This window comes from Amblyomma maculatum, chromosome 1, assembly GCF_055883805.1.
Source record: "Amblyomma maculatum isolate TAMU_Amacu chromosome 1, ASM5588380v1, whole genome shotgun sequence".
In the NCBI taxonomy this organism is placed as follows: domain Eukaryota; kingdom Metazoa; phylum Arthropoda; class Arachnida; order Ixodida; family Ixodidae; genus Amblyomma; species Amblyomma maculatum.
This window is the reverse complement of record NC_139344.1, coordinates 188995154-189137176: the sequence shown is the minus strand read 5'-3', so window position 1 is coordinate 189137176 and position 142023 is coordinate 188995154. Positions and strand designations below refer to the sequence as shown.

The 142023-nt window shown below is 43.7% G+C and overlaps 4 protein-coding genes across 13 annotated transcripts; 2 read left to right on the top strand and 2 right to left on the bottom strand.

Moving 5' to 3' along the window:
* Positions 1 to 13852: 13852 nt before the first annotated feature.
* Gmppa (GDP-mannose pyrophosphorylase A) lies at positions 13853 to 15546 on the top strand. Its single transcript, XM_084589892.1, has one exon. It carries the CDS (start codon positions 14183 to 14185, stop codon positions 15470 to 15472), a length of 1290 nt encoding a protein of 429 aa, XP_084446018.1. The 5' UTR covers positions 13853 to 14182; the 3' UTR covers positions 15473 to 15546.
* Positions 15547 to 21696: 6150 nt separating this feature from the next.
* On the bottom strand, positions 21697 to 92402 carry dnk (deoxynucleoside kinase). 9 transcript variants are annotated; one of them, XM_084589886.1, is made up of 10 exons: positions 92221 to 92398; positions 87707 to 87762; positions 87580 to 87654; positions 58380 to 58433; positions 56996 to 57159; positions 56088 to 56176; positions 50210 to 50289; positions 36687 to 36767; positions 29958 to 30121; positions 21697 to 23251 (listed from the first exon to the last, which is right to left on the bottom strand). In XM_084589886.1, the coding sequence occupies exons 1-9, from the start codon at positions 92279 to 92281 to the stop codon at positions 30005 to 30007; spliced, it is 777 nt and encodes a 258-aa protein (XP_084446012.1). In that variant the 5' UTR covers positions 92282 to 92398; the 3' UTR covers positions 21697 to 23251; positions 29958 to 30004. The 9 variants fall into 9 exon arrangements, with proteins under 9 accessions (XP_084446012.1, XP_084446009.1, XP_084446010.1 ...); XM_084589883.1 differs by having other exon boundaries at positions 21697 to 23254; positions 30022 to 30121; XM_084589884.1 differs by having other exon boundaries at positions 30022 to 30121.
* A 347-nt stretch (positions 92403 to 92749) lies between these two features.
* On the top strand, positions 92750 to 114266 carry LOC146205192 (heterochromatin-stabilizing protein CFDP1-like). 2 transcript variants are annotated; one of them, XM_084589880.1, is made up of 8 exons: positions 92750 to 93019; positions 93513 to 93618; positions 96031 to 96238; positions 99896 to 100005; positions 103892 to 103990; positions 108406 to 108478; positions 111662 to 111747; positions 114070 to 114266. In XM_084589880.1, the coding sequence occupies exons 1-8, from the start codon at positions 92950 to 92952 to the stop codon at positions 114167 to 114169; spliced, it is 852 nt and encodes a 283-aa protein (XP_084446006.1). In that variant the 5' UTR covers positions 92750 to 92949; the 3' UTR covers positions 114170 to 114266. The 2 variants fall into 2 exon arrangements, with proteins under 2 accessions (XP_084446006.1, XP_084446008.1); XM_084589882.1 differs by having other exon boundaries at positions 92752 to 93019; positions 99899 to 100005.
* Positions 114267 to 116792: 2526 nt separating this feature from the next.
* LOC146205191 (CXXC motif containing zinc binding protein-like) lies at positions 116793 to 119133 on the bottom strand. Its single transcript, XM_084589879.1, has one exon. It carries the CDS (start codon positions 118781 to 118783, stop codon positions 118301 to 118303), a length of 483 nt encoding a protein of 160 aa, XP_084446005.1. The 5' UTR covers positions 118784 to 119133; the 3' UTR covers positions 116793 to 118300.
* Positions 119134 to 142023: the final 22890 nt, after the last annotated feature.

Below are 142023 nucleotides of genomic sequence, written 5' to 3'. Positions count from 1 at the left end.
ATCGTTTAAAAAGTCGCAGCGAGTAGAATCCAAAAACAAACGCTATACGGAGCCATCGCTCATCTACCCCGGTCGAACCATAATTAAACCACTTCCAGTTTGTATTTTAGCTAGATATGTTGTATTGGCGTAACACTTTGAATGGTTCTTAGCAGTACGTCCATCTCATTGTAATATTTCTCTTGCAGGACCATTAATGGTATTATACAAGTAATAAAATCACGATTCCCAGCTATAGCACTGCGTCCCAACTCTGCATTAGTCGACAAAAATTATTTTCTGTCGTTTCTGTCAGAGTGGCAACGCCACGCAAAAGTCCGTCCGCAGTAATTGGAGCGCGTGTCAACACGTGCTATGCAGTGCGTTGTCGATGTTGTAGTATAGCGGTAAATAGCTCATAATTACAAGCGCATCGACTTCACTAAACCATTTATGAGCTCAAAATGCGGCATAAAATTTAGCTTAACCGCTTTACTTCGGAAAGTGTGTGAATATTAAATGGCTGTGGGTACACACATGATATTGCTTGCGGGTCTTGATCTTCAAACCACAGTAATAGTCGCACAGATAATTTGCTCTGCATGTCATGCTTACGGGTCGTCGTTCTGCGATGACGTTTCGCCCCAAAAAATCACTCTGCAAGTCGAAGTTTGGCCGACAACGCGACAGTAGAAATGTTGTATTGGTTGTATCTTTGCTCAGTTACTGGTTTTTGGACACGCGCGTTTTGATCCTTAACAAGGCTAGTCATTGTAACTGTCAGGCGGAGAGCAGCCAGAAGAAATAAATGTGCGATTTTAATTAGTAAATGAGATAAAAACCCAAGATAACAGACGAACTTTTCAAAATTCCGCGAATTCCTGTGACTATGAAAAGTTGCGGTGGCGCCATCTCATGGCGTCAGTTAGAAAAGGGCTCGCCTGCGCCTCGCCGCTCGCTCCACTAGAGAGTATTGAAGTATTGGCCTCGAGATCGAGCAGAGTCGCCACCTTGCGGCTCAGCGGCGAAACCTACTCAGTGTGGATGCGTTTTCGCGTCGCGGGCCAGCCCGCAGAGATTTAAGCGCGCGCATGCGGCGTGTACAGGAGTGTTTTGTTTGTTTCATCGTTCCTGTGCACTTTTGCTTACCTATATGCCTCTTGCAAAATAAAAATGAACAGTCTATAACCCCACGCTTCATTAAAAAATATATATACTTGTCCGTATCGAGCATGCATCATGCTTGGATAAGGACATCATCCATCGCGGTCTTCGGCGCTTGAGATCCTTTGACATGCAATGTCTCAAACGAAGTGGTACTGTCGTTACCGTCGTGTCAAAGCAAAACAGGTCGTTGCCGTCAATAAAAGTTAATGCAAACGCTCAGAAATCGCATATTCCCGTTTCTGTTTGGAATACCGCAGCTACTAAAACATATGCCATCGCAGACTGCTTCATATAGCAGAATGCAGTTTGAACAGACCACTCTATGCGTGCTATGCAGTCTGTATGCACGATAGAGTTGTGTGAGTACTTTGTCTTTTTTTGTTTGTTTGTTTTTTGTTTTTTTTTGCTTTTAAACCTCTGTCGCGGTGTCTCAATGGTAAGGGCGCTCGACTGCTGATTTCGAGAACGGGGGATTCAATCACAACCGTTTCGAAAGGCGTTCCTCTGCTGTGGGATTTGACTGCACAATAAACAATCCCACGTGGAAAATGTGGTGTTAATAATGAAAAAAAAAACCGACACAAAAACCAGCCTCTGCAATCATCCGTCCTAGCCGATGCCGCTTTCATGCGTTAAACCCGGGCCAATATGCATTTCTTTTCTTTTGTTGTTGAAGGCTTCTGTGCATCCGTAAAAGTTTTAGTGAGCACATTTTGCTTTAGAGAAATGCTCGAATGTTTGGGAAACATATTCCCTGCACCTAATTGTTACCCTAAATATTACATAATACACCTAGATCAATGTACTTTACTGGTAGCCTATTATAATCATTATATATATAATCCCTTTTCGTCCAAGTGATGTCTTCCGACAAAACTTGTCATTTCTGACAGGAGTAAAACAGCTTCATGCGAGATTAAATATCAGTGTTTAGTTCGGGAATAAATACATTTTTATAGTCGCATGATAAGATGACCTCCATCAGTGTTTAGTTCGGGAATAAATACATTTTTATAGTCGCATGATAAGATGACCTCCATTTCTTTCGGAATAGTTTTATATCCGGCATCTGCTTTGGAACCCTAATATTTTACTTCGCATAAGATTTAGTCACTGCTAAATAATTAGTGATAAAGAAATTTTCAGCCTGTAAAATTACTTCCCAGAACATGGCAGTGCTCATGCGCAATGTCTTCGCAGCGAGTAATTCGTAGCTTGCACATTAACATTACCACAAATTAATCGCTGATTATTGTAAATTCTGTCAAGTGTGTAAAAGTTCTCTCACGGGGTGAAATTTATTCGCATTGCAAAACAAAATAATTACACTACTAATTTACCGTTATATATTAACATCACACACATCAAAAATCCCTTATACTTTCCTCGGTTTCAGGAAATCATTTACAGTTAGTGGCGCATGCATTAATACACTATCACATTCTATGACAGTGGTCGCAAAAAGCATCTCGGCAAATTCAATCCACTCAGCGCTGTACACGTGAACAATCAGCTTTCCTGTATGGGCCTAGTGCGCTGGTATGGAGGCGCCACTGCTCCGGAACAAGTAGCGCCACCTCCCGCCGGCGCACCTATATGTGGTATGTCTGCTCGTCGAAGAGAGGCGGCGGAGTGAACGCGAAGTCTACTCTTCTCGGCAGAAACCTTGTGAGAAGAAAACTTTTGCCGGTCATTTCCTGCCTCGTGTCACACGCGTACATAACAGACACATGTACCATGTGTGCGTGTTGAAAAATAAACCAAAAACAAAGCGAAGAAAGCCGCTACCCATTCATGCCGTCTGGGAGAAGGCCGCCGGCGCTTTGGGCGCAGCGCATCGTCGGCGCGCGAGCGCTTCTGCTGGCGGCTCTACGGTTTTTTTTCTCCTTTGAAGTAGGAATTCGGAGCCCGAACAATATGGCACTTTGAAAGTAAAGACATAAATAAAACAAAAACTAAGCCAGTGTGCAATGCGCAGCACTGGCTTTTCCCCTCGGTGGCAGTGTATGTGGAAACGGCATGCTAGACCCCCCAGAAGCGACAGCCGAGAGCTGGGCTCCGTTGGTCAATAGAAAGGCTCTTAAAAAAAAAAAAAATCACGTCTTCCCCAGGACGGGAAGACGTGATTTTTTTTTCCCCAGGACGGGACGAGCAGGCTGTATATGGAGATGTACCCTAAGGCGTCGGGCCTTGCGTGCACGTGCTTTTTCGGCGCTCGGCAGTTCTACCGTAGTTTTTATTTTCTACTCGATGCGTCGAAATAAGTGGTGACGGTTCAGTGCTCGGAAAAACAGCCATAGCTGAGCAAGCTCCACAGCGCGTGCTGTTCGGGGGATTTCGCGTGATCGGGAATGTTGAGACTTGATTTAAGAATAACTGCTTGGTGCGCGGTCAGAAACTGTACGAAGCCAGCACGTGCGTGGAGTGCGCGGGGAACTTCACAGTGCAGAAGGGCCTTCAGAAAATGCGCTAACGAAATGAAAACCGCCTTCTACGACGTCAGCTTGGAGGTAAGTTTTATTCGGCCCTTTCGGCGTCTCTTTACCACATATGTAATCCGTTTTTTTTTTATGTAGTTCTTGGAAAACCCACGCAATATCACGGATGCCAGTTGCGTCTGCAAGGCCTGGTGCCACTGCTAACGATGCGACACTTACTTCGCTCTCGTATGATTTCCAAGGAAACCGCAAAAAAAAAAAAAAAAAAAAAAAAAACGATTTTCGATTGCCTGCCGACGGTGTTTTTTTTTAACTTTTATGACACCCATAAACATAACAACAGATCGAGCTGTTAGTTTAAAAGGACGTTTTCTCTTTGCGGGGAGCCATGAACGTGTGTCAAGTCAGCAAGCGCGCACTCCTGCAATGTGCTTCGCTCTCCATGTCGTGCTTCTACGTCTTTTACGTCAGGCTAGGCTTCCCAAAAGCGAGCACCGAGAACAGCTGGAAACTATCATTAGAAAGTCGTTAGAAAAAAAAAAAAAAGCTCTCGTTGGGCAGGAAGGCTCCGCGCTCTCTACAATACAGGCTGTGTCCGAAAACCTGCCAGCGCTGGTTACAACTTTTAGAGCTCGAGTTGGGTCCAGAAGTAAAATTAAAAAAAAAGACCCGTTTTTTTGTGTGCGTTTTTCGCGTGTTTCGCGCTCGATACAAACAAGCGATCGCCCGTGCATGCTTGAAAGAAACCTAGCGTCAAGTACTGTACAAAAAAAAAAAAGTGGGAAATGCGCAGCCGAAACAAAAAGCAATGGGTGAGATATGAGATTCGAAATGACTAAGTAAGTACAGGCCCTTGTTTTAGTCGCTGTTTATTTTTTATTCTTACGGGGAACCAAAAAGAAATCGGAACACAGCGTCGGCGCTACCCACGGTTGCGGATCCAGACAGCCGCCTTTTACAGCGGCGCCTCCCAGACGGCGCCACATGTTCGGCCAAAGTAAAACCCCTCAATAAACTAAAAGTAGCGCCAACATGTGAAGTTTGCCGCCCGCCTCCTCTCCTGCGCTCTCCTTCGTCGTTCGGCCCTCTCATTGGCCGAGCGCCGTCACGTGCGCGCGCGCGCTTTTTTTTTTTTTTGCTGGGCGTGCAGCTCCCTCCTTTTCAGCGGGGCGGGCGGCGCGCGCGCGGCACATATCGCCGTGTGTTTTGCTGCCACGCGGACTGCTACTAAATCGTTCCCGCTGGCTATTTAATTTTTTTTTTTCAAGCATGTTGCGCTCTTTGGCCGGCGGCTGATAGAAGCACGGTGGTGAAGGCGAGTTCAACCAACGCAGACATCGCGTACAAATGGTGTCACGCACTGACAGTTGAAAACGGAACCGTTTCAGCACAAAATATAAAAAAAAACTGCTACCATGCTTCTCAAGTTTCACGGTAGCTTACAATTCAGTCCAACCTGCAAAGACTCCACACAGACTGCAGCTTCCGCCGCCTATAGTTAATTTGATCTGCAGCTGAAGTTGAAAATACATGGAAGACAGCTGCTGCCACACTTCTCAAGTTTACCGGCAGCTCGCAATCCAGTCAACGCTGCGAAGAAACCATACACAGACTGTTCCAAAATTGTTCCTGTCCGCCGCCTAGTTACAAATTTTATAAAGCATGCCGCTGAGTGGCCAAATGTGACGAACTACAGACACACGGAGATGACGGCGAGTTGAACCAACGCCGAAATCGCGTATATGTGGTGTATGACACTCACAGCTGAAACTATTCTGGCGGGAAATCCCTGTCAACATTCGGTAATTATGTTTCAGCAGTGAGTAATATTTTAACCTGAACACATTGCGACAAAATGCAAGGCTCTGGTGAGACCCGGCGCACGGCCGCCTCGATCGGCGCGCGCGCGGCGCTGATCGAGACGGCTGTTATCGGCTGTGAAGGGCGCCTGCTCCGGAGAGCGCGCGCTAGTCGCGCACCCCGTAGGTGGAGCCACGGTCTTAATGCGAGAGGAGGAGCGGCGCCGCCGGAGGAGGAGAGAGGAGATGGCGCTACTTTTAGTTTATTGAGGGGTTTTAGGCCAAAGCTGCAGCGCACCAGGCCCATAGTAGAGTCCCTAGAAGTATTTGCTAGTCTGCCGTCCGAGCGGGGTTCCCTATGGGCCTAGTGCGCTGGTATGGAGGCGCCACTGCTCCGGAACAAGTAGCGCCACCTCCCGCCGGCGCACCCATATGTGGTATGTCTGCTCGTCGAAGAGAGGCGGCGGAGTGAACGCGAAGTCTACTCTTCTCGGCAGAAACCTTGTGAGAAGAAAACTTTTGTCGGTCATTTCCTGCCTCTTGTCACACGCGTACATAACAGACACATGTACCATGTGTGCGTGTTGAAAAATAAACCAAAAACAAAGCGAAGAAAGCCGCTACCCATTCATGCCGTCTGGGAGACGGCAGCCGGCGCTTTGGGCGCAGCGCATCGTCGGCGCGCGAGCGCTTCTGCTGGCGGCTCTACGGTTGTTTTTTTTTTTTCTTTGAAGTAGGAATTCGGAACCCGAACAATATGGCACTTTGAAAGTAAAGACATAAATAAAACAAAAACTAAGCCAGTGTGCAATGCGCAGCACTGGCTTTTCCCCTCGGTGGCAGTGTATGTGGAAGCGGCATGCTAGACCCCCCAGAAGCGACAGCCGAGAGCTGGGCTCCGTTGGTCAATAGAAAGGCTCTAAAAAAAAAAAAAAAAAATCAACGGGACGAGCAGGCTGTATATGGAGATGTACCCTAAGGCGTCGGGCCTTGCGTGCACGTGCTTTTTCGGCGCTCGGCAGTTCTACCGTAGTTTTTATTTTCTACTCGATGCGTCGAAATAAGTGGTGACGGTTCAGTGCGCGGAAAAACAGCCATAGCTGAGCAAGCTCCACAGCGCGTGCTGTTCGGGGGATTTTGCGTGATCGGGAATGTTGAGACTTGATTTAAGAATAACTGCTTGGTGCGCGGTCAGAAACTTTACGAAGCCAGCACGTGCGTGGAGTGCGCGGGGAACTTCACAGTGCAGAAGGGCCTTCAGAAAATGCGCTAACGAAATGAAAACCGCCTTCTACGAAGTCAGCTTGGAGGTAAGTTTTATTCGGCCCTTTCGGCGTCTTTTCACCACATATGTAATTCATTTTTTTTTATGTAGTTGTTGGCAAACCCACGCAATATGACGGGTGCCAGTTGCATCTGCAAGGCCGGGTGCCACTGTTAACGATGCGACACATCGCTCTCGTATGATTTCCAAGGAAACCGCAAAAAAAAGAAACAACTTGATTTTCGATTGCCTCTCGACGGTTTTTTTTTTTTGTACCTATTATGACACCCATAAACACAACAGCAGATCGAGCTGTTAGTTTAAAAGGACGTTTTCTCTTTGCGGGGAGCCATGAACGTGTGTGAAGTCAGCAAGCGCGCACTCCTGCAATGTACTTCGCTCTCCATGTCGTGCTTCTACGTCTTTTACGTCAGGCTAGGCTTCCCAAAAGCGAGCACCGAGAACAGCTGGAAACTATCATTAGGAAGTCGTTAGAAAAAAAAAAAAAAAAAAGCTCCCGTTGGGCAGGAAGGCTCCGCGCTCTCTACAACACAGGCTGTGTCCGAAGACCTGCCAGCGCTGGTTACAACAACTTTTAGAGCTCGAGTTGGGTCCAGAAGTAAAAAAAAAAAAAAAAAAAAAAAAAGACCCGTTTTTTTTTTGTGTGTATTTTTCGCGTGTTGCGCGCTCGATACAAAGAAGCGATCGCTCGTGCATGCTTGAAAGAAACCTAGCGTCAAGTACTGTACCAAAAAAAAAAAAAAAAGAAAAGAAAAAGTGGGAAATGCGCAGCCGAAACGAAAAGCAATGGGTGCGATATGAGATTCGAAATGACTAAGTAAGTACAGGCCCTTGTTTTAGTCGCTGTTTATTTTTTATTCTTACGGGGAACCAAAAAGAAATCGGAACAAAGCGTCGGCGCTACCCCCGGTTGCGGATCCAGACAGCCGCCTTTTACAGCGGCGCCTCCCAGACGGCGCCACATGTTCGGCCAAAGCTGCAGCGCACCAGGCCCATAGAACCGGTTGGCCGCTTCCCGGATGAAAGCGCAGGGGGCGCTGTACGCATTCGGAGCGTGGTCGCGTTGTGTACGTGGTGCTGTGGCGGTTGTGCCGTACTGCGAATCTGCGCCGCGCTGATCCGTTGGTAGCGTGGCAAGGCTCGTACACCACGCGCACTTTTTTTTTCGCTCGCGAGCCGGAATGTGCGCAAATTAGCTAGCATGTGTGCAAGTGTGCCTTTTTTATGGATATGTGATCGCGTCATGTCCAGAAAACGGGGTAAGCGTGATAGCACGTGTTTCTTGCCCGGGTGCAAGACCGGGTAGCGCTCGTGCAAGATGAAATATGTTCTCTCTTCAGGACACCGAAATACGCAGGGAAGAGGCAAGAGTGGGAGCGCAACATCAAGCGCGGCGGCAAAGGCAATAACATTGTTTATTGTCTCAGCTAGGGCATAAAGGAATATGCAAAACGAAAATTAAAAGGTGTAATAAATGAAAGAAAATAGGCTGGCTGTGTTCTAATAAAATTCAAGAGAGAACGATGATAAGGCCCTTGCGTGCAAGCAATGTACGAAGATGGGTTGCTCGGTGAAATGCCCACTGCCGTCAGGTGCCGATATTGTCGGCTTCAGTGGCGGGCAAACCCACAAGTGGTGAATATCTTCCTCATTATTTTGTGAGTTGCAGACAGGAAATCCTGGACGTTGATTTAAATATCGGTATATATAAATATCGGATGATCCGGATCGGGGTTGCCCTCATATTACTGTAACACGAATAAGCTAGTGTCGACGTTTGTGAGCGACACTTCAAACCCTGCTTTATTGAGCGAAGTTTTAAGACAGGTAAAGGTAATTGAGATTCCACGGGATGTTACGCAACTCACGAAGGATGCCATCTCAACGCTGTTTCCTGACACTCCAAAATACTTGTTGAAACCCCTGCCTCTCAAGAGAAAGGAGCGCAACTTGTACGAGCAAAAACAGTCAGCAGGGAGACCTGCAGAGAAAGAAAAAAAGTGCACTGATCCTGAAGCATCAGTGAAGCCAGTTGAAGAATACAGCGGTGGTGGATGGTGTGATGTGAGCCTGCTCCAGGAATGCAGAAAGCTGCATGCCACCGCCACTGGGGACAAATGTCGATCTTTCTGACGTTGAACAATGAACATTCGCCTAGTGCCACTCAAGCGAGGTCGAATCTCCGGAGGCAATTGCCATCGGCGAGTTCTGTTCCATCGCAGTGGTGAAGCTGCCATGAATGCTGCTGTGTGCATTCGAGGAAACAAAGTCAAGGAGATAGCTGTAAAGTCGACAGAAGAGGTAATTAATTTTATTCAGGACATTGCGAAACTCAGCTTGTGTCCTGGCAGCGGATTGAAGCCTATTGCCAAGACCTTTCCCTCCTACAATGGGCGTTACTAATTTGCGACGAACTGTACCATTATGTCTGATGCAACATGCATATAGCCTGCAAATACTTGCGAAAGTTAACTCAGAACACCCTGTCAAGAAGAAGAAAAAATTAAGAAACAGACTTCTATGTCTCGAGCAGTTTGTCGTACGAAGGACAAGGTGGCAAAGCTGGTAAAAGCTCTCGGTGAAATGAAAATGAACACCTTCAAGGACAGAGTTTGAAAGAAGTGTTAGTGCCCTTCCTCTCAACTAACAGCTGGCTGTTAAAATATGTTTTAGAGGTTGCAAAACGGAAGTCAACAAAAGTGATGGCATATTCTGATGAGTGCACTACTAGGCTTCCTAAGTACCAATGCCTATCAGCAGTTTGCCTGAAGCGTGGTGCGATTTGAAGGGCTCGGGTTCCCATCTTGCGTGCTTTAATTGTGCATGCATCCGAAAGTTTCTAGTTCTACATACGTGTTATAACTTAGCTAAACGTCCGAAGAAGTTAGGATGAAACTATAGCGTGAATGAAAACGCCGGCGACAGCGCTCTGTTGCTCGCACACATGGTCCTTGGAGCCTAGAATTTGCGTCTAGTATAGTTCTCCATGCAAGCGCAATTGTTTGCACAAAATCCTGAGAAGTCTTCATTACAATACGGCACGGCGGTAGCTTCAGCAGGATAATAGGGTATAAAAAGCAGCTTCGTTTCTACATCGGCTCGGGCATGCGCGCAAAACTTCGCTCACGAAAAAAAAAAAAAAAACAAAAAAAAAAAAGTCGCATCCGTGGTTATGCCAACAACTCGGCTGCGAATTCAATATTACGACTAAACTGAAATCAAAGACAAGAGCGGCATCGCATGTACAAGGCACCTGACAATGAGCATGCAGCGAATGCATTTCGAAGCGCACGGGCGCGCGCGTCGTCTGCTCCGTCAGCAGTGGCGCACTCCGGTTCACCGCAGCGCCACCGCGGCGATCATTCAGCGGCAGCCCCCGCCGCGGCCGGCGGACGACAGACTAGCAATATTTCTAGGGACCCTACCCATAGTGTCGGCGTGATCTCATATTTGGGGAATACTAGTGCGTGGTTGTCTGGACCAGAGTTGATGTGCACTCAGTCTAAAGCAACTCGCCATGCAGTGCGCTGCCAATGCTACATTTAACCTGCTTAATCCTCGAGTCAAGTACGATATAATGAACCAGGCTTTCTCGATTCAATCTAAATCACTGCAGGTCAGAGCACGAACCTTGTATCTGCGTGGGCTTGACACTAAATTCGTCGGTCTCACCCGCATGAGACACGTGCAAACTGTAAGTCGATAAGGAAAACAAAGCTGTCATTAGGCAGGCCCAAGCATTAGGCGCGTGAGCGCGGTACAGCGCAAGAAACGTGCAAAGTAAATCTAGAAGACTGGTGGTTGCGTGCTTTGTTTTCCTAAAATCCGCTCTTCTGCTGCATTGGCGAAATCCTTGGATTTTTTTCTGCAATATTGCAGAAATACTGCAGAAGACACGTTTTCATCGCCAACAAACCCGCCGTAAACTCGGAAGCAGACCTACGCAGCGTGCGTTTCTGCGAGCGCCGCCGGCTGCCGACGACCGGCGCCGGAGAGCGGGCCGCTTTTGCGATGACAGGAACCGACTCCCGCGAGAGGGCGCGACGTGCAACAGGGGTGCCACATTCGGCGCGTAGCGGCCGCGGGGATAGCGGGGGTACACAGGAGGTGTTCTTCTACCATGGGAGGGGCGCGGTTCTCTTTGGAGCTATTTTGACACGCTACGCAAATGGTGCGATATTTAATAAAGGGGCTACTTATTACAAGTGCCTAAACTCATCCCTGCCATTCAATTACGTTAATCTGGAGACGCCGTGCTCGCTTGGGCAGTCCTACGGAGCAGCGCGCGATGTTTGAATCGCTATTTCAAACTCTTTCAACATTTCTTCCTGCGGACAGTCATAAATCGTCCAGATGAGCTTGTACTTAATGTTTTCAACGAAGCGTGGTGTTTTGCATTCGTTCTTCCAGTAAGGGAATAAAGGCTACTGCCGAGGAGCGCTATTAACACGCGGAGAAAAACAGTATACATGCGAATCAAAGCTTGTGCTTCGTAAGGTCTCTTAGGAACAGCTTATTTTTTACGAACCTTATTTACGAACACCTGCTTACATTTTGCAGCTTGTGCTTATTAATACATAACAACGTTTATCTTAAATCGTCAGTAATCTGTAATATATCTCTTTAATATGTGTTCTTTATGTGCCCTAATCACCACTTATAGAAATTACAAATACAGTGTACGAGCAAAGCACATTTATTTATTACCGTTCTAACATAAAACACTGCGGTATTTAGCGGCAAAAAAAAAAGGAACATATACACGACTCAAGCATTTATTCTCTGTTCGTAATTAACATGATACATATATCGCGGACATTTGTTTACGTGCCGCTGACCAAAGGGTGAACCAGCTGTTTAGATTTAAAAAAATGTCAAGTACAGCTAGGGCAATACTTCAGATAAAATATGAAAAATTAAACCTGTCACATATATGTATACGAGGGAATACGTTCATAGTGGGCACTTGAGAGCGGACGCTTTGCTGGCATCAAATGGTACAGAGCAAAAAAAAAAACAAAAAAAAAAACACTTATAATTGCGCGTCATATTGGCAGATATGATGCAGTTCTTGGCGCGCACCGCAAGAAAACGAAAAATGCGAAAACGGTGACGGGAACCAAATGCACATGCAATTAATATAAGGCCTAATTCAGATGCGGACACTAATGCGTGTTTATTCTTCGAGTGTGTGGTGTGGAAATGTGAATAGTCGACTGGATATACTTGCCAAGTACTGCTTGCCGGACTATAATCGGGCTACTTGCCACGGGTGCTCTTTGCAGAACTAATCAGGCTATAATTGTTAACAAGGTTGATATTACGCGTGGAATACTTCCAAGGGAATTCAACTATTTTCCCTTTGAGAGCTCTTGTCGTGGTTCGCTTACTTCGCAAAGAGCGAAGCCGCAAAAACACATGAGATTTCGTTACTTCAAGTGTGAGCTTTCTGGTGCTCTAAGTAGGTAAAATTTTTGAACCTCCACATTTTAGATGAAGGTTACAAAATCTGAAGTGCAAAGGCGTCCAAAAGGATCGTACACCCGAGCCAAATTTTTGGGTAAATTGCGACTATAGCTTGGAGCCTATTGCGCAGTTTTTGTTCGTGGCGAAAAACCGTGCCGGCCTCACAACCTCTCTTTCCCTGAAGGATTATGTAGCGGAAGCGAATAGCCTCTGCGTCCTCTATTTTCCATCGTTCTTTCTTTTTCAAAGCTATTCTTTTTTTTTTTTTTTTTTTTTCATTTTATATGTGCACCAAAACAGGACTACAGCGATCTTCTGGGGTCAATGACTTACATATTACCGGTTGCTTGAGCACGCAGAATAAAAACTACATAGAATGAAAACATTTTCTGGAACAATTAAGTCATTGTCAAGCTATAATGCATTGTGATTAAATGTCTTAAGTATAGAGCGCACCTCTGGGTACTTAAAGCTACCCGTTACAACGATGTTCCAACTTATGGAACAAAAATAAATGGTTTGTTCTTATATTAGTGTACAGTTTTACAAAGTTGTTGACTTAAATTTCGACGCTTATATCTACGCGTTCGATTGCAGCTTTTTTGTGCACTGCTTTCTTCTTAATTCCCAGGCCTCCATTTGGTTCTTAGACTCGATTGTTTCCCCCTTTTTTTTTATTGCCTGTCATATTTCTCAATTTTCTTCGTCTTTAGCTGCCTGCTTTCTTCTCCGTCGTGCGTTTGCCGTGCCGCACGAGAATTCCAAACCTTTGTTCACATTCGCGGTCGCTTTTTTCACGGCGCTGCGTGCCTCCTTTCTCCCTCCCTCGTAGGCGACACATTTCTTTTCTTTTTTTTTTCTGTGCATCCTTTACTTCCCACTTCTTCCACCTTTCCTGACCCACTGTGTTTAGTTATTTAGTAGCCGTTTACCTGGTGTGGTGTCGTTCGTTCGTAGTGTAGTCTCTATCTCTATGCGGGGTAGTCCATATTTAATTCATTCGAACTGAATGCCAACTTTTCTTGTGGCTTCAGGTGACTTACTGTAGTCGGCATGAAATAACGGAATATACCATTTTTGACTGTTTTGATAATGGGGTTACTGTGGCCAGCTTTAGTCAGCGCTCGAACGCACATGTTGCATGTCTGACTTCTTCTTACATCCTGTCTCCGCACTGCCCTCTTTTGAAAACGAGCGAATTTCTGGACGTCAATTAGGTGCTTCAGGAATGCTAAAGCAAGCTGTACGGCGAGTGAAGCGTGGTGTGCGAGTCTGAATTTGTACGCCCTCTCCAAGCTGTTTTCTTCAGAGCCCAGCTCCTGTCATGTTGCTTCCGCGAGGTGTTGCCGACGGCCAAAAGGGAAAATAAGTTAGGTGATTGCTAACAGTACTGAGCCCTATTAACCGGCATATTTATACAATCTTGTCGCGAACAGCTCGAGACGACGCACAAGCAAACAAGAACGTAGAATGCGCGCGCTATCCACCCTGCTGCACAGCGCGCATACGCGGGCGCCCGGACGGCTGACACACCAGTTGCTGGTGGCGCCCTCTGCGCTGCGGCGCCTCCGTCATCGCAAAAGCGGCCCCCCCGCTCCCATGCATTTTGCGGCGCGGTCGACACACTGCCCAATCTTCTAGAGCACTATATCCACACTACCGGAGTGACGGTGGCGCCACCTCTAGGTCGATCTCGCGGCGAATAACGAAAGTGTACCAAAGAAATAACGCTAAATGAAAACGCGCACTACCATGCGTACTACGCCAAGATTAAAAAGCCTTGTGCGCCATTCTAGCCACCATAGCTGTACTCTGATGTGTGGCTCGGCGCTTTCTTCAGCCCCCTTAATTTCGCTGTTTTTGTGCAGGCGCCCTTGCCAGCGCTACGATTACACCGATAGCAGCGGTTTCGCGTGCCACGCGACGGGTCTCGCGGTTTTACGCGAGACCGGTGCACCTGCCGCCGTGACCGACCGCACGCTGGCGACTGCTGACGATGCCAGCGCAGAGATAAAGCTGTTAAGAGCCGCATCAACAGAACCGTCGAGATGCCAGCGTCGCCAACGCCCCCGAAGACGACTGGGATGCTGAAGGCCGTGATTCTGATCGGAGGCCCTCAAAAGGGCACCCGATTTCGACCGCTGTCATTCGACATTCCCAAACCGTTGTTCCCGGTGGCTGGTCGCCCGATGATGCAACACTTAGTCGAAGCGTGCTGTGGTCTGCCGGGTGTGCGCGAGATTTTGCTGATCGGGTTCTACCCTGCCGACGACGCGGACCTTACGGGCTTTGTGAAGAGTGCCAGCCGCGAATACGGTTTGCCTGTGCGCTATTTGCAGGAGTACGCTGCCCTGGGAACTGCGGGCGGCATCCACCACTTTCGCGACCAGATTCGCCGAGGCGACCCAGAGGCCTTTTTGTTGATTCATGGCGATGTGTGTGGTCACTTTCCGCTGGCGGAAATGCTGGCTTTCCATCGGTCGCTGCCTAAGAGCAACCTGGTCACCGTGTTGGCTACAGAAGCTACGCGCCAGCAGTCGCTGAGCTATGGCTGCATCGTTGAAGACAAGGCGACGCATCAGGTGCTGCACTACGTGGAGAAGCCGTCCACATTCGTCAGCGCCGTTATCAACTGCGGAGTCTACCTATGCAGTCCAGACGTGTTCCAGAGAACCGGTGCCGCGCTGCGCGACCGGCACGCTCAAGAGGGCGACCACTTGGACGCCCTCAGCTTGGAGCACGACGTGCTTTCGCCGCTAGCTGCCGCCGGACGACAGCTACACGTCTTCCAGACGAGCCATTGGTGGAGTCAACTCAAGACGGCTGGTTCAGCCATTTATGCCAATAGGCACTACCTCGAGCTGTACCGCCTTGAACACCCGGAGCGCCTGGCGCGCCCGGGGTCTGAGGGACCCACCATACTGGGTGACGTGTTTGTGCACCCATCGGCCAGCGTGGACCCGACTGCCACTTTGGGGCCTAATGTGTCAGTTGGCCCTGGGGCGCGCATAGGTGCCGGTGTGCGCATCCGCGAATCACTGGTGCTAGCCAACGCCACTGTCTGCGACCACGCGCTAGTTCTTCACTCCATCGTGGGCTTGGACAGCTCAGTGGGCGCCTGGAGCCGTGTGGAAGGCACGCCCTGCGACCCGAACCCAGACCGTCCTTTTGCCAAAATGGAGAATGTGCCACTTTTCAATGCTGACGGTCGTTTGAACCCCTCAATCACAGTGCTAGGCTGCCATGTCAGCGTGCCTCCTGAAGTCATTGTGCTCAACTCCATAGTGCTGCCTCACAAAGACCTAGCACAAAGCTACAAGAATGAAATAATTCTTTAGCAGACACACTAGTCAGCCCCTGTGTGCTCGGTGGGTTCAGTTTTCTACTGACAATAAAGCATTTGCTAACATCAGATTTATTATACAGCAATTTCTTCAAAATAGACATACAGTAATAAAAAAATGCTTTGGCTAGCTGTAAATGTAGAACTGCATACCGCAACCATAGAGTCGGCAGTACTCGCTGCACGTACGTGCTACTGGCTACAGGACTTGACTGGATTTCTACTGAATGTGGCAACCCATTTTGCTTTTTGGTACTGTTGCATCTGCGGTGCAGTACTCCTGCGACAGGACATGGCAAATTTCTTCAGGTAGAGTCCCAAACTTTGGACCAAGCAGGTGCTTGTGTTGTCTTCATTTTGAGAACTTTTTTTGTAAACATATCTTGACACAGAATTCATGTGCAGAATAGAATGCAGATTTCAAACATTTCATCAGGAAGACAAGATAAGACAAAATACCATCTCTTAGGGCTATTATGGTAATTTGTTAAAGAAGAACACTCTTGGGAAGATGCACACATTTTCAAAAGGTCCACCACACAAGCTAAACCAAAGTAAATTGCTATAACGTCATTTTCTTGATCATAAACACTTCAAGTCTGAAAGGAAAAACTATGTGGCAGTAATTTGCCAAAATTTAGAGCTGCTGATATGTTGCAATTAAAGAAAAAAAGATTTATAACATGCGATGGACCTTTTGAAATGTCTGTGCTCGCCCTTTTTAACAAGAAATTACCACAAGGGCCCAGAAATGACATAATTAGAATAACTATTTTGTCATATCTTTTCCTCCATGAAATGTTTCAAACCTAAATGCATATTTCAAATTTGCATTCTATTCTGCACTTGCATGCTAAATTTCAACAAGATATGTTAAAATGTTTAAAGACAATCCCCCTTTAAACCTTTACTAAACATTCAAGATTGCTATTTTTAGAAAGTCTGCACAGCAACTGGAATGACTTGGTTGCAGAGAATTCGAGCTTTTTCTGGGAACTTTTACTTTGTGACTCAGGAGGATATAAATATAATGTTTTGTAGACCTCTTACATCCTCACACCACCTGGAAAATTGTTTTGACAACAGAATGAACCTAATGTCTTCTGCAAGTTCATCAATTAGTCACTGTTACTTTGCAAAGCTGGTAAAATATATGCATGTACAAACTTACTGAAATACAGTCTTGTCTATAGCAATGCAAAATTTAGTACTGCGCAATAAAATTCATAATAGCCAGACATACATTTTGCCTAAGAAACTAATCGATTGCTAAACTGCTCAGTTCAAACAATTTAAACTTCAAGGGGACAGAAAATCTCATTTAGCAAGGATAAGGAAAGCAATTAAGCGATGTTTTCCATCATGCCACTCCATGCAAGAATTTTTGAAATAGCTTCATAACCCCTATACTTCGTCGCAAGATACCTGCAGCACTGCGAAAGGCAGAGGAGCCCTTGCAATTGTGCTCTCAAGTGCCTCTCGCCCCTGCCCACTATAATAGAGAATTGTGCTCCTACTGTCACGGCCAATTTGGGGGGTGAGAGGTGCGTAGGAGCACAATTGTCTATTGTAGTGTGCGTGATCCTAATTGGACCGCGGTGCCTCTGCCTTTCACAGTGCTACAAACATCTTGTGAGACGAAGAGCAAGCAATGGACGAAGTATAGAGATATCAGCAATCAAAAATGATGGTCCTTCTCTCCCACTGCAACTCGTATACTCCAGGACAGGACACTAGAAATGAACAAGGAACTGCCACCAACAGGAACATGCGGAACAAGGAACTGCCACAGCACTAGCCTTGCTCACCTACTCCCACCCTAAAGGAGACAACTTTCACAGCTACAGTAAGTATGGCTATAGTATTCTAGTAGTACGGCTGTCGTGGCTGCAACAAATGGCAGCATCCGGTGGCCTACCACTCATTAGGTCATCATTGTACTCAAATAGTTAGTCAGCATGTGAAACAAAATAAAAATGGTTTCTAAAATGAATAATAAATTGCTAGCTCCCTTCCAGAGTCTGCAACATTGTAAATATTCTTCCCATTAACCAAATGAGCCTTGAAACGAAACACCACTAGTGCTTTAATGAATCCAGCTTATGTACAGATCTGTCTAAGGTAACTTAAGCCAAAGGTTAAAAAAAATTGAAGGGCACTGCAGAATCTGCATTGGAGTAATGCGTAAGCACGGATGCTGCTGTTGGTTGCTTCTAGTTGCTTAATTCACTTCTTGTTTACCCATTTTAGTCTGTGGTACTTTCAAATTGCGCAACAATCCCTTCCTATGCCCTTATTCGTCTCCACTTCTGCTTGCGTGACGTCGCATCCTCTACGCCACTTTAATTCACTTCTTCTTTATTCATTTTTAGTCTTTGGTACTTTCAAATTGCACGCCAATCCCTTCCTATGCCCTTTTTCGGCTCTACTTCCGGTTGCGTGACGTCACATTCTTGATGTCAGCTTAACTGACTGATTTAATTAACTATTTTAGTATTTGATACATTTAAATGCGGCATTATGCCATTTGCTAATGAGACCACTTTCGCCTTTACTTTTTCACTTTTTGCCTCCAACTAATTACCTAATTAACCTATTGGCCTAATTATTTTTTGGACAACATTACATCACCCTCTATCGATTGATACCACTCATTAACCTCTACCACTTCTCAATTACAACTGCTGCGGACAACATTTACATTTTTTGCCTGTAATTAATTACCTAATTAACTTATAGGCATAATTATTTTTTTGGCAGCAACATTATGTAAGCCTCTATCGATTGACACCACTCATTAACCTCTACCACTTCTCAATCACTTGCAACTGCTGCGGACACAATTTTGCGGACGTGGTCTGAGGACAGAAATCTGTGAACATAGCGAAGTAACGCTTTCGCGTTAAAAAACAATTAAGTTCGTTTCCCACATAGCTGTGAGCCGTCTGGTGCACCACACACTTTTTCAAACTTATTTTGCAATTACCTAATTAGTAATTACTAAGATATTTTTTAATCATTTACTAACTATTGCATTTATATAAATGTGATTTGCAAAGTCTGAGAGCACCTTCAGAATCCCTCATTCTATTTATTTGCAGTCGCACTAGTATCTTTTTTCCTAGTTCCGAAGAAAGCCCGCGAAATACAAAAACAATCACGTGACAAGCGCATTCGTGCACCACGATTGCGCTGCTCTCAACTGCAGCTTCAGTGCTTCAGTGAATCAAAATCACCTGCGGCCGTGTCTCGATCGCCAGTTCCAGCGTTAGGCTGACAGGATGGCAATGGCTGCAGCCCACCAAGCAAGCTCGCCCCGCTCGCTGCACCTTGCACCGTCACATGTGCCGACTGGCTCACGGGGATCAGTCTCACGCTGCGAGCCACGGCCGCAGTTGATTTTGTTCTTAAGCCACCGTTAGAGCAGGGCAATCGGGGCGCGCGAATGCACTAGTCACATGATTGCTTATGTTTCTCCAGGGCTTTTTTTTTTTTGAGCGCTCGGAAAAAGATACGCGTGATGCTTTCTTCATAAGAAAGGGGACTCTAAGGACCTTAAAAATTACGGACCAATCAGCTTATTGTCTGTTACGTATAAGGTATTTACTAAGGTAATCGCTAATAGAATAAGAGCAACCTTAGACTGCAATCAAGCAAAGGATCAAGCAGGTTTTCGGAAACGGTACTCTACTATCGATCTATCCATACCATCAATCAGGTGATAGAAAAATGCTCGGAATATAATCAGCCTTTATACATAGCATTCATTGATTACGAAAAAGCATTTGACTCAGTTGAAACATCGGCGGTGATGCAGGCATTGCGAAATTAGGAGGTAGACGAGCCATGTGTGAAAGTGCTGGAAGATATATATAGTGGCTGCACAGCAACCATAGTTCTGCATAAAGAAAGTAACAAAATTCCCATAAAGAAAGAGGTTAGGCAAGCCCCAGTACTATTCACAGCTTGCTTAGAGGAGGTATTCAGAGACTTGGAATGGGAGCAGATAGGGATAAGGGTAGATGGAGAATACCTCAGTAATCTGCGATTTGCTGATGACATTACCTTGCTAAGCAACTCGGGGGATGAACTGCAAATAATGTTTGATGACCTAGACAGGAAAAGTAGTAAGGTAGGCTTGAAAATCAATATGCAGAAGACTAAGGTAATGCTCAACAGCCTTGGGAAGGAACAGCAGTTTACATTAGGTAGCGAAGTACTGGAAGTAGTAGGCGATTATGTCTACTTAGGACAGGTAGTAACCGCAGATCCGGACCAAGAAAAGGAAATAACAAGAAGAATAAGATTGGGATGGAGCGCATTTCGCAAGCACTCGCAGATTATGACTAGCAGCTTACCAGTATTGCTCAAGAGGAAAGTATACAACAGTTGCATCTTACCTGTACTCACCTATGGGGCTGAAAAGTGGAGGCTAACCAAGAGAGTTCTACTTAAGTTGAGGACAACCCAGAGGGCTATGGAACGAAAAATGGTAGGGGTAACATTAAGAGATAGGAAGCGTGCAGAGTGGGTCAGAGAAATAACTCAAGTTACCGACATTCTAGTGGAAATTAAGAAGAAGAAATGGGCATGGGCAGGACATGTAGTGCGAAGAGAGGATAACCGATGGTCGCTTAGGGTAACAAACTGGATTCCAAGAGAAGGAAAGCGTAGCAGGGGGCGGCAGAAAGTTAGGTGGGTGGATGAGGTTAAGAAGTTCGCGGGGGTCGAGTGGATGCAGCTAGCACAGAACCGGATTAAGTGGAGAAATATGGGAGAGGCCTTCGCCCTGCAGTGGGTATAGTCAGGCTGCTGCTGCTGATGATGATGATGCTTTTTTTGTCGTAAATAAACGGAATGGGGGTTTCTAAAGGTGCTCTCCAACTTTTCAAATCACATTTATTGTCTCAAGCTAATATTTAGTGAATTAGAGAAATTCACTAATTCATTATTTGCAAAACAAAATTGCCTGCGGTGCGCAAGACGGCTGGCAACTCTATGCAACTGGTTTCCCTGGTCTACCTCAAATGTTTTATTTTTTAATCCTTGGCTAAAGTTAGCTTGGTCACCCTGTATGTATACCTACTGATAATGTGGTCTCCTGCTGTGGCCACTGCTCTAAAGAGAAAAAACTCAAAGAACTAGATCATCACCTTCTCTACAATAACTAAGCCATCATTTCTTGTGCGTTCAAACTGTGGTGCAAATATTGCAGAAAAAAAAAAAATCTAGTATCAGATAAAAGACCGTAAGAAAAAGTTTCAAACAGCCATAAAATTGGTACAAAACTGCAGAGACAATCCAGTTGGTACAAAACAGAATGGTAAAAACACAACTGCTCCAGATTGCTGCGCTGGAATCATTGTAATTGCCAGCTTAATAATAATATTAAGTAAGTTACAGCAGTACATTAACAGCTAAGCTGTATCAACAGGCAAAGCAAAATCAGATGTGCCAAGAAATCTGCTATGTGCCCCCTCCACACTGTTAAAGCTTAAATACTTCCTTGCATAATGTTTTCGAAAGCACCTAATTCTATCTGTGAACAAAGACTGCGGCATCAACAAAACCAAAAGGGCTCACAAAACATTAAATTTTAACTAGCATATTATACATATCTGCTAATGAAGAAATAAACAGTCTATTGTAACAAGGGATACCACAAACATTAAAGACCTGGGCTAGAACCTTTGCTCAACTCCAATAAGAAAATCTTTGTTTGCAATCATACCCTAAATAAGTGCTGTTCCACTGGTATTATTACTAGTACCAGACACTTAGCATGCAGATGATGAAAAATTTAACAAAGCTGGATGAAAGTTACCATGGTACAGAATATCAAATCTGGCCCCATATTCTGATATGACATCTTCAGGGCTTAGCTCCAGCATATGATGGGTGGCTTAAAGGGATGCTGAGGCTATTTTTGGATATGCTAGTTTGCCTGACAGCAAAAATTCATTTTTTGGCTGTTGGCTGCAAAAACTGAATTTAAAAGTTTTGCCACCACTTGATCCATAACCCATGACATTCAAACTGAAAAGGACTTGGTGGAGCATAACTTCTGAGATCTGCACCAGAAATTTGATGTTGACATGAATGTTTCAATTTAACATTAGCTGGTGACAGTGACACCAGTGTACTTTGTTATGGCTTTTTATAGTTTATAAAAGCTGTGTTTTTGGTAAGAGTGGTATCTTTGGCATTAGAACAACATAGTTTATTGACAAAGGTCACTTTATTTGTTCTCAGTGTCCCTTACAGAGGGAATGAGGGGAACAGAAGCAAACTTCCTTATTTTTCAACTCGGAGTGATGCAAATTAGTACACTGGATTGAAATAACATCAAATAGTCAGAAATAAAGTTTCACTGTGATATCTTCAGTAGTTGTTGTTTTATCATCGTTAATACATTGTTTGCATGTTGCTTGCTCGTGGAAAGGCTAGCACGACTACAACATTGGCTGCGGGTCATCTTGCAAATGCTTTTAATATTTAATAAGAAGTGTGGTCAAATCAAGGCATTCTTCTTTTCTTTTTGAATTTCCCTGCTCTTTCTTTAAAGGAAGTTGTATGCGTCTTCCGCTAATGTTTAGAATGTATCACGGCCTAATTACTCATTGATAAAAAAATGTCAACCTAGATGGTAAATCTGAGACTGTCTTGAAACAAAGCATATGTAACAAATGGAATTTAAATTTGTGCATCCACTGCTGTGCTATGCTTTCCACGAGCAAGGTGGTATGCTCAAAACAAGAAAACAAGCCTTAAAGTCATAAGCTAATATACATTGTCTATGCATTACATATTGTCTGTATATTTATTTGGAGTACTGAGAACTTTTATGGGGGTAAAATATTTCAGTACAAGAGAGAATGAGTGTTGTAGATGCTGAAAAGCTAACTTTTCTAAGATCAGCTTATTTTGCGATTTTTGCGATCCGATCCCCACATCCCCCCATTAAGGCGCAGACAACAAAATGGAAAGACTAAGTGGGTGTGGCCCCTGTCAGCAATTAGGCAGTACACTGAACAAGCACATTGGTGAGTGCAGCATGTGCTTTGTATTATGAAATACAGCACACAATCAAAATATGGCATCCCAGAGCCAAAAGCAAGCACCATTCACTCATTTGTGCTTCAAATGCATGAGATACTGAGGATCATAGAATGTGGACTGCAATTATAAGGCAAGGGCACAAAAATATATGGTAAAACGGTAACTGCACTAAAAAGCTTTCTTCACAAACGTTCATAATGAAAAATATATTTCACAGTTCAGCAAGGTTATTAAATGCCACAAAAAGTACTCTCAAGAGCTTGTACACAATACAATGGCAAGAGCAGATAGGCATAATAAAACAAGATGCTGCTGTCCTGTAGAGAGTACAGATCATAAAAAGATGTGACACTGTGACACATAGTTTTCCATTGTTGATTTGAATATACATGTACATAGTACAGTAGAAAAAATGTTTAAGTTGTGCAGGCTGCCAACAGACCACAGCAGAGGTTTGATGACAAAAGTGAAAGTATAAACATGTGCGATGACTAAAACAATTATTACATAAAATGACAAACCTTTACACCCATCATCATGGTTCCAGCAAAATGCTACCTGTTCTATGTACACGATAACACCTAAACATGCCAAAAGTGCAACATGCAGGAACACTCGTCTGCCAGTAAGCCTCAGGGACTGCCAGCTGGAACTTCCCTGCAATTCAGTTGTTTTCTTTCTTAGCAGCCAGAAGGTCCTATGCAGCTGGGTCCATCTGCTGCAATGGAGAAGCACACAGTAGTGGAACTGACAACAGGCTTCTTACAGCAGATTTTGTAGCAGAAGAAAATGCAATCTACAGTGACAATTTAGGGTTCAGAGCACACTTTTATCCCTTGCAGCACAGAAAAGGGGGTTGTAGCAAAATTTTGGCTTGTGAAGGCAGCAAATCCAGATTTTCACTTTATTCACACACACACACAAAGAAAACCAGAGTCTAGTTTCAAACTTCATCATTATAGCGTACTTAGAGAAAACTTCTAAAGAGCAAATTGAAGAAACAATTTGCAAAACACTATTATTTTAATTAAGGGTGAAAAAAATACAAACAAACGAAGCCTCCAGATACTAGTATATTTTGTGATTATTAATTACGAGGTGGTGTGAAATGCTGCATCATTGGTGAAATGAAATATGACACAGCTTGAACAAGAGGCAGCTAAGGCTACAGTGTGAGTGGCACTATTCCTGACAATGATCGGAGACCAGCACTGGCAGCCAAATTCCCCTCAAATACTTCTTTCTCAGTGAAATATGTGGCACCTAGATACTACTTCTTCTCTATTAATGCAGAAAACTGTCAATCATCAGTTGTATGGTATATCTTGTCTCAGGAATGGCGCCATCAGAGTGTGCCTAATATTACTTAAGTATGGGAAACTTGATGGTGACCTCCAAATTTGGCTGGGCCACCCTCCTAAATTTGACTTCTTGGACCTCCAAAACTTTACCTTGTTAGGATCTGACTAAAATTGATGTCTAACCTAATTCGAGTATAGCCAATTAAGTGGTGACCTTTAAATTGAGATGGATCACACCCAGATTTGGGACCCTAGATCGCCAAAATTTGACTTTGTAAGAATGCAACCAAAATTATTATCTTACCTAATTCGACTATGACCATTTCAGTGATAACCTTCAAATTAGTGTGGGCCACCCCTGAACTTTGGCTTCCCTGACCTCTGAAATTCAACTTCTTCTGAATTTGACCAAAATCGGCATTTAGACTAACTTGAGTATGGCTAACTTGGTGTTGACTTTGAATTTAGGTGGGCCACCCCTAAAATGTGACTTCGTCCGAATCTGACCAAAATTGGTGTCTGACATAATTTGAGTACGGCCAACTCAATAGTGCCTTCCAAATTTGGGTGGGGTCCCACCACCAAAGTTTGGTCTTTTGACCCCCAAAATTTGACTTTGTGCGAATTTGACCAATAGAAATGGCAACAGAACAAAAGTGCTGAGCAATGAAGTGCAGAACTCATAACAGAACTAAGCACAGAACTTGCAACACTTTCGCTTTTCTGCATGTAAACAGACTTGTGCACCCCTGTAATTTTTAATTATGAAGTGGCATGAATTGCCTCACTGGCGAAATGAAATGAGACACCTCATGAAACAAACGAGAAGGGGCACCTGAGGCTACAGTGTGAGTGCGCTATTCCTCACACATTCCCTGACAATGCATGGAGATCAGCACTGGCTGCAGAATTCCCCTCAAATGATGCTTTCTGTTTTTTGGGGGTAGACAAAAAGGGAGAACTTGGCAGTGTGCCAGCCACCTTGACAGGAGTGACAGGAGTGCCAGCGATGACTTGCTCAGCTTGGCCAGCTGTGCAAGCCTGGCTTTCAGTGTGTTCGCTGACGTATCACGCTGCTATTGAGGTGGACGCCATCGACTGACACAAAACGATCGTGTGATAGCAGCAAACGCCTTTTGAAGCAAACAATGCTAAAAGACAGTGCCATGATCGTGGCTGACAGGTTACTTCTTTCGCTGATGACTTAATGGTTAGAAGGATGCCTGACTGCCACAACATCCTTTAACCTAAAAAAAAAAAAAAAAAGCTTTTTTTCGTGTAATGAACCCTCCCCCAAACTGATGTCACCTTTTCCTGGAAAAAAAAAAGCGTTTATGTAATGCACCCCTAACCTGACATCACGTGTTTTGGAAAAAAAAAAAAAAAAAATAATAATAATAATAATAAATAAATAAATAAAATAAAATAAAAAAAAATACCCCGCCGGGGTGGCGCAGTGGTTACGGCGCTCGACTACTGTTCCCAAGGACGCGGGATCGAATCCCGGCCTCGGCGGCCACTTTTCGATGGAGGCGAAAAGCAAGGCGCCCGTGTGCTGTGCGATGTCAGTGCACGTTAAAGAACCCCAGGTGGTCGAAATTTCCGGAGTCCTCCACTACGGCGTCTCTCATAGCCTGAGTTGCTTTGGGACGTTAAACCCCACAAACCACAAACCAAAATAAAAAAATAGAAAAAAAAAACGGGTTCATTATGTGAATAAATCACCTACAGAGCCATGCAATTGCATCCGGATGCAGCCTAACCTGTGTGAGACCCCTAGTGCCCGTCAGATGCCATAGCCTTGTATGTGGGCGTCGGCTGGGACTGCGCCAACAGAAATACTTATCTGTAATTCCGAATTAATGAGGGTCGAATTAAACAGCATTTAGCTGCAAGTCTCGGAGGTCGCGCAGAATAGACAGCAAGGAGGAGCTGTCGCCATGGCGCCATTTAAGCTTTACCCACTCTTCCATGGTTTTACCTTGTTTTGCCACATTACCAAAATAAAACTCATGTCGCATAGTTTCGGTTTAACTTCACGCCATTCTGTGGCTGCAGTCAGGTGATTTAGGGAGTAGACAGGCGCAAAAAGCTAAGACTAACTGCTTATAACCTCGTCCTATCTTTAATCAGTGTAAGTACATCAATAACATTCTGGTAATTGAGGCTCTACAATATTTTTTGTTTGATAAGAGTGAGGAAATTGGTTTTAGAAATTACATCTTTGACTATGTTTAGTGATCGTTGAGCATTGATGGAGACTCCTGGAAATTCAGATATTTTGAACTATTCGTTAATTTGAACAGTAGGCAGGCTTGCTCCGGTTAATTCGGACGTGGGATCACAAGTACTACCCACACAGCTACTGATCACCAAAAAAAAAAAAAAGACTTCCCTGAATCTCAGTCGCATGGAAAAGTAGTGCCCGTGCATGAAGTTCATGACATAGCAGGTATAACAACAGTCAGAAGTGCCCCATTACCAAAACATAACACACGTCGCATAGTTTCTGTTCAACTTCATGCCATTCTGTGGCTGCAATCGGGCGCACAAGTTGGCCAGTCGCAGCATTTTGGACGCTGGTTGACATGTCACTGTTCTTCTACTATTTATTTTGGGATGGCATAATGCCGTTCTGGCGCCTTTGCATATATCCCTTGCTGCTTCCGGTACACTGGAAACACTGAAACTGAACGCAGGACACGAGCACTATCACTGCACTGCATGCTTCACTGCAATGTGTCACCACACTGACTCTGAAGTGAAGCATCTTAAAAAATGTGATGGAGCTGTTTATGATGAGGCACCACTACTGCCACTGCGTCGCATTGTGAAAAGGGTAGCGGAGGACTTGATTTTGGAGTAATTCTATCAACATTTCTGACAATGTGCACAGTAAAGCACTTGAAAGAACTTGAAAATGTCGCTACTCTCACTTGGGGTTTCATCTCAAATGCAAACAAACATCATACATATGTTCATCAGATAGAATTATTGAGATGCAAGTTTTCGGCAGATTTTTCCAGTAGATTCGATAATTGGAAATTTTCGCTAATTTGGACATTTTTTCTGGTCCCTTGAAATCAGAAATAAAGAGGGTTTGCTGTATTTCCAAAGGTCACAAGGTTTGGAAGTTTGGAATATTACACTTTGTCATGGATCTCAAGGCTACTGTTAGATAGTCTTGTCACCAAACCAGGGCCCAAGGTTCTGGTGCAGTAAGAAAATTTACAAGGTAAGGAGATTTGCAAAAGGAGAAATGACTCTTGCATGCTTGTCAGCTACATTACCACACACCATGTGAAATCTTGGTTAAATTTCCTTCATCTTTGGGGGGGAAAAAAATTGAGTTTTCAATTCAGTCGGCCTTCTTTTGCTACGTCAATCATTTATTGAGAAAAAGGAAGACACAAAAATGTTTATTGTTAGGCCACGGTGCCAGCCACCCATCATGAAGCCCAACATGGGGATGGAAAAGAAACCTGCAAGTAAGTCCTGCCCATGGCAGCTGTACACTGCCACGATAAACAAATATGAGGAAACTCAGGGTAGCTATTTCAGGAAAAAAAACAAGCAGAAAAGGAAGAGACAGAATAGTAATGAGAAAGAAGATAAGAAAGTGGAAAATGGAGAGGAATAGATGAAAAGGCAACTGTCCATATTCCCGCAAGTAAGGCAAGCGAAGGTGTGCTGCCTACAGTAATCGAGAGCCAGAGTGTGGTGTTGCCCCTGCCGAAGGGCTTTAAAGGGACAGTTTATTGACTTTGTATCCAGCGTCTGTATCTGTATGCCTGCATGTATCTAGCGTTTACAAACACTGACGTCGTGGACACAATATAATGTTAGTACAGAAACTGTATGCAGCTCTATGAATGCGACGACTGCCACGCCGCCTATGTTGTGTGCAGAACATTTAAACTAAGATGAGAAGATTTTGTTAAAGCTATAATTGAGAGTACTAAGATAGCTTTTTAAATAGAATGAAATGGTTGGTTGGGTTGGTTTGTAGGGTTCAACGGCCCAAAGCAACTCAAGCTATGAGAGAAGCCACAGTAGAGGGCTCCGGAAATTTTGACCACCTGGTGTTTTTTTAATGTGCACTGACATCGCACAGAACACAGGCACCTTGCTTTTCGCCTCCATCGAAAAGTGGCTGCTGAGGCCGGCATTCGATCCCGCATCCTTGGGCACACTAGTCGAGCGCCTTAACCACTGCGCCACCCAGGTGGGTCAAGAATGAAATGAATAAACAAACTAAATAAAGCTGACGACATCTACCACAGATACGAACAATCGTTTTTGCCTGTGCAGCCAATATAACAGCATCTTTGATTGTGTGATTATATGTTCTGAACACTGCAAAAATAAATCAAGCAAGATTAAAGAATAAAAGTAGCTGCAATTTATTGAAACAGAAAAAGCTAGGATGCCTTAAGTTGATACGAACACAAATAACTGTCTGTATGACGTTGCGGCATAATCATAAAATGCAGTACATTGACTTCACATGCTCTAAGCAGATACCGTGCCAGTAGCAACGAAAGCGCACAGTATGATGGCATCATTCGCAAAAATCAGACTTTCTTGTCCAATTTAAAATATTAATTCCTGATTAAAATGCGAGTTCTTCCCTCAATACTACCGCCAAGTGTTGAGATCTACCAGAATATGCCAATATTTTTATACTCGTCTCTGTCAGTAGACTGTCCCTTTAAGGCTGCAAGCACTCAGCATGAGCGCATATACAGTTAAACTTGGGTTTGCCAAGTCCATAGGTGCTCCCTATGGTGTTGCAACTAACCAGCATCTGCATGTTACAGATACTTCTGTGAGGTGGAGTTTCAATTAAGAGGGGGGACTTTGAAATTGTGGGGCTCATGTTCTCTGTGACTTGGCACATTATGTACCGTTCACTTGGATGTTGTCTGCCAGCTTGATAGCAGTAACAGTTCCCGAAACTCAACTGTGCCGTGTCCTCTCACAATGCAAGGTACTAACCACTATACAATCATGGCCCAGTTAACAGTTCCTGAAACTCATCTGTGCACATTAAGCAACCTTAGGTGGTCGAAATTTCCAGAGCCTTCCCATATGGCGTCTCCCATTGCCCGAGTCGCTTTGGGACGTTAAACCCCATAAACCAAACCAAGCCGTGTCCTCTCATAATGTGAGGTACCAACCACTATACGATCATGGCCCAGTAATAGTTCCCGAAACACATCTGTGCACGTTAAAAAACCCCAGCTGGTCAAAATTTCTGGAGCCTTCCACTATGACGTCTCTCATAGCCTGAGTCGCTTTGGGATGTTAAACCCTGTAAACCAAACCAAAATGTGTCCTACCATCACGAATACCCAAATAGGCAGCAGTGAAGTGTGTAGGAGGTGTACAGCTTCAAGGAGACAAGCAGCAAAAGAAAATTGCAGTCCTTTTCAAAATGAGGAGCATTTACTTAGGCAGAAGAAAGGCAGGGAAGACATGAGGGTTCAGAACATTGCAAGGAGAAAATATCAAGCTTTTTAAAGCAAAGAGTGCATGCTTGCAGGCAAAAAGTACTGTCTCCAACTTTTATATCATGACACCATCAACAATTTGCACTGCGCACAATATTTCTAGTTCTGATGTTAGCTTTTGCCTTTAGCTGCTATGCATGAGTACAAAGGACAAAAGGCAATACAGTACTTGCTGTGAACATTTGTCAGTTCTGCTTTCTCATTTCTATGCCATCATCACCTTTTTGTTTCAGACCTTCTTTACAAAACCCACAGTGCAATTAATGCAGCAGAGGGCTTGCTTTCGCCATCTGATTTCAGCTCATTCCAAGCTCACAAAAGCAGTCCCTGCTTGATATTAGTGTACACGACAAATGGCAAGATCACTAAGGAATGTAAACAAAACTACTGACCCCTAAAACTACAATACTAGCAATTAGAAGGTTTTTTTTTTTTTTTGGAAGGGGGGGGGGGGGGTAGAATATGATTTTTTGGCCTTCCAGATACGTCTGTCTTAGCAGCCGCAAGCGAGTCTGAAAAACAAGTTGACAAGTGTATGTGTAGGTAAATCTATATTATTTATCTACCTTCATCATACATTGAGCACAAGCCTCAAACTGAGACATACCAAGAAATGATCCAGGCAAACAGTAAGGACAAAAAATATCCTGCAGATTACGCAGGCTGCTGACCAAAGGGGGCATGCTTCAGCTGACTCCTGTCCAGAATGTCAGGCAGGTGTTCGAGAAAGTCTCGTTGGATGTCTGTGCAGTCCCTGTTGGCATCCAATACCTGCACGGAAGAAAGTGCATGCTAAGTATGTAATGTGGAAAAGCCTCAGTTGATGAGAAATTATATGAAGTGCACATTATACAACACACAGTAAAGCCAGCTCTGAAGCATAATATCAAAAAATGATCAACACTCATTTCATCACTTTCCCGCATGGGTGTTCCCTTTTAACCCAGGATGTCGAAAGCGCTTCCATATTTACTTCTTTACCCTTATCTCATGATTGGTTGTAGGATTACGCATGCGATCTGTCGATTATAAAAGCCATGATGTCATTAAATCAGCTGATGATACCCCTTGTGCTGCTGCCTGCTTCAGTCCTGTCTCTTTTGCAGTTTTTTGACATTATGATGTCTTGTCAATTGATCTGCCACTATACCCTTTCAGCTCTGAACATCCTGTTGTGCCCTGAAAGGATAAGCAGGGTTAAAATGCCTAGCATGACACCTCAAAACAGTAGGGGCTGTGAAATGTGCTTTTAAGTTAAATGGTATCAAAGCAACGATGCCAGGCCTATACAGATTTATAGATACGAAATAAGTTGAACAGCTATTTTATGAACAAGACGGCCATTATTAATAAACAATGAATACTGCAAAAAAAAAAAAAAAAAGAGCACATCAAAATAGAATAAGCCTATGTTCTGTTCTACCAAGTAGAACACGAAAGATGAGAATCCGCAAAGATGGTATGGTATCTGGGGGTTTAACATGACCAAGGGACACCATAGCAGACAGCTTCAGGTTAGAGCAACGGGGACATTTAAAAGTGTAAGGCACACGAGTACTTTTGCATTCCACCTCCATTGAAACATGGCCACCATGGCTGTCATGAAACCCGGTTACTCAAACTTACTAGCAGAGTTCCCGCTAGTAAGGTGGAGTAACCGGGCATCCCCAGTGCATCTGAAGATCTCTGATATCACCCTCTCAAATACTTCAGGTTTGGTTTAGTTTATAGGAATTAACGTACCAAAGTGACTCAGGCCATGTGAGAGAGGCCGTAGTGGAGGCTCCGAAAATTTCGACCACCTGTGGTTCTTAACGTGCACTGACATCGCATAGCACACAGGCGCCTTGTTTTACGCTTCCATCGGAAAGCAGCCCACCGCAGCAGAGCTGAAATACTTCAGGCGTATGATGCCCTCCATTTCCATGCAATCCAGCTGCAATTTCAGCACTGCTCTCAGGGCCTGGAGAATGCACCACACTAGCTGGACAGTCAGCTGGGCGCTGTCGCACAGAGTCAAGTGGTAAGGATGGCAGCTCACACAGCTAGTTCCCGAGAACACGTCCAAAAACTGGCTTATAATGCCCTCCTCCTTGATAAAGTCAACTCGCTAAGCCCAGCTTTTCACTAGTTTCCAGACCTAGCACGGCTTGTTGGCTGTTCTCGAATACGAAGAGACCTATTGTCTCTAAGGCATGGTTCATCTTCAGCTGGAGGGTAAAAGAGGCCTATATGCTTGATCATGCCTCCAGTGAAGCGCTGGGCCGGACAGAAACATTCTTGCCGAGCTTCTTGTGAAGTGAGTAGGACAGCAAGTTAGCCTGGGACAAGTTGAGTTCCCTCATTGTTCCTACACTAATCATAACAAGCCGCTTGCGATGCAACACTGCCATACACACTCCAATCTCCAGGATGCCAACCCCCCCCCCCCCCCCCAAATGATTAAGCACTGGTGGTATCCTCCTAATGCAGTCTAGCTGTTGTCCCACGCTCTTGCCATCGTTATAGAGCAACTTTGGCAGTGCCTGGCTTTTGCAAGACAGCGAGCGGCAAAGTGATATTTTTTCCACACCAAAGGCACGATTTCCCAAGAGGAACTGAAGGCACAATCACTGTGCAGGGTATTACAACTTGTGCACTTGCAAGCTGGATCCTATGTTTTATAGCTGCACGGTGTCAACAACCTCCTCTTCATCATTCCACACCTTCCGTTGCATGGTAAACGCGAATGGCAGTCGCCAATGTCAAATCTTTTTCCCAGATCAGATTATTTCATAGCATTTTGCCACGGATTCCATTAACAATCTGCTCCTTCAAAATGCACTTTTCATTCATTCAGTGCATTTCTATACAGTTAATACCATCATAATTCCTCATGGGTTTAGATAATGTGATTGCAAAAATCTATAAAAATTAAGCTTTGCCTCAAAGGTAGACAAATAGCATGGCTTAAGGAGACCCTGGGATGATAATTGTGGTCATATTCTAATGCAAGAAATCTACAAATGTGGTCTTTGTAAGTATTCAAGTAAAAATTAAAAGCTGTGCGTGGAGCCTAAAATTTACTCAATTTCTTAAAAGGGTTCCTGACGACAGCTTGCAACTGAATAGGGTGACACTTCTCAGTGTGCCGTACTTCCCACTGATATCAACTGAGCTTTTTTGGTTTTTGGTGTGCCCGCTCCCCAAGAGGCGCTCCCAAGTGACACAGGCAGGGTGGGGTGCAATGGGGCAGTATCACGGCTTGTTTTCTTTGTTTTTGGTGTGCATCAGCATGCGCTGAGTTGAGGAAGGAGGGAGAAGAGGAGCATCATTTTCAATTGCTGGCATATTTGATGTGAGTGGAGCTAAGTTTAAAATTCTTGCGTTGTGGGGAGGACTGATGAAATACCTATCTGTATAGCAAAACAAAAAATTTCAAATTTGATGCTTTATTAATTATAATGAGGAGTGTTTTGCACTCACGTGGTGAAAAATATGTAAAGGAGCTTGCAAAAACTTCAAGAAACGCAATATTTCAATCGTTTAGACTGCACACTACAGAAGTGTGTTTAACTCGGCCATGCGTTCGCGGGCATAAAAAAAAAACAGCAGGGCATAGGCAAAAACCAGATGTATGCAATAAGGGATAAGGCGGGCAACGTCATAACGAATATGGACAAGATAGTCAAAGTAGCCAAGGAGTTCTATACAGATCTCTACAGTAGCCAAAGTAGTCAGGACCGTAATGAGATTGGCGGTAGGGAAAAATAGTCAGACGTTCCATCAGTGACGAAGGACGAGGTCAAGAATGCACTAGAAACTATGAAAGGGGGGAAATCAGCTGGAGAGGATCAGATAACTACAGATTTGCTGAAGGACGGGGGGGATATCATGCTAGAAAAACTGGCCACCCTGTATACGCAGTGCCTGGTGTCATCGACGGTACCGGAACCATGGAAGAATGCAAACATTATCCTCATTCATAAGAAAGGGGACTCTAAGGACCTTAAAAATTACAGACCAATCAGCTTACTGTCTGTTAAGTATAAGGTATTTACTAAGGTAATTGATAATAGAATCAGGACAACCTTAGACTGCAATCAAACAAAGGATCAAGCAGGGTTTCAGAAACGGTACTCTACTATCGATCATATCCATACCATCAATCAGGTGATAAAAATGCTCGGAATATAACCAGCCCTTATACATAGCATTCATTGATTACGAAAAAGCATTTGACTCAGTTGAAACCTCGGCGGTGATGCAGGCATTGCGAAATCAGGGGGTAGACGAGCCGTACGTGAAAGTGCTGGAAGACATATATAGTGGCTGCACCGCAACCATAGTTCCGCATAAAGAAAGTAACAAAATTCCGATAAAGAAAGGTGTTAGGCAAGGAGACACAATGTCCCCAGTACTATTCACAGCTTGCTTAGAGGAAGTATTCAGAGACTTGGAATGGGAGCAGTTAGGGATAAGGGTAGATGGAGAATACCTCAGTAATCTGCGATTTGCTGATGACATTGTCTTGCTAAGCAACTCGGGGTGCAAATAATGATTGATGACCTAGACAGGAAAAGTAGAAAGGTAGGCTTGAAAATCAATATGCAGAAGACTAAGGTAATGTTCAACAGCCTCAGGAAGGAACAGCAGTTTACATTAGGTAGCGAAGTACTGGAGGTAGTAGGCGAATATGTCTACTTAGGACAGGTAGTAACCGTAGATCCGGACCATGAAAAGGAAATAACAAGAAGAATAAGATTGGGATGGAGCGCATTTGGCAAGCACTCGCAGATTATGACTAGCAGCTTACCGGTATCGCTCAAGAGGAAAGTATACAACAGTTGCATCTTGCTTGTACTCACCTATGGGGCTGAAACGTGGAGGCTAACCAAGAGAGTTCTACTTAAGTTGAGGACAACCCAGAGGGCTATGGAACGAAAAATGGTAGGGGTAACATTAAGAGATAGGAAGCGTGCACAGTGGGTATGAGAAATAACTCAAGTTACCAACATTCTAGTGGAAATTAAGAAGAAATGGACATGGGCAGGACATGTAGTGCGAAGAGAGGATAACCGATGGTCGCTGAGGGTAATAAACTGGATTCCAATGGAAGGAAAGCGTAGCAGGGAGCGGCAGAAAGTTAGGTGGGCGGATGAGATTAAGAAGTTCGCAGGGGTCAAGTGGATGCAACTAGCACAGAACCGGGTTAAGTGGAGAAATATGAGAGAGGCCTTCACCCTGCAGTGGGTATAGTCAGGCTGATGATGATGATGATGACCCACAGCTGACAGACATGTGGCCAGCACGTGATCAAACTATCGCCTTACCCTGATGCCTGCCCCTGCCATCGCTCTGACTAACCCATGGGCATGTGCTGCACTCCACGAATACATCGGCTCCGTCATGCAAAATGTCAATGAAGAAGAACAAAGTACTTTCATTTGTGATGAAAATAAAATATCTGAGGTCAGCTAAGAGCGGGCGCAAAAAGTGGAGGTAGCCGCAGACTTAGTTTTTATAGATAACGTTTCGCCAATCTTGAACAGGAGGTAGAATATTGAGGTGCCGACTGAAGACATCCACTCCAATGGGGCCGTGAAAGATAATTGGAAGCGTGTTAGCCTTGCTACTGTTTCAGCTGGCGCTTCCAAATTTTAAGTTTGAGAGCTTTGTCACTGTTCACGACAACTTCTTTGTGGCATCACGACTCCCACATACTGACCAACATAGAATCGTCAATCAGCTGATTCCTGCAGGGAATGCAAGTAATGACAATGGCAGAGAACCAGAAAAATAACAGCGAGCTCTAAACAGTGCAGAAGCTGCTGGCATGGTCAAGGTTGAGCTATTTTTTAAATAAATCTGTTTGTATGCAGGGGCAATATTGCTACCCAAGTGTTCAAATTTTTCTCTTCAACTCGAAACAAAAGGAAAGATTTATACTAAGCTTCTGATTTAAAAAAAAGCGCACATTTTTGTACCTTTGAATTTTTTATACTAGACTACCTTTTGCTTGATTTTATTTTGTAGGAGTTTGTGTGTGTTCTTTTAAAATGAATATCGGAATAAATTCAGTCTAAAGTCCTACCGCATATTATGCAGTTGCGTGGAGTGAAATAGCAGTTATAGTGCGGTTTTAAAATCTGCTCGTTAATGGTGCGGAACAGCAAGGGGCCTTCCCTGCACAGCACTGGCCTTTCCTGCGCGGCACATCACATTGCGCCACGTGTTTAGGGCGCGACACAAGCGCATGCTTTGCGTGTGTCGCTCGCTCCTCCCGTCTTTGCGTGTTGTTCCTGTCTTACACAAGATTACACAAAGCTACGTTTTTCCCTCTGTTATTCTTTCTCCCTTTCATGCATCTGGGTCGCACCACATTTTCTCACCATGACTCCTTTAATGCTTTCCTCCACTCGCACTCTTTTTGTAAAGAAGTAAGCAGAAACACTAGTTGCTGTGTCTTTGTTCAAGTTCAGTTGCACGAACGCGATGGCAGCACCACATTTTTGCATGATGGCAAATTGTCAATATGCCACTGGAATAGACGCTCGGCTAGGCTCCCGTGCACCGAATCATTTGTTTATTAGAATAGGTAAATGTATGAACAATCCTCGCCGGCGGGGCAAGTTGATGCTTGCAGTGTGCCCATTCTCTAGGAGGTGGCCCGACCCTGCTTGGGGCCATCGACGCCACGAGCGCAGTGCTCGAACACATGCCAACGCGCATGCTACCTTTTTGTTTTGTGAAGGTCAATTCAGCCTCAGTAGTATTAAACCTAATATTTTGGGGTGCATGCTTGTCATTTACTTCTCATTCACCAAGTACTAAGTTCACCGAGTACTCGGCCACAGCATTAACCCCTAAAAAATAGTCAGAGCCTTGCTCATGCTCTCTTTGCCAAGAAGATATTTATCATTCCAGCCACAGGTTAGAGGAGCTGAAAAAATTTCAGCGCTACCAGATTCATGATCCAGGAGCGCCGCAAAGGACTTAAGCCCCTCATCAATCCTTTATCAATGCACAGCTTGTTTTTGCATACATAGCTAGAATGGTAATGCTATGCATGTGCTGTGCCTCAACATGTTCTGCAAATTTGTCAACTTAAACCTGAGAACTCAGCATTTCAAGACCTTAAACTCATCATCCTGACACAATTTCTTTCTGTATCGTTATTTCTTTCTCACCTTGAAAAGCAGGAATGCAGAATCCAGCCACATAATGTAGCTCAGTGGATAGAGCTAGCACAACTCAAAACTCTACTGCACAGCAAAAGTATTGCTCCAGTTTCATAAAGCTTGTTCCATTACTGATGCATACTACATCAGAAATAATTTCAAGCATAAATACATACCATGACCTTGGGAGGCAGTGGAAACTGCGAATGATCTAGAAGCCATTGTTCATGAAGGTCGTGGACACGGCAAAGCCAGTCCTGAAACAGAAAATGTGTCAGTTAACACAAGTGCTTGAAAGACTATTTGACTTGTACTATATAAAAACTGCATGCCAGAAACAAATGATGAAGTACAGAATTCACTTAATATTGCCTTCATCCTAACTGCTAAGCACTACTAAGGGAGTCTGTAGTATGTGAAGGATGGTCTCTGGTGCTGGGAAGAAGATCCTAAATGTGCTAAATCAACACTTAAAAAATCCTGCTGTAAAGCCAGTGATTCCACCAGAATATTCATATAACTGTTTTTGCAACAAGTTCTTCAGTGGCCACATGCTACACATCTGATCTACTATAAAACAATGTAATTTAACACACTAGCAAAGCCCTGCATTAATCTGTAAAATGCATAATGCACTTGGCATCTGCCCATTCGGCAGATGGTCACATAATAGCATTTACATGCATATCTGCTGCTGAAAACCACTGCTGGACAATGATGCCAGGACTAGGACCTTAGTTACTCAATAAAAATCAAGTCTTCCCTTACCATGCCACCGTGCACCGATCACCGATGATCGATATACTTTTAAGCATGATTTCAGTGCTACTGATACCACTGCGAACTTAGGGTGCCATTTGGTGGGTTTTCTATATATTACATTTTCGTTTTGTGCATAGTTTTCATTTTTCTTGCAAGACCTATGGCTATGACAATGTTCCATCATTGGCTTTCTATTTCAATTACGAAATTGTGCAACTTTAGCCTGAAACATCAGTAGCTGCACATCCGTAAGTTTTATTTATCACTTTGTTGATACCTGGAGCCATTCACACATCACACTGATGTCATGAATTGAATTTCTTTCATCTGTAGTGTCTCAACATCATATAGGCAAGATTTACTTCCACAACTCCACAGAGGAAACAAGATCTGGTCAAGTAGAAATCCAAGCATTGATCTAAGATTGACACTTGGTAGCAGCTCAGAGTGGGTCATGAAAGCACATTAACTCTTTCCTTACCATGCCACTATGTTTTGATCACTAGTGATCGAAAAACTTGAAGTTCAAATTTCACACTACCAGCACAGTTATGGATGTGCTGTGCCATTTAGTTAGACACTATATTTTTATTTTCTGCATGTTTTTTTTTTTTTTTTTTGCAAGGTGGCCAGTTTTCAAACATCCTTAAGTTGTGGTTGCAGCGTAAAATGCTCCCAACATGACATCTAACTTGGGAACAGCTATCGCTCACAATAAACCTGTTTCAGGCGATTCTCCTGCCACTGGAGCAGATTTGTTGTGGGATGCAACCAGTAGCAGCAACTGGGATGATGATGTTGCATCGTTGGATTTTGATTCCGATACTGAAATCCAAAAACAGCCCGTAATATTGGCAGCTGCGTGTACGGACATTTCGTCTTCTGCTTCTCATTTGTCCTTCCCTGGAGCTTGTTCACACCCTGCAAATATGTCACGATTGATATTTTTTTGTCTGTAGTGCCTCGACAACATATGGGGAGAAATCCTTTCACCATTGCAAAGAAGTTTCAGTCAAGCAGACATCTGGACATCGACCTTAGACTGACACTCTGAAGCTGCGGACTTCTTCAAACTATTTTTCACAGTGGTAGTTCTAAACGGCATGCATGCATTTACAGTCATCGAATCGAAGCTTGAACACCTGATGTTTCGGAAATTCTTGATTTTTCGAACCTTTACACAACACTGCAACATGCTCCTTAGAAGTAATGTATCTCAACACTGAAATTTCAGATGCATCGTGACTGATTGCTCAATTTTTCGGACTTCATTCGTCACGCTGCCAATTGATCATGCTTCACTGCAGGGACTGTGAAGACTATGCGCTGAAACATCCACATAACGGGGCAGTTCAACGAACCCGAATGACAGGTTTGCTTGGGGTGTGACGTGCCATTGGCAGTACAGCCATGAAACGCTGGTTGCCACCTGTCATCTATGTAAACATTAGTTGGTGATACAGTCAAGTATCAGAATGGGTACAAAAGCCTTTCCTCTACTATAGCTGAAATCTTAAATTATGTAAAGTGACTCTTTTTCTTTTCTACAAAATTTGATTTTTCAGACTGTCTAATTTTTTCTCGTACTGTATGGAACTGTTTTGCCTCAAGGCATGAAGAGAAAGCAAATAATTTTTTTTTAATATTTCAATAAACTCTTGTTCCTTGAAATAATATAGAAATGTTTGCATATTTTATACAATTTCCTCACATTTTAGTTTTAAATTTCGAGTTCGTCACAAATGTTGGGCGGCTATAATTTGTTCCTGATTTTTCTTTTGCCATTTTCAAGAGTATTCTTAGTTGAAACTGAGAATAGTTTAAAGTACTGCTATGAAACTTTACTTAAAAAAATTGTGCTTTTTGCTTTTTTTGCAAAGTAAAATTTATATCAAATCAAAGGCTGAAATTAACCTCCTTCAGGTATTATGAGGGAAAAATTTCTACGTCAAAGGCATTTGAGTCAGTTCCAAGATTTTTTGGTAAGTTTCAATATGGTGGCTAGAAAGGTTAGGTGACGCGAGCGGGCCGCGAGCGCCGCTCCTACATTTCATGCCTCTCGTAGGTGGCGCTGCTCTCAGCACTTCGATGCGTGCTCGGCTCGCGCTGGGGCACGGCCGGTCTCGAGGGAGAGCGCGCGCTCCCCCCTCGAGACGGGCCGTGGCTGGGGTAAACTTTGGTGCGATTGCAGCGCAGTCATACCAACAAAATGTTAAAATTATTGTTACCACTTGAAATATTTTAACCAGGTAAGCAAAATAGGCAAGTCAGGAGTGACGTCGACTGCTAATATGCTCTTTGGCACCGTGAAAGCGGACGATGCGGCTGTGCCGGTTGTTTTGCTTGTCGCGCTACTAAATGCTGCTTAAATGACGAAGTTTTGGTCTGAAGATGCAGTACATCATTTTCCGATGGGCACAGTGGTCGAAGTTATAAAGCTAAATATTTTGGTTTGGAGTCGTGAGTTTTAAAAAAGCCAAAGCGACTCGGGCTGAGGGGCGTTGCTGTCGAAGATTACAGAGAATGCAGATGACAAGCGATTATTTAACGTGCGGTTACGTCGCACAGTACGCAGGCATCAGGCTAATTTCTATTCTTTGTTGTCTGCGAATTTCCGGTGCGTCTAAAGTGGGAAAGTGCAATTTTTAGCCAGATGATAGCCAGAACGTGCAACATGCGATGTGAAACGGTATTATAAGTACAGAAGGAACAAATTGCAGTTTTATTCACAAAAACCTCTCATGGATAAGCAAAGTTTTGTTTATTGCACTTAAGGGCAAGAATGCTGGAAAGAAAAGTGAAATATCACAATGTTGAGGTTGCTGTTGATGGCCTCAAATATACATGTAATACAGGTAGAATAAACACAATTTACAGACACAACTGCTCACAACCAAATAGCAAATTAAACAACCCACCTCAGTTTCAACAGTTTCATTCTCCCTTGCCTTTCCTTTGAAAATGAATTCTGCGTCTTCAGGTGTAGTCTGCTAAGAACATAGAACTTGATCACTTTGTCACAAATTTAATATGTCCGTGACAACCAACCAGCTGCAGTTTGGTCATTTGGAGAATGGATACCAAGTCAATAAGGCTGTCTCTTCGGATTTCACGCGCACTAAAACAGCGAGTAAAGGTGTTTTCATGGGATGTCACAGGGGCGTTTAGATTGGTTGATGGAAACATAAGACCGCCTATGTCAACTGCACTGGTAATTAACTAGAATAGCAGCTTGGGCATATGTTGGTTATGCATCTTGAGGTAACAGCGCGGAACGTGGACGGGAGCACAAGATTAGAAGACGACACAGCGAGCGCTGACTTTCAACTGGTAATTAAGACACGCTCAGTTCCGTTCTTGAGACTGAGGAGTTGTCTGCATCAGTCTTCACATTTGGTGCCAGCGATGCATTTCTTCGCCACATATCCAGCGATATAAAATATCAGCCTTGAATAACTGGCCTGAGTGATGACAGATGTGTGTTCGATGCCACAGTCTTTGAGAACTTCATTTGCCTCACTCAGGTCTCGCACATAAGAAGCTGGTCATGGATGATGCTGTCACTAATCTTTTTTTTTAGCAATTGACTGGCCTTTTGCCTGACATTAATGCTTCATTATTTTTTTTAGTTATTGATTGGCATTTTGCGTGACAACCGTGCTTTCATTATTATGTTTTAGCAATTGACTGGCCTTTTGCCTGACAACAATGCTTTCATTAATTTTTTTAGCAATTGACTGGCCTTTGCCTGACAACGATGCTTTCATTAATTTTTTTTTAACAATTGACTGGCCTTTTGCCTGACAACAATGCTTTCATTAATTTTTTTTAGCAATTCACTGGCCTTTTGCCTGACAACGATGCTCTCATTATTTTTTTTAACAATTGACTGGCCTTTTGCCTGACAACAATGCTTTCATTAATTTTTTTTAGCAATTCACTGGCCTTTTGCCTGACAACGATGCTCTCATTAATTTTTCTTAACAATTGACTGGCCTTTTGCCTGACAACAATGTTTTCATTATTTTTTTAGCAATTCACTGGCCTTTTGCCTGACAACGATGCTCTCATTAATTTTTTTTTAGCAATTGACTGGCCGTTTGCCTGACAACGATGCTCTCACTAATTTTTTTTTAGCAATTGACTGGCCTTTGCCTGAAAACGATGCTTTCATTAATTTTTTTTTTGGCAATTGACTGGCCGTTTGCCGGACAACGATGCTTTCATTAATTTTTTTTAGCAATTGACTGGCCTTCTGCCTGACAACGATGCTTTCATTAATTTTTTTGTTGAGCAATTGAAGGTAATTTTGCCTGACAACGATTCTTTCATTTTTTTTTTAGCGGGGGGTTTCTAAACGCAAGAGAAACAGAAAAGTATGCACATGTACTACATACTCCCACTAGCACCTCGGCAAGAAAAACTACATAGGCACCAAACAAAACAGGATAACCTGAGCTAGGGCAAAGCCGATTGAAAAATAGCACCACAGCTCAAGCAGCATCTACAGGCAAACAAGAACGAACGAACCGGCGTGCGCCGGAGAGAATGCATCGAAGAGCTGACAGCAGCGCCACAGCGGCGACCAGTGGCGGCGGCATGAACCGAAGGCGCGTTTTCTCCAAGCGGCGGAATGCGCGGTCGCGCCACCTCTCCCTTCTAGCCACCATAGTTTCAAGAAAGATTTAAAACATTTTGTATGTTCTAAAATTTTTAGTACTAATTTTCCTTCAAGCATCATTATCAAGCAAATCCAAATTTTTTATTCCTGTCAAACTTGTTTTGTGTTTACCAGATTTTTTTTTTATATATATATTCATACCGAGTATTTGTAGTTCTGCCCTTTGGCAATTTGTCTGCGAGACAGAATCATCAGGCAGGGCACTGCATCGGCTTCTTTCTCTGCAGTGCTCCTGAAGTGGGGAGCAACGGCACTGCTGCAGTGGGCGACTACACGGAGTGTTCAAGGAAACAAAAAAGTGCAACGTATAGAAAAATGTTACTAATAGTCTACACCTTTAAACTTCTGCACTGATCGACCCTTCTCTTTGTATGCTCCTTTACAAGGAGGATGGTGATGACATAACGAAGTGAAGCAGCTTTTTCATTTGACAAACTTTTTTAATGCGCTTTCTGCTTTCTCCAAGCATCTGGACAATGTGGAAAATTACTAGAAACACAAGTCATGCAATTATTTTGATAAAATAATAAGACCTCTCTGTTCTTTCTTCGTAACATCGTCTAGCGCACTGTCAACTTGACTCGGACTATTCTGCTAGATGAAACAGACATTTGTGGCGAGACCCAAGGTCTCGTTCCACAGGTAATGCATACATGAAGGTACTTGAAAATGCTTTCATTGTGCTATCTTGGCTTTGAGAACGTTGCACAAGCACATTTAAGATGTTTGCCTCGAGCTGCTAGCGAAAAATTGCACTCACTCGACTGAGTTTAGGTATTTGAAGTCATACTTTAGTATTTTTACTCAAGTGCTTCATATGCTTGGTTTTGTCCACTTATTTTGGATCCCTCATAACTGATACGTCACTTTAGGATGTTAGACTCCATCATAACCATACTTACTCTGCTCGATCAGAGTGGCTTTGATGAGGTATTTCGTGTGTTTGCCAGGTTCTGAGCTACTTGCATTGAGATAATTCAGATTATCTGGGAAATAGCAATGCATGACTTTTTCCAGATTCTAGTGACTTTTAATCTTTGTAGGACTTCCCAAGTCAGGCACTTGCGAGTGCTTTTAATTAGTGTCGAGGGTACGACAAATTCCCTTGGAAAAGCATCACATTATCACGAACGAACATGCCTGACCGCTTAATCAAAGCTCCTACTGTGTATCACCTCTAGAATACAAGGCCATATGCGATCAAGTAGAGGAAATGCTTCGCGACGACGTCATCCAGCCATCAAAGAGCTGCTGAGTGGCACAAGTCATTTTAGTGAAGAAGAACGATGGCAAACTTAGCTTCTGCACCACTTGAACAACATAACGAGGAAGGATGTCTACCACTCCCCCGCATCAACGACACAATAAACTGGCTCTGCAATGCTAAGTACTTCCCGTCGATAGACCTGAAAAGCGGGTACTGGCAAATTGAGGTCGACGAAAGAGACCGCGAGAAGACTGCGTTCATCCCATCGGATGACCTCCTCGAGTTCAAATTAATGCCATTCGTCCTCTGCTCCCAACAGCGACGTTTCAGCGAGTAATGGATATCGTACTGGCTGGCTTGAACTAGCAGATTTTTCTGGTATACTTGGACGACATCATTTTCTCCTAAACCTTTGAGGACCATCTGAAAAGGCTTCAGACAGTGCTGGAAGCAATCAAATCAACAGGGCTAACAGTGAAACCAGAGAAATGCCACTTCGCCTACACGAAGCTGCTGTTCCTGGGTCATATTTTAAGCAAGAAAGGAGTTTGCACAGACCTGCAGAAAACAACTGCGATTGCACAGTTTCCACAGCTTGCCGACAAAACAACTGTGCGCAGATTCCATTGGCTATGCACTTACTTCTGGCAATTTGTCAAGAACTATTTGCGCAACGTCAAACTGTTGATGCAACTTACACAGGCTAACATATCTTGTAAATGGGAAGCTCCGCAAGCAGAAGCCTTCAACGAACTTAAGCGCTGTTTACAGGCCCCTGCTGTCCTAGGCAACTTTGATGAAAGCGACGAGGCTGAAATTCATACCAACGCAAGCAGTGTAGGCTTAAGTGCCATTCTTGTTCAAAGAGTGGTGGACAGGAAAAAGTTATGACGTACGCCAGCACGTCCCTCTCAAAAGCTGAAGCCAATTACTCGGCGACTGAGGAGTCCCTCACGATCACCTGGGCCACTTCAAAGTTCCGCCCGTACCTACATGGTTGACCATTTAAGGTGGTAAGCAATGACCACGTGCTCTGCTGGCAGGCATATTTGAAGGACCCCTCCGGACGCCTTGCCTCATGGAGCCTACATCTTCAAGAATTTGACATTCTGTAGTCTATAGGTCTGTCCGCAAGCATTCCGATGCACACTGCTTATCTCGAGCCTCTGTCGACGCTCCCCCCCAAAAGAAGATGGCGATGCCTTCTTGAGACCGGTAAGCACCAACAGTTTCACACATCAGCAGCGCTCAGACTGTAAGTTGAAAGACCTAGCCGATTACCTGGAAGGTAAGATTGCTTCCCCTCTTGCTGTGTTCAGAGTCATTTGTCATCGTTCGTGTAAAGAACTTTGCATCCAACAGGACTACGCAGCTTCGTGTGCCTAAAAGCCTCTGGCAAGAAATTCTGCAAGCACTGTACGATGAGCTGACAACTGGGCACCTTGGGATTGCGTGCACGTTGCAGCAAATCCAGAAGTACTATCGGCCACGACAGCCCACCGACGTTGCCCATTATGCGAAAACAGGCCGTGAGTGTCAGCGACGCAAGATGCCTCCAATCAGACTTGCCGGGCTACTGAACTTCATACCACCCCCGAATAAGCCATTTCAGCAAATTGGAATGGATCACCTCGGCCCCTTTCCAACTTCATCTGAAGGTAACAAGTGGATCATCGTGGCCACTGACTACCCTACCCACTACGCCAAAGCGAAAGCAGAAATCGACCGCCGCAGAAATCGAAAAGTTCTTTGTGGAACGCAATCTCCTGTAACACGGCGCCCCTGAAGTGCTCATCAAAGACAGAAGAAGGTCAATTACGGCAGAGTTCACACAAGCCATTTTGACCTACAGTCATACTAGCCACTAACGTACAACTGTGCTGCACCATCCCTAGAGCAATGGACTTACGGAGCATCTCAACAAAACGATTGGGGACATGATTGCTTTGTACATCAACGGCAAACACAAGACTTGGAACACCATCCGGCCATATGTGATCTTTACACATAACACGGCCATCCAGGAGACAACCAGAGCAACCCCGTTCAAGCTTTTCTACAGCAGGGAGCCCACGACAACACTCGACGTGATGCTGCCGCACGTGACAGAAGACCATCTCGACGTTGCCACCTACCTGCAATGTGCAAAGGAAGCTCAACGACTCGCCTTGCTGCATATTAAAGACCAGCAATGCACCAACACCCGACAATGCAACTTGTGACAATGCGATGCAGAGTACAAGTCTGCAGACCAAGCGTAGGTTTGGATGCCCATAGGCCATCGCGGACTGAGTGAAAGGCTCTTGCGGCGGTAATTCGGCCCATACAGAGTACTTCGACATGTCAGACAACTTCGAAGTTATCCCCGATGGCCCGACGACATCCCAGCAGCACCGAGTGCACCCTCAGAAATCGTGCATGTTGTGCACTTGAAGCCCTATACGCACGCTAAAGGCCTTAGATGTTTTGATTTCTAATGTTCTTGTTCCCCTTTTTCTGTTTATTTTGCAAGCATTGAGGCGATTCCTCAAGAGGAATGCAATGCTACAAACCATTCAAATTTTAGTTGCTTTTCAACAGCCACTGGAATGCGGCCTTGTCATTGTGACATCCCAGCAGTGACGAGTGCGCCCTATCGTGCATGTTATGCACCTGAAGCCCTATATGCCCGCTAAAGGCCTTAGATGTTTTGATTTCTAATGTTCTTGTTCCCCTTTCTCTGTTTCTTTTGCAAGCATTGAGGTGATGCCTCAAGAGGAAAGCAATCCTACAAACCATTCAAATCTTAGTTGCTTTTCAACAGCCACTGGAATGCGGCCTTGTCATTGTGACATCCCAGCAGCGCCGAGTGCGCCCCCAGAAATCGTGCATGTTGTGCACTTGAAGCCCTATACGCACGCTAAAGGTCTTAGATGTTTTGATTTTTAATGTTCTTGTTCGCCTTTCTCTGTTTATTTTGCAAGCATTGAGGCGATGCCTCAAGAGAAAAGCAATGCTGCAAACCATTCAAATCTTTGTTGCTTTTCAACAGCCACTGGAATGCGGCCTTGTCATTGTGACTGTGGCGCACGGACCAATTTTGTGCATTTGTTCATGCTCGGTATCATGAAACGCACTCTTATCGCTTTCTTTGTAGTGCGAGATGCGCCGAGATTAGGCGGGAATGATTGCAGGCAAGCATAAGTTCCGTAATGTTCCAGAATTTTCCACCATCTCTTGGCTGGTTTATCTAGACGTTTCTGCAGCTACTTTAAATTGAGCACTGCCGATTGCAATGGGCATTCGTAGATTGACGACTGCCGAGCACCCTTGCTGCTATCGTCGCTGCCAATGCACTTAGTTTTTTGTGAGCCTAAGTCCGCCCAATAAATAGTTTCTTTCATCGCAATGCTAGCCCCCTCGTTTGTCTGTGCCCCTTCGTTTGTCCTCTACAGCATTGTCACTACCATATGACACTATGATGCACATATAAAAAAAAGCAAGCAGCTTTATAGTTACCACTGAATTGTTGTTTTTTTTTTTCTCTTCACAATTATGCATACTTCTCAAATTCTAAGGAATGCAGACCATTGAAAAGTAACAGAAGCAACTCTTTCGTTCCACAATCAGAACTGGACTCTTTGAATTTAAGCAAACAATGCATTTGTTTTGAAGCAAAAGTTTCACTATGCCATGTATCAGCAAAGGTCAACCTGGCAGGCTGCTTGACCTTCAATGAGCCAGAAGTCACGGTGTGGTTATTTAGCTTAACCCTTTGAGGGCTTTTGCCATAAATGTACGGTGGTGGTTTTCCGTCCCGCATGGTCTTTGCCATACCGGTACGGTTTCAATCCTCCGTTTGAGAAGTCGCGCCCTAATGATGATGCATGCTCACTGGGAGGTGCTGCCACCTTCTAGGACTTACAAGAAGCACTTGAAATTTATTGCACTGCCTTCTTACGAAGATAAAAAAGAGAAGCGATTCCTAGCTGGTGTCGCCTGGTCTGCGTGGTTTCGGTTTCGCCACATGATCGCAAAAGAGCCGCAAAACTTGATTTCGATTTCTATCTTTATGCATGCTTCAGTGCATGAGATAAACAGAACTGATTCCTAGCTGGAGCTAACGCCCTTGCATGGTTTCAGCTCCTCTCTCTCTCTCTTTCTCCCCCCCCCCCCCCCCCCCCCCTCTTCTCCGTAGTCCCAATGGAGGCCCGCAAAACTTGATTTTCATCTTTATGGCCACTCCTGTGCAGGGGCCACAGCAGCCGATTTCCATCTTTACTGGGGCTGCTGTTAGCTGGTGAGTAGGTATTCCTGCTCTCCTTGTTTATACTGAGTTTCTTGAGGTTCCCGAGTTTGCTGTGTTGAGAAACATCGACTCCAAAATACAGTTGCTAATATTTTTCGACAACTTTTTCTAAACTTTACTTATACTGAACTTTCAAAATCCGCAATAAAGTAACTTGGATCATCTGAGAAAGTTGTTTTTTTTTTTTGTTTTTTTTTTTTTAAATTCAACCTTCAAAGGGCTAACCATTGTACCACTTATGGTGTACCACCATCTAACCTTTGACAGCAGATACCACCATGTGTTCCCCCTTGTAGACGCCATCCTCGACTCCATAGTCTCAGCAATTTAATAGTTACAAAATCATGTCTGGCCATGTCTAAACCTAAGCGTAACTAAAGTGAAACCAAGCAAAATGACACTTTTGCTTCGCCTAACTAGGTTTAGCAAGGTTAAACCTCAGCCATTTTTTTTTTCCTCCAGAGTGAAATAAAATTGCCACCCACAAATGGTTTTTTGTACTAGTCATAAAAACACCAACTATAGTATAAGGCAATTTACTCTAGTCATGCCCATGAACAAGGTACTGATTGACATCTGTGAAAAACTTTGTTTGTATAGATGATTTTAGTTTCGACGGCTGGGTGCAGCCATCTTAGTTGCTGGTGGCATCCCGTATGAGCCAAACTGGGAAAGTCCACTCCGGATCCTCTTGACGCCATCTTGGGCTGTGCTGTGAGTGTTGATGCTGCAGTGCGGCAGTGTAAAAGTGCTGTTTCTCAGTGCTTGTGAAAGCTATCCAACACCTTGGTGCTATTTTGTGCATTGTTTGAGCGCGCCAGCAAACTGTATACCATCCGTTTGTCATGGTGGCAGCTGTTGGAAACAGCACTAGCGGGCGGGGCGACTGCGAAGGACTGCGCTCCGCTTCCACAGTGAGGATGTGTCGTATCTTTCACGATACATGTATTTTCAATTATGTTTTATAATCGCAATGATAACTGTACACATAAACACACAGTGAATGAACCATACGGGCAGCTACCGAATGAATACAGATACTACGAAATATGCTTCGCCGCATTGATTTAACGTGAAGTGCGACCCATTTCGATATACGATAGAGCTGTCCTGCTTCAACAATGTATACTTTCAAGTTAAACAACAATTCAAGAACAGCATATAAAAGAAATAGTGTCTAAAGTACCATCAGTCGACGTTTTACTCAGCCTTGGTGCTCTTCCTGTGGCGCAACAACATTGTATCCCCATCCCGTACGTCGTAGCAGCATCGTTCGCACAACATATATTGTTGAGCAAAAGGTCAAAAAACGTGCGCTCTCAGCTGCATCATGAACGAAGACGACAAATTCGCAGCACATACAGCAGCGCTTACGAAAGCGGCGCCGCCCGCTGGCGCGGCGGACGACGCACTCTCGCCGAGCGCTACTCTGTCGCTAGGCCTAAACTGTTCTGCATCGAAGGCACATCCGAAGCCGCTTTGTAATTGTTCAGCGCTAGAGTAAATGGTCTCTCATGGAACTTCCTTACTGCCGATCCCATTGTATCAGTAAAAGAAAGATGTAAATTTCGGTGACACCTTAGCAGGAAACCAGCCTGCAGATAATGAGCCGCGCGCCACACCAGCGGCAATGTGTTGCGAAACTTGTTTGTATTGCAATTATCAATAACATGGTATGGGTCAGAAATCCGCAAGACAGATTTATTTTTTGCTTAAGTGAAGAATAGAGAATAGAATTGTTTAAGTGAAGAATAGATTTTAGCACGCTCTTGTGCTGGTGGAAGAGAGCCACCGTATCGTTGGCGCTGAGGGCTTGCGGGAGGCACGGCTTGCTCGGCGTGCGTGTTTACAATGGCCCTACGGTGGTGGAAGTAAAATGGGCATCATGTTCGTGAGCCCGTCATGGTACTAAGTCTATCATGCTTACACAAAACGTTCATAGGCGAATTAAATCAGGATAGACTGGAAAGCAGTGAAGCAGAAACTATCACAGCCGCACTCAGACTGTCTTTGCATGTTTACCGCATGCTCTCGGCAATCATCTTGCGATTTCTCTCATTGTTTGTGCAGTCCACGATCACGCATTGCTGTCCCGATGACATTACCACTAAAAGGGGCAATATACCGAGGTGCAAGGCCGCTTTGCATGCATTAAGCGTGCGAATGGACGCTTAATGCACAATGGGCCGGTGCAAGGAATCTGGTTCGAGAGTATTTTCCTCCTCTCCTGCTTGCTCTCGGTAAAATGGTCTATACACTTTATAGCTTCTTAGAAAAAGTATACAAACCTCCAAAATTTCAGTTTTAAGGAAAATACAGAGAAACTCCTATCTTTCGTTTCAACGTGACAACAAAACGATAAAAAAGCATTTCTGAAGTTAATATCCAAAAGCACCATATTCTCTGAAATCTTAAAATATGCTCTATCAGAGGGTAGCCAAGTATAACAATATATTTCTTGACAAAATGGAGCCTCACTCCACCTTAAGCATTAACATTTAAGTATACCCCCCCACCCAAGGAATTTAACCTCTAACCCTGAACATTTGGCATCAACCACATTAGTTCTTTAGAACAAGATTATTGTTTTAATCATGTTTCATCTACATTACAGAGCACTTGTCGCCACACAGCTGTACACAGTCGAACCCTGCCACTCCCACAGTTCTATTTTGACACTTATTGCATGTAACTGTTCATTTCCCTTTTTTATGCACACTTGCAATATGCATGCTCAAAATACAGGTTTTCCAGTACATACAAAAGGGAGCTCCGCCTCTTCATGTCGTTTCCGTTTCAAGATCCTACTCATGGCAACTTGTGGACTTGTTCTCAGGTATACTGTATAAGGAAGTAAATCACAGGTAAACCTGTACAATACTACCATACCAAGAATTGCAGCAGCTATTACACAACTGATAATTCAACGAATAAGCATCAACTGGCATGCAATAATGACTGCACAGAGAAAGCTGCAGCCCATGCCGGGTCCTCCAAACTTACCCCCAACTGATACTTTAGCATTTGCATTCGTTTTAAATGACACAAGAACCTTTTTCTCTCTCACTTTCAATTTCTGTGTGGTCTGTTTCGAGTCCATGCGAAGCATCATTGTTGAGTAAATAAACTATCTGGTTTGGTTTTGTAGGGTTTCCTAAAGGGACTTAGGTTATGAGAGATGCCGTAGTGGAGGACTTTGGAAGTCCTCCACCAACCTTCAACCACCTGTGATTCTTTAACGTGCACTGACATCGCACAGCACATGGATGCAACTCCGTTTCTCCTCCAGTGAAACGCAGCCGTCGGCGATCGGGTTGAAGCTCGGGTACGCTGGTACAGTAGTCAGGCGTTGTAACCACTGTGCCACTGCGGCAGAGTGTAAACATCCGGCGTGTCCCTTTTAATAGACACTCTGAAACTAGCATATAAAGTGATGATGATGCTGACTGGGTTTTCACGGCTTTGGCCAAAGAGTGGCATCGCACAAGGTAAAATTTTGCTTTACATAAGTTGAGGTCACAGGCCCATTTTCTAAGCATTTCACACTAAAGAAGCCAAACACCAGGCCAGGGGAAAGCTTGCATCCATAGGGGAGATTTAAAGGTGCATCTATAGAAGGGGCGATTTTGGGAAGGGGAGGGGGGGGGGGGGGTATCATATTTGCACCATAAATTTGTAGGTCTCTCAATTTTGAAAAAATTGACTTTTGCAGTTTTCTCACAGAATTTCCCACTGAGGGGGAAGGGAGCGAGTGCTTGCCATTCCTATATCCGCCACTGTGTGCCCATTGTACTATAAGTGGGTACCCAGTGGCAGCGGCACTAGAGATCAAACCTTGCATCTGCCATTGTGAGTCGGATGCCTAACATATGAACTGCAACAGCTGCTGCCTACCTATCCCCATATAGTGATAGTATTTCCCCTGAGTGGCATTACCACTGCCATAGGGAGAGGCATATATAACTATAAATGTAAATCTACCTTTTTCTCTACAATAAGGCAAAAAATAAGGCCATGCCACTTGTGGTGGAGTTGATAAGTACATAAGTACAAATGGATCGTCAGATGTTTTCTTGCTCTGGTGTCGCACAATGGCACACAGCACTCGCTGGCATGGTGCCAAGTGTGCTTTGGACGCTGTTAGAACAGGTATCGCTTAACTAGGCATGTGGACCTAGCAGAACCAGGCGGCCCGGCAGAGCAATGACAATGAGAACATATGCCAACACGGCCAATGCACTCCTTCTACAACGTCTCATCATCTGTCTTGACAACACTTCGCCCTGGAGTAGCCTACGGAGAATAACAGCAGAAATTGTAACTTCTTCTATCATGCGCCTTTCCCCAACCATTGAGGTGCGATGTGACAGGCAACATCAAGCACATTTCCACTGAGCGGCCGTGCCACTGGTAACGCCAGCCAAGTGGCCTCAAAAATAGAATGTTGAGAATATGGTACGAGACCCACTTCTTTCTTCTGAAAAGCCAGCAAGCAGCCCATAATTTGATCCCATATGTATAAAAAATTTCAGAGGTTCAACTATCTTTGAACCAAGTTTCCTGAGCGTTAGCCATTGGTAGTAGCCGCAGTCGCTGCTGCCGCTTCGACCTTGGCTCGCTTCTACCTTTGGTAAGTTCTAAGAAAATGACTGGTCTAGCTTCATGTTGTTCACTGGCACCGGCAGCCTGCCTGGCACAGCTTTGGTCTTTGTCTTTAGCAAGATGGCGTATGTGTGTGGCATATTTACCCAGATTGAATAAAGGAGCAGGGCAGATGGAACTTCATGAAGACGATGATATTCAATACACAGAATGAAAGTGTTTTGCAGTTGGAACTTGATGAAGACAACGATGTTTACTGCACAGTGCAAGAATGCGCTGCTGTTTTACACGAGGCGTGATCAGCTGTGGCGATAGCATAGTGCTCTCATTCCTGGGCATGACGAAAAAGGCGATGATGTTTGCTGAGGTTTGTGCATGGGAGGAGTAGAGCTAATGCTCTAAAAGCATCATGGTGTGTTGTCACAGAGATGCAGCAGCACTGACATCAGCAGTGACTATCATTGTATAGGTAAAAAGATGGGACCGTACATTAGCAGCGTGGCTCGCTGGCATATTTCTGAACATCATTCACAATTTGCCGAAAAATTGTGTGGCAGTTGGTTGTGTCAAAAAGCACAAGAAGACTTATTGCCTAAGATCCCGCAAGTTTACTGTGGACTAACAGAAGGGAAAGCGACAGGCAGCGGAAGTGGCATAGAAAACGTGGATTGCTTTGGGTGATGGATCGGCTTTGCAGCTGGCATTTCGTTTCTAGAAAATTGATCAGTTTCTTTGAGGTTCTTAACCCACATGCCTGTATGACTGTTTTCAGTCATGTGGTGAAGAATGTAAGAATCAATGCCAGCAACTCGTACAGAGTGTAAGCTCAAGTTATACAGCAGTCATTGTCAGATTGACAACAACACATTAAAGAAAAGGCCCGCTGTGGTGGTGAAATGATCAGGAGGCTCTACTGCTGTGCCCAAGGATGCGGGAACGAATCCCGGCTGCAGCGGCCACTTTTCTATGGAGACGAAAAGCAAGGTGCCCATATGCTGTGCGATATCAGTGCACATTAAAGAACCCCAGGTGGTCAAAATTTCAGGAGCCCTCCACTACAGCGTCTCATAGCCCGAGTCGCTTTAGGTTGTTAAGCTCCATAAACCACAACCACTTTAAGAAAAAAAATGAATAAGAAGCTGCCTCTAGCCTTGAGTATGCAGCACAGCAAGCATGGAGCGACTTAGGCAAGCTATGCCAAGCGCAACATCCAAACCCCAATGATTCGAACTGCACTACTAGGTCCGGCCAAGCTCCATAGAAGTCTACATTTAAAAACAACTCGTTTATTTGAACACGAGTTAGTTCCAGCACAGATAATTCAAACTATGCGTAACCACGTCTGGGCCACCTGGCGCCCTACACATGGCCAATGAAAAGCCCCCCGAATAGAGCGGCATAGTTACGGGGAGAGAAGATAAAACCAGGTAAAACTATACAGATGTATGGGTGAAGCCGAACCAGCACCATGACCGGTGAAGCAGCGGGGTTTGGTGGCCGTGACAGCGACTGCTTGCTCTCTGTTCCAAGTCACTTCCAAGGCTTGCAAATAAATTCTCATTAATTTGACCCCCAGTAATTAAAAAAAAAAAAACACAGATAAACCATACTGTCAGTGCAGTCCCAGCCAACGCACATGTGTGGCTGTGGCGTCGGATGGGCCTACAGATCTTGCATTGGTTAAATCGCGTCTAGATATGATTGGCACTGTAAGTGATTCTCAAAAAAGCCCTCCTCAGACTTGAACTTCCAGCAGCAGAGTTGATTGCACGCCTCTGACATGTGTGCCATAGCAAGCGTTATTAATAAAACTTGTCTCTGTTAACAGGCCAATTACTTAGTTTCAGCTTCATTTTCCTGAGCTTCCACTCTTCATGCCAGCTGGCAGCGATGGAGGCTATCGAAGGCTCATCAGCCAGATAACAGATCGCAGCTGTTCGGCGTTTCGACAAATTGCGATTTCTATGCATTATGCGGGCCACTGAAAGTGCTCCCTCCGTGTACAATTGCTTTCTGATGGATGAACACGCAGGAACTTCGGCTGCGGACTGGCTACGGCTACGGACCACCACAAGACACATGCTACCCACTGCTCATCCAAAGATACACAAACAAGCTGGTCAAATTTCAGATGATAATTTTTCTGAAGAAAGGTTGACTTTATGTGACACCCCTAAATATAATCCAAGTGCTAGTAATCTAACGCTCTAGCCATGGCACATGCATGGTCAACCCACCACGGGCACGGCGCAAGAATGGTCACGTTGCAGTATGTCTGCAAGACGCTGCGCTGACCACAGCTGATCTAGAGAGGAGTGATGAGTGTGCACATTGCTGACTTCAATCTAGCTCAGACTTGACGAATCGCTGAGAGCACGTTGCTTTTGATACTGGTACCAACAGACACACTGCAGTCAGGCATGTTTCCTCTCGAGCAAAACAAAAGCCAAAGAGGTATACTGCCCATAAAGGGGACACTACAAAAGCCTTCCTCTCCAGTGTCTATTTCTGCGTCATCCCCTTCCTGTGTGGTGTCCCTCACTGACTGTTGTTTGAATAGAGATATGAACCAACTAGTTGCTCAGATACAGACCATCCCGCAGCATGTATTCTCCTCTGCAAACACGCGCTTCAGTGGTCTGCAATTCGCACCACAGAGCGGTTGTACATGCTGAGAGTTCTGGGGCTTGGGCGCTACGGAATATCAAGTATTGGCATCCCTCTGTGATGTCGCTTCATGGCTCTGAGGGGCTGTCAATACAATGGTTTGTGGCAAAACTGAGATTCGGATTTCCCACATAGCACCGCAAATTTCCCAATTAACCAGGCTGGTGCACGCAGCCACTTCAATTTATCTAGTCAAATTTGCATTAAAAAATACCAGGCTGCTGAAATTCTTTGAATAATCCAGGATTTCAAATTAACAGAGTTTGAATTACCAGGGCTTTAGTGTACTAGTGATGCATGGGACTAGAGCCAAAAACTGTAGACTAGTTTTTCTGCATACTTCACTTTGTTGGTTTCAATTATTTATTCAACATTTATTCACTGTAGCCGTGCTATATAACTTGCTGTTGACACAGCACGGAGAACGAGACTGACTTAGCACTGCTTAGAGCAGTTTTGTGCAGTGAATAAGGTTTAAAGAAGTACATAAACGCTCCCCAGCCATGAAGAAAAGAAAAGGTGATGCACACGCTTTGAAATACTCGCACGTATGAGTTGGTTTCAAATCCAATCTAACATGGCACGGTGTAGGTACCTTGATTTTTTGCCTACATCTTGCATCAATGACAAACACAGCATTGCCTTTGTTTACAAATATGTCCTTTGTCTCATACATTCATATATGTCTTTAATAAATGTCACTTGTTTCTTATCCCCTAGAATACGAATGAATTTCCACTGCTCTACTGAGTGCCCACTAAGAAAATCAACAGGCCCAACTAAATAACACGAGAAAAACAGATAAAAAGGGAGCGAACAGCCAGTGATACAAAGGAGGTTCTAATTTTCTGTGCACTTCTTGGCTGATTGGAGGGCTTTGAATCTAGTGGCTTTGACGTCGCAAGTAGTGCAAGAGGGTTAGCACACAGCTCCTGCCTTCTCTGTTAGATCGCCTTGTACGTGACACTCACAGTATCACAGGACATTCCGCAAACCCTGCTATGAAGGAGGGTGGCGCCACACTGTTAAGAATATATTACACATGACACAAATACCTAAGAAAGTAGGGGATTGAACAGCTGTCGCCATAGCTCAGTGGTAGAGTACAGGAAGCGAAATTCCAAGGTCACAGTTTCGAAACCCACCAGCGGCAAGTGTTTTTTTTTTTTTTTTTTTTTTAATCTTCCAATTATCTCTGCAATTACATTATTGCTTCACATTCATTAACACACACACAGAAAAAAAATCTTCTATGCCTCCCTTAGCGTCATACAGTGGCTATTGGCTCCTTTCTTGTATATTTCATGACAAAGCGCCTCATTTTTACTGCATTTGTTTGCTGATAAGAAAAACAGGTGGCATATGCTTACTGATCATATCCAACTCCACAGCAACATTTTTAGTGATCCAGTTAAACCACTGGTCCAAGATGCTCAACTCCAATGCAGTCATGTGCCCGCTGCAAAGTAGAAGACACAGCTACATAAAGTGTCCATTTTCACTGAAAGTGTCAAACGAAATTTCTGCACAATTTTAAAATGGTGCAACTAAAAACCCCAAAAAGCAGGCATAAAGAGAATGATAGAACCAAACACCTCAATACATCATTTCCTTCCGGTTCAATTTGTAATTCTTAGTCTTCATTGCACCATATTAAAAGTTTTAAAAGTAATGCACCACCAATCTCCATAAACTTTGCTTAAAGTTAGAACTGCAAATGTCTGAACAACCTAGTTCCAGTAATGTGAAATAATAAGATTCAGAGGAAGATTCTGGTACAGCCTGTCCGAAGTATTCACTAACTATATGTCTCTGCTGTCCTCACCCTATATAAACAAGACAAAATTGCAACTAGCATAAATATAACTAAAACCCACTTGAAACCAACTAGTTTCCATGGCCTCCAAATCTGTTAACTGGGATGACGCCAAATTGATTACAATAAATGATAAACACCATGTGATTAACATCCAGATATCAAAGGTTAACTCTGATGTTCCCCTCTTCCTCTTTAGAACAATGCTTCAGTAAACTGAGATTTATTAGTGCTTGCTCATTACACATCCTTCTTTGCCATCTGAAGAAAAAGAAGTCTACAAAAGTTAAAATTTTAAAAAGGCATTCGTTTCACGCACATATGCAACAATAGCATAGCACAGAAATTTGCTCATCTGCAGTAATACAGTGTAATAGCTGGATCTCATAAATTCAAAAATATTCAATCAATCTGGGGCTCTGCATATTATTTATACAGTAAAATTAGAGTTGCCTTGTTTACCTATGGTACAAGTTTTCCACAAATACATAGCGCGCACTCTGGAGTGATCGCTCCATGAGTTTCACGGGAGTATGCACAGGTGCCAAGTGGAGCTGCATCATTGTCAGCTGGACATAAGTCTGGAATGCAAGACTCCAACGCTTTGGGTCCCTGTACATCAGCTCCTGTACCAAGAGAAGCAAATAATGGTTCAATCCATAGACCTATACATTCCAGTGTTAAAAACTAGAAATGATGAGCATTAGAAATCATAAGCACAATTACGCCCAACGCAGGACAATGGCCTCTTCCAACGATCTCCAATTACCCATCCCCCACAGCAGCTGTGGTCCCCTTATTCCCAAAAATTTCTTAATATCCCCCTCCCTCCAACCCCCAACATTCTGCTTCCCACTGGTACACCTCCTGTATCATGGAATCAATTATATCACCCTTATATCAATTATAAGGTAATCAATTATATCACAGTTATCTATTCTTCACACTACATTTCCTTCCAAGTCCATTAATATTTTTCAAAAGGGTCTCAAAGCACCTACTCCTTTGCATATCACTTCAAAGCTAAACTAGTCTCAGATAGCTGCACTCATGCACACGACCATCTATAAGAATTGTTGTTACTGATTCTTCCACACTTTAGCGAAATTTGTACATTGGCCCACGAAAGGATACATAAGCCCAAAGTCACTTGGATGAGCTACACAGATGAACAATACCTTTGCACTATACAGATTAAAGCTAACCTTATACAGGTTGGGGATGAGCAATTCATTATTCTCTACCGAAACCTCAATTCCTTGCACTGCAAGAAAAACTAATTGCTCGATTATGTACTTCTGTCATTTTTTTGGTAATGCAATACATATCACCCACCTCTCTTATGATTTTATGTTTAGCTCCGAAAATAATTGCTATGCTAAACAAATCCAGCTTCCAATTAAAATGACCATGCTTCTTGCAATGCAAAAATAAGTGGTCTGCTGAATTGTTTCGCAAAAAGGAATTGAGTTTGTTTGCTATATGATTAAAATACTGCCCAAGGTGGCCAATATGTAAGCCCTCAAGCAAGAAAGATATCTGACAAGCAATTCTAGAAACATGCACTGTGAATAAAGTCAAGTATCTATTGTTATGTTAATATGCCCGCCTTATTTTCGTCTACTAGATACAACATCGTCACTTTGCAAGGAAGAACACAACTTGTATGTCATATCAGCTAACTGGCTTTTTAATATTATAAGATGTACAGTCCAGATTTGGCATATTGCACTACGGCTTTTTTTATCGATGTTGGTGGTTGTAGAACATGTGCAAAAGGCATGCTTTGATAACAGCTACAAACATCCAAAATCCTTGCCTCAAGAGGAAAACTGCATAAACATACCAAAAGGTTCTGTCCTTGCATATCTCGCCATATATTCACTGGTTCAATCAGTACCTGTAAAATGAAACCACATTTGAAACATTTTGATAGAACTGCAATATGTCTATTTAAGCCATATACATGCTTGTGCACAGCTAAAATCAGGGTGTCGAACCAGAACTGAACCGAAAACCAGAACTGAACCCAAATTTTTTCCACCATCTTGGAACAGAGCCCGAACCGGAACAAATCGGAGCAGCTGTTCCAAACTGGTTCGTGTTGCAGTTCCGACTCACTTTTGCTGGGAACTTCCTTTCACTATTTTTTATTTTATCGCTGCTTGTAAAACACTCTCCTCACTTATTTCCAATGCGCCACTACACACCGCAAACATCACAACCATATTGAAAAATTATCCTTTGAAAAAAGATGAAAAGAACAAATGAAAATATATTGCCGCTTGCATAGCCCCAATCTTCAGTGTCCAGCTGCCGTTTCATACCGAACACAGGGGGCCACTGCTGCACTACACAATGGCGCCACTCATCAAGAAAGTTTCTCATTCAAGAGCCTTCCTAGGTAGTGAAATAATAGCATATAATTCGTAAGTTGAGTTACATATTTAGGTAAATAAGCTTATAACCATGTACAACTCAAAATGTCGAATCTGTTAAAAAATAATTTCACGCGTCATTTTAGTTTCCTATCGTTTGTCGACTTCACAATGAGTCACATGGGCCATGGCACATGCATAGCAGTTGTAAGCGATGCGACGCCAGCAGATACAAAATTGGTTGACTGAGACTTGAGAATAAGCCGACCTTGATGGTGGGAAGGAAGCCTTGGGCACCAATTTACCGGTCTGTTCTTGAGTTGTATCTGAACTTTGCACAATGATGGTTCCATAAGTCTATTTCCCCTTTTATCTTCCCTTCATTTTGTCCCTCCACCCAGTTTTCAAAGGTGAAAACTGGGTGGAGTAATTGGAACTGAGTAGAATTACTGGCAGAAGTATTAATTCACAGGCTCTATTTGGTGTGCTATTGTTTTGGCCCGTGCAACTACGGTGTCGAAAAATAGAATGCATTTCATCGCTTTATTTGCCATCACTAATGCGAATGTCTAAAACAGTCTAGAAAGGTGGCACTGAAAGGTAGAATTGCACTCTTAAGAGAAAGCTTAAGTAATGAATAGCCTGGTCTATAGGTTGCGCAGCGACAAGAGAGGTTGGGACAAAAACTTTGAAACGCAGGGAGAGGGACGCAGTAAGCGGGCCGAAGGAGCCTGCGACTAGGCTCTAAGGAAAAAAAGAGCATAAGAGGGAATGGCAGTAATTGAGCAATCGGTGAACTGCAGCGCGAGATCCTCAATATCACAGTACATTTACCAGCAAGGAAAGGTGCCGAGCAAAACAGCGTTTGGTCACCACACGGAAGCGGCTTTGTAGGGTCGTCAGCGGCGATCAAGTACCGCTACAAGTGTCAACAGAATCCCCCCTAAGAGCTTACAAGCTGAGGACGAGCTTGAACAGTTTCTTATATAAAGAGAAAGAAGACTGCCTGAAAGGACTCTGAGACAGCGGCAGTTCTCTCAAAATTGAAGAAGTCCAGAGAATGTCCTACACATTTGAAAAGATGCCTACAAAAAGCAAACACTCGAATATTTAGTAATTTTGGAAGGAGGAGAAGTTTCGGCGCCCAGAATTCTAATCACTAGCTACAGTAGTGCTTGCTTTGCCATCTACGCAAGTCAGAGTCAAGAGAGCATTTCCTAAACTAAAGTATATCCTGTCTTGTCACTGAACCCTATGACTTCAAAAACACTCGGCAATATCCTCGTCCTTTGATCTGTTTATGCTGACAGATAAAAAAATTGGCAGCATTTACTAAAATACTCGCGAGCAGCCATGACTTCATGTCATGCTTGTTTGTAAATTATGTCTGAACATACCAGTAAGTCTATCCTCAAAGTGGTTCCAGAAAGTATATAGCGCGCCTATGCAGGCAATCATGACATGCAGCAAGACAGTGGCCGCATCGCCTCGCGGCCACAGGAGTGAGACAGTTAATTAATCCGGTTCTCCGACATATACGATAATGACTCCAACCCCATATGTGGCGGAGACTGTTTTTTTTTGTCAGTGCCTTTTGGGCCACAACACACTGATGCCTTTGCGTTTTACCTCTCCAGAAACGCAAAATGCAAAGGTGTCCGCGTGCTTTGCGATGCATAATCACACATATGGTATATACTATATATATATAGTTAGTCCTGGGGCGCATGTGCTTGATTCAACCTTGATCTGATTTCAGTCCTTTAGTGGGAGCCGGACAAAATAGAGGTTTCACTTTAAACTAAAATGAATGGGAAATTTTGTGTACCTAAAAAAGCGCGGCAGGAAACATTATTTTCTTTTAACTTTAGGCGCGTGACAGCTTTAGTTGGTTATGAAAATAATCACTATTTTTCCCTCATCCTCCTCTAATCGTCGGTCCCTCATGAAAAATACTTTGCTCACGTCTTTACAACCAATTGTAGCCCGTCACAGCTGATGACAAAACAACAGATGAATTGCTATGTGAATTTTCAGCTTTTATTATACATCAGGAAACGAAAGTCAGTATTAAAAAAGTGGGATAAAAATACACCTGAAGTGTTTTTTTTTTTTTTTTTTTTTTTTTTTTTTTTTCGGGCAGGGTCGAACCAGTTCGAATCGGAATGGAATGTGCATCCGGAGCCAAAACCGAACCCGAACTCAAAATGCGTGAACCTGAACCCGAACCGAACCCGAAAAAATTTCGGTTCGACACCCTGGTTAAAATACAAAAGTTTTTAATAGGTGAAAACAATACTTGCATGAAAACACAGACATGCAGCTGACAGAGTGTTTTTGTGAACAGAGAAGAATCCTCACAACATGTCTTTTACAAGACATCTGACCAAAAGAAATTTATACAGATGCAGTCAGCATGTTGTGTGTATCATCGCATTTGTTGTGTTGGGCTGCAAGGAGAGTGCTCTTCATGGGAATTTTATGTTTGTATTTGAGCCCATTTATGACAAGCTTCATACTGCACTACTTTTGCCATCACTCCTTGAAAAAAAAAACAACTAAACCATGTTAGATAAAAAAGTTTGTTATTAAAGAGGGGAGAAACAATTCTCTGATGTGTATTTTTCTCCTCTTTGGAATAGTGCACAAGACAGTAGCGTAATATTAGTCATAATGTGGAATTCACCTACACCAGCTAAATAATTTCACTGAATGTTTTTTTTTTTCAATCATTTTCGGTTATTGTTTCAACTATCAAACAACTGTTGTGATGTCAGAGATGAATTGAGGCTACATATGCCATGAGAAAACTGCAATTAAAATAAAAACAAGCAGTGACTATAAAGCAGTTTTTATATGCCTCACATAATTCCAAATTGTCTGTGATGTCACAGCCATTGCCTGACAAATGAAACTAAAACAGATGCTACTGAAATTCCTCAGATATGGTGCCAAATTAAAAACTTTAAAGTGTATGGGTGGTTTCGAAGATTGCCCAAAGCTCATGTGTTCACTTCACAATCCACCAATGACCTTGTACCGTCTCTAAGTGCGCTCAGATTTTTGTTATGCTGTCTGCGGCTGCTCTCGATAATTTTGTGTCACTTGTTTCGCATCCAAGGCACCTATTTCTGCCGTAAAAGTGCGTAGCAACGAAACATTGCCGCATGCAATGCATTGGTGAAACAATGAACCAAAGTAACGTTGGCGGAGAGCAGTTCAAGCGGGCTCGCTCACATTGCACCTTAACGCCATGGTTACATCACTGTCCACCGTGAACGTAGTCTCAGCCGGCTGGCAGGTTCCGGTGGCCACCAGCATGTGACCACAGTGTCATTTCTTATTAAAAGTGAATTTTCTGGCAGCCAGTGGGCTACCCGAGAATGATAAATCGAAGAGGCCCAGTAATGGGAAGCATGTGCAGAAGGAAATGGCAACCTGGTGCATATGGAGTCAGAAAGCCTTGTGTGCAGTTTCCAGCTTTGAGCATAGGCAGCAAGTAGAGCAGTGGGAACTGAATGCTCCTTTTTGTTTTGTTGCGACTTTGTAATACAGTAAAATATTGTTCATTCGACCTTGGGAGTGGTCTCAGCCGACATCCATGTAAATCTATGGCACCGAACAGCCACTGATTCGAACAATGGGCAGACTTGCTCCTGTTAATTCGGATGGGGGATCGCATCCAGCCAGCGATCACCAAAATTCACTAGCATGGAAAAGTGATGCCCACAGACTTCGTGCTTGCTATGGCAGGTTCAATGATGGTCAGAAGTTTCCTATTACCAAAACATAACTCAGGCACATAGTTTCGTCACATAGGTTTAACTTCACTCCATACCATGGCTGTGATCAAGCATGCATGTAGGCCAGTCGCGGCGTTTCCGAAGCTGCTTGGGGCACAATGCTACTGTAACGCCTATGCATATGTCCCTCATGTGCATCCCCAAGCTGCTTTTGGTACACTGAAATCCTGAAATTGCGAGCTAGCACAGGCAGTTTCATTGCACTGTGCACCTCATGGTGATGTGGAATGTGCTATGAAGCATCCTAAGAATGTGGTGGGGCTGTTTGTGAAGAGGCACCACTGCTACTGAGTCGCACTGCAAATATGGTAGGGGGGGGCCTTTTTATAAATTTGGAGCAATTTTTCAATGCTCCCCACAGTGTGTGCAAAGTAAAGCACTTGAAGGAACCGAGAAACACCATCATTCTCATTTGGGTTTCATTTCAAATGCAGACAAATATCATACAGATGTTCATTAGACAAAATTGCTGGTATGCAAACAGATTTTGGTAGCTTTTTCAGGCCCATTCAAAATTTCCATAGAGGAAATTAGAAAAACTAGGAAGGAGTACCATGGAGAAATGTTGATGCCTAGTCATAAAAACTATAATAGAAAGCATCATGGGAAATTGGTCGTCACGATACAGCAAGCAGTAAGTGGTAGTTCTTGCTTGGTTTAGGTTGCAGTTTCGCGCGCACCACTCATGGAGGAATAACTCAGCTACGCGATGCCTGCGCTTGAAACTTTACGTGCGTGCTGTGCATAGATGATGAACCTTTGAACCTTTTAACGAGCTGGTGCCTAAAGGGCAGCTGCTGCAGTGCGGCCAGGTATTTCCCGCTATGCGACTGGGTCCCCTGAACTGCGCTATGAAATGGTGCGTGCCAGGATGCGAGAGCTGCACGAAAGCATACTGACCAGGGCTTTCGCTCCAATGGTGAGTATCCAGCTATGCACACTTTTCAAGAAGTGAAAACTGTCCTAATCAGGGCATGAGACAAAAATCACTTTAGCTTCATTAAGAAAATGCAGACCTCAAAACGCAACATATACTGCTGCAGCCAGTCTCCCAGGCATGCAACATTAGTTCGAATGCGTAATCTTCCCGACGAACCTGTAGATGAAAAGGCTACCAGCAGTTCTCACCAGTGTGCCTATCAATACTGAGTATGATGCAACATTTGTAAACAAAGTAACTGATGTATATTACGAAAAGACGCTGAACTTTCAGCAGACTGCTTTGGCAGGCTTTTTGTGGCAGGCTTGCGAAGGCTGCGTGTGTGGGATCACGCTCCCTTTTAGTTTTTTTTTTCTTCCTCTATTGGTAATTCGAACATTTTTTCTGATCCCTTGAAGGCCGAAATAACGAGTTTGCTGTAAATGCACTTTAAATAAAATACATGTACCAAATCAAGACTGTTCTACTAAAAAGAAAGTTTATTGCATTCTTCATGCTTACATAAAATATTGTTACATATATGCCCTGCGTCGCTAGACGTTGAAGAAGACGACGATTGACAACAGTGACACGGAAGGAAGGTTGGCCCTTGCCCGAACATTCACTCAAGTCATCAGTCGTTGTGTTCTTGAGCTAACCTTATTGCCACGTATCATCTTGGTGGAGGTGACCAAAGATCCCTGTGTGCACAGACTACCCCTTGCGCTGCCAAAAGCTGGATTTGCGCAGTGACCGCCATCTACCTGGGATCACAACGACATGAACAACGGCCACTATGACCTCCGAAACAGCCCCTACCACCACGGTAACTTCAGCTCAGCCCCTCCCTCCGCCGCCCTCCCATCTTTAATGGCGAAGACAAGACAGACATGGACGATCGGCTGGATGAGTACAAGCGCTGCAGCAAGAGCAATCACTGGGACGCGACCATTATGCTGGCCAACATCATTTTCTATTTGGCGGGAACAGCTCGCACGTGGTTCCAAAATCACGAACAAGAGCTAGTGATGTGGGAAATCTGTAAGAAAAAGCTTCAGGACTTGTTCGGGAAGCCCACTGATCGAGCTCTCAGAACCAAAACAGAACTTTCTTCTCGTACCCAATCTCCCACGGAGTCCTACCTTGCCTACATTCAAGACACGCTTGCGTTGTGTTGCAAGGTCAAAAGCTCCATGACGGAAAATGACAAGGTAGGCCATATCCTCAAGGGTATCGCGGATGAGGTGTTCAACGTCCTGTTCTGCACGGATTGCTCCCCATCGACTCGGTGCTTCAAGTCTGTCGAAAATTCGAGCAGGCTAAACAACGACACCTCGTCCATCACTTTGAGTGCATTCCAAACACGGCACCTAAATCATCCTGTGATGATGATGTAGGTGCGTCCACACCACCCACACCACCATCGCACCCTGTTCCTGTAGTGGCTGCTGCTACCTCCAGCCAGGCTTCCCGATGTTGCTACCTTAGTCACAATCCTGTAGAGTGGCACACCTCAGACGACAGACCAATTTACTTCATTTGCTGTCAAGCCGGCCACATTTCGCGTTACTGCCGCAGCCGTATCTTCCTCACCCCTCGCTCCTATTACAACGCCGACCGTCGATACAACTATGGACCTCGACGCTTCCCTGCCCAACCAAAGGAACCTCGCCCCGCCTATGATGGGCCTGGACATTTTCTTTAACAAGGAGCTTTTCAATGAAACCATTCCCCCTGCCCGTCGCTCCAGCCGATCTCCATCCTCACAGGCTCGTCGATCCCGTTCACCGGTCCCTCATTGCAGCTTCTCCCCATCATAATGCCGCGAAACCTACAAAACTGTATTTGTTGTTTTTTGGCAGCCACCGACATGCGGCCTTATCACTCTGATTCTGGATCGCGTATCAGTTCTGTATTCTTTGTTTGTTAATGCTCGATGTCGTGAGACGCACCTTTATCAGTTTCGTTGTCGCTCAAGATGCGCCGAGATCTGTCTCGAAGATTCCGATCACTCGCGTATGTTTCTACAATGTTCCAGGCTGTGCTAGTAGCAATTTGCGAAATTATCTAGATTGTTCTGAGCAGCCTTTAAAATGAGCACTGACGAGTGCAATGGGCATTCTTAGTTCGACGACCGCTAAGCACGGTTGTTGCTATCTCCGCCGCCGAGTTGCTTAGTTCTTTTGCGGGCGCAAGTCAGCCCAATAAAAAGTTAATTTCAGTACCATCCCGCCTGTGTCTTCTTTTGGTGTGTATGGCCTTGTCACCACTACATGACATCTGGTGGAGGTGCTGAGTATTCTTCGGTGAAGTTTGTGACGAGCACTTGAGCTTGCCCATGACGGAAACAGGTGACGCCTCTTGCGACTTTAAGTCCTCTATCCAGTAACAGCTGAGTATTTCCTTCGACAACCCCTTCCTCGAGTTCGACTTATTTTGTTCCCACATGGACGATAATGCTTGATCGAGGCGGTATGGTCAATTCTCCGTCGAGGACGTTGAGAGCGACGTGATGCGTCGAAGTTCTCGTAGTCGGTGTGGCTTTCTCTGTCAAGAGCTTGATGAGCTTGGATCAGAGGTCGATGATCCCCCGATGTTCGTTCAAAAAATCCATGCCCAAAATCACGTCGCGGGAACACTGCTGTAGGACGACGAAGCTGGTAGGGTAGGTACGCCCATTTACCGAAACCCTTGCTGTGCATCGCCCTGACAGTGTAATAAGGTTACCACCAGCGGTGCGAATTAGCGGGCAATCCCAGGTAGTCGTCACTTTCTTGAGCTGGGTGGCGAAAGCTCTACTGATGACCACTAGGGCGGTAACCGTGCGTCCGTTGACAGCAATGGCGAGGTCACTTGTTCGTGTCCTCGTATTGCATGTTGGTTTCAGTGTTCGATCTCTATTCCGTCTTTTGCTGAGGTCGCGGCCAGGGCACACTGTTGTCACTTCACTGGGTGTCGGTGTTGCTTTAACGTGTGGTCGTCGATGTCCTCGCCATGCGTAGCGGCGGGGTATTGGTTGATGCATCGTCACTCGTTGTCGGCGATGGAGGATCTTCATTAGTTCGCCGTTTAGCAACCTCACCTTCAAAGGCTGCTGCCTTTAGTTTCCCCTACTGGAGCTAGGGGACCATCCTTGCATGTAACTGCGGCCCGGCGACGCAAATCGGGCACTGTATGGAGATGGGGAGCGTGACAGACGCCTTGGCGACACATGCTCTCCGCTGCACAGGAAGTCGTTCATTTTCCGTGGTCGCTCGCCAGGACGGGGTCGTGGAGCGTCGACAGCGAAACCACGGAGACTGATCCGCCTGTACGGGCAGTGACGGAGGATGTGTCCTGCCTCGAGACCTGCAAAAAGTGACTCTTTAATGCCTCACATTAAAAATTTGACTCTCTCACCTTCGGTCATGTTAGGGTCAGCACGGCGAAAGAGGCGCTTCATCTCCTCAACGTATGCCAGGACAGGCTCATTAGGGAGTTGAAGTCTTGATTGAAGGAGAGCCTGGGCTTTTTCCTTTCGGACAACGCTTGAAAAGGCAGTCAAAAACTCTTTCTTGAAAATCTCCCAATCCTTCAAAGCTGCCTCATGATTTTCAAACCATATTCGGGCTGATCCTTCAAGAGAAAAGTAGACTTGCCTGAATTTTGTTTAGTTGTTCCAGGCATTGAAAGTTGCCACGCGTTCGAACGGGTCAAGCTAATCTTCCGCATCCTCGTCCGGTCGGCAATGGAAGCAGGGCGGTTTGTGGGGTTGGACGAAGACAACCGGTGCTGTCAGCGTTGATGCCTTCCGAGATTGAACGGGGTCCGGCAGCAGACCGTGTTCCGGTTGGAGCCCTTGAAGACGGCGGCTGGTTCGCTGGCCTGTTGCTGATCCCCTAGGGTGACAGGAACAGGGCTGGTGTCTTGGCTTGAAGGGGTAAACCGGGACTCGAATGGCAGCACCTCCACCAGGTGAAACCTGCTTTTGTAGGCAAAGCCTACAAAACTGTATTTGATTTTTGCGGCAATACGCCGGCACCTACTCAGGAAACTAGTGAGTGCAGCGCCCGGGAGTGATGCTACATTACTGACCTGGACTGCCAACTCTGTACTGACCTCCGCACCCAGACATAACCTGATTGATATTCTTGTTGACGGAGACCCAGATTCTGCCCTTACTGACACCGGTGCCCACATTTCTCTTCTCAGCTCCACTCCGCTGACGCCTCAAGAAAGTCCTCACACCCGCTACCTCATCTACCGTTCGTGTTGCTGATGGCAACACAGCTACTGTGATCGGTATGTGTACTGCACGAATTAGCATTGCCGGCCGCAACATCCTTGTTATTTACAGTCCTCACCTGTTGCCCTCAAGACGCTATATTAGGACTCGACTTTTTAACTGCACACTCCGCTTTCATTGACTGTTCTTCAGGTCTGATTCATCTAGACCTGCCGCTCTGCCCTGACAACAAAGCTCCTGAAACTTAACGCTCCATCTCCGCTCCGCTACATTTACTCGCCTACCACCAGAAGCCGCAGTGTATGTACTCATGTCGCCTTTTGCCTTCATTCCGGATGGCGACTACGCTGTTTGCCCTATAACCAACGTGACCCTTCAGCGTAGCACCACTCTCCCTCACAACATATTGCATGTAGCAAATAACAGCACTTGTATTCCAGTCCTGAAGTTCAGCTCTATTGTGCAAGTTCTTCCTGAGGGCATTTCTCTCGCCGAACTGACTCAATTGTCAGAGTTTACTGTAGCTGCTCTTTTACCTGACCCTATTACTGGAGTGCCGACACGACCTGCACCGTCCCCCACCTTAGGATTTCCGCATATCCGGCATGGTAGCTCCTGACTTGCGCCCTGATCGTGCTAAAGCACATACGACCCTTCTGACTTCGTACAGTGATATTTTTTATTTTGGTGACCGACCCTTGGGTCAAACGTCCCTCGTTACTCATCATATCGATACCGGAGAGCCAGCCCAATTCACAGACGACCTTACCGAGTTGCCATTTTTGAACATCGCCTTATACAAAATGAAGCAGAGAAGATGTTGACAAGAAACATTATAGAGCCTTCTAGCAGCCCCTGGGCATCACCTGTCGTGCTTGTTAAAAAGGACAATACCTGGCGGTTCTGCGTTGATTACTGACACCTCAACAAAATTATACAAGATGAAGTAGACAAGATGTTGGCAAGAAATATTATAGAGCCTTCTAGCAGCCCCTGGACGTCACCTGTCGTGCTTGTTAAAAAGAGAACAATACCTGGAGGTTCTGCATTGATTACCGACACCTCAACAAAATTACAAAGAAGGACATTTACCCGCTCCCCAGGATAGATGATGCCCTTGACTACTTGCATGGTGCCAGCTATTTTTCTTCGACTGATCTTCGTTCCGGTTATTGGCAGATCGCTGTCGACGAATGGGACCGAGAGAAGACCGCCTTTGTCACGCCCGATGGCTTGTACCAATTCAAGGTGATGCCTTTTGGCCTGTGTAATGTACCCGCAACATTCGAGCGCATGATATACTCTCTTTTGCGCGGTTTCAAATGGGCGACGTGCTTATGTAATCTCGATGATGTTATTGTATTTTCTTCGACCTTTGAAAGCCATCTCCATCGCCTTAATGCCATTCTTGGAGTCTTCCGAAGAGTTGGTCGTCAGCTGAACTCGAAGAAGTGTACCTTCGGCCGACGTGAACTCAAGGTGCTTGGTCACGTGGTCGACGCCCGTGGCGTTCAACTCGACCAAGACAAAATACGTGCTGTAAGTGCATTTCCTACACCCCGCTGTACCAGTGACATGCACAGTTTTCTTGGCCTTTGCTTCTATTTTCGGCGGTTTGTCCCCAACTTTGCAGAGACGGCTCATCCACTCACCAATCTTCTGAAGAACGACACTCCATTTTGCTGGGACGAAGAACGATCTCAAGCTTTTTCTGCGCTCATTGCAGCCCTCACCAACCCACCCATCCTGGCACACTTCAATCCCTCGGCACCAACTTAGGTACGCACCGGCGCCAGTGGTCACGGTATCGGGTGCCATTTTCGCCCAACAGCAGATGGGTTGCACTCGCGTCATTGCTTATGCCAGTCGCCTCCTTTCTGCAGTTGAGCAGAATTACTCGATCACAAAACGTGAATGCTTAGCACTCGTGTGGGCCATTACAAAGTTTTTCCCTTACTTGTTTGATCGCCCGTTCTCCGTCCTCACCGACCACGCCTTATGTTGGCTTTCTATGCTGAAGGACACTACTGGTCGCCTGGGGCGATGGGCCCTCCACTTTCACGAATACTTTTTCTGTCGTCCACAAGTCTAGCCGGCTGCACGCCGCCACCGATTGCTTGTCTCGCAAACCGGTAGATCCGCCACCTGCGAGCGAGTGTGATGATGACGTGTGTTAGCCATCTCTGACCTTTTAAACATTAGCCATGAGCAGTGCTTAGATCCCAAGCTTTGCAGCATTATCAATTGCCTCAGCACTGATCACCTTGATGCTACCCTTGCTTTGTTTGTGCTCCACAACAGCACCTTATATCGGCGGAATATTCGACCAGATGGCACCGAGCTTCTGCTCGTAGTCCATGAACACCTGCGTGCCACTGTTCTACAGCAGCTGCACGATGCAGCCACTGCGGGCCATCTTGGCCTATCTCGTACGTATGACAGCGTCCACCACTGCTCCTTTGGCCAGGCCTTTACCGCTCTGTTCGTCGTTACGTGGCTTCTTGTGACCGGCGTCAACGACAGAAAAAGCCCTTGGTGGTGCCTGCTGGATCCCTGCAGCCGATCGACATTCCAGTCGACCCGTTTTCCCGAGTTGGCCTTGATCTCCTCGGGACTTTCCTACTCTCTGTGTCGGGGAATAAATGGATTGCGGTGGCCCCGGATTATACTATGCACTATGCTGTCACCCGAGCGATATCCACCAGCTGTGCAACTGACAGGCTGTGTTTCTTCTCCACGACGTGATCCTGCTCCATGGTGCTCCCCGCCAGCTGCTCACAGATCGTGGCCGTTGCTTTCTTGCTCGAGTAGTCAACGAAATTCTCCGGTACTACTCCATTAAGCACTATTTCACCACCACTTACCATTCACAAATGAACGGCCTCACCGAACACCTCAATTGCACGCTCATAGACATGTTGTCAATGTATGTATCGGATGGTCACTGTGACTGGGATGTTACTTTGCCGTTTATAATGTTCTCATATAATTCCTCCCGTCACGACACAATGGGCTACTCACCCTTCTATCTCCTATACGGCCGCGACCCTGCCCTTCCGTTTGACAGCCTACTGCACCCCAACCTGATGCAGCCAGTGTTATTGCTCACCATCGACTGGCTTCCTCCCAAAATTCTCAAAAACACCGCCATGATTCTCGTCACCGGAACGTCCACTACTCTCTGGGCTCTCTCGTCTTGCTCTGGACTCCCACTCATAGAGTTGGGCTGTGTGAGAAGCTCTTGCCACGCTACGCAGGACCCTACCGTGTTTTACGGCCAGTCACTTCCGTGACATACGAGATCACCCCTGTGCATCCGCCGCAACAATCCGCTATGCCACTGCCACGAAATCAGCGCACATTTTTATTAAACTGGCGTGGCGCGAGGCCCATGCGGCGCCGCATCGAAGGTTCGACGTCTTTCAAGAAACGCCTCCCTCCCCGTGCGAAGAGAGTGCATAGCCTTGTACGCATCGGCGTCACCTTCTTTCTCATCATTCGGTGATGACGGTGACTCAACCGGCCGGAATGTGCTCGTCCTATCTAGATTTTTTGACACCGCCTAGCCAATGACGACGCGCGGCTTGACGGGAGGAAAAGGGACACTTCAACAAGCGAAGTTAAGTGTGTGTGTGTACCAGCCTTGGCGCGTCTTCACAGACAAACATGGCGCGCCCTATTTATGGAGGTTGCATCACTTTTGTGAGTCAGTCAGTATTTAGCTAGTATTGCGGCGTGTTTAGCAAGTGCTACACCTGGACTCCGGGGATCACCCGCTGCTGGCAAGCCCATAGATCTGCGAGAGAGCGGCGCTCGTCTTACATGGCGGCCACATCGTGACTCTCGAGGCGTCGGTCTGCAACAGTGCCTGGTGAACAATTTGGCGTTTGTTTATTTGACTCTCTCGTGTATTGTTGCGTGTAGTAAAGCCTCTGTGTTATTGAACACCTCTTTAGTTGCATGCTTAGCTTTGCTTTTCTGTGAACCTCTCGTCTGTGCATTTTTAGTGTTCATGTGTATTCCTCTGTATCGTCTCTTGCTGTGTATAAAGTTTGTTTGTTGGTTACGTCTGACTCCGACCCTTACTCTGGCTTGAACCAGCGAAAGCTGGGTACCAAATGGCCACCCCCTTCTGTCACCACAAGGTAGTTGAATTCCGGCTGAGCTTACCACGCAAGTCGAGGGCATCTCCTTTGCGACTGGAACAGCTACCCCCACTCACTCTAAGGGTGTCTGGGAGTGTTGTATTCAGCTGTTGTGTTCTTGAGCTAACCTTCTTGCCATGTATCAATATATTACCATTTCCTGAAGTAAAAAAAAAACAAAAAACATTACTAGTATCAGAGGTTTCAAAAGAAAAACAAGGATCTTTGGGATGTTAAAGGTTAACTCCATCAATTTCTGCTCTCAGTAAAAATGCTCTTAATTAATGTCTGCCCAGCAGCTAAAAGAGGACATCATGAAATCCACTACGTTTTAAGGGAGATCAAAAGTGGCATGTACAGTACGATGATAGCAGGGCAGACATGGGAACATTCAAACGAAGTCCTCAAATGTGTCTCCAAGCAATGTTTTTCTTTTTTTTTAATGTATTTGTTATGTTCATTCTGAATGAAAATTCATAACACTGCTTATGTGTGTACAAAGTGCACTAAAACAGCAGTTGGAGAAATGTGCAAAAGGTAATCAGGACTGGATTCCGTTGTTCATCCTTCAGGTCCCGTCAGTTCAATAAACCAACACGCCATGCGAAATGCATAAGACAAAGCCCTACCATCTTGCATTGCCGGCAGTTATTGCAATTTTATTTTGCAACAGCACTGGCAAAAGCTCCGATTTGTAGTGCCACATCGCAGGTTTAATGAAATGACCCAGTTTGGTTCAATTGATGCAGCATTTCATAACTGCCTTCTCCTTTGTCACTACCATACAAGTTGAGTCACTACAGATGGATAAAAGGACCCCCACTCCCAGTAACCACAATTATTTCCGTCTTGCATCAGACAGTGCACCACTATTTTAGCAAATTTCATAACCACTCGATGTGACTTTCAGGTACCTTCAGACATTTTTGTTCGCTTGACATCCACTTTCACGTTACATGGACCACAGACTATCAGTTCTGTGCAATACAAACCTTGACCATGTTCATTTCTTTGCAATTTTTTTTAGTTACATTTCCTTCACAAAACTTAATGGTGGGTTGGTTGTTGCCTCATATTCTTAGAAGGGCATTTCATAGTACAACAGAACAACCCTTAGAAGACAACAGGACAGCGTTACACATAGCACACAGCCAGTACTGGTTGTGCCGTACTTGATGCCATCCTCAGAACACAAAATCCTGCTGATGCACTTAGTATGAATAAATGATGACTTGGCACTCCAAGTGACATTTTTATTTAAATTTACAAATACATGTAAAATTTTTCCATTATATTCAAATCAATTATGGCATTTTCGTTCCAGTCTCTTACAACATGTCTCTTTGCTGCTTTCAGGCTTTTTTTTCATAATTTAGTGCTTCTTTAATTCTTTCGGGACCGCCCCACAAGCCATGGATTACATATGATCCATAGTTTCCAATGCACTGCTGCACTCAAACTTCTGTGTTGGAATGTGTGGCCTTATTTGGGCAGGTAACGTGACAACTGCAATTTCGGTTTCTGTGTAGTTCACTTTTTTTTTTTGCCAGGCAGCATATAGAAGTGCAAGTGAATGTATGTTTACTTAAAAGGCATGGTTCTTAGGCCTAAAGAAAAAAGGAGGATAGCAAGGTGTATGTTAAAGAAGGTGCAAAAGGCCAGACTCCTCGGAGAAAGCCAGAAGCAAGTCTAGCGCTGCCCTTGAATTTAAGCAAGAAGATTAGTGCACCGGCCTCGTAGCACGTCCTGACGTGAGCTTGAAGCCATTTTCTTTGACGTTTAAGACCATCATCCTGTAGTGAAAAATCATTTCTCCTACATCAACAAGACCTGGACTGACGGCACAGCAGAAATAATTATTCAGAGCAGGGTGACCTCAAATATCAACGAAAATGGCATAAAGTTCAAGTATGTGCTACGAATATGACACCATTCGCATGGTTCCATTGTTTCTTGTGCAGAAAAACAGCAGTAGCCAAGAGTCTGAGGTCCATTTCATGACCTTCGACTTCAGCTCAAGTAATGAAACAGGTAAAAATGAGGACACTTAAGCTTTGCCTTAATGAGTAGATGTGATAGTGCCTTTAACATTGGCTGTTCATTCCAATGCTTTCTTTATTTCTTTTTAATTAAATTATTTAGGTTTTTAAAATTACTATTCCTGTAACATCAGCACACATCCCATACACATGTTAGCGAGTCATATACACCATAAAACATTCATTAGGGGCCCCTGTAATATGCTTGGTAGGAATGACCTGTCATGGCTTATGCGTTCCCTGCTCAGCTGGCATGCAGAGGGCCCGAGTTTGAACCACAATGGCGATGAATGTTTTATTGAATTACTCCTATAGTCTGAAATACTGCCTAGTTTCTGAATCTCCTTGCGAATTCTGGCATCATTTGAACCATTCCCCAACATGTCTGCTTTATTTGAATTGGAGTGTTCGAAATTCCTGTTCAAGGTGATATGGTGGTGACATTGTGACCTTGTCGACCAAGCAGGATTCTTCCCAATAACCATTGACGGCGGCAGCGGCTTTTCGGTGGGACAAGAACTTGTGGGCCATGGTAAGCATATTTCAATTTCAGCTCGCTCTTGAGCAGTTTTACATGCTCAATATGTGTTCACGCTGTTAATTTCCATTCGCTAGGGTTTCAACAAACAGGAATGTTTCAGCACAAACAAGTAGTGGCTCCTGCAGAATATCAAATGCAAAGCTTTTTCAGCCACATCGAGTCAGGTTTGACCACACAGCTTTCAGAGGGCAGCTCTTTGAACAGATTTTTAATTCGACAGAAAACTAGACCGCACTCCGCCGCACTCTGCAAAATGTGCCGTAAAATTAAACTACTAAAACGTTAGAAAATGCCAAAACTGTAAGCTGTGCTACAAGCAAAAGAACAATCTGAAAAAAAAAAAAAAATAAATAAATAAATAAAAATAATAATAATATTGTAACCCGCGCTAACTGTGTCAGTTCTGGAGGGAGAAGAAGACGAAGTTCTGCGGAGTGCGCGCGGTTCTGGGATGTTGCTGCTTTTGCCTGGTCAAGCGCCTGCTCTCTGCCTCCTGTGCCTCAACCCCGTCCTTTGACCCTGTCCTTCTGGACTGCCGTCCGAGTAGCGATAGAACCCGTGACATTCTGGTGGAGGTGCGGGGTAAATGCAGCATAGCTCCTCAAACCCCGCTACTCTGAGTTCGCCCCCAAGTCTCAGCCGCCGCCCCTTCGACGAGGAGGCCGAGACACGTGCCAGCCGGCAACTTCAAGGGCTTGCTCCTGAATTTGGTCTGTTGCCGAACTCAGGCTCTTCACGACTTACAATGGCCCGGAGTACCACGACCCAATGTCAACAGACGGACTCATTTCTCGCACCGCCCGTGGTGTACCTACCGATGGCTCCTCGAGCGGCTGCCACGTTCCATGGCGATGCCTCCGAAGATGTGGAGGATTGGCTGGAGCAGTACGAACGTGTGGCCCGCCACAATGGCTGGAATGCCGAAAACTGTCTTCAGAATTTGTATTTCTGCCTGGACAGTACTGCTCAGCACTGGTTCGAAAACCACGAGGCCTCCCTTACATCCTGGGACACCTGTAAGAAGAGCTGCGACGGACGTTCGCCGATCAGTATCGGCGACAGCGAGCAGAAGACCTTCTGCAAACAAGAGTACAACGACCCGACGAAACTGTAACGCGTTTTGTTCAAGACGTCCTACGACTTAGCTCCCGTGCTGACCCCCGTGCCACCGAGGAAAAAAAGGTGCGTGCACTCATGCGGGGCGTCAAGAGTGACATTTTCGGCGGGCTTATTCGTGATCCGCCGACTACAGTGGCACAATCTGTAAATGAGGCGACGAACATCGAGCGAGCCTTGGTTACGCGAGCGGACCATTATCGTCGCCTTGCTGGAGGTCCCAGCGTTTCGAACCTTTCAGCTGCTCGCTTTCCTGTTGGTTCTCTCGACACTGCAAACCTACGCGAGATCATCCGCGAAGTTGTACGCGAGGAAATACGGCAGCTGCTTCCACCTGCTGATGGTACGGCATCCTGTGCCCTCACGGATGCTGTCCGCGAAGAAGTACAACGTGCCCTTTATCCACAGTGCTCCGTTGCTTCTTCACCTACTCAGCCCATTGAGACGTACGCGTCCGTTGCTAGTCGCCCGCCGCCGCAGCAGCCACCACCGCCGCCTGCTCGCCGTCAGTACTTGCCTGCACAACCCCGTATCCCTGTGTACGATCTTCGTCCGCAGCAGCAATGGATGAGCAAGGCTGACGCATGGAGGACAACCGACCAACGCCCACTATGCTTCCACTGCGGAGAAGCAGGCCACGTCTACCGTCGCTGCCCTTACCGCGAGCTTGGTCTTCGCGGTTTCCAGCGGAATGCTCCCCGCCCGGAGTTCGGCGAGCAACCCCGCGACATCGCGGATTATCTGCGCCGTTCACCACCACCTGACCGGTCTTCACGTCGCGACCTTCGCTCAACACCGTCCCGCCGGTACGATTCTCCCCTTCGCAGCAATCGACGGCAAAGCCTGTCCCCTCATCGGGAAAACTAAGCCCGGCGACGTCTGGAGGTGACGTTGCCGAACCCATTCCTGTTAAAGAGCCTCCACGTTTTTCGCCCCGCTCCCCCACGCGAACCGATGATCAACCCGACGACCTTCCCGACGAACTTCGCGCCGAACTTCCCGCCGAGCTTTCTGACGAACTTCACGACGAACTCCCCGACGGAGCTTCCGACGACCGTCGCGCCACAGTGTACAATAACCTCGATGTTGTGATCGACAGATACAACGTGACGGCACTCGTTGACACCGGTGCAGACTATTCTGTTATGAGTGGGGAGCTATGCCGCCGACTTCGCAAGGTAACGACGCAGTGGGATGGCCCCGATATCAGAACCGCTGGAGGCCACCTCGTGAGACCAATTGGCAGATGCACTGCTCGTATTGAGATTAACGGTCTCAGGTGCCCGGTTACCTTTGTTGTACTATCGAAATGTTCCAGAGACATTATTCTCGGCATGGATTTTTTGAATGATTGCAGTGCTGTAATCGACTTTACCGACCGCCGCCCCACGCTTCGTCAACCTCGATATACCTCGGCGCAAACAATGCCCCAAGTTTGCACGGCACGCGTCTTGGCGGAGCACGTAACCGTACCGCCCCAGTCTAGCGTATTTCTCCCTGTCACGTCCGACCACGTTGCTTCTGGCGAAGTTCTGCTGGAAGGAAGTGCTCAGCTGCTTCTTGAACGGGGTCTTGAGGTATCGCTCGAGGTATCGCGCAGCTGGATACTGGCTGCGTACACGTCCTAGTCGCCAACTTTGGTGGCACGCCACAGCGCCTTACGAAAGGCACGGCTCTCGGTACCATGGAGAGCATTACCGCCCCTATTCAAGTTGTTGCCCTGTCCGAAGGTGCTTTCTCCTCCTTCTCTTCGCAGCAGAACGATGCCCCTTTGGGTGTAAGCATTGCACCTAATCTCTCTGTGAGCGAGAGGGCCAAATTGATAGCGCTGCTTGCAGAATTCCAAGACTGCTTCTCTATGTCATCCGGAGTTCGCCAGACGACCATCGCCAAACACAGAATAATTACCGATGACGCTGCTGACCCTGTTCGTCAGTCGCCTTACTGAGTTTCTTTCAAAGAACGTGAAGTTATTTAGAACCAAGTGCAAGAAATGCTGGCCGACGATATAATTCAACCCTCGCACAGCCCATGGGCAGCTCCAGTGGTACTAGTAAAGAAAAAGGATGGCACTCTTCGATTCTGTGTTGACTATCGCCGTCTCAACAACGTCACCAACAAGGATGTTTATTCCCTTCCTCGCATTGATGACGCACTTGATCATCTACGACATGCCTGTTACTTTTCATCCATAGATCTGAAAAGTGGTTACTGGCAAATCGAAGTTGATGAGCGCAACCGAGAGAAGACTCCTTTTATCACCCTGGATGGTCTATATGAGTTTAAAGTGATGCCGTTCGGCCTCTGTACCGCCCCAGCAACCTTTCAGCGCGTTATGGACACCGTCTTGGCCGGACTGAAGTGGCAAACTTGTCTGGTCTACCTTACTATTAATGTTATTAATAATAATAACATTTAGAAATGTTACGAGAACAAAACACCTCAAAAGTGTATTTCAATAAAACGCATATTAGTTTCCTAGTAATTTAGCTTCACTGCATTTTGTTAGGATGGAAACATCAGATCCGTATCAACCACCTCATGATTTCAATGGTGACCACTGCTTCAAAACACCACTAGAGAAAGAAACCTTAGACACGTGTGCGAAATTTTCATAACTGAGAAAAGCTACAGTGTAGAACATTTTGTATATTCATTACAATTTTTAATGCAGTTTTCTGCGTTGACAGCCATGTCTTTTTGACTTTTCCGATTCCTATTTACCAAGTGTGCAAAAAGATTGTTTATTCACGTCATGCATGAGGTTAAATAAAGTGTATGTACTATCAGGGACAAAAGTCTGAGGACCACGCAAACTGCAACCAAAGTGCATAACCTTCGTATCTGCCAGTAGCCGTGTACCATACTTGTCGACGGGAAAGTTGGACTTCAGTTCTTTCATGTGTGCTAGAGAAATAAGGTGATAATTCGTTTTGTACCATGCTTCGAGTGCAAAATCCCGAGACATGCGGTCCAGAGACTTTTGTCCCCAATAGTACCTGAAAGATAGCCTAAACAGATATATTATAGTATATGTTTTAGCAGAACTGTGCAAATATTTCATGAATTAAACATTTTTTGCCATGACCCTTCAAAGTCGCTTTTTTTTCTGCACCCTCGAGTGTTAACAGCAAAGAAAAAAGAATGAAAAGAAAAACTTAAATACGCAAGCTACATTTTCAAAAAAACAAAAACATTGTAGCACAATTTAAAATATTTGGAAATCTTTTTATTACCATATTCAACTTCTTGCAAGAATTTTTTTCGAGAGCTTTTGTTTAAAGTAAAAAAAATGAATTTTTGAAGTTGTGTCCTCGTGCCACAAGTTGCGTAGTCCCTTAACACATCTTCAATGTAGAGCATGACACCGTCGGCAATGTGGCCAAAAGAAATTTAAAGTTCTTGTTACTGCAGGCAAGCATCAGGACAGTGAGTAGTCGAGCAGATATTCACGAGAAAAGATTTTCTTAGTGCTGTTAATGGCAACTGTGGGCGAGGTACCTCGGCGAAAGCAGGCCACGCTCACTGCGAGTGCGTCTCATATTACCCGACACAGCGGTGCGCTCTTCGCTCCGTCACATGTGCTCTCTATGATCCTATAATGGCGAAGGCCTTACATAGCTCAAGGTAAAAAAAAAAATTAGCGGGGGCTTAGCTTTAGTTAAGCCCGCTAGGTTGCGAAAGCAATAATAGCATGGTTACGCTATAGTTCAGCTCGTAGTGTAGCCAGTTGTGGTGTACCATGTTGACCATACGATTAACACAGGACACACATTGGAGTTCCCGTCTCTTTTTCAAATGTACAGCTCGTTCTTGCGACGTCTCTTCTGCGCGCCGTTTCCTCCGGGTCTCGTTATACTTTACTTATCGAGCAGCAAGACCAACACGCTCCTTTTCAAGCCGTCGTTGCCGTTCTTTTTCTGTTTCCTGAACATGTCATTGTCACCTAGTTGCATTCTTACGTTCTTGACTGCTGAGTGAACACGCCGACAAAGACTCTTCACTGTTCAAGACGTCCATTATATTCTATTCAGAGTCATCACCGGTTGAGGACGATTCAAGAGAAGCGCGACGCGCTCGTCTAGCTGCATCTTCAGCGCGCCGTCGAGCGAGACACTGTTCCCGTTTTTCATCTGTCTCTGTAGCCCACTGTAATTTCCTGGCTTCATCGAGACAGCGTGACTTTCCTTTCTGTTTATCAGGATGCATAGCGAGTGCTTCAGCTGAGCAAGCGCGAGCATTTATATACCCATCATTTTCCTCCTCCTCCTCTCAACTGCGAGAGAAGAGGTGACAGCAGCGGCTCCACTCGATAGCAGCGTGGCTCCAGCTGCAGCGTGCCATGCCTACCGACTGCCGCCACCCGACGACTCGACTTGGTAGCCCATCTCTCGCAGCTGGGTCATTAAAGGTCAAACGTGCCTACCGACCGCGGCTACGCGAAGGGCTGAAAATAGGAGTCGTATTGCTTTCGCAATAAAATCTCATGTGGGCGAAGTCTGCTTCCGAGATTCCATGGGATATCAGCAGGGTTCTGTCTAGCCTTTAACAAAAAGAAATCATCCTCCGCCAGGAATCAAATTCCTAACCCTCCAATCGCTAGCCGAGCATGTTAACCGACTATGCCACACCAGGCACGTGAGAAACATCTCAGTTCTCCTTGTCTAGCATCCCTGCTGTCTTCACGGCAATGTAGGGGCCCAATGACGACGCCTTCCCCCCGGTCTCCAGGATGGAGCAAGGCGCACGCCATCTGCTGCCAGCTATGAAGACCAAGCACCACAACGAGCGTGCGCCATCGTCACCGAGTGGAGCTTGCCGCTGTCCTGCCCTGTGTGATCAGCGGGGTTCTGTCGAATAAACACTACAGTAGAACCAGCCCCAGAGGCTTTCGCCTTATTGTAAAAGTGCCTTAATAATTTTTTAGTTATTGATTAATCACTTGTGTTACCCCTGCCATTCCACCTGGCTGTCTGTCATAGTCCATGCAAGACAGCAAACTGAATGCCCTTGTTTTTCTGCTCTGCCTGGCACCGAAGTGGATCCATTCGAACTTTAAAGTAAAAAACAATCCTGTTTATAGACCGTTTACAAAGAGTAGTTCCACTCTCCCCAACAGATGACGCCACTAGTATGGCCGTCATTGCTGGCGTTCGGAACGCATCGGCGCGCACTGCGGACTGCTGCTGTGCATCTTGTGTAAGAATGCCGGCTGACTTTTAAACACCGCTGCTTGGATGCAGGTGTCATCTGTGATGATGATGATGGATTTTAATGGCGCAAGGGCGACTCAGGCCAAAGAGCGCCAAACTCAAGGTTAACGGTGTACTCAAGTTTATATAATGGAATAGTGATTTTTCATGAAGGAATAAAAAACAGTGGTGTATAGGGCCTAAAAATGTATTCGCTCTGTAATATCGCTAAAAACAATGCTGTATAGGGCCTGAAATTCATTTGCGATATATAATGGATGTGCAATGTATAAGTAGATGTTTTGAAAGATCTCATCCATCCTCTCAAGGAGGAGCGGGCTGAGACCCACGTCGATAAGAAATTTCATGTAAAAAGCCTACTTGTGATAAAAATTTAAGCACCTGTTTTAAAGGAAACATTGGGTTTTCGCCCATAAAAATGGATGGGTGTGCAGGTATTTGATGAGTGAACAAGGAGGGAAAATGACATCTTCTTTCTGGTTCCAGTTGTGCACATATGATTAAAACATGAATGACAGTGAGCCGATCACCACATCTCGAGCAGTGTGGTGCAGGAGAGTTGGTTAAAAGATATGTATGGGTTATGTATGTGTGACCAATTCTCAGCCTGCACAGGGCTACTTCTTTAAATCTGTCTTGTTTTTCTGTGGTGTACCTGCCTATCCTTGGCTTTATTGTGTGTAGTTTATTTTCTGATGCTGCGTCCCATTCCTCTTGCCATTGTTGTCGAATCATGTTTTTTATGTGTGGTTTGAGGTCATGATAAGTTATCTTATCAATGTCTGTGTCATTTCAAAGGGCAGCTGACGCAGCTAGCCTATCAGCTGCCTCATTACCCGGTATACAGCGGTGGCCTGGCACCCAACACGGTGTAATTTTAATTTCTAGTTCATGGGCAAACATAAGGGTGTTATAAAGAGAGTTCAGGACTGGGTTCTTATTATGCCATTTCCAAGAGGATAGGGACGTTAAAACACTGAGGGAGTCTGTGTAGATGATCGACGTCTGTATTTTATTTTCTATAATGTGTCTCACAGCTAAAAGGATACCATGGCATTCAGCGGTAAATATACTAGTATGTCTGTTCGAGTTTTTGACTGTGAAAACTGTGGTCCATGTGCTGCACAGGAGACTTGAGCTGACTTCGAAGCATCAGTGTAAATATTCATCACAAGTGTACTTCTCCTGAAGTGACATGAAGTGCTGCTGTATGGCAATAGGGGATACATGTTTGCCCACTTCAAGAAATGACAGGTCACAATTAACACCGTGCATTTCCCAAGGAGCAATTAGGTCTTTTATAGAAGTTGTATGAAGACTGGTAACCGAAACATTGAGATATTCAATATGCGTGGCAACTCTGATTGGATATGGTGGTGTTAGAGATGGTTTTTTTGAGAAAAGTGCTGTGCTAGTTTTGTCAAGAAGGAGCCGGCGACATGGATGGTTCAGTTGGCATAGTACCTTCATAGCATAAGTTAGAGAAGTAAATTGTCTCCTTCGTTGCAGTGACCATCGGTTCGCCTCGACATAGAGGCTAGCAATTGGGCTAGTTCGGAAAGCGCCCGTAGCGAGGCGAAGGCCGAGGTGGTGCACGGGATCGAGCAATTTTAGCGAAGAGGATGATGCTGACCCATAAACCATCGAGCAATAGTCAATGCGTGATAGAACTACACTATTCAGAAGGTTCAGAAGGCAGTCGCGGTCTGTGCCCCATGACCGGTGAGAGAGAATTTTTAGCAAATTCATTGCTTTGAGACACTTCAGTCGCAACTGTTTTATGTGGGGAATGAAGGAAAGTTTTTCGTCAACAACTACGCCAAGAAATTTATGTTCTTTTTTAAAGGCAAGGCTCTGACCATTCAGTGTAATGTTGGGGTCAGGCCTGATGCCACGCTGCTTAGAGAAAAGTACACAAACACTCTTTCCAGAGTTAAATTTAAACCCAATGTCATCAGCCCACCTGGACAATTTGTTTACACCTAGCTGAATCTGTCGTTCACAGATGGCCAAGTTGCAAGATTTGAAGCTTATCCTGGACGTCATCAACATATACAGAACAAGAAATAGTTTTTGGCAGCACGCTTTTTAAAGAGTTCATTTTGACTACGAAAAGTGTGCAAATGAGAACATCACCTTGAGGGACACCATTTTCCTGAATGTACTGCTTTGAATATGCATTGCCAACACGAACTTTGAAGGTCCGTTCAGACAAGTAACTTCGAATTGTGCTCAACATGTTTCCTGTGATGCCAAGAGAGAAGAGGTCGCGGATGATACCATAGCGCCAAGTGGTATCATATGCTTTTTCAAGATCGAAAAAGACAGATAAACAATGTTGTTTATGTACAAAAGCATCCCTTGCATAAGACTCAAAGGCAATGAGCTGATCAGCTGTTGATCGCCCAGCTCTAAAACCAGCTTGGTTTTGATAAAGAAGACCATTGTATTCAAGGAAATGGAGAAGGCGACGATTTACCATTTTCTCAAAAAGCTTGCATAGACAGCTGGTTAGTGCGATAGGCCGATAACTAGCAGCAAGTGTGGGTTCTTTTCCGGGTTTTAATATTGGGATGATGATCGCTTCCTTCCATGCTGTAGGAAAGCGTCCTGCAGCCCATACTTTATTATACAGGTAGAGTAGGGTTTCAAGAGTGTTCACATGCAGATGCCTGAGCATTCCATATGTGATCCTGTCAGGACATGGTGCTGTGTTACCACATGTGTCTAGTGCAATCTTCAGCTCCTGCATGGTGAATGGGCTATTGTATCCTCCTGAGGATGGTCTTTTATCATGTATGTGCTTCCTCTCCTCTCTTGCCTTGTGCCGCAAAAAGGAATCTGTATAGTGTGCTGAGCTGAATATGTATTCAAAGTGTTGCCCTAGTGTGTCTGCTTGATGTTCAAGAGAGTCACCACTGGTGCTGACAAGGGGCATTGGGATTGTGCTATATCCTTTAAGTGCTCTTATCCTGTTGTGAACTTTGCGTGCATCAGAATAAGAGTTCACTGAAGAAAGGAATGATGATCAGCTTTCTCGCTTGGAGATGCGTCGAATACGCCTGCCATTTGCCTTTGCAAGCTTAAAGGCTATTAGGTTTTCGGCTGTGGGGTATCGGCGTAGTTTCGACCATGCCCTGTTTTGAGTTTCACGAGCAGTCTTACATTCTGCATTCCACCAGGGTCTTCGTTTATTTCGTGGCTTACTTGACGTCTGTGGAATGTATTTTTCTGCTGCCTCTATGATGTGCAGCGTGATTAAGCATTGAGTTTCATCAACGCCTAAGTCAGTAACAGGTGAACTGGCCAATGATGAGTGTTCCCTGAACATCTCCCAGTTGGCTGCATATTCTTTAAACTTTCTAGGATTAGACGCATTTTCATTTTTATTACCAGCATACTTTACAGAGATCGGAAAATGGTCACTTCCATATAGATTGTTAATTACAACCCACTCAGTAGCTGCTAAGAGCATTGGTGAGCCAATAGCTAAATCTATGGATGTGTATGTGTTATGTAGTATGTTGTAGTATGTTGGCTCTTTTGTGTTAAGTAGGCATGATCCAGAGGACAATAAGAATTTTTCGATTAGCACACCTCGGGAGTCCGTTCTTGTAAATCCCCATAACGGATGGTGTGCATTAAAGTCTCCAACCAGCAGCCATGGTTCCGGAAGTTGATCAATTAGCTTTTCAAAACTTTCGCTACTTAACCTATAATCTGGAGGAATGTACAGAGAACACACTGTTGTTATTTTACCAAAAATTAAGGCTCGTATTGCCACTGCCTCTAGGTCTGTATTAAGTGAGATGCTTCGGCATGAGATTGATTTTTGAGTTACAATGGCAACACCGCCAGAGGGGCGAGTGCTGCCTTGCCTATCCTTCCTAAATACGAGGTAATGCTTGAGGAAACTTGTGTCTGCTGGTTTTAAGTGGGTTTCTTGCAGACAAAATATGTTTGGTTGGTGCTCGGCAAGGATTTCATATACATCATCCAGATTATTTAGTAGTCCCCGACAGTTCCAATAAACGATACTCTCAGTAGCCATTTTTGTAAGTGCGGGATGTGGATGAGACAGTGGATTTAAGACTCGCCGCCTTTATCAGGTGGCTTAACTGGCGTATGTTTTTTCAATTTGGAGCGATCCGACAGGCACCGCCTCTCATTGGTGGACTCCCTAGGCGCCACTGACGCTGTGGAGTCCACGCTAACCTCCATCGCCTCTGGTGAAGGCATGGAGGCAGGAGGTTTTTCCAGAGGAACCAAGTTCCTCTCAGATGTCTTTGGTGTTCCGGAGGTTTGGGAGAAAGGGACCTCCGGGATTGCAAAGATTGGGGCAGCCGGTGGCTGCTTAGTGAGGAGCCGTGGCGGGAGCACGTCAGCAGCATTGCACTGCGTGCCCACCGTTACTAGACGCGGCCTGGCTCCTCTGCGGGCTGCGTCAGCATAGGGAGCGGAGGAAAGTATTCTGTGCTTTTTTCGTGCCTCTCCGTATGTTATCTTCTCAGTTACCTTTATATTCATTACTTCCTTTTCGGCCTGAAAGGCTGCACAGGAGTGGGTGCCATCACAGTTCACACATTTGTAGTCAGTTGCACTGCATTTATCGGTTGCATGGTCATGTGCGCTGCATTTTGCACATGTAAGGCGTCCTCGACATGTCTGGCTACCATGCCCGTACCGCTGACACTTGAAGCACCTGCGCGGGCTTGGTATGTACGGGCTAACTTTGCATCGGATGAATTCCACATTGATAAATTCAGGAAGTGTGCTCCGGTTGAAGGTGAGAACAATATGTTTCGTTTTTATTTCTTCATTCTTTCGCCTGATTGTTATTCTTCGTACTGCTGTTACACCTTGGTTCTGTAGGCCCTCAAGGAGATCTGATTCTATTTCGTTTAGGAGGTCTCGCTCAGAAACCACTCCCTGGCAGCTGTTAAGACTGCGGTGGGGTGATACTTGAACATCAAGGTGAGCAAATGTTTTTGTTGTGAGGAGGTTGTCAGACTGACTTTTGTCTGATACCTCTATTAGCAGGTCACCAGATCCTAGTTTTTTCGCTTTATAGTTTGCCTTAATGATGGCCTTCAGAGAGTTGGCAATCAGAAAGACTGACAGTTCATTTACTGGTTTAGATTCGGTTATAGAGCTCAAGACAAGGTATTTTGGAAAGTTCTCAGTTGGTGTCGTGATTTTTTGCATCACTTCGGTGCGACTCCTTTTCGGGGGTCGATCAGGTTTTTTTAAAGGTAGTTTTTCCATGCAGTATGGATAGTTTAAGGGGTCCTAATATATGTCGCCTCTGGTTCACCCTTATACGCAGAGGAAGGTCCCGGAGCCCCTTGCCTGGTGGACAGGCGAGGAGCCCATCGGCCGAGGCTTGACCATGGCCTCGACCGCCACCGTTCAAGGTTTCTTCCCTCCACCTCTCAACCTATCGCCACGGTACGGATTACAGCTTCGGTATGGGGGCTCAGGGTCCGTGGTGGCACCAAGCACCAACACCTAGTTTGCAGGTGTCATCTGTGTTGTCGAAGTATTCTGCAAGGAAGTAGAGCTAATGAACCTGTTGTTTATTGGCGGAAGAACAGACGATGCTTTCTACATAAGGTGCACATCATGGCCTAGCTAGGCTGCCATTTTTCTCGGAGGTGTATCACGAGTTCATGTTCCGTTCCATACCGTGCAGCCGAGTACCAGCGCACCGGAAGCCGTCAAACCAGAAGGCCCGAAGGCCGGCAATGGCGGAAGGGTCACATGATCAAATATGGCAGGCCCATGATCTTGCGCTGTAAAGGGTCTATAGAACCACCTGCTGAATGTCAGGCGATATGGTTTTTTAGCTCCGGTGCTAAAAATACACAACAGCGAGCTATAGAAAATTGAATTTGTTGTCTGGTCTAAGTGCCACGCCATGCCAGGTGCCGTATTCTGTGATCAAGAAGCGTTAAGAAACAATGCAACTTGCGATGTGAGAGCTCAAATAAAATAATTTTCTCGTTTTAATAAAAAATCACCTGAATGAAAATTTCAATAAGGTAATAAACTAACCTACTCAACCCACTATTATTGAGTTTTTACTTAGACTACCTAACGGTGAAAGTAACGGGTGTTTATGGCTCAGAATGCATTTTTTACGACTTTAGAATTTTTTCCCTTCGATATATACAGTTTCATCACCTATTAAATTGGTTTAGGTAGTAGATATCTGCAGATGCAAAATGGCTATTTCAAAATTCTCAAGAGCAAGTAGATATTTAAAAGAAAAACTATAAACAGTATATTTTTTCCCATTTTCTTTCAATTCTTTTTTAAGTTATGCCCTGCAAAATTACACGCTTCAAATCACATCAAAAGCCAGAAACTGTGCAAATGCCATTGAAAAATTTGTGGAATGTTTTCTAAAAATTTGTATTTTGTTAATTATTAAGTGGTGCTTAGTTTCTCACCTTTCCAAAATATTAAACTGTGTCCAGCTCACGAACAATATTTTTTGGCAAAAATATTTTAGGCTTTGATTACACACTTTGAAATAACTTCTCAAGAATTTTTTTTACAAATCAGAGATAGTCGAGCGTAACATCTAGGAAGTTTGGCATGAAATGGCCCTCGTTTTCAGTGTATTATGACCGTTTATGGCAAGACATTTAATCAAACTACTCACAGTTGTGTCAAGAAACTGTTTGCAGCCCTCTAGAAAAGTTGTTTTGCCACTTCCAATGTTACCCTCCACGGCCACCTGCAAAACACACATTATGAGATAGCTACCATACGTCCAAAATGCTCTTTACTTTAACTGTGTGGCCTTTTCCTGCTGTCTTCTGCCATGAAACATCTCCAACAGCATCTGTTACCATGAGAAGAAAAGAAAAGAAAAAGGCAAGTTACTTCATGAGAAAGCATACCACAACGTCTTGCATATCAAGAGCACATCACAAGGGTCTTTGCATATACTACAAATGCAGTTGTTTTCTGAAAATTTCACCTTTAAATATTGTTTTGCAAGTGCACTGCTTCCTAAATTCTGTCTCCCCAGTACCTGTCACTTGCAAGCAACATGCACAACTACATTAACAGAACAAAAAGTCTCTGAGCACACTGTAGCCAATTAAAGCCTGCACTTACACAAAAGGTATTACAATGCAACCTCACTGATACATATTTTTTTCTTTTTTTCATTACTGTGTAAGAAAAACATAATAGCCTGGATTCTGTTAAAAGCATGGAAGTTCAAACCATAGCATTACATCATGCCACATGAATGTGACTTAGGAGGAGGGAAAATGTAATGACCGGGAGGCTGTACTATATTTGGCCCTTTCTTTCCAAGCCCAGCCAACTAGGCTCATCAAAAGCTGTCATTCCTCGCTGCAGATAAGTCCAGCTACTCACGTGTTTTATGCCACTGTATGTCCGGTTTGTAGTGAGTACGGCTCATACAATCCAAATTTTTACGTAGCATAAAAATTAATATGTAAACCTTATCTGTTACGTGGTTAAATAATGTTTACAATATAGTGATAATTACTATTACTGTAAAATGGTTCAATGCAATATTGAACGTTGGTGCAACTTACATACATCTATTATTCTAACGTTCATTGCTACATAGAAATTCTATATGTTCAAAACAAGCCGATCAAACACAATGTTAGCATCACTGCATTATGCACTACTTTTTGTTGCCTCTATGCTAAAGCTGTTGCATTCCTAACAGACTCTGCAAAACTGGTTGTTCTTGCTACTAGAATGAACATAGCTGAACAGTTTAGTTAAATAGTTAAAATAGGAAGCAAAATGGCATGACACCACCCTGAACATTGCACAAAGAATGATTGCGTCACAATTTTCGTACAAAATCACATTATATACCTATATTTTTTGCTATGCCTTTCAGACATAAAGTGTCAGATGATTTTGCTAGGCTGTGAACCTCAAGATTTGTGCTTTTGCACTAAAGACTGTCACAAATATATCAATTATCCTGACAACTGACCGACAGGAGCAGGGCTAATTTGTCGATTTCTAACAGATTCGTGACAGGTTTGTGATGTGATCACGACGTAAAATGGCCCTTGCTGCGACGTCGCAGGCCCTACCCACAAGGAAAAAATTATATCGTTTTAGCTGGTTCTAATCAGGGTTTCGAACGGGAATTTTCGGGGTTCAATTCAGATTCTGGTTTGTTCCTTTATGGTTCGGTTTCAGCTCCGAAAACACATTTCGTTTCGGTTCGACCCTGCCAGAACCGGTTCAAACGAGTTCAAAAAAAAAAAAAATTTCTGCTGTATTTTTTTACTACTTTTTGAACACTGAGTTTTTTTCCGGTTCCAGTATGTAATAAAAACTGAAAATTTATATAGTAGTCCATCTAGATGTGACGGGCTCCATTTCATTGTACAGACTTCAGCAAAATGTTTATAATGAGAGACCGACGATTAGAGCAGGATGGGGGAAAATGATTATTTTCATTGGCACATAACCTACTAGAACTGTCACGTGCTGAAAGAAAATTAAAAGAAAATAATGTTTCCTGCTGCGCTTTTCAGGTACACAAAATTTCACATCCATTTTAGTTTAGAGCGAAACCTCTACATGTACAGGTGAGGATGTAAGTAAACAGAGCACGCTTTTCCTTTCAAATTAAAATTATGCCTTTTGCACTGGAGATAACAGAACAATATCAGTCCAAGTTGAAGGGCACTGGCGTCTAGTACCGGTTCACACATACCATAACTGCCAGTGTCAATTATGCAATGTGTGAAAAATTTTAGAAGATAATCTCGTGCTCCGTTTACTTATCTCCGCACCAGTACAACAATTTTTCGTCTGGCTCCCACTAAGCTTCTAGTTGGCTCCCAACTGGAAGTCAGTGGTTCCCATTTGGTGGTCAAGGAAATCAACTGGTTCCAGCTGGCTTTCAGTTAGGATATAGTTGGAAGTCAGCTGGTACCCGTTGGCAACCAACCAGTCTCTACCATTACTGTTTTGAGGTCAGTTGCGTATTTTATTATTCATAGTGCAAGTAGCGAAACATATAATATCACCAATAAATTACTAGTTAAAAATTATGATTTTTTCTACTACTGTAACAATCTAATGTGATAAAAATGAACGCAGTTTGCAAGTGTGAGGTTGCTCGGCATTAAACAGCATTGGTAGCGACATGGCGGTGAGCAGGAAAAGGTGTGCAATGGCATGGTGCATCGGTGCCATATGCCATGCATGAACGTTATTAGGATGCATTTGGAAAAACTAGAGTTGGAATCTGTTCTTCACAGCAAACTATTGCTCTGAAGGTGAAATAGTTCAAGAGTTGTTCCCCTGGGCCAAAGGAAGACAACACTTCGGATGCCATTACATGGCGAAGGTTAATACCTGTCATTGGAGACTGAAGCTCATTTCACTGGCTGGCACTGTGTAGTATGCGGATACTATTACTATTCTTCCTTCGTCTTATTCTAAAACCGGGAAAAGTTAATTTTATTTGTTCTTTAGCTGTCTCTTTAGTTTGCCGCAGGCCCACAACCATATTAGCCATACAAGACATACGATCAAGTTTTCTCTGAAAAATATTGTGCAGCTGTTTCTATGACGTTCCACATTGTTGTCACTGGTGTCCAGGTTCATATTGAGAGCCGTCTCCTTTAAATTAAATGTGGCCTACAGCAGTGTTTATTCTGATATTTGAAGCCACGGCGAGTGCACATTGTTGCTAGGCTTATGCCACTGCAGAGCCGTTCAGTCCTTTGTTGACTTGATTTTGTTGAACCAAGAGTTTCGAGTACCATATTAGCTTGCTCTTCATGTGTCCACAGCATCATCCAGAACTGCTGTCGCTCTAGCCACAGCCCTTTTTTTGTCTATACAACCAAAGACCAATTTATGATATAGATTGTAAAGGGCCCATGAAAAGCTACTGACTAAAACTAGGAAATGTGCACGAGCAATACATATCCCATCAGTCCTGTTCGCAAAAGAAAATTTTTAAGCTAGCTTCATTAGCTCCAAAACATATCGGCAATCAAGAATGATGCTTCTCTCCCCACCATCTAAGCGCATACAGGCTTTCAAGAAAAAATGAAGAAAACAAGTTGCGACGGCACCCCACCAAGCCCCAATGATGTCAGGTGCTCTAATGCATGAGGTGGTGTCACTGTAATCGGTTTAAAGCGGCTTTTAAAAGTTAATTGTGAATTACAGGCTCCACACAAAACTTTTAGATCTGACTCGAATACTCATAAAGACCACCTTTACAGATTCCTTGCATTAGCATATTACCACAAGCACCGTATATGCTTGCACTAATTTACCTGCTGATGCCCACGTGAAGAAAAATCAGTTCCCTGCCATGCTAGTCCTGAATAATTTTTTTTTTTGTTAAAACCTAATGCATTAAATGACTGAGTCCGTGATCCGTGAATTTATTGGACTGGGCAGACAACATATGTGCAAGCACTGCGCGCGAAACTGGTTCATATAATACGGAGTATTATACAACTAGCCTACGATGATTTAAAGTAAGTACCTTACGTTTCAAGCACTGTGAGCAAATGTGAGCGGTGGAAATAATGCAGGTTAGCATATGGAAGCGTTCATGCGGGCCGGGAGAGCGAGCGTTGAAAACGAAACTATACAGCAGGCAAGACACGTTTCGAAATTCGTTTAAAATGAATTACATACGTACTCATTGTATGGCGGCGGTCTTCGACAAGTTCCAAATCGAGCGGCTCTCGGACGCACTCAATTGTATATCAGGTACGTACAATTACACACCACACAGATACGCTGGCAACGGCAGGTTCCAAGCTCCCGCGTTTCCAATGCAACGCAAACTGCCGTGCGGCAGCCTCGTCCCCAGAAGGCCCACGCTACTGCGCGCTACCTCTCCGTGCGTCCGTACCCGCTCGCTTCCGCACCGTTTTTGTATCAGCGCTATGCCCGCTTCCGTCCACCGGTCGAACATACATCAAAGCGCAATGACGCTCCAAAACTAGCGATCATAATAATGTACCTTAATTTAAATGCGCGAATGTGGCAAATAGACAGCTTGATATCTGCAAGTACTTTAGAGAGAGAGAGAGAGCTCTTAATTCGCTACTTTCGACCACTTTTCGCTGTCAGCCACATGAAACCGTTGGCAATAAGCACGTGAGCCACGCACAATATATATATTTTTTTTCGCCTCTTGCAGCTTAAACACATCCTGTCGTAGGCGTTACGCAAATGAAAGCGCACGATATCAAACACACGCTTGCAACTGTATCCGAAAACTCGGCTTGTGTCAAATATAGGAACTACTCACCCAAAAAATTGAGCGGATTAACAGACTTACGAATCTGTTGCAGTACTCTTGAAACGAACATGAATTTTCGTTTATTGTTATGCCGTTCTTTACAGCATTGTTAACTGCAGCAACACACACCATGCAACCTCGCGCAACTGATCAAAAACCAAGCAAAACGTTCAAACTGTAATAGAGCGTAGAGCATACATAGAGTAATAACGTAATGAGGTAACCGACAAGCCAACAAGATGAGACGAGACGCTCCCAAGGGTTTCCATGGAACGATGCTTTAAGTGCTTTGCCAGCGCACCTAACGGGGCTTCTAATCTCAGAGGCCACAATTTTACTTTCGGTTTAATTTTGTTGTAAGCATTGTGCTGTTTTATGAAGGCGTTTGCGCCGAGTCGCCATTTATATCTTGTAATTTCACTGGTTATGGAAAAACTCCGCAGCCGCCAAAGCCGCGCCGACGATAGCAGACCAAGGATAGCAGACGGCACCAACCGGCCAGCATTTTCGGCACTTCCGGCCGCTTCCGACCATTCCGCCATTCCCCCATTCCGACTTCCGACTGCCTAGCCGGCTGCTCAGTCAGCCTGGCTCAGTGGCTCAGTCAGTTGCGACAGTTGGGTCAGTGGCACGCGGGCACGCGGTACGAGTAAAATATTTCGCATAACGGCACCTATCGTCGCTCTTTTCTAAGGAGCACACGTAACTCCAGTCTACCTGACATCAAAACGTTTCAGGATGTCAACTCTTGACCTTGCAAAGTCAGCCGACAGTTCAGAGAGCGATGATGACGACTATGTTCCATCGGGTGCGTTTCGCCGTCTGTCATCTTTTCGTTAATAGAATAATTGAAGCGTCGGCATTGCATCTTAGGCCGCAAGTGTGATCGATGGCGAGCACGTGCGGTTTGAACTATAATAGACCTGCTGGCCCAGTTGAATAAAATCTTGCCAAAATCTTGCGCGCCACTGATTTCAGTACGCGGTAAACTGGCTTTGTCACGCTTTTGCTGCATTTAGTAACTGGAGGCTAAGCGAGCTGTCTCATTAAGGCAGCACAAGCTTCGTTTATTGCTTAACTGCTCGCTTGCGATGTTATGCCAGGCACTTGTTGCATTTAGTCCCCGGAAGGCTACCGCGAGCTGACTCATAGAGGTGGCGGAGGTCTCGTTTTAACTATGAAGTGCGGCTGTCATTGAACGTTCACAAGTTAATGAGCGGGGCTTTTGATTTTCACGTAGCTTTGTTTGCAGGATGGTAAAGAACGTCCTACATGTTCTCAATTCACGTTTTCTTTTTTAGCCGAGGAAAGTGAGGATGCGTCTGACGCAGAAAATTGTATTGGCAGTGATGATGAAGACTCTGCTGTAAAGAAGCGAAAGAAGTCCAAAAAGGAGCCCGTGTCTCGGTGAGTGTCTAATCTAAGCTGTTGGTACGTACTGTTCACCTGCGCCGTCCAGATTCGATCACTGTCAAATTTGCATATCAATATTTTTGTTTCTTTGCTTTCTGTTGCAAAGAAGAGCAATCATAAACTGCAGTTAATTTTATGCCACCGCCATTGATCCATTTGAACTTTGTGTGGTGGACTTCCTCTAAACCTGTGCAGAGCGCAATTCACCCTGTGCCGAAAATGCTGCAGGAATATGGTTAAGGCTCGAATCAGCACTGAAGTACCATGTAGAAGGGCATTTATTTTTCTTAACCAACACTTAATTTTAAGAGGTTAGTGCTGTCCTGTTGATGTTATGTGCTAACATTACCATATAGTGTGGGCATCTCTCATAGCCTCAGTCGCTTTGAGACGTTAAACCCCACAAACCAAACCATTACCATAGTGTGCGGAGAGATGAAGATGATTGTCACAGAGCCCAACCTGCCTAAAACCTGTGGACGGACTTGAGTACCTATTTCGAGCATTGCAGAATAAAGTCTGGAGCATTGTTAACCATATTCAGAAGTAGTTTTGGACTGGCAGGCTAGCCACATTTCTTTTCTTTTCCTTCTTTTTTTTTTTTTTTTTGTGTAGTATTAAGGCCTCATTTTTCAGAAAATCTTGCGTTGGCATCAGCATGGTGAGCAGGTGGTAGTTGGTAACTGACATGGCCCTGCACAGATTGGTCAGTGGGTTATGTGACATCACGAGTCAGGCCGAATTAAAATGGGAGGGTGAAATAGGAATCCAATCCTACAGGAACCTTAGATCCTACGCTACCGCTAGGGTGCACAGGCATGTTTGGAATACTTGTTTAAAGCAGGGCTCTATATCTATGTTGGGGGGTCTTTCACATGTCGGGCTGTATGCTATAAGTATGCGTGGGATCAAAGAGGCACAAATTAAGATATTAATGGTTAAGCGAGTAGCAAGGTGCATGTATGCACATGAAGACCTGCATGGAAACTCCTGTCTTAAAACAACTATAAAAGGCTGCCTTCTTGTTACATGCCCTATTTAAAGTGAAACTGATCAGTATAATACCATCTTTGTTTCCTTTACCACGTGATGCCTGCCATCAGCCTGTGGCAGGCGGCGACATTGTACTTCGATTCACTCCCACCTTCAGTCACCAGTTCCCTCATGTCAAGGACGTGGCTGGATTCGAAACGCCTTCGGTCAAAGTTCAGCCTTGAAAGAAACTCCAAGCTACAGACCGGCAGAAACCCCGTTGCATTTAGTAACATAGGAGGCTCACGTTTGGATGCCAGGTCCGAGTATTGTCTGCACGGTCATCTTCAACAGTGCACAACTAGTTTTCGTTCACTTGTTTTAAGATGCAAGAAACGCATTTGAGATGAAAATGTTTATGCTGGAAGATTGTAGCAAGCTTGCTCTCATTTTCTTGGTCCCTGGTGAAGGGCAAAAGTGCTGTTGCAGTCGACAATGCAGCAGTTAACGTTACTCTATTTAGGGCCTACAGGTTCCCAAAAGGAGTTCTGTGATGAAATGCATGACTCACTGTTGCACACGCCAAAATTCTGCTGCTTACCCACTCTGGACACCCACGCCGCCACCAGGGGCATGCACATCGCTCCTGAATTAGATGCGCCTGGGGCCTATATTGTGGCCACTGTGCTCGTTGGTCAGTTTCATGCCCAAATGGGGTCTTCACTTGGAAATTCTGGGCATTGTACTGGTGGGCTCCAGTCCAGCTAAGGGTCCAGGCATGTGAACTTTGTATTCTGGCAGCATTTTGGGCGAGGATTTGTCTGTTGGTAGTGGTATATCCCAACAACACCTAGGGCAACCTCTTGTCAAGATCCACAATGGCTGTGAGCCTGCTTAGCATGCTTTTGCTTTTTGGAACTGTGCTTTGCTAATTCATCAGTTTGGAGATGGTGCAATGCACAGTGCTATTGTCTGATTGCATTAAGCGTTGTATTTTGGCAATTTGTCTTGTAAACACAGGGCCATTGTCAGAGATAGCTGTCTCAGGCAACACTCAAAATGAGCAGACACTTCTCTCAGCTTGCATGTGGTCACATATTGTCAACGTAACAGGCTGGGTTTCAGTCTATTTTTTTGCATCAGTTTGTAAGATAACATCTGGACATTCATGGGAATAGCATAATTCATGGATAAATGGGTCAATCTTAGTCCAATATATTCAGGGGAAACCTCCAAGGTAATGGTAGCGTTTATTTGGGAGCAGCAATCTGAAATTAATCTGTGCAGTTCTGATGAGCCTGGCTGTTCAATATATATATTAAACATCTTGCAAGTTATTTTCATTCTTTTGAATGTTTAACTTGTTTGGACCTGATCTTTTCATCAGTATCACTAATTCTTGTTATTTATTCCATTTGGTTGCATGCTGTATAGAAAGAGGAAGGGTGGGATTCACTTGGACGGTGAAGATGATCCAGAGTGCGAGAGTGCTGGTTCTGGTGCTGAAGAGGATAAGAAAGAGACTCCTGCTGTTACTGAAGAAGAAGAGAAGAAAAAAGCTGACCAGCTGTGGTCTGATTTTTTGCAAGATGTGGAACCTATCCCAAAGAAGCGAACTGCACCTGCTACTAGTGTGATTACCGTAAGTTGTTTCAGAACATTGTTTCGTCACGGTTTGCTCATTTAAAATTACAATAGACTCCTGTTAAGGCAAACTCAACAAAAAGGACTGATCGGGTAACATAAGGAATGGGAAGGCATTTTGTTTATTCTAGTCTGTAAAAAAAAAAAAAAAAAATGATGCTTAAAATTAATTTTTTCGAGTATCCTTCGATTAAGGTGGAAGATTTGCAACTGCCGTAATCCACCTAACTGTGCCGATTGATACTCGAGTAGAGTCTGCACAGCACACTTTTAGGCAGGCAAAAGAGAAGGGGAAAAAGAAAAAAAAAGTTTATTTGTACCTCACAAGGTCGCTTCTCCGCGCCTTCCAGAGAAGCTGTACAGAAGTGTCCTTAGGGCTAGGGAAGGTAAGTTTCGGGACAACTGTTTGCGCATAGGCGCAGAGGATACTTATGCAGTTAGATGGAAGCTGAATTCAGAACTGACATGGTGTCACTATGCTGGTTTTGATGCCGTAGAGATGTGACATGGCCATATATCGGCACCATTGCTGCCTGCAGCGGATGGAAGGATATTAAATGTACCTGTCCATAGAGTGATAACCATTGCACTGCATAAGGAGTTGCACAAGGGAGAAAGAGAGAGAAGGATAGTCATCTGCTTTCAGTGCGCATTACATGGCTAGCTAGATTGGCACTTTCAGCATGCTTAGAACTGTTGGGGAAAGCAAGAAAGCAGGAAAAATAATAATCACTGCAGACAGGCAGCAAAAAGAGATGACAAAAAGGTGTAACTAGACCAGTGCCAATTTGCAGAGAAATGATGAGTTAGATCTCTCCATGCACTGTAAAAAAAATTGCTTTCTTTGCAATCATATCTCATTGCAAGTATTTTATTCATTGTTTTCATGTAAAACGTTTTGGCACGCCTAGCATGCCCATGTATCCGTTTTTGGGCACTTCTAATAAAATGAACAAATTTTCAATTCCCTTCAAATTCATCTCAAGGAGAGCGTAAATTTTCTCTGCTGTGTATAGATTGAAGTCTCATTTCTGTCATTAACATCTAACTTCTTATGGCACTGTTATTACAAGTAATGGCCTGTCGGGCTTCCTGTATGCTTCAAGAGCTTTGCAAACTTGTGGGGACATAGCCAGGGACCCTTAAAACATAATCACCCTTTATACAAGCAGTGCCTTTTCATCCTCATCCACCATAATTAGGCTTAGACACTTTTTTTAGCCCCTTCCTTTCCCTAGATAAAATTAGAACCCAGCTACACTTTTTGTAATAGAGTGCATTTCATCACCTGTTGAGTGATGTGGGAGAAAGTGCACTGGTCTGTGAGTTATGATTTCGAAGCAGTTATAAGCAACGTGTTAGAAAAGTGGCTGAGAATATGGTAAGCTTTGTAGTGTAAAGAAGCCAAGAAAACGGCATTCCAGGGTTTCTCCTTGTCCACCTCGCAACCGGAGCAAGCAAGGCATTGTGTCTTGAATTTTTATTTTCATGTGTGCGTTCTTTCATTTTAATGGAGGAATGCAGTAAACTCATTAATTTACTCTTCAAGGGACCAGAGAAAATTCTCGAATTAATAAATATTCGAATCATCTTATGAGCTTGAAAAAATTGCCAAAAGCCGTTTGCATAGAACACCTGCATGATGGTTGCCTGCATTTTAAATGAAACGCAAGTGAGAACAGCTTTTCCTGGTTTTGTCAAGCACTTTGCTTCGTGCATCGTGTCAGAAATGCTTAAGAAGTTTTTCAAATCTTTTTTTGCAGCGTTTTGTAGTAACAGTGGCGCCTCTTCACAAAACGGCCTCGTGTTTTGAGGATGCTTCACTGCACAGTCACGTGGTGATGCAGTGCAATGAAGCACACAGTGTGGTGAACCGTGAAGCTGTGTGTGAACAATGCTCAGTTTCCAGTGCATTGAAGCCAGCACGTGAATTCACACGAGTGATATATGTGTAGGCTTTAGAATAGTGTGACATCATTGTCACGCGCTCGGTAATCACCGGAGGTCATCACCGAGACATGACAAAAAGGGGGGTGGTCGTTCGATGCCCGGCGTAGCCGGTAAGCAAACGTGGAGAATGAGACGAAGACGCATTGACTTGAAACAACAATAAGAAGGCGTTTATAGGCTCAGAACGAGGAATACACAAAACATTTAGAGGGCAGCAATTAACATTCTAAAAGGCAACGACATGAGTGAAGACACAATCTAATTAAATACTTCGAATTACGTATACAGGGTCATGCTTTTCCGGGATGGAAGTAACAATTCAAGTAACAGTAAGGGAAAGAAAGTTCAGAGCAGCTTCGAACATACAATTGACCGGGGAACGCGGTGGCAGTCCATCACTGGGACGACGCAGACGGGAGGCACTCGAAGGCGATGGTCCTTCCGGTGCAGCTTGTGGTCTGAGGATTCGGTGCCGGCGGCGGCGCTCAAGTACCCCCCTGGAGTACGCGGCAGCTCGGGTTTCCTTCTTAGGGAGCGAACTGGGCGGATTGCCTTTGGGGCCTCGGCGGCTCCTTTTTAAACCCTTGTCGACGATGCCTTGTGCACAGGGTCGGGGTCCGAAACAAAACACACACTTAGAGCGCACAAAGTAGTTCACTCACAGAGGAAGGCGCATGTAGACACACCACACTTCAGCACTGCATGGCTGCCATGCACAACAAAAACAGCAGTCACGTACGCCCCTAACTTCGGTTCTTCTGGGGGTCACATTGCCAGGGAAAAGAGAATATACGGATATACAAAGGAAGCTCTATACTTTGGACGTAGTAGGGGTGACTTTGAGGGGGGAACGTACGACGCAGGCAGCACATACTGTTCTGCTCGAGCATGGAGAGAGTGGGAGCTAACACAGGGAAAGCTATACTGTTCCGAAGCAACGTGCACATACGCATTCTTGCGTGCCCGACCGATGGTCACATATACAGGTCCCGTGAACATATAGGGTTTACAGAACAACAATTCCGCGTGTGTATAAATGCAACATGGGCAAATTAATGGATGCCGCCTATTCTGTGACAATCAGTAAAAAAAAAAAATTAAAGCAATGATGTGCCAAGCAATGCATGATGGGCTTATTGTGCACACTCGATGGCAGCTACCTGATGATTTGAAGTTGAGGAAAGCGAAACTGTGCTGGAACTGTGCTACGGAGTTTTACTACAGAACTTGTGATCGTCATCATCATACCATACCTGCCACAGCGGGCAAGAAGTGCGTGGGCATTGCTGTTTCATGCAATTCAGGTTCGGAGAGGTCTATTTCGATGATCGCTGACTGCGAGGTTCATATGTCGACTCAATGCCCGTCTCATTTAACTGGAACGAGCCTGAGCATGTCTGAATTAACAAGCGCCTGACGTCACACACTTACATGGGTGTTAGCTGGAACCGTGGCTCTTAGTTTGAATTATCTTAATTTCTGAGATAATGAGAGTTAACGTGATTTTACTTTAGTAGCATTTGCTTTCCTTTTCTCATAGTCCCGGCATTGATTGAACTTAAAGATATGAGAATACTTACAGAAATAAAAGGACTATATCTTTGTTTTTCCCTTGGAAACTCTGAAACCTTTATAGTGTGTGAGTAATCCAAGCTGCTTTCTTTACTGGAGGGTTGAGGGTTTTTACATTGTTTGTTCCTACTAGCAGGAGCCCTGCACATCATCTCCCTCGATGGCGTGCCCCCAAGGACCAGCTCTACCTGAGAAAAAAGTAAAAGTTACTCAGTTATTGGAATTTGCTGGAGAGACTATCAAGTTAGTGCACTTCAACTTGTATCTGCATATTGTCTGTTTATTTTGATTGCAGTGGGATAGTTCTTCATAGAGTGGAGCCATACTTGCTGTGCAATCGAACATTATCCTTTCTCCTAGTACAGACAGCATTTGCCTCAAAAATTCCAGAACAGTTAATGAAAATGCTAGTCACTTTCCTTACCTTTGTCACAGTGACACCATGTCATTGCTTGCCACCTGAGTTCCTTTCTGGTTGCACATCATTACAGTCAGAGTTGGGATACTGGCCATTGCACGAAGCAGGTCTGTGCATCATTCTTGAATGCATTTTTCTCTAACTGAGCACCAGTACTGGCTTGGCAGTGGCAAGTGCTTGGTTCAGAGTGTAGCAGTGTACGTAACAGAATTTAGTTAAATTTGGCAAAGTTTTACCTGTGAAAAGTGTCATAGTAAAGCACTGGATATACACGAAATTTCGACAAAGTTCTGCTTCTAAGTTGTCACTTGTGATGCGTTGGTGTACAGCAATTAACCATAACATGTTACATCTTTAAGCCATCTGTAACTATTACAGCCGATTGTGGCACCGATCATCAGCTTCTTGTTGCCAAATTCAAGCTTCGATTGAGGAAAACGCTGAAAACTAGAAGGCCTTACAGGTATGATCTGGATCAAATTCCATCAGAATATGCTGTGGAAGTGGGGAATCGATTTCAAGAATTAGATCTAGAAGACAGAGAGCCTGAAGAGGTGTGGACTGATGTTCGTGATATAATACATGAAGTTGCTACTAAGGTAGTTCCAAAGCAAAAGAAATGCAAGAAAGCAAACTGCTTATCTGAAGAGGCTTTGCAAATAGCTGAGGAAAGGAGGATGGCAAAAGTTATGGGGGAAAAAGAAAGATACAAGGTTCTCAATGCGGATTTTCAGAAAGTAGCAAGAAGAGATATGAATGCCTTCCTGAACATGCAGTGCCAAGCAGTTGAGGACAACAGCCAACTGAGAAACACAAGAGCTCTGTATAAGACAATCAAAGATATCAAAGGAAGCTTCTGTGCTAAGCTGGGCGTGATAAAGGACAAACGAGGCAGGGACCTTACTGAAGCCTCAGAGATAAAGAAGAGATGGCAGGAATACACAGAAGAACTGTACAAGAAGGACCCGGATGTGCAAACCCAACATAAGACAGTTGTGATTACTGATCTCGAGCCGGGTATCCTGAAAAGTGAAGTTGAATGGGCCTTAGCCAGCCTCGCTAAGAACAAAGCTAGCGGAATCGATGGCATTCCAGCTGAGTTGCTTCAAAACCTCGACCATGACGATGCTGTTAACGTTCTGTATACATTGTGTCAGCAAATTTGGACAACCCTGCAGTGGCCACAGGCTTGGAGGAGATCAGTTTACATCACCATTCCAAAGAAAGGCAGTGCCAAAGATTTATTTCAGCTACCGCACAATCGCGCTTATTTCGCATGCTAGCAAGGTGATGTTGAAAGGTAGGCCGCAGCAGTATGTGGATCGGGAGCTTTCGGGCGTGCAAGCTGGGTTTCGCAAGGGCAGAGAAACTAGAGACCTGATTGCCAACCTTCACTGGATCATGGAAAAAGCAAGAGAGTTCCAGAAACCCATCTACTTCTGCTTTATTGATTATGCGAAAGCGTTTGACTGCGTAGATCACAGCAGATTGTGGCAAGCTCTCCAAGAGATGGGAGTTCCAATTCATCTCATCTGTCTCCTCGGGAACCTGCGTGAAGGGCAAGAGGCCACAATCAGAACTGGGCATGGTCTTACTGATTGGTTTCCGATTGAGAAAGGAGTGAGACAAGGCTGCATATTGTCGCCCTGCCTTTTTAACCTATATGCTGAGTGCATCATGAGGAAGGCCGGTCTGGACGAGTCTTTAGCTGGAGTGAAGATTGCTGGGAAACGTATCAACAACCTTAAATATGCGGATGATACCACTTTAATGGCAGAAAGTGAAGTGGAACTCAAGAGGCTTCTGATGCGCGTACAAGAAGAGAGTGAGAAGTTTGGGCTTAAACTGAACATTAAAAAGACAAAAATCATGGCGTCTTGCCCTATCAAGTCCTGGAGCATCAAGGGACACGAAGTGGAAGCTGTGACAGGAGACTGCAGCCATGAAATTAGGAGATGCCTGCTTCTGGGAAAGAGAGCCATGGCTAGCCTTGACTGCCAACCAAGATCCATATAACTCGTGCTATGGTCTTCCCAGTTGCGATGTATGGATGCAAGAGTTGGACTGTGAAGAAGGCTGACCGCCCAAGAATTGACGCGTTTCAATTGTGGTGCTGGCGGAGACTCTTGAGAGTTCCTTGGACGGCCAGAAGATCAAATCAATCGATATTGTCGACCGTAAACCCTGACTGCTCATTGGAGGGTCAAATTCTAAAGTTAAAGCTCAGCTACTTTGGTCATCTGATGAGAAGAGAGGAGTCGCTGGAGAAAGATTTGATGTTGGGAAAGGTTGAGGGTCACCGGAGAAGGGGTAGGCAGTGAACGCGGTGGTTAGATGGCATCCTCGAGGCGCTGCAGATGAAGTTATGTGATGTTAGGAAGATAGTGAGAGACCAGAAAGCGTGGCGTGATATGGTCCATAGGGTCACAAAGAGTCGAGCACGACTGAACAAACTTATTACAGCAGTCTGCAGATTAGCTATTGTTGCTCCTTGCTTGAAAGACGATATCTAGGGATCAGCTGTATGTAAAAAAAATTACCAAGGGCACTTAGGGCTACTCGCATGCTGTGAATGTGAAAGCATTGATGTCCTGCCATGAGTTCTGTTGTGAGGTTCTTTGACCACACGAGATGCATATAAACCCCCACTTGTTCCCAAGTCATACAGGCGCGCATTGTGTGGCCTAGTCGCTATCATACCTGGCTCGCAAACCAGGGGTCGTGAGGCTAAATTTATTAAAACCTATTATTTTTTTTTTTAAGAAAAATCAATTACTTTTTAAAATTAAATCATTTGAGACATGTGACAGCTTTTAATGGCATGTCATGTCGTAATCATTTTCATTTTACACATGATGTCGCATTTAACGTAATCATTGTGAGGTTTTTGAAATTCCCGTGCCAGGTCACCAGGATGTGGCATCCCCAGGTTTCTGGACGACATCTGGTTTCGTTGCCAATGAGCCATGTAATGCCTTTGCATTAAAAGTAACCAGGGAGCAAGGTCTGCTTCCAAATCATAGAGTGGAATGTTTGTGCCACCCCTCGAGCTAGAAGTCTTTGAAAGGCTACAGCGAGCACTCGACCTCATCTTTTATAACCATTTTTCTTTTTTTTCTTGGAAGCCGTAAGAACTCGTAATACAAGTGAGAAGCAAAACATTCAGCCCAGTTACTTTTGCCAAAAATGGTACCTGTGTGTGTTGCTGTTATGGAAGTGTAGCAAAAAAAAAAAAATGGAATATGTGCATCCTTTGTCCCCTGTGTAAGTAATCTTTTTGAGGGCATCTGAATTTTCAACTATTATTACTAAACAGAAGCTGCCTTTTTCTCTTTGGCATTTTGTTTCTCCTGTATTGGAAGTGGCTGCGAATTGCAGTATCACCTCTGTCCTTGAAGCTTTATGACTGTTTTGGTATGAGTATTGTTTGGCCGGTCTAAATGTTTGGGTTTGCCACACCATGTGCCATGCCTGAAATTAGTGGCTTTGTGCAGAAGGGTGCATCATACCATAATTTACTTGTATGAGGCTATAATAAAACTGAGTCATTTGACAGTTTTATATGTATTCAAATGCAGATCGCACATAACTTGCACGCAGCACACAAAGGTTGAGAAATGACTCCATGTGTAGCTTGTTTGGACTCGACGGGTATAATTGCCTGCAAGAGTTTCGCATTTATGAGTGCATCACTTTGTTTTGATATTTCAGGGTTGAAAAGGAGGTGTCAGCAGACTCAAAGGAAGCACATTTATTCGCAAAGGCTCAGGAGGATGTTGCTGGACAGTCCAAGTCACCTGTGCCGCCTGGGTATGTGGCTGACGAGAATGGAAGCTTCTATCTCTGCCAAGATAACGCATATTACCCAATTGTATACTTGTCATCTTGTCACCGAGGGGAACCTTGCTGATTGAAAAATGGCGGACAAGCTTTGCTATTGATGCCAGATTAGCATTGAAGGAGGTAGAGTGATCTAGTCTCAGTTCCCTACTGTAGCGCAGCTGAATGGCATTTAGCTTTGGTGATTGAGTTTCATTAATGTCAACTGACGCTAATGAGACTCATGAATTGTCTATTGACTGTGGTAGCAAGCACTGTGTGCTAGCGTATGGCCATGAGTGTTAGAAATGGTACGTCTAATTTGCTTATCTAGCAAGTATTGTTTCTTCAGCTGCCGTAAAATTTGTTTATTTATTTCTTCCCCAATTGCTCCTGGGCTGGGATCTCTCCTTGCTACACTGGCGAGAAATAAAAATTATTGTATTTGGTAATGACATACTGATTAAACTGGTTAATGCCTCTCTGTACTCCCTATGGTATCCTCTTGTTTCCATAGATTATTTGGTAGGTGTTTCTCAGCCTCACCTGGATTCCATAGCACTTCACTACGGTACCTCTTTCTCTCTTACTCCCACCTTTCCTTCCCATATAGCACAGCTTGTGTGTCCAGCGAGAAGTGTGAAGGATACCGTATGTTTCCTTTCATGTAGTACACAGATTTTCAATTTACGCAGAGTTATTTGCAAGGCACCCATGTACTGTGCAATGTCAGTGCACATTGAAGAACCCCAGGTAATTGAAATTTCCAGAGCCCTCCACACTATGGCATCTCTCAGCCTGAGTTGCTTAACCCTATAAGCTAAACAAATTAAGCTGAACTAAATGTTGTTTGTTTGTTTGTTGTTTTTTTTTTGGGGGGGGGGGGGGGGGGAAGCGCAGTATCTGCTTTTCTCCTCGGTGGGTACCTACACAAAGTGGACATACAAATGTTAGACAATTTTGCTAGGCTCTGAATCTCCGGATTAGTGCAAATGTTGTTTACAAATCAAGTCCACATAGTCCTGTGTGCACTCTTTTTTTTTTTTTTATGTAGATATTGCAGTCAACGAAACATGAAACCTTTGGCTTTATTAAAAGAGAAAAATGACTGATATTGTTTGGGCAAAGGCTGTTTCTCATTTTATTTTTTTTTTACTGGCGCATATGACACCCCCGGAAAAATATTTCTGGCTTTGCTCCTAGTCTGTAATGTTTTGTTGCCTGCGTGTCAAAAGCACTAAACAATACTTTACTAATGCATGTACCAGAATAACCTAGTTATGGTAGCCGTGGTACCATCCAAGGTGGCAGAACCAATAACTGAATTTTGTTTAGCCTTTATGGTTTGTTCAGGGTGGCAGACCTGTGCAGTGGTGGAACTGCTGCGCCAAACTGCACGAATAACTCTGCTGACAGCAAAACCGAACTGTCTCGAAACCAAAACTGGCATCTGCTGGCAACACTGCAAGGCGGAAGAATATTTTTGCAGGTCCTGGGCGGACGATCACATGACACAAAGTTGACGTTTGTCTACGTCACTTCTACGTCTCCTGCCAGTGTTTCTTTTTTTTTTTCTTTTTTTTTCTTTTTTATCTACTGGGAGGGGAGTGAGAGGAGGCTGCTAGATATAAAGTCCAATGCGCGAGAAGGGTGAAAGGAGGGGCTGGCAGGCTGGCCGTCGAAGGGTCGAAGCACGTTAAAACGCGTGACGGCGCGCGCGCGTGTGTGTGTGTGCGTGCGCAAAGGATGTGCGAGCAGACTAGTCAACGATGATGGTTCAGTTTGAAACGAGTGACGGTTTGGAACTGCCCTCGGCAAAGCACAGCTGGGGCAGTGTGCACGCTTGCTTCCTTCTTTTTTTCTTTTTTCGTACGAGTGAGGTATGGGCTGCGATGGCCTGAGTAGCAGCAGCGGGAGCACTAAGGATTTGATTGTTTCTATGAGCGCGTACTGGACTCTGTTAGCCGCTTTTGTACATTCAACACCTTATGTAGAACATCTTGTATAATTTCACAGCTTAATTCCAAACATCAATGTTTGCGCACCATTTAGAAGTTTGTCTCAGTCATGACAGTTATTTCTTTTTCTCCACTACAAAACTGCATATGTGTGGGCGCCCGTGTGAAAATAACTCATGCGCAGGTACTCAATATATTTGCAGCCCTGCATACGGTCGGTAAGTACACGTGGACGTCTTCATTACAATGAGGAAAGCTTATGCACAATCCCTGCAGTGCGCTGCGAAGAAGCAGACCCACGACTCCGAGTCAATGAGTTGCTTTGATTAACCAGCCACCCCGCCAAACCACCGGAAGAGAAAGAACGAAAGCAAAGATTACGAATGCACGGAATCGGCACGGAATTGGGAATGAGCATCGTTAGCAGCTCGCCTCTCTCTCGAGGGGGAAAAAAAAAAATCTTCACCCAGGACCGGCAAAAATCTTCTTCCCCCTTTCCCTCCAATCAGAACGGGTCTTGAAGGAAAAAGGCACCTCGACGTTACCGTGAAGTACAGGATAAGGACACCCAGAAAAGAGGTCAGAATCAGGAAAAGGTACAGAAAGAGATCAGGCTGGCCATGAATATGAGCACCAATGCTGCGCTGCTTTTCTCAAAAGGTGTCAAGTCTTAAAATTTTGCAGACGTTGGGAGTGAACTAGCCTTTCTGAAGAATGGACAGGAAAGGCTCACAGCAGCGCTGTCCAAGCTGGAGTCATCAAGGCAAGAGAAGAAATAGTGCCTTAAAGTTGCAGTTTTAAGAAGCAGCAGTTCTGAATTTCTACGGAGAGGTTTTATATTGAGACAGCTAGCAACCTTCTTTCTAAGGCTGCGGTATTTATAGTGTAGCTGTATATCTCGTTATGCCTTCCCTCTGAATAAAAACGGCTTTGTTTTGCTTACTTTGGGGCTTTTTAAGGAAAGAACGGCACTTTAGACTGCATTTGAGCTTGAAGCTTGATTTTGCACGGCAATTGTCATTATAACATCTGAGCAATTGGGTTCCAGAAATAAAACAAGCCTTCTTTATTTAAGTGTATCGAGATTTGAAATTTTGCTACAAAACGTTTTTTGTTTTTTTTCTGCTACAAAAGCTCAAATATTTGCTACAATATGCCATTTTTCCTGCTACAAAACGTGACATTTCTACTACAAACTGCGCTTTTTCTGCTACAAAAGCTGCTACAAGAAGCCAGTTGCCAGTTCCACCACTGCATTAGATCAAAATTTGTATTTCCCCAGCATTTGAATGCGGCCTAACACTACTGCCTGTCCTGCTTACATTTTGTCTTATGATGGCATATTTAAAGCTCAATATTTGTTTGACATATTTTCTGGGCATCGTGTGTAGGGTTATTATGTGTTTATTCACTGTTATACTGCAATCTTGAAGACGTTTTGCTTGTTGGTAATATAACGGAAAAAAAAAAAAAGAATTTTAAGTCTTCAAGAAACTGAAACCAGCTAGAAATGCAGTTCCTTAAGCTGGTGATGTTTTCCTGTCAAACAGTTTGGTGAGTGCTGCGTGCAGCCGTGCATGCATTTTGTGTAGTGTCACGCTGACAGTAGGTGTAGTTTTTGCTCACTGGGATGCAATGAGACAACACGTCTTGTGTGAAAGAAGACTTGGTTCAAGACTTGGTTCAAGGGTTCAAGACTTGGTTCATAAAAGCAGGGGAAAATGCATCTGTGCTTAGTGGATGTTGCAAAATGTGCGTAATTATTCCATATAGCAGTCAGCTGTCAAGTTTTGCATGGAAATAAATCCCATGCTCTCGCTGCTTATCACAATTCATCCGATTCAAAAAAGGGAGAAATTGTTGTCTCACGTGCTAATAAAAAGCTTTAGTTACATGAGCCGAGTCAGATTTATTGCTGGCACATTTGTATTTTACAGTGTTAGCTGTTTAAAGCAAACGCTTCTTTGCGAGCCATGTTTGTTGTCATCATTGTCGCAGAGCATCCATGCAGCTGAGGGTAATCAGAAGGAGGGTAGCACCCGGCATAGGGCGCCACTCCACTGGGGTGCTGTAATGAGACCACCTGTGCTCACAGTGCCTCATGGCAACTTTCCGAATTCAAATATGGGGAAGGTTCCCAGGAAAATCATGTTGATGCTCATAGTCATTTCACATCTTGGTAGCCAAATGTGACTGGGAGGACCTTGTAGTATGAGCATCCCGCACAGGTTACATCTTTCTTTTTTTCTCCCCCTAGTTGTTACCAAATGTGGTCATGTCTCTTTTGAAGCAAAAGGTGGCTTTTTGACGGCTGGTAAAAATATCCCTTTAAGTTTCAACAACATTATGCTTCTTTCTGTACACACAGTGTGTTAGAGTCCCAAAAGTATAAAAAGAAAATGAAACGGCACTGCATGTTCAGTAACTTGTTTCCTTTTTTCCCTTTAGAAAAAAGAAGCCAGGTGGAGTAGGAAATGTGCTAAACCAGCTGTTCAACAAGAAGCAGAAAATTAGTACACTGGTTAGTATTGCCCTTCTCTTTTACGTAGTAAGAATGCTGATCAGTTTGGAATGCAGAACACATTTCATTATTTAACACTGTTGATGGTCAGGATTTTTTTATGATATGTCATTCTAACTTTGGTACCGGTAATCGCGTTATGTATGTAATAAATTTTGCCATTCTCTTGTTTCTTTTTCTTTTTATCGTAAAATGACAACCAGGAGCAAATAATCAGTGTAAATTCAGTTTGGATTTTACCCTGTTTAACTGTCCTACATTTTAACCTTGCTTACTATGTCTTGGCTCAGTTTCCTTTTACTTTTTTTGCCCATCTTCTGCACCTTGTTCTGCCTGTAAACCATAAAACATTTTCTGGACAGAGGCGAGTACCATTGTGTAGAGTCACCAAAACTATTTATCATGCACTTTGTGGCATCGTTTCATGAACCAGTAATGTTTTTAACATGATAGTGGTTAGAACTCATAACTTATTGGAACCATATATATATCCATTGTCAAAAGGAAGGCAACTTTGTTGAATAAATTTAATTTCCTTGAATCCAAAGCAGAATGATCGAGGTTTGTTGTGAACCATGTAATTCATAGAACATTTAGGCTGAATACACATCTATTCAGCAATGCATGAAATATTGGCGACTAAATTGACATTTTTGACCAGCATTGCCTTCCGTTTACTTTTTGATAGTGCCTGTACGTATGATAAAGGTATTTCATTTGTACCGAGTTACTGATTTGCTGAGATCATGAAGTGAAAACAGTATGCAGTAGGGCTGGTTATTTGGGGGGAAAAAACCTTTCATAATCTGTTCAAGATTTGCTGCCCGCATAATCCTTTTTTTTTTTTTTTTTTCTTTCTTTCTTTTTATGCCTGAAAAAAAAAAGGGGGGGGGGGACTATATATCGCCTGTATTACTGCTTGGACATGCTCTTGCATGTAATATGAAAAGCGAGAGGCCTGAGGCATTCTTGGATGCTTTTTTGTAGAAGCATAGAAGGGTCAGGGTGTGGGCTAGTGGGTAATTTACAGTAGATTACCCACTAGACCACACCCTGACCCTTCTATGCTTCTTTGAACAGCCCATCACAATGACAAGTAATGCTTGTAAAGTTCAGCTTTGTCAGAGGGAGAGCAGTAGCTGAACAATGAGAACTCTTGTGAAAGTTGCATCAATACCAGTGGCTGCGTGACGAGCATGCCATTTTAAGCCCATAGGTAATGCATCGGCTCTGATTTCTTTTAATGCTTAAGCATTAATAGGCTCATGGTGTGGAAAAAGCACCCGCAGAAAGTGTATACAGTAATACCAATTTCCATTGGGCAAACAGGAGCAAGAGCAATGAGCAGCCAGAGCAGCGCATGAGAGCACTGGGGACGCGCATTCTCGTCTCCCCAATGAAGAGCGAGGGGGAGTATGTGACGTCAGGCGTCATGTGATCAAACTTTTCCCGCGCTCGCGTTGCCCGTATCCGCCGGCCGAACGCCACCGCTGCCGTCTTCCTCCGTTTTTCTCGACCATCCTGCCCGGGCTCCGGGTGAGTAACCAGAAGTGACGTCAAAAAAGGTCACGGGACTTCCTCCGTTCTCCCTGTACTCCGCCGCTGGCGACGGAGCACCGAGGACTGTTCTCGGCTGCTCTCGGGACCCCAAAAGCGCACCTTCTCTGTCAATAGAACACAGCGCTACTTACTGCTCCTGTTCTACCACTGGTATGCGCCGAAACTCGCGAGAGCACTTTTAGTGCAGCTAAAAGTGCTCCTGTTCGCCCAATGGAAACCGGTATAAGTGGGTACCACCCTGTCACAGTTGGCACTGTCAACCTGGGGCGCAAGATTTTGCTCTGTCTCTCGCAGCCCTCCATTATCATTGAGAACACAGACGTGTCGGAAAGTCTAGTGAATGGCAGTGTTAGAATGCTGATCCTGAGACCCCTTAAAACTATTGCTTACTGAAAATGTGTTGGGTCCTCCTAACGTATCTCCAAAATTGGCCCCCTGAACCCCAAATTTGATTTGACCAAATTTGTTGTCCAACATAATTCAAGTATGACTAATTCAGTGGTGCCTTCCTAATTGATGTGGGCCACTGCAAAATTTTCTGCACCTTTGAATTTTTGCTTCATCCTATTTTGACCAAAATTGCTGTCTAACCTAATTTGAGTATGACCAACTCAGTGGTGACTTCCAAATTTAGATGGGCCACTCCCTGAATTGGGTCCTTGGCCCCCTAAACTTTGACTGCATCTAAATTTGACATATGGCCACCCAATGGTGACTTCCAAGTTTAGTTGGGTCGCGCCCAAAATTTAGCATGCTTATGCATTTTCTGCATATGGGAAGCTGCGTGCAACCTTGGAATTTTTAACCGCACATCTTATTTGAATTCTTTTCTACTCACCAAATTTTACTTGGATAAAGTTCAGCAAGCTTGCCCTATCCATTTTATTTATTTTGTCCTAGTTTGCAATTCAAGAGTTGTAAATTTGTCAGGTCAAAATTGTTTAGTTATTTTTGAAATCTGTTTGTTGGCCCCACTTTCTTCTTCAGCCAATAATGACAACATAACAACCTCCCCCCGGCTTTTGCTTTTGTAGTTCATGATTAATTGTGCCCTGGTGTAGTTTACAAGCTAGTATACAAGCTTTATTTATTTATTTATACATACTGTCAATCCCTTATGGGATTATAACAGGAAGAGCACGAGTTCAACAGTATTAATAACAAGCAAAAAGGCAGAATTTACAAGGTAAAAGTGCCGTAGAAGTAAGGTGTAATACAAGTCGCTTGAGAATAACGCGTTAGAAACTTTCAATCACACAGTGCAGCAGTGGAAAATGTTAACAGCAAAAAAAAAAAAAGGAAGATATTGTTTGATCTTGGTGACAGAGCATACTGGAAGGAATAAGCATACTAAAGTAAATAAAACAATGGAAAAAGTAAACAAGTTAAGGAGCACTTTGACAGCAAGCTTCATTCAGAGCAGTCTGGAAAGCGTACACATTTCCTTAAAACATTGAAAATTTACGTTTCACGTATGGTTAACGGGAAGAAGGAGTGTCGAAAGCAGTCGGTCCAGAATGTGTACTCGCCTAAAGTTTGTGAGTGCTTATGGCGCGTGGGTTTGGTGTCTGTAATGGAGATATATAATGGGGATAGTGAAGAGCTCCGCTCTCCAACATGCAGGAAAAGTCAAAACTGGACTGGGACAGCTACAAGCAGAGTGAGGGCATTGCAGAGGACCTGCAGAATCACAATCGAGGCAAAGACGGGTAAGTAACTATAGCATTTTCCCACACTCTTATTTGCCAACCCATGTCTGTTTACTTGATTTTGTCCTTGGGGCTTGTTTTAGAGTACTTTTGAGAAGCACTGTCGCGCAGACTCGGAAGTCATTTGTAGAGATAAGCTGTGTAAGTACACAAGTGGTTCTTGCTATATTTCAAGAGATTTTAGCCTTACTTCAGTGGCATGACAAATTAGTCCCATTTCGACCATTGGTATACCTCCTATAGTATTTACTGATCTTATACTGCTATGAAGCAGTCAACGTACAAGCGTGGGCTGCTTGATGTTAAGTTAATAGAAATGACAAAAGAAATGTGCATTCAACTTTTAATTCCTAAAAATCATTATTTTCCATCCTTCTAAGTGGCAGGAAAGGCCAATGAAAATTTTTACCAAGTCTTACTCCACGTAAAGCTGACAGTGACAAGGCAGCAGAATCAGTTTACTATATACTATAGAAAAGGAACGAAGGTTTGGCAGTTCCTGTGAAAGGCAGAGCAAAGTAACCGAAGTACAATAAAGGTAGGGGTATACAAAAAGGACAGTGGTGAATAATACTTAATTGATATTTATGAAAAAAAAAATGGTTTATCTATAATTTTCTCAGTTTATTATTAGTAGAAGGTTTAACTCGTTGACAGCTGTAATTTTTCCTTGAGAATTTTAATGTCCATTATGGTTTGTGTCACTGCAGATGGGTAGAGCAAACTTGGGTTAAAATGAAGAAGCAGTGTTAAGGCATTGATTGTTCTGTTATATGCATTCCCTCTGATCGCGTGTGCCTGTGGTAAGGAGATTTGGATTGTTCTAGTGCTGTATACTTCTTATGTTTGTCCTGTTGAGTTACAAAATAGAAAGTCCATGGTTCAAATTCATTAGCTGAGTGCTTTTCAAAGTGAAATCAGTATGCAAGGTCACATTGTTCACTTTATAAAAAAAATTAGGTAGAGTTAAAGAGGCCAGTAGCTGATTTTTAATGATACATATTTTTTACACAGTGGGTATTTGAATGTCCAAAGTGCGTGATCTCATGAGAGTTGCATTAAAAAAAATGAGGATATATTTTGAAGAATTTTTCAATCGGTGTATGTGCCAGAAAATTTGAAGAAAAAAGGAAAAAATGCATTCTGGGTAACTTGAAACGTAATCCTTTGTTGAGCAATGTGATTGTCATCTTGGCATATGCTTTGAATGATTGTCATCTTGGCATATGCTTTGAATACTCTTTTTGTGCTAGTGTTTACACTGTTGTGTGCTTTTTTTTTGCAAGTGCACAAGTATGAAAGCACTGATGCATACCACGACAATGGGAGGGCTGCTGCTTGCCCACCACTGCACTTGTCAGCATCAAGGCAGTGCTGCTTTTCTTTCTTAGTTTTGCTGAATAGTTTGTATCAGGCTCAATTTCATTAACCTGAGGCAAGATCTTTTCATTCTTGTAGTCTGGTAGCACATTTTGTTGAACTATCCAACACAGTTTTTCATTTGGATTTCTGATTCCATCTGGAATGAATTAGAGTACTGTACGTAGTCACCTTTGATATTGGATGGTGCAAGACTGTTCTGCAATATTTCAGGCCGTTTCACCTCATGTTCTACTTCCATTGTTTAGGAGAAACCCTGGGTAGTGTAGACTTGCCTACAGATTGAAGCTATAAGCTTTCACAGAAACAAGGAAAATGTGTCCTGGTCTGGTGTTCAAGCCGTGGATCACCACCTCACAGGAAAATTCATTTACCAACTGAGCTAACCGGGACTGCTAGCGTATATATGTTAGGGCGAGAAATGATTGGTCAACCTAAAGTTGGAATGGTGTTGGTCCTATGTCAGAATATCAGCAGTATGGCTGTGTCATATATAGTTGTGGCATCTACAACATTTTTCATTAACTGCCATATATTTTGTGTTGTTTTCTTTGTTTTTGCTCTTCCAAATTGAATAACATAAATCACGAGCAAACCTCTCACCTTGTTACTTCTACCACAGTGCTAAATTTCCAACATTGACACTTTTTTTGTTCATCTTTATTGACAAGCTGCAGCTTCATTGAAATGCAGACCAACTAATATTTTCTTGGAAGTTCTTGTAAGCACTAGGCCTGCTAGCAAATAGTCATTTATGTCAAGTTAGCAAGGTTATGATTACATGTTATATTTTTAGATAATCTTGAATTGACCTATGGCTGTTACTGTGCATCACCTTGTCCTAACTGACATGTTTGTTTCCTTACAGTTGGGCAAGAATCTTTGTTTTAGTAAGGTGTGGATGCATTTATTGTGAAATGAACTAGACTATTTTGTGTGCAGGTATTTGGAGAAACAAGCATTCCTTCAGCGTGCTGACCTGCGCCAGTTTGAAATTGAGAAAACCCTTAGAGCAAAGGGCCGATCTACTAACTACCTCTGAACACTGTTCTCGTTGTTCATTTTTTTCCCCATTCTTGTGAATGTCACAGTTTGTCATCATATCATAATAAAGACATTGTTCAAAATGTACCATGCTGCTGTATGATATCCTCTGTAACGTGCCATTCTCATTTGCAGCCACAGTTAAGCAAATGCTCTTTTGAAGACTTGACCGCCATGTGTCATGAACCTCTAGTGCGTCGTGCACTGCTTTTCTTGTGTGTGCTGTGACGTACAGGCATGGCCAAAATACTATAGAGCATGCTGCGATGTTTGAAATTCTTCTACCCACTCCATAGACGAGGTACAGTGCTGTTTTGGGTTTATGCGCAAGTGCACCAGTGGCACTTGCCAACATATATGTGTAAAGTACTTCTTAATTTCTGTTGGGTAAAGTGTGATAAGAATTTGATTACCGAAACGTGCTCATAACATTGCGGCTGGGACTTTACATTCTAGTTAACACTTACAGTTGCTTTGTGGTCTGCTTCAGTTTTTCAATACAGTTTTCTTTAACTTGGACTACCAAAACATGCAATCATGAGTGCCCTTGGGCTTTACATTGGCTTTAGAAACTTGTTAAGCAAACCTAAAGCCAAGTCAAGTGACGCTGTTCATACCACATTTGGGAAAAAAAAGACTGCCAAAATAACAGTTTCTTGGAGCACGTGTTACCCGAAAGGGTAGATGCTTTGACTTGTTGGTTCATGATTTAAATGGAAGAAACGTAGCACACAAAATGATAGGGGACCTTTAAGCTCCCCCTTTATGGATATGATGTAATAGCGTAGGCTACCAGGCCACATATAAAGCCCCACTTTAACAAAGCCATATGCCTTCATAGTCTAAGGGTAATTGAATACAAGGGCCCTGGCAGGCCAATTCCAATCATCATCATCAGCTGCAATATAGCCACTGCAGGGCGAAGCCTCTCCCATTTTCCTCCAATTAGCCTGGTCTTGTGCTAGCTGCATCCACTTGACCCTTGCAAACTTCTTAACTTCATCCGCCCACCTGACTTTCTGCCGCCCCATGCTTTGCTTTCCATCCCTTGGAATCCAATTGGTTACTTATGCAGACCATCAATTATCCTGTATTTGCACTATATATCCTGCTCATGCCCATTTATCCTTGATTTCGACTAAAATGTCAGTAACTCGAGTTATTTCTCTGACCACTCTGCACACTTCGTGAATGGGCCTGATACAATTTTTTTTTTCTTACATTTATTTTCCTGAAATGTATACTGCAAAAAGGGTGCAATATTTGTTGGGCTCACTGGTGCCCTACAACATAGCATGTTCAATGCTAGTTTTGTGAACTTGCTAATGGCGGGCATGTGGCTGATTAGTTCCAGTGGCAGCAGTCCAGATAATGTATCAAAGAGCGAGAACAGGCACAAAAGAAATATGTCTGGTCCAAACTGGAAAATCCTGCTATGAAGAAGCACGAGCCATGCCGAGCTTTCTGTACCATAGTGGTAGCCTATACATGGCCTCAACTCCTTTGCAGTGAAATGGAAGCTACAAGTTCACTTCAATGCATTCACGAGTTGGTCACACAAATCTAATGCCATTGTCTTGTTTACATAGCCCCCACTCCATTGTCAACAAATTGCTAGAAGTATTGTGCCAAAGTATGTGTTATATCTGAAATATGTTGTGCTTGGAACTTGCAAGTCTTTAAAGGACTGAGTTTGATGCTTTGTTGCTCCCAACATTATCACCTCTAAAGGGGCACATGGTTCCTCTACAAAGTGAACCAGCCTCTCTAAGCACAGTGTTCATTTTTGCCAGCAACAGCTATGGTCAGGAGAATGAGGTGTGCCCACCGCCTCCTGGATCCCTACTAAGTACTAGTATGTGTGCTAGCCAGCTAATGATGAATATTAACCCCCATTGACAAGGCTGGGCAGTGTCCCTTGCAGAAGTCTGTAAGGCAACTTAGGAGAGCATTGTTTGCTGGCACAGGTGAAAAAAGAAAAGCTGCCTTAATTTGAAGCTTCCTCTTGCACTGAAGCAATTTCTTTTAAATGTAAAATTGTGGCATTATGATGGCAGAAGATTTTGGAGGAATTTATTTTACCAGCAGGCATCTAGGAGTGCACTTGAAATGTCTCTCCTGGCTACAACTCTTGCTGGCTAAGGACTGTCTACTTCAAGCAGGGGCATCTTCGTTGTGTGAAAGGGCCTTGTGCCACTTGAGGAGGAGGAAAAACTTTATTATGCGAAGAATTCGAGACACGTAAGCCTCCTGGGTCTCCGCACGACCCCTCGTGATCTAAACGTTCATGTGATGTTGATCCATGACGTATGTGGCCCGGCTGATGACGATCTGCCTGGCCGGGTCTGCTGACCACAGTGAGGTCTCCCAGTCCTCCCAGGTTCGTAGAGGCACCGGCCAGGCGGGGGGAGGAGACGCCGGGCAGGATAAAAGAATGTGGGTAAGGGTGGCCTTGGGGTGCTTGAAAAGTGCTAATACTGAGAGCAATAAAGCATCAGATTTAGCCTCAGCCCCTCAAAAACTTTCACGCCTAGAGTTTGCTCACAATGAAGTGGGAGTTATGCAAACAAGTAGTGGCACAGCCAGAAATATTTTTAGGACGACGTTGTACATTGCTGGTTAAAAAAAAAAAAAATCCTGAAGCAGGTGAATGCAGCAATCTAAAAATTTTGGTGGCATGTTCCAACACCGAAACAACTCCTCTGGCTATTCCCCTGCGAACAAGGCAATGGATCCCAGACCTGTGTGACCAGCTCATGAATGCACTGAAGCAGTGCACTTGCAGCTTTCACTCCACTGGAAAAAAGTTACGGTCAAGTACAGGCTACTACTGTGGTACTAGAAGCTAGGTAGGGTTTGTGCTGCTTAAAAATTAGAGGGAAATTCAAGCTTTGCCTTTAGAGTAAACATTATAGTTCTTTAACACTGCCTTTTCATTCTACAATTTTTTTCATATCTTTTTCTTTAGTTGGTTTTTGAGGAAAGGAAGGTACAGTATCTGTCTCGCTCCTCTGTAGACACTGGCACTTATTTGTACAATTAATGGTATACAATATATGTCATTGGTTCGAATCCTTATTGCAAACTAGCCTTCACCTTGACCAGCAGATGGATGCTGAATGAGAAGCAAAATGGTATGGCACCACCCTGAACACTGCACATAGAACGGCTGTGCCAGTGTTGATTTGAAGGCACGTGCACATTCTGCAGACAACTCCTTTGCTGCACAATGGATTGATTCTACGGCAAAACTTTTGAGTACAAACTTATCCTCATATGTACAGTTTTTCCTGGCATGCCTTTCAACAGCTTCTTCCCTGAACACATTTCTATGCACTTATCTTCATATGTACAGTTTTTCCTGGCATGCCTTTTAACAGCTTCTTCCCTGAACACATTTCTATGCCAGCTGCAGATAGGCAGACAGACCGTACTCTTCTGGCACTTCAAGGCATTGGTACGTCTCCCTCCCTCTTCCACTTTCCTTCACACAGATTGTCATGTAAATGCTGGCTGAGCTATTGCAATGATGAGCTTCAATGACCAAGCTGAAACAAGATCCTTGATATATGGTAGGGCCCACTTAAATATATGATCAACACTTATAATTTCCCCTAGTATTTTTCCTCACTTCCTGTGAATATCTGGTCATTCTTTCACTGATTACAAACATGCAAAGAGGTGCTCTACGTGGGCATGTTTAAATATTTGGTGATGCTGCATTGTAACTATTTTTACACAAAGATCAAGCTGCAAATCAAGCATGGCCGCCACATTTGCTATGTGAAGAATAAAGAGTACAATGGCAATGAAGTATCTGCATGTCAGTGAGAAATGCAGTAGCAGTAAAAAAAAGAAGAAAAATGCTTTAATGAACATACAACAACACACTTTCGTTTTTAAAGCAGTACACCACTTCTGACAATCTCCTAGTAGGCAGAGAGTCAAGACAGCAGTTACCGTTCTGAAAAAAGGAACAAACAAACAAACAAACAAACAAAAGGACACAAAACAATACAACGTTTCTTTCAGATGTGAACTCGGATGTGTCTCTTGGCTCACCGCCCGTGCTCCTTGCTCGGCACCAAGGGACTAGACAAGACAATCACCGCGAGCAGAGGCAAACTTGTCACTTAATCTTCGTAAAACAGAACTCCAGGTCGTAGATTCCAACAGCTTGTTTCCCTTTCTCATCATAATCAGCCCACTGATTGTCCTCGAACTTGACGTCGTCAAACACAGTTCCGCTTCCCGTTGCTTCAGCGCTGAAGCCATCTCTGGCATCGAACGCAACTGGTTCAGCTCCACGGCACTCGAATACGGCAACGGTAGCAAAGCTGGATGCATTATCTGCGCTGTAGGTCTGTAACTTGTCATTCAGGATGTCAATGCTATTTTCCCTGCTGCACAGCTTGCACTTCAGGACCAAGTTGGCCCCTCCACGACTCCCCTTCATAGCAGTTTCGTCGGCGGCCTCGACCGTCTGCCAAGAAGTCGTTTCTTCTCCACAATTCATGCATTTTAACTTCAGGCGCCATACACAGTCACGACTCGGCGTGAAACCTGTAATGTTCTCCAGGTTGGCACGTAGCTGTAATCCAATCTTGACCATTTCTGACCATGGACCCTTGACAATAGACTCAGATAGACTAGCCTCGGGCCTCGTGGCAGAGAACGTTTGAACAGTGCCCTTGTTCAAAAAATATCAAACACCGATGGCTTGCAGCTTGCACTGTTCCACATTGGCTGATTAAGCTGATCACTTTCGAGAGCACGCGCTTTAAGACATGGTCGTTGAACCAAATTACTAGGTTCAACCTTATTGTAACTATAAACTCGACTTCAAGACCTTACCACTTTTAAAAGCTACAAGACTGTGGCGGCACCTGCAAGATTAGAAATAATTAGGCGGAGACTGATGACACGCACCGTGGCACCAGTAAAATACTGCTGCCACGCACAAAATACGTCACTCTACGTCATCATAAACTAAGCAAAAGAAAAAATGTGCGCAACAGCAAGTGAAACCTTTATAATACTAATTTATAACTTAAAATTGTGGCTTAAAATAAGTTATTGTTCATTTTCTTAATAATTTTAACTTATGTGTATCGGCGGCGTTGGCATGGCGTTGGCGCGTTGGTCGCGCACTTGTACTCATGGGTTATTTCCATGCCTATTTCAGTCGAAGCGTTTCGCGTACTCATATATCAAATAGTCCTTGCTAATCTCCTTGCTAATCTCTGGGTTAGCAAGAAGGATTTGAGAAATCCGCGCTTGGTTGCTACAATCAAGCGCGGAGTTTGGACGCGCTTGATTGTGACGTACAGTTGCAGACGAAGTTTTTCTCGTGTAGTGCAATTTCTAGCTTCGCTCTGGGCTTCGGGTTCGGCTGTGCATTGTGCGCTTCATTCGACGCAAGGGAATTAGGCTCCCCGTGGGCTGCTTATCTCGTTGTTCTGCCGAAGGTATTCCGCCTTCAAATACGCAGTTGGTGCAGTGTTCTGTTCCATAGCTCTAAGGCTGTACGTTATGGCATTGCATTTATTTACCTCCGAATTCCTTTTTGCGGTCAGCTAGGCTACGCGTTCGCAATTAATAATTCAGTGTTTAATGTATCTGATAGAGACAGGAAATACAGGCTGTATGGCCGGTTAGTATCGCTTGTCAGAAAGAAACTGCAGGCAGCAACAGCTGGTGAATATTCGAGGTTGCTTTGGTTGCCTTTGGTACTTATATGAAACTTGTATATGTATGACCGCGAACTGGGTTTGCATTATGGCTCAGCAGTGTGGCTGATCAATCTGTAAGTCAGAAAAAACGGTACATAATGCAAACTCCTGTTTTTGGAAGGTTCAGTTGTACTGAGTGTGCCCTGTATCTGAATTAACTCAGCAGTTTTCGTGGAGCCTCCCTGCCCATACTTCTATAGTTTCCATCTTTCAGAGATTTGTTCAAGTCAGTGCAGTGGCATCGTCTTTTGACTTGTTATTATGTGAAAGTTGCGATATGGGCAGTATGGTATGTTTTTCATCGAGACACTTGCCCAGTCAAGAAAAAAAATTATGATTGTCAATTGAGGTTTGCAATTGCAAAATTTCTAAATATGCTTTTGGCACAGACTCGAAGCACCACTTTGAATAAATTGAACATTCCAATTAGGCAGTTCAGCTAAGGCTTCCAGTTTTAATGCTTATTTTGCTGGCACTGACTTGAAATGGCAGCTCCAAGCGGGCGACAGGCAAGCATGCATTCATATGACACATAGACCATAGGAACACTATATATACCCGAAGAGTTGACACGATCTTTTCTTTGTTGGGGTTTAGCCTCGCACATTGGACCCTCCTCTTGCATTCAGTGGCAGATCTTCAGGAGTCAGAGTTACTTCGTTTAATCACAACTTATGTGGTTATAGAAATTATGCAAACTACACAGCAGTTTAAGTTGTAACATTTTTTTATTGAATGTTCAACAGGGCCTTCCAATTGAATGTTTCGAAGTAAGTGCCAATCAGAAGTAGAGAAACCATTTGAGCTACCTGATTACATTCACAAATCTAGCTGGCATGTCTTAATCTATTTCATTCCTAATAGACACTTGGTGTCTTTTATCCTGGGGTAAATTGGCAGCACACTTGGCAAAGTTACTGTTCAAAAGCAATTAAATTACATTACCAATTACTTGCTAAGCCTTAAAAATATAATGAAATTGCTAAATACTGCTCCCAAAAAGTAATAACATTACAATTACTTCCGCAGAGCAAATTCCTTCTCATTAATTACTGTCTGGATTTCATCTGTATATAAACTAACTAAAGCTTGTGAACAAAACCTCTCCAAACACTAGAGCACATTCTTTCATCTTCCTGCCAAATTCTATCCAGTAAGACTATTTCCTCCCCTTTTCCTACAGAACAGGCTATTAAAAATATAAGACAATGGCAACAAAAACAGTCGTGGTCAAACACGCCGTGAACATTTCCGCCTGTCTCTTCCCCCAAACCCCTTGTTTGCCCGTGATGGCAAGTGTAACCAGGCGCCACTGCATGCAACAGTGAGTGCTACTGCACACTTTCAAATAGTTTTGACCTTCTACCATTTTGGACCATCTGTCACTTCGATGGACCCTCAACGCCTTACATGTATGCCTTCTGCTTAGAGTATGGTTGTGATCCGGAGACACAGGGCAGGTCTGAGGCCTTGAACATGTAGTTCTATCAATTCTGTCTTTTTTTGCTTATCCATCACTGTGGGACAGGCTTGCTGCATGTCATTACTGCTTTCTTGGCATCGTACCGGGAGTACATAGTATGAAGTATAGAAACAGCAGTGAGTCACTTTAGTAAAAGTAATTTTGAAATGAATGACTTACTTTCAGTGCTTAAAGTCTGGCTCTATCAGAGAGACACTAGAAATTTGAGCGCAATTGTTGAGGAGGAACTAAGAGGGTGAGAGAAAGGGCTGGCGGCCTTTGCACATGTTTCTATTTAAATGGGAGAAATTATATATATATATATATATATATATATATATATATATATATATTAAGGAGGCTTTTGTGATCATTTTATGACATGCACCTGAAAAAGTGATCCCTGCACTCTGCCAGCATGATCGATGATCTGTGATGTAAAGCAGCTTATAGCGAAACAACAAAGTGTCAGCACTTGTAACATATGCAATATTTCTTTAAAGCACTTTATATAGAAAGTACAATCTTAATTGCACGTTAAATGTAAAATCAACTAAGTAAACAATATATATGCTATAATTTTTACACTTCAAGTGAACGCAATGAAAATTAGCAAAAAATATTGTAAGAGCTACCAGCTTGGTTTGTCTGGTGACAAGTACATCATCTGAATAATATTGCGTGAGCATATTGACAATTTGCTCAGCTAGTACCAAAACACAGTGCGAACCGGCAAAACCGAAGAGATGGCATGTGAAAATACCTTAATTAGTTCCAGCCTCTGTGTAAAAGACTAACTTTTGTTTTCTTCATCACAGGTTTTAGAAAATTCTAATTCTTACTAAATTTAAGTAATAATTCTTACAAAAACTTGCTGCAAAATTTTCTAACAATCATAAGCATTCTCTGATTGCCACTGAAAAGAATAAAATTCGAGGACACTTTGGCGACTAAAGTGATGAAAGGCGTAAGCCTGAGTGCTGCATTCTGCTACGCGACTGTTGCGCATGTAGCGATGAGTGCTGCTACAAGTAAAGCGAGTGACTACTCTTTCACATTCTGCAAGTGCATTTATTCAGTGCATTCTGCTTGGCAGTGCAGTGACAAGATCGCGCTCCTTGTATCTTTGCAGTTGTTCTACATTTACTGTTGTGTGGTTGATTTTACCAGGTGTGTGGCATTAATTAATAATTATGAATGAATTAGCATTAATGTGTAATTAGTAATGAAATAAATAATAAGTCATTTATTTGCAGTTAGCCATTAATTGATTAGTAAACAGTCATTGATTGCCATATGGCCATATAAGCCACGCATTCGCGCATACTGTGGTGGTGCTCTGCGATTGGTGGAGACCTCCATGACGTCATCCTGTCTCGACCGAGTGATACTTTGGCTGACGACAACGATGAGGCAATATAAAGGCCTTTGCCAAACGGATGCACCTGCTTCATATTCGTGCAGTGCTGGACACCGGATATATTCAAGTGCGGGGGGTCTCAGACCTCTCGTAAAAACTGATGAGGGTTCTCAGACACAATGACACCCCCTTGACTTTAAGTGATAATCTTTTCATGTATCTAAAATAATAATGTGGGCTATTGTGAATTGCACCTTTATTGTAATGCTAGTGTAGTGCATCTGGCAAGTATATTCCCACTGAAATCAGGGCTAGCAGCTGGTAATCGATATGCCTCCAAGAGTATATGATACCTATATGATACCTTGCTTGTGACTATTGATGAGATAGAAACTTCAAAAAGGCTTGAAATTGAATCTAAGACAGCAGCAAAGGTAGGAAGAGAGCCTAGTGGATTAGTGAACCAGCAGGAGCTCAAAGGCAAGATATCCAGATGTAAAGGAATCAATTCCAGGAAAAGATATATGTAACAAGGGGACCCAGATAGCCAGGTGGGCTGGTGAAGTAGATAGCTTGTAGGGATAAAGCAGTTTACACTGGAGAGGGTTAGTTGGAGAAAAACTATAGATGCCTTTGTCCGAGCTGTATAGTGAATGCGATTATGCTAATGATATGTAACTTGAAACTTACATGCCCTGGAGAGGCATGCTGTGTTGAACATTTGCATGCCTAAGAGAAACTGAGATATTTAATGTTTAAAACATCTGCATTGTACCGTCATATATTTAATACAAGCTGTTTTCATAGGCAGCTGAATTTGACACACATTTAAGATGGCGCACATATCAAGCACATTAATTTGAGTGTACTAAAATTGCCCTTAGTAACTAGGTCTAGGTCGGTTATCCCCCATGAAAATAGACATCTAGTAGACTTTGTTCAAACGTACCCATTTCAGCTGGAAAAGCACATTTCCAGCTGAATTTCTAGCTGGACGGCCATATTTTCCAGCTGGAAAAAAAATGATATTCCAGATAGAGGCTTGACTGGAGGTGTAAATTTTCCAGCTGGAAATCTCAAAATTCCAGCTGGGCATGCATGATTTCTGGTTCCATAATCTAGCAGGAAATAGATGTCAGTCCAGCTGGAATTGCTTTTTCCCAGCCGGAAATCGCAGTTTTCCAGTTGGATAATTTCGGTACACGGTTCCATAATCCAGCAGTAAATGAGTGTTTTTTTTTCGTCTGGGATGAGCTTTAACATCCTAGAGCGGCTCAAGTTATGCGACATGCTGTAGTGGAGGGCTTCATAAATTTTTACCACTTGTGCACTGACATCCCATAGCACATGGGCACCTGCAAGCAGTCTCCACAGCCGTGAATCGATCCCATATTCTTCAATAGAGCAGTCGAGCACCCAATCACTGAGCCATCAGGTTGCAGCGCTATTTAAATACTTATACTTACTATGTGGATTGTATATAGACATATGCACATCAAATGAAAAAAAAAAAAAAAACTGAAGTTATCTATAGGCGGCAAAATGGAACTGCAGTTTCACTTCACTAGCTGTACCATGCATGTTCTGCAGCATACAGTTTTACTGATTCTGACAGAATGTATATGATAATATCGATAGTATTAATTGGTAACTCATGGATGCATTTAGAAACACTGAGCTTTGTTCACCACTTGATGCAGCATATAACTACAGTAGAACCCCGTTGTAATAAACTCGGATATAGTAAAGTGAAACTGAAGTCCCAGTCCATCTTCCATAGACAGCTGTACTTCTTCCCCCCTTTATGTAAAGATAATTTTGGTAAAAATCGGTTATAGTAAAGTGGGCCTGGCCGCGGCGACGACTCCCAAGATATGACATCGCCGCCCGCGTACTACCCTTTTAAGTGACTTTACCATCAGACTTAGCAGTATTCAGAAGAAGCCTACTTTACAAAGGCCCTGGAGCCGTGAGGGAAAGCACGCAGCGCGTAGGATAAAAAAGGAAAAAGCTGTCTACAAACATGGAAAGGAAGCGGCGTTCAGAGAGTAAAGGAGAGTAAAAGTGTACCAAGAAATAGTTAAGGAGAAGAAACGGGCGAACATTCCCAGCACTGTGCAGCAGAAAGCATGAGGCAGCGGTGGCAAGAAGTGAAGGTGCAGCGTGTGTAGTTTTGCAGCGTTTTATATGTTCTGTATGTTGATGATAAAAGCTTTTTCTTACTGATTCGTCCATATATAAGTAACCTATTAAAAAGAGGAAACTTTGTTCTTCAGTCACGGTTAAGATCGAATGGACTTGTTAAAATTGTCAATAGTAAGACATCTCTTTTGACTTTTAAACTTTAAAGCAACTTTATCAATGCCCATTTTATTTACCTTAAAAATTAATAACAGATAGAAATTATCTACAGCTTTAAATCGTTGGGCATCATTTTTGATGCACATACAGAAGGAACAGAACAGATTACATAAAAAGAGTGCCACAGTCTGTTGGTGTCCTTTGCAGATGTCTCAGAATTTTCTCCAAATCTAAAGTTGATAATCTACAACACAATATTTGAATCTTATCTTAACTATTGCCATTTGGTCTGGGCCGCTACATCAAGCACTAATATTAATAAGTTACTAATGCTTCAAAAGAAAGTAATTAGATTAATTGTCGGGGACAGTTATACAGCTCATAACAGCAGATTTGTCTTCTTAAATATAAGATTATTTGCATTAATGTCCTCTCTAAATACCAACTAGTATATTATCTGAGGTTCTCTTCTCCCACAGCAGCTGCTTTTCTTGTGTCCCTCGCTAAATTAAAACCAAAAGAGAAATATATCTTCACCCGATGCACTGATAAATTGGTTCTGCCACCCTTGAGAATAAATTATGCAAGACACTGCAGGCACTAAAGTAGTTCTCATTGCCTCATTTAATTGGTAAATAAATATACTTCCAGGGTAAATGATTTCTTTTCCCATCTCTGAGGGAACTAAAGTTGCATTTTGTCGTGAGTATGGTTGATGTACACTAACATTATTATTCCATTATATATATATATATACATATTGCCGTGCAATTCGTTAGCTTTGTTTGCAAGCTCCCTTGTATGCCATTTCGTTGTTTATGTTGCTTTTGCACTGAGTCACTCACTTTCAAGCTACAGAGTGGTAGCTTTTTCGTCTGCGGTCGCTGACTCACAACCATTCTCCGAGCAGAATTTAAGGTACGTGTGGCGTCGAGGGTCCGTCGAAGGGACAGATGGTGCAAGGTGGTTGAAATTCAAAACTAGTTGAAAGTGCTCAGCAGCACTCACTGTTGTGTCAGCTATAGGCACAGTGGTGCCTTGCACTTGCCGTCACGGGCGAAAAGGGGGGGAGGGGGAGGGGAGACAGGTGGAAATGTTTATGGCGTGAACATTACCAACTGCAAGCTGCTGTGGTCAAGGGTAAAATATATAATGTTCATTCATTCATTCATTCATTCATTCATTCATTCATTCATTCATTCATTCATTCATTCATTCATTCATTTTATGAATAAGGAGACATGAAGCAGTAATATCTACTGCTTTTGAGTACTGCAATTACTTTATTTATATTTGCAGTCTTCTGAAAGTGAAGCTTCCAGTACAGCACTTGGAAAATATTATTTAAAATATAAGACTGTTGGTACTGTGGTTGTTTCAAGTACCAATGAAGAGAAACAAGCCATATATATCTCCTGCTTGCTAACTTCATCTTGAAAATAAACTGACATCTGATGTACAGACCAATTATGGCTAGCCAATTGAACTGAATTGAGCATAGAACTTGCTACAGCAAACAGCTCACGGTTACATTTAAAGAAAACTCAAGTCCCAGTTCGTCTTCCGCAGACAGCTGTAATTTTTTCACTTTTATAGTAAATACATTTTTGACAAAAATTTGAAGTGCGTCTGGCTGCGTCGACGTACTTCCCATGAAATAAAATATACCTATAGAATCGCAAAAGCAAAGCTTTTTAAACTCTTTACCACTAGGATCAGCAGCTCTGATAAGCAGATATAGTAAAGAAATTTGCTGGTCCGAGTGACTTTACTATAAAGGGGTTCTAGTACTAGTACTTAATCAACCTGAATCAATGCTTTCAGGGCCTGCATTATACGAGCTCAGTCAAAAAAGACCAATTGGATATTTTCAACTGTAACCATTTAATTTTCCAACTGGAACCAATGGTGTTTTTTGACACTTAACCCATTGCAGCTAATGGGTGAGACCAATTGCACTCAGTTGGTCCAAAGGGATGTGCCAATGGTATGTATAAACAATGGGTCACACTCATTGCATACAATGGGTCCAACGGAACATACCGAATGGGACAAAAGGTAGACTGACTTACAATTTGCATGGAAACATGCTTGATGGATATCAAGGAGTACAGGCAAGCATACGTCTCGCATAAGAAATGCAATACTGTACAGTTTCACAGATGCATTATATAACACAAGATTCCATACACCCAGCAAACATACTTCTTAATTCCTACTCTCATGCTGGGGTCAGTCTTGCCATTCGAGTGTAGCTATTTCATTTAATTTTGTAGGTGCAGCGATAGTAAGAGGAAGAATTGTGTTTTACAGGTTAAGCTACTGATAGTCATATATCCAAACTAATTCGTCCGGTTTTGTGTCTTCCAGAAGTTTACTGCTGATCGTTGTTATTTTGAATATTGTGTTTGTTTTCTTTGTGAAATATGGAAATGTTCCCATGGATACACCCAGCGCAGTTGGCCAGACCAATTGTACTCAGATGGTAATTGTCTCACTGTGTGCAATGGGTTTGATAAAGTGGGCTAACCAGTTGGTAAAGATTCATTTAACCGAGTAATCATTTGGAACATATATGATCTGATTAATACTATAGTTATGCAAAGATGGCACTCTATAGACTACTTTGCACAAGTAGTTGCAGGATCCAAGTGACCTCAAATTGGAACCTACTGGAATGAGATTTTCAAATGGAATCAAGTGTTCCAAGTAGACTTTCCAGTGGGTTCCTATGAATTCCAACTGGAACCCATTGAGCCCAATTGGGCTGCCTACTTGAAAGGAAAATTCCAATTGCAAAAAAATTGAGTGCATCAGTACAATTGACATTCCAGGGGGTTCCAATGTTTTGTTTTTTTTTTTTGTTTTTTTTTTTACTGGGGCCACTTTAACTCCCTCTTTGCCATCGCACAGATGAATCGTAAGTGTATCATACTTTCTTGTGGTACACTAGCTTCGACGTTGACATTTGTTAGCACTACATGTTTACAGAATTTTCAACCTCTAGTTGCTTATTTCATCTGGAAGTTTTCTAAATGACATGAAATAAGGAAAAGTTTTGGTCATATATAAAAGACGAAAGAATATTTTCCAAGGGCCTTGAAAAGGTTATTCTAAGCCACCTCGACATAGTCAAGCACAATATTTTATCAAAATCTTGGCATGGCTTTCGAAAGGGCAGGTCGATCCGCCCTTCTATGGTTACAACATTAAGGCTGACATATTCACTTTTGGCATTTTTGTTTTATTTATTATGCCATGTGACTCTTAATAAATTAGATTAGTGTCCATGCTCTTTTGCAATCATATCTAACCGGCTGAACTCGGTACATTCACATCAATGGCTATCATTCTAATTTGCTATGCCAGGTGAAAACCTTAACTGGTCTAACTGGTTTAAGGAACAAATTTCCAGTTAATCGCAGTTGAATTACAGTTGGGGATCCATTGTTATCCAACTGGGATGAACTAGAAATTTGTTCCTTAAGCCAGTTAGAGGGATTTGCACCTATGTTCCACAAGAGCATTCTTGGGCTGTTCTTAAATCTAATTTATACATAAATGATCTCATGCATCAACTTAAGTTTGTTTTTTAGCTCAACTAATAAACTTGATATGTTTGAAATGGCTAACGGCTAGTGCACTGTAAAAACTACTTGAACTACCAAATAAACAGCCTAAAAATTGATGAAACTAAAATCGAAGGAATTTTATTTGCTCCTAAAAACAAACATGTTTCCCCAAGCCTCAATTTAAAATTAAGAAGTCATGAAATAAACGTTGTGATACAGCATAAAATCCTAGGTGTATATTCTCAAGTCAGCTGACATGGGATAGTCATATTGAGCAGGTATCCAAAAAACTCCTGTTGTAGGTATGCCCTCTTTCAGACCCAGAATCAAGTTTACCATGTCATATTCTGTTCCCACCTTAACTATTGCATGCTGGTATGGAAGGCAACTACTAAAAAAAAAGACATCAGTGCACTTCTGCCTCTAGAAAAAAAAAAAAGCCGTTTGTTTCATAAACAATTACTGTCAAGCTTCAACAGAGCTAACCATTCAGCATCAAATTGTCTATCTATATTATTTCTTTATAATTTATTATTACCATCTTTTTATCATTTGCACTTTGATGATGAAAAATGTCAGCAATTTAATAACCCAATCAGGAGCAACACTGTTTTAATAATTTGTACCTGTGAAAAAGGGATGATAATTGACATTGCCAAACTAATTACCTCCTTCAGTCTTTTAACTTGTACAGTTCTAGTTCTACTAAATAAACTGTATTTTTCCAATATCAACCTTGTGAGTGACAAAGTTTTGTGTTTAATATTTCTAGAGGGGCCTGTGTTTTCTATTTTACTGTGCATTGCATGGTACCTTGTTCACTGAACCTATAAATGTGAATTTTGTGTGCATTTTGCTATGTTATTTTAGGAATAGTAATGTTGCATATTGTCGGTACTTTGGTTCATCTTTCATTAAATGCATGCACTCAGAAAAGGCTGAATTTCTTCATTAGAAACTTCTTGTTTGAACTTTTGATAATTCTGTCACTGCAGCCTCCCTTACCTCGTCTTAAACTGTCTTTGCAGTTTTTTGTCCGAGAGTTCATAAATCAAATGTTCAGCATAAATTAGATGAATTGAATTAAAATAATTTGAATTACAGCTGGGCTTTTGAACGGGAAATCACTTCTTTCCAGCTGGAAACCATATATATTCCTGCCAGAATGAGTTTTCAGGCTGGATTATTGAACTACCTATCCATCTGAAAAGTATTTTTGTTTCCAGATGGAAAATTTACATCTCCAGTCAAACAGCTAAACAATTTTTAGCTAGAGTGACTCCAACAAGTCATATAGTGACATATATATGATCCTGCACAACACTAAACAACATATACAACTCGGTGCACTCGCGTCGATATCATGCATGGAGCCAAGCATATAATAACCAGGCCATAATTAAGAGGTGCTATATAGTACTTGGTTTTATATGCTAGTGTACTGACTGTGTTTGTGTGATATTATGTAGATATGTTAACGTAATGCTTAATGTGAGACCAGGTGATTCATATGAGTGGGTGAAAATGAGTAGCCAGAGCCCTCTGCTTTATTGTTTATGTAAATAGAAAAAAAAAGGGTGCCCCACGGGGTAGTGATGAATGGGTAGTAAGCAAACCTTTCTAACAAAATACTATATCTGTGCATACGCTCTGTTGCAGGCAGAATTTAAGAGATTTAGTTGCAAAGTACTGTTAGTTAAAGATGTCTTCGCGGTAAGAGACAGGGAGAAAATTCTGCAACCCACTGCTTCAAGTATATTTTTATTATGTTGTTTTACAGTTATTATTGAAAAAGTGCATAACGATGTAGAGAAGACTATATCAAAGGGATTTTGCTTTGTAATGTTAAATAATGTTTATAATACAACATAATGATATTCTTTGATAATTTATAACAACATAATAATTATAACATTGAAAAGATCAGATAATTACTTATGTAACACAAACAATAATACAACTTACACAATAGTTTTATTATTCTAAAGTTGCTACCAGCTGAAGAATTATTTGGCAATTGCTGATTTGCTTCTTGTTCATTGTTTATTGGCATAGATGAAGCATGTATCTATGAGCGGAAACAGGTCTTGTCATCACCTTTGCATGCGGTTCGCTCTGCGGAGCAAGCACTTTACATTAACATGACCAATATATGTGCAGCAATCCCGTCCTTTGAGCTAAATTGTAGAATATATATTTGTAGCAAAAGTTATAAATTTTCAACATGGATCTTTTTTATTACATTAACCAATTCCTATCACTGCTTTGCCGGCTTCCGCCCACTATGCAGCATTACAGCCAGTGAAGAGGATATCGGGTACTTTTTTGTAAAAAAATATCATAATGGGTGGGCTTTACAGCAACATAAGTTGACATGCAGAGAAGCCCCCTGTTTGTATTCTGAAGACGTCCTTGCATTTCATCATTCTACAGTGTTCCTTTTTCTTTTCTCTTTCAAAAACAGCGTACCTGGAAAATCATTGAGAAGGGGCAGTAAGTAAATATTTTCCAGCGCTGAAAAATTCGGCAGATATAATATGTGCCGCGTGACTATAGTTCAACCCGCATGCATTAAATAAAGATTTTAGTTTTTTATTATTATTTTGCATGATCACCACAGCTCGTTTCGTAATATATTCAACCAGCTGTTACGCCCAAATGCGAGCACCCTGTTCTTTCTGTGGTACATATGTCTCACTTGTAATATATGTGGCACATATGATAACAGGCCGCGCGCACTACCGCGACCCTAGTGTGATTCGCATTTCATATAACCTAGAATTGCTTACACGGAAGCTCTACTGATAATATATAGCTACGCTTCGGCGTCGTTAGGTCGGATGTCCTGTTCACTGCAATTCTCTGAGACACTCGAAGTTGTATACTAACATGGTGTTCTCGTGTCTCCCAGGCCGCGTCGTCTGCCATCTCAGCTGCAGCCATGGATGGTATAACAGAATTGACAGGCGAAAACTAAAACAAACCATCTATGCGGACCTTTATAGAGCGTGAAATTTAATTTTTAAGTGCAATATTTCATTTGCGGTTGCTTTCTTTTTCTTTTTTTGTCAACAAATGGTACAGTACGGCACTGCTGCAAGCTAGTACTTTCACTGCGGGACGTATTACAAATGGCGGCGCACTGTAGCTATAGTATAGTTATAGAGGATATTCTAGGCACTATATAGAGGCTAGTCAAATGTGCTAGCCTCTATAGTGTCATGTCTCTTTCCAGGGACCATTACCACATTGAGAACACTTCCCGCATTGACTGTTTTGGTAAGGCTCTCTTAGCATTACTGAAAGTTATATAAAACGAAGTGTCTAAAGGTACGTCCGACGTATCCATTCGATTCTCGTAAAGATACGGCGGACGTCGATATACAGGCTCATGGCTATATGCACGTCGAACGCGGCCACATTCCGCTTGCTACGCGTGAATGAATCTTATCATAGCCTCTATGATATCAGCTAGCCGCGACTCTCGATGAGGTGCTACAAAGAGTGCATCCGTTCTAACATAGATCACGGTCTTCACTTAGGGTTGTGTACGGCAAGCATCGCTGTCACGCACATAGCTGCAGGCGATGCTACGTACTGCACCAGCTTCACCAGCTGGCATCGAGATACGCACATTCACGAGCAGCTTTCGCTTCGCACTAAACTATTACCTCGATCTGCCCGTAATGTAAGCGAGTTACTCCTAGCATTTACGCTGTCTTAGGTCCTGCATCGACCTCCGAAGATCTAGCGCCGGCACAACATATACACACCTCGCCGTGCAGAACATATTCGGCAGTCCAAAGTATGTATGTGAAATGGCATTATGCTCGTTCCTCACATGCAGACCGAAGAAACAGGATGTTTCTAGCTAAATTCTTCGTTTAAATTCTACCTCAGAGCCGTGGCAGAAGACATGCCGAATCTACTAGATGCCTGCGCTGCTACTGCGGCGAGCTGCACTGCACATCGACTCGTCGAGGCGAAGACCTACTGCACCGCACCGCAAGAGTGCACAACCGGAAAGCCGGAAGCGCGAATGATCCGAATTCCCTGTGAACAGCAATGTTCTTTTGTATTTAGGGGAAGACTAGACTAAAGTGCTTAGCCTGCATCTTTTTCTTGTCGTTGAATTTTGCGTACATGTAGTTTAAACACCCACATGCTCGAGGTTAGCATGACCCGACTGAACGGCCGCGCAGCTTTGAAACGATCGGGATCGATATGCATGCATCGCCGGACTTGGGTACGCGGTAGAAAATGTGCGCTGCACATTTCGTTGCAGAAGCTGACTCTTGGAATTTTGCAGAGTGCGCCATGCAAGTGATCATTGCTACAACCACGCATCCATGTTCCAACGGCTGGCCTACCCCGAGGCGCATAAATGTTCAACCGTGGGCGTATCAATGATCGAAGAGAGGACAGATTTTCAGTTTTGGGCGCGAAATCGATAGCTACCAGTGCTCAGTGTTAGAGAAATTCTGCCTTGATCATGCGCAATTCAGTGTTTCAGGTGTGGTCAGTAGCTGTAAGTTTGAACAGTTCGCCTGTCAAGTCAGCCGCGCCAGCCATGAACCGGCGGAGCGATTTTCCACGCTACACCGCTGTCTTGCTAGAAAGCCTACCTAGGCGGCGTTTGTCATACAGCTGCTTTTTGTGGGCCCCGTAATTGAAAGTAACGCCTCCAGAAACGCGTTAAATGTTCAAAAATGTATTCTCTTCAACAGTTTCACTCCAGGCTGTCAAAGCAGGCGGACGTTGATAAAACAGTTGAGCACTCCAGTCTTTAGAAATCTGTAGAATCGCCTTCAGTTTGTAAAATTATTGGAATAGGTCACTTTCCGATCGCTGGGACATGGACCCTCATGACAGCGCTTTCACGTGAATAAGGACCACACCAGACCGAAAGCTTGTCTCATATAACATAGCTAACCAAGGTATACCTTACAGCATTGTGTTGATTTTTATGGTGCATAAGCGACTAATGCTGCCATGCACCAAGAACAAGGTTTAATGTATTTATTAGTGTGTAATGACTAAAATGTTCTTTAGGATGTAGCTTGCTTAGGAACATTTTAAGAAACCAAAAATGCAGGAAATTTGCACGTCTCTCCTAGGATTACAGTTCAGAAGAGCGTGTTGTCGGGCTAGTTGGTTCTGCATAGTATATAAGAGAAATGCGCAACAACTTAAACAGGACACTTACTCGCTTATTTATTTCCTAGGATCATGCTGGGATGGAAAGGGATCTGTTGCAAAATTGTACAAAATGTTTCCTCTTATTTTCTCGACTCTGACGCACGTGTAAAATATGGTTTATTGTTAGTTCATCTCCACACTCCTTGCATATTGGTTTGTCCTCTTTCATAAGTATGAAGCTGTGTGTGAGGTGTGGGTATGTGTTTTGTGAAGATGACCTAAAATGGCCTCCATGTTGTGTTTTTGATTACTGCATGATTTCCATTCCTTAATGACAGGTTTGACAAGTATAGTTTGTAGTTTATTTCAATGTTTCAAAAATCCTGCCATTTCACTCTCACTTTTCTTTGTACAAGCTTCTTGGTATCTTCATGCAGCTTATTCACCCTCTGTAATTTAGCATTGCATCAAGGTAACCTGGTTATTTCTTTTCATCACCTTTCAAGACAACTGTCCCGATTTCATAAAGTGTAGGGTTTCTGACGACAGGAACTCCTTGGAAGTAATAGAAATAAATGAGATCCACAATCATGAGCTATCTAGGGTATGCATATACATGTCCATCGCTCAGTGGAATGGTGTCAGTACGCTGTTAGAACAGGTCTTGTGGTAACAACAACCATTGTCTGAGGTGGTCCTTTAATGGGCATTGAAATGCTATGTAACTACAGGTACTGATAGAACTCTTGATCATGTTATGTGATGATGCGATCCTTGCATGCATATAGGTATACATTTCAGAATCTGCAGTGCACCACTTGACCATTTGCCACCAGTTTGTGTGAAAATGTATTTTTCATGCATGTTAACCAGTATTTAACAGATGACCCCTGTGCACAAGCCAAAAGTGCCACGAGCCAAAAGTGCCACGAGCCAAATGTCACGAGGCCACACGACATGGCAGGAGCTGTTAAGTCAAGCTTACAAAGTTATATTTGAAATATGTTCTGGGACGTTTCAGCTCCAATTAAGAAAGGTTGAGGCTTACAGAGGTCTATGCCAGGTTGTCTATCACCTAACAGGGCAGCCTACGACCGTATGCTAATGAGTATATCTGAGATAACAGAGACATGAATTAAGGAATTAGTAATTATGTTTGTAGCAAAGGGCATGTAAATTAACGGGAATCCACAGTGGGATCTGCAGACAAGAACCATTAACGCTGGCACACCATACCCTTACAGGTGGAGATTAGGAGTCTCCCTAATTTTTTTTTCTGCTCAAAGCTTGTCATTTCCTTCATTCTTCCAGATGAGGAAGATGTGAAAATGATAGCATCGAAAATTCCAGAGACCATCGTTAACAAGGATGCTGATCCCAACAGCGTAAAAAGGAATTTCAGAAAAGATGGGTGACTAGTAATGCTGGGAACAGTTGAAGCTAAGTGGAAAGGCATGAAATTGAAATGCAACATATGCAGAGATATGTTGCGAGACGACCAGTCTGTGGTGTGCGACATCTGTCTCCGTTAGTTTCATCAAGTGATTGGCCAAAGCAGATGGGGCTTGTGGTTTTGTGATAAGTGCAGTGTAGTAGCATAGATGCAACCTTGCCCATTAATAATTGGAGTGGAGTAAGTGCATTGTTTTGTTTTTGTAAGATGTTCATGGTTTCCATGCAAACATTATGAGAATTTTTTTCCTAGAGAATGTTTGCTGAAATGTGAATATAATGTGCAATAAAACTAGTGTTTTCTTGCTATTTACTTTTCCTTGTATACATTAGTTCTGTGAAGAAAACCACAGGCTAGAAGGAAATGTAATGGCATGCATTTTGATACTTGGCCCCGTTGTGCTGGCTCAGTAGTTAGTGCTTGGCTGCTGAACCCAAAGATGCAGATTTGGTTCCAGCCAGAGCAGGAGCATTTCAATAGAGGCGAAACAATAAGCCGTCATACACCGTGCGGTGTCAGTGCATGTAAAAGAACCCCGGGTGGTCGAAATTATACCGGAGCCCTCAACTATCGTGTTCCTCATAGCCGTAGTTATTTTGGGATGCTAAACCAGATATATATCACATCATACTCTGAGTAAGATGCTATTCATGTTCAGTTAATCATACACTAAACGATCAATTTTTTTCTGCATGGTACAGCAGCTGTTGTACAATTCTACTTTAGCCTTCATGAAGAATATCACACTGGCTCCACATGGCCTTCTGTTGACCCTTGATATGCGTCACAATCACACACCCGGGTATGTATTTGTCTAAGGGCACCTATGCATGCAAGGAGGGGACCGTTACTTTCCATTTGTCCGAACTGTTATGCACAATCCACATCATTTTTGTAATTCAACTGCCTGCTATTTGAACTGTCCAGCATTGATGCAAGTTTCAAAGAACTGCAATTAGCAAATTAATCCAAGCAGGAAACCATGCCAAGAACTGCTTCGGTTTCATCTTTAACAACTGTTTGAGAACTAAAATTAGCCAAATGTTGCAAAACATAGATGAGAGGTTACAAAATCTAAAAAACAATGCAGCCTACCTATGGCAAGTAGGGTTTCACATCCTAAAGTGACATATGTAGCTATGAAAAATACCGTAGTGGAGAGCTCCAGACTAATTTAACTGCCCGGGCTTTGTACTTTGCGTTGACATCTTGCAGGAAACAGAAGCATTTGCATTTCACCTGCACCAAAGTGCGACTGCCATCACTGGCATTAAACATCACGACCTTGGGGCAAGTAGCCGAACGTGCCACTAAGATGTCGCAGCGTTTACGTACATGCTATACACGTCAACCTTTCTAGCATTAAAGCTGTCACATGTATGGCAGATATTCATGTTCAGCTTTGGACTGACAAGTTTAAAAGTGTACTATTTGTGTTTGTCTACCATGAAAAACAAAGGAAACTAAGGAAAAAAAAAATGAACATATGTTGAAAAAGTACTAGTCATTAACACATAAAGCATATTCGTTCCTTTATTAATGATAAAGTGGCCTTCAACAATAGTACAAAGCCTGAAAATTTAGGAAGGTGTTGTGCCAGGCAGCTATTTTACAGAAACCTGAACCATTTCACCTGTAGTAATGCGCATCTCGGCGGTGTGGGCTGGGCACTTATTTTTCGGTCCACTCCAACATGCGAAAACTGCATCATGTGCATTCCCATTTTCCGTGTTTTGAGCTCTGTAGTGCAGGCTAAAAAATTGTCGATGACTTATTTTCGTCTGATTGTTGCACAGCGCGTGTAAATAAATTACCACTGCACCTAATAAACACTGACATGCACGTGCAACATCGCCGATCATAAACGGACACACTGATGTCCGTCCAGACATCGGCGCACTCATCACAGCACTCTTCGTAGTCTCACACAGCACTCTAGTAGGACGTAATCCGTACATCACAGCATCTCACGGTAAGCACAAACCACACCTCCAACAAACACGAATGACGCGATGCTTGGGCTGGAGACACTCCGGCGGCACCCAGCTTTTTCAGCGACTACGTATAACTTGCAGCACCAAACCTCAATGCAAGCAGAAAGCGATGCGTTACGTGACACATCTCATCACAGATAGAAGTGAGGAAACTTTGAAGAATCAAAACTACATAACTACATAACGACCGTCGTAGACGTTAATCCACATGATAACGAGGAATGAGCGGGCGTGCGGGCCGCGGGCTGGCCGTCAACACCGCGATTGTGCTTGCGACCCTGCCGCGGTCCAACTCACGTAAACCTATCATCATGCCATCAAGTAGTATATCACCCATTCTAGGCACTATTCTTGCCACTGTACTATTCTTTGTAATTTCACATTTCACGCATGCAGTAGTAACATACTTCCTGCACCTCGCACGTAGTACACCTCATACCAACTTCGATTTGGCTACATATGGCTACCATATTGTTGCTACAACCACATCTGGGGATCTCGGATCCGTCCGGCTTTCCCGACGGATCCCAAGGCCCATATCGGAGAAAAATGCGTTGGGTCCGTCGGAAGAACCCTACCGATCGGGTCCGTCCGTCGTATCCCAAAGAAAAACGCACCGGGTCCGTCGGACGTACCTTTAAGACCATTGATCGGGTCCGTCGGACGTACCTCTAGCCACAGCCTATATAAAAAGAATTCACAGTGGATTTATTGCATCAGTCATTTATCGTAAAATTTGCGCGTAGATACTTCAATCATTTGTGCTCCCGGTTTCTTCACGTCGTTGGGATACAAGCGGGACAGTGTGTGTACTTGCGAGGTTTGTGTACAGTGCGAGTTGCTTACAGCCCCTTCGGTCACGTCTTCTCCAAGTGTGCAGTGCTGTACTTAAAGTAGTACGTAGTACATGTTAATTTGGTGCGGATACTGCAACAGCTACTCGCTGTTGCAGTATTTTTTTTTTTTATGTTGCTTTCCCGAGAACTGGCCTTCATATGTAAGTGCATCGTTGTTGCTTTCAGCTGTCTTAGGCACAGCCTGCCTGTATGCTAGCACACCGTTTGTTGTGTATGCTTCGCCCCTCTGTACTTGTGCACTGCAGAGAAGCACCAGGGCAGATGATCATCACTGTTCATGTCATGGGCTGCCGGGACTTCATGTACTGCCTTGTTGTACATGCTTACATTTTAGTTAACTGTTAATTCGTAAAATATAAACAAAGGTTAACTTTTCTCATATAGCTGTAAATATTTCGTCATACTGTCTAGGATGCCAAATGAGTTGTTGAAATGTCAGGATGATGCTAGAAATATATTGATCCTTGTTTACCCTTTTGTGCTGTGCTACTACCACAAATTCTGAACAGAACCAGTCAATTCATTTTCTATTGCTGTCCAAAAGAACTTCAGTATACTTTCTTCATCAGTTTAAAAGCACTTCTGCTTGTGTTGCCTCATATATGTTCTGTTTTCACCCAGAACACCTCCACCTTCCCCAGTACTTCAAGAAATAAAAGTAGTCACTGAGCCGAGCTTAATTGTCCTTTGCTACTTTCACTAGAAAAACATCACCCTGCTCGTCCATGTCATGGGCACGGTTAATGCAGACTTTGCAGAGCATGCTTTTCTTGTCTGCAATATTTGGGCATTTTCAAAACATATTCATCATTGCTCGTAGCAGGCATGCCCATGTGGACTAAAATACTGACTCTTCTAGAAATGAGCCCCACCTTGGCTTATGTGTCATGACATCAACTGTAGTTGATGTTGGGACTTGAGTCACAGGTGCTGACTCTGTAACTACAAAAGGCCTCAATTCAACCGGGAAGGGCATTCTTACACATCTCTTGACTGTGGACCAGTGCACTTGTGCTATTTCGAAAACATGAAAAAATACAGATCAAAACAGGATTGGTGTGCTGGGTGTTTAAATGTACAGCAGTGGACAGTAGGTGCAGCAATTTCACAAGAGTCCATGTGCCTGGTACGTTGTCACAAGAATGCACACAAAGAGACATATATATTACTTTGGTTGCTTTTATTCTAAAAGTCTTGTGAGCTTGAAAAATTCCTTTATGCCGACAAAAGTATGTTCTCTGTGCGAGTTCAAGGTGTTGTGGTGGTGCCTGCTGGCCACAAGGTCAAAAGAGTTGCATAGAGAGAGAGAGACCCTTTAATGAAGAACAGAGATTTTAGCCGTTTAAATTTCTCTGACATGCTACTCTGTGTAGGAAGGGGAATTCGGGAGGTAACGATGGAAAAAGAATCCTGAGGAGATTAAAAGAAATGAAGAGAGAGATAAAATGCAGCCATTAAGTGCGTTCTAAGGTGCATCGTGGAGTCATGGTATAAAATGAAATGATGAAATGCATAGTCCGATAAATGTGCTTATAGAGTTCACAGCGTGAAAAATGCCACAGTGCGACATTCAAGGTGAACTTAGTTTGTCTAAAAGTCCAATGTCTTTCAAATACGTAAATAAAAAGTTTGTTGCGAGTCTCTGTTGCCTAGGGCAGGCTGAGAGACCTAAAACAATGCCCATTGTTAAAGGCACTGGGGAGAGCTTTTCTATGCTATGTTCGTAGTATGCACGCTCGTCAGCATATGCAGGACACTCAAAAGACATGCACATGTTTATTCAAAGCTTTAGGCACTAAAAAAAAATTATTACTGCTTAGAAGTGTGCTTCCTGTCATAGCAGTATGTGTACACATGCATGTCCTTTTAAGAACCAGCTGGCAGTAAATTTACTACCAGTAGATTATTATACCTACAGCTGTATGCACTCACATTTTCTGTGATTCAGTTAACTTTCTCTTCAGCCGTATAATGTGCTACTCCTGTGTGGGTAAAGAAAGATCACTTGGGGTTTACTTCTTTAGTTAATGGGTTTAACGTCTCAAAGCATAGTAGAATGGTCCAGAAATTTCAACCACCTGGGTTTTATAACGTGCACTGACATCGCACAACCCAAGGGCGCCTTGGTTTACCCATCACAAAAGGGGTCGCTGCGGCATGGAACTTAGGGTCTACCTCAGTCTTTTTGTGAGCCCAAGTATTCAATGTAAGTGTAGTTAATGCAAAAATGATCATACTTAGATCTGTACTGTAACGAAGAAATGCTGCTCTTTTGCTGTTATACACACCTGAAAAAAATTTTTAATGTGGGAAATTTAATAAAGCAAGCAAGAACACTAGTTTGGCGTAGTTTATTTTGATATACGTGATATAAGGTGTATGTAGATGACTTTGTATCTTCTTGCCTGCTGTTCCTTGTATCGCTTAGCGCAAGTTTCTCGGCATTTGACAACTGCCACAAAGGACCAGGCCTGCTATTTTAAAGCAGATTGAAGATCAGGACAGTTTACATGGTTAAACCACATGAGAACATATGTCGCTGCTGATGTCACACGCACATTTAATGCAAGCAAACACAAAGGCAGGTAAATTTAAGACAGATGATGTCACAGAAACAGCCGAAAAGTGGCCAGCCATGCCACCTGCCAGAGGCATGCTGTGAGGTGGGCCGTAATGTGTGCTGCTCAAGCTGCCGGGAGTGACATAGATATAAAGCCCAACTTTAACCAAGCCATATGAATGTGCTTGTGTGACCTAGGGTAGCATGTCTAGCCTGGGACTCTCACCCTCCCATCTCAATGGCGAAGCTAAAGTTAGCAGCACTTGCCGATTCCACCGTGACGTGCGGTCTTGTGACGTCACAGGAGTCACCTGTTCATGTCACCTGCCAACTGCAAGAGGCATCCTCAAATAGTTGAAGACAAAGGCCACGGCATCAGACATACCTCACATCTTTATTTACCCCATGCTTTTGCAGTAAATTTGAATTCGGCATAATTTTTTTGCTTTATCTTGGTTATTGAAAAGTCCTACCTTTGTTAAGAAACGAAGGTGCCATTTAAAAGCACTTTATGAAGCAGAATGTATATAATAGGTCACAATCTTTTGACTCTTTTATGAGGCACAAATAGCCCAAAGCTCAAGATGTATGTAAGGTGAGGATGGTCTTGTCTGCTTCCCTGAGAAACTTTAGCAGCTTCACAAGTTCCCCATTGTGCAGCTTAACTGCACACCCCAAGGCATGGGGTCCTTTGACCAACCATGCAGGTAACCTGCATGCAACAAGTGTGCTACGAAAGCTTTAGTAAAAGTTCACGAGGAATCTGTGCTTGGCTTACTGACTACTGCTGTCAAACCTTATAGGCCACAATGTCATGCAAAAGGTGCTGTCACAGATACCAAAGCCAAGGGAGTAAGTAGACGGGGCATTGCGACAAAAGCAAGCATTTCTGAAGAGTAACAAAATCATAGGAAGTGCCAGGCAACTCTACTCTTTGTTCTTGCAGAGAATCAGGGTCTGCCATTATGGTACTCTCGGTGGAGTGGCACAAAGAAAAAAATGGGGGAGAGTACTGCTCTTCATAAACATAATTCAAAAGAAAAAAAAAAAAACAATTGTAACAATGAGAGCTTCACATGCTTACCAGGAAGGAGGCATTATATGAAAGTGTTCTTTCTGTCAGGGCCCGAAAAGGGCTATCGGATAGCTTTGTAGATGGTGCCCGCCAGCCACCGTCTCTCGCCTTCCTTCGCCATAGTCATTGGATATAGTGCATTAGGAGTGCACAGTAACTGTTCAAGCTTTGCAACCTGTCACCAAAGTTGCAAGATCACTTGACTGGGTGGCAGCAGTGCCCTCAGCACTGCATGGGCTAAGATGGCCTTAGAGCTTGGGTTTAAAGTTGCGGCTCCATACGCAGAATTCTATATGGGGTTTTATGGCGCATAAGCAACTGTGGCTATCACAAATGTCTTGGCTTTT

Coding starts and splice junctions, on each gene's coding strand:
- Gmppa (XM_084589892.1), top strand. CDS start 14,183: ATGCCAGCGTCGCCAACGCCCCCGAAGACGACTGGGATGCTGAAGGCC.
- dnk (XM_084589883.1), bottom strand. CDS start 92,281: ATGTTCGTTTCAAGAGTACTGCAACAGATTCGTAAGTCTGTTAATCCG. Junction 58,434..87,579: donor AACAGTTTCTTGACACAACT/GTGAGTAGTTTG, acceptor TTCATTTTACAG/GTACTGATTGAACCAGTGAA. Junction 30,122..36,686: donor CACTGCCTCCCAAGGTCATG/GTATGTATTTAT, acceptor TCTTCCGTGCAG/GTATTGGATGCCAACAGGGA.
- LOC146205192 (XM_084589880.1), top strand. CDS start 92,950: ATGTCAACTCTTGACCTTGCAAAGTCAGCCGACAGTTCAGAGAGCGAT. Junction 100,006..103,891: donor TTTGCTGGAGAGACTATCAA/GTTAGTGCACTT, acceptor TTGATATTTCAG/GGTTGAAAAGGAGGTGTCAG. Junction 103,991..108,405: donor AAGTCACCTGTGCCGCCTGG/GTATGTGGCTGA, acceptor TTTTCCCTTTAG/AAAAAAGAAGCCAGGTGGAG.
- LOC146205191 (XM_084589879.1), bottom strand. CDS start 118,783: ATGGTCAAGATTGGATTACAGCTACGTGCCAACCTGGAGAACATTACA.